At 41.4% G+C, this 125,159-nt stretch overlaps 3 protein-coding genes across 14 annotated transcripts; 2 read left to right on the top strand and 1 right to left on the bottom strand.

The window, feature by feature from the left end:
• Positions 1–7,109: 7,109 nt before the first annotated feature.
• On the top strand, positions 7,110–13,358 carry LOC102104826 (neuropeptide Y receptor type 6-like). The gene is made up of 3 exons (XM_088063617.1): positions 7,110–7,343; positions 9,451–9,533; positions 10,532–13,358. Exon 3 carries the CDS (start codon positions 10,550–10,552, stop codon positions 11,666–11,668), a length of 1,119 nt encoding a protein of 372 aa, XP_087919743.1. The 5' UTR covers positions 7,110–7,343; positions 9,451–9,533; positions 10,532–10,549; the 3' UTR covers positions 11,669–13,358.
• Positions 13,359–51,749: 38,391 nt separating this feature from the next.
• MYOT (myotilin) lies at positions 51,750–64,734 on the top strand. Of its 4 annotated transcripts, XM_014253242.2 has the most exons (11): positions 51,755–51,905; positions 52,173–52,326; positions 53,611–54,213; positions 55,946–56,096; positions 57,998–58,099; positions 60,074–60,123; positions 60,682–60,814; positions 61,896–62,103; positions 62,977–63,142; positions 63,632–63,765; positions 64,139–64,734. In XM_014253242.2, exons 2-11 carry the CDS (start codon positions 52,307–52,309, stop codon positions 64,309–64,311), a joined length of 1,740 nt encoding a protein of 579 aa, XP_014108717.1. In that variant the 5' UTR covers positions 51,755–51,905; positions 52,173–52,306; the 3' UTR covers positions 64,312–64,734. The 4 variants fall into 4 exon arrangements, with proteins under 4 accessions (XP_014108720.1, XP_014108718.1, XP_014108717.1 ...); XM_014253243.2 differs by lacking the exon at positions 52,173–52,326 and having other exon boundaries at positions 51,753–51,905; XM_014253244.2 differs by lacking the exon at positions 52,173–52,326 and having other exon boundaries at positions 51,764–51,905; positions 54,037–54,213.
• Positions 64,735–72,983: 8,249 nt separating this feature from the next.
• On the bottom strand, positions 72,984–117,901 carry FAM13B (family with sequence similarity 13 member B). Of its 9 annotated transcripts, none has more exons than XM_088063436.1 (25): positions 117,772–117,901; positions 107,013–107,179; positions 105,885–106,075; positions 105,229–105,441; positions 102,974–103,151; positions 102,224–102,368; positions 100,011–100,168; positions 94,220–94,261; positions 93,040–93,195; positions 91,034–91,169; positions 90,793–90,816; positions 88,471–88,532; positions 87,858–87,912; positions 87,336–87,483; positions 84,769–84,834; positions 83,494–83,704; positions 81,830–81,962; positions 81,282–81,363; positions 80,777–81,006; positions 80,356–80,439; positions 79,465–79,560; positions 77,197–77,280; positions 76,929–77,101; positions 76,416–76,517; positions 72,984–75,343 (listed from the first exon to the last, which is right to left on the bottom strand). In XM_088063436.1, the coding sequence occupies exons 3-25, from the start codon at positions 106,039–106,041 to the stop codon at positions 75,220–75,222; spliced, it is 2,859 nt and encodes a 952-aa protein (XP_087919562.1). In that variant the 5' UTR covers positions 106,042–106,075; positions 107,013–107,179; positions 117,772–117,901; the 3' UTR covers positions 72,984–75,219. The 9 variants fall into 9 exon arrangements, with proteins under 9 accessions (XP_087919562.1, XP_087919560.1, XP_014108635.2 ...); XM_088063434.1 differs by having other exon boundaries at positions 117,704–117,891; XM_014253160.2 differs by having other exon boundaries at positions 81,830–81,959; positions 117,704–117,889.
• Between the last annotated feature and the right edge of the window lie 7,258 nt (positions 117,902–125,159).

Genomic DNA, 125,159 nt, shown 5'->3' with positions numbered 1-125,159 from the left:
CTAAGCTTGTTTACAGTGCACTTCTCCCCCTGAAAGCAAGACAGACAGGTAGGCCAAGGAACAGATCAAAGAAAAAAGTCAGAGCTTGCATCAGGAGGAGGAGATGAGGGTCTTTAAGATGTGAGTAAATCAGTAGGAAAAATCAGCCGCTGACTCAGTTCAAGTGTAGCCCAAATTCTTCCTCTTCATTTACACTTTTGACTGGTTGATTAATGAAAGGAAAACACCTTTTAGACACACATACCCATGTCTTGCAGGTGGAAATATCTCCTCTGAAAATGCAAAAATTCCAAACTGCACTCAGCCTGGTGTCCTTCTGTCCTTCCGTGTACCCAACTTTCCCAGCTGCCAAAGTGACCTCGTGGTGTTCACACCTTTGCCCAAAACCCCGTTCCGAGTTCAGTCCATGCCCTGGCAGGGCTGAGAGCACTGCACACATCCATGTACTCTGATACATCCCACCAGGCTCTGGAATGCAGGTTTCCCAGACAGCTAAACATCAGCTTCTCCTGCAGATCCCACAGACCTTCATTCCTCCCAGATCATCCAAGCTGCCTCGGAGACTCCAGCTGGGTCTCTCCAATTCCTGTTAGATTCATGCCTACTAGGCACCCAGTCACCCGAGCTGTGCAGCAACTCACTTGTGACACGTTCTGAGGAAGTAGGTGTCTTTCTGTGTTCATAGAATGTGCTTGTCCCTCAGGCTATGTGAGCTGATGAGAGACACAGGTGCTGCCCCAGTGTGAGTGCAGAACCAAAGATGAGTCTCACTGTGTGTGAGATGTAAACCAGAAACTCCAGCAGCCACAGCAGCTTCCCCACAGAATTTTTAACCTGCTTTTTGCTGTAAACTAGTACATGCATAGTACCATCCTATGGATATAAAAATTCTTAGGAAAGTGTAATCCAAAACAAATACATGCTTTTCACTTTCTGACAAGGCAGTTGCAGCTCGATATTTTTTCAATTCTGATAGCAACCTACAGAATTACAGAATGAACAAAAATCAGCAGCTGAAATTTCTAAAGTTAGGTGCTTTTTCAGAAAAAAGCTCCACCTATATCATTACCTAAAGGAAATGTGTTTCTCAAACCAGAAGCAATGGCCAAATAATGCCAATTAAATTAAATGTCTTCATGGGACATTTTAATTAGTGTGTTAGGAAGAAGGAAAACCAAATCGTTTTCATGCATACACTTTTCTAGTTATTCACAAGAAAGCATACTGCCTAGAGTCCACCGGAGGGCATTGCTGCTTAAGAGATTGAAAACCAGAGACATCTGAGCACTCTTTCCAACACAACTTCCTGTGTTACCAAATATTCTTAGTAAAAGCTGCTGCAAAATAAATTATTAAGGAATTCTTTAAATCAATTTTTGTCTTTCAAGAAACATAACTTTGTCATGCTATTTAATGCATCCAAATTGCCAGGATGGAAAAGGAATAATGAAATTTTGGAAAAGAGCATGAAGGGCAATAGAAAAACATTATGAAGTCAGAAGTAGTTCCCAAGTTATAAATATTTTATCTAAACTCTCATATAAACACAAAGTCATGTCTTTTTAACTAGTTTCAACATCTTTAATCTAGTTACATCTGTGGCTTCCACAGTCAGCAGGCATTGATTCTTTTTTTTAAGCAATTTAAGTATATCACTTGAATTTTTAATGAGTTTAAGTATTATTTTTAGTATAGTGCAACGCTCTAGACTTAAGTTTAGTTTGACCTTTCAGCAGACAGAAAGCATCTTGAAGCTACAGGATTCCTTCATGCAAACCATTTGCTGACTTAGTTCTGCATTCACATTGAGGACTAATAATATCACCTTAGTTACACATATATTTCACCCAGATTTTTCTAACTGTGCATGGGTGAGAACAGTTTGGAATACAAGGAATTCAAACATAATTTCCCATGTCACTCTGAGATACACAGAGAGGCAAAGATTTTTGTTTTCAGCATTTCAATGAGATATTATTGGACTTTTGGAAGGCTCAGTCCTACCCAAATCAACACCTCAGGCAGAGCGTAATTGTGCAGTTCATAGGGAGGCATTTTGTATAAAAATACAGCAGCACAATGAGCGTTCCCAGCCTGGCATCTTGCTTTAGTTACGGGTACAAAAACTTCTGAAACATGTACAGCTGTCCTTGAGAGAGCTCTTGCTTTTTTGGCAAAAGTTTCTCTTTCACTCTGTTCTACTGTTTGCACTTTAACCTGCATAAACATCAAACCTGCAATCTTACTTTGGAGACTCATGAATTAGTATGATCAGGAGAGGGTTTTTGTTGAAAAAGATTAAAAACAACTGAGAGGCAACCAGATAGACCTTTACCTCCCTAAAGTCTGAACACAGCACTCCTCAGGATAAAAATCTCTACCTTGTGTAAATTCACATGGGGAATAAAACACTATCCCCCTCTTGTATTTGCTTAATGCAAAATAAGATAACCTGCAGATAAAAAGGTAACAGAATAACCCACAGGTACTATTTCTTCAGTAAGTAGTATCAAAGTTTATCTATTAAACAAAATCTTCCTGGAGCTTTTTTTAAGGGGAGTTTGCTGAAGAAAGAAACACACCTTTGTGAATGGTGAAGTGAAAAGTCATCAGAGAATTGAATTTACATCCTTTTCTTTGGACTTAAGTTATCATTTTTCCTTAAAACCTGCCCTCCCTCCTCTTCCCTCTGAAGTTCAATTTCTCTTTTCTTCTTTCATCTTTTCACTCTTCTTTAATAATTCATTATTTCTTTTCTTCTCTTTCCTAAAATTTTATATAAAAGCTGGTCATAATTTGAAGTGATAGGATGAAAGTAAGGCAGCATAATATGGTCTGAAAAGTCAAGATTCTTGTGAAGGATCAAAGAATGTAGCGATGCTGTGACAGATGTGAGAGGGGAGAGTTTTCACTGTATCTTAGTCTGGGACAGACCAGGATCCTAAGTTTTGCCAAAAGAAGACCTAGAGCCAGCAACAATCTCACTCTGAGCTTTTTCACCTGCCAATTTTTCATTATGTATTTTCCAATTAAATTAAAATTTACTTGCTTTTATTATTTTTTTTTTCCTCTTAGCTATTCCTACACTCCAGCTCTTTCTCATTCCACAGAACCTCTGTGGGGTGGGTTTGTGCTGCTTTTGTATGGCTGCTGTTAAGCTTTGTTTGAACACAGCAGGAAGAGCTGTGCTGTGAAGCTCAGGAATACCTGTCTGAAATTAGCTGAAAGACATCCATGCTATTCAAGAAATTTTAAAATGAGCTGGTGTGAAGTGAGACTTTCTAGATAGAAAATAGCAATCTAGAATTCATATTTTTAAACCAGAAAATCAAAATGCTTGTTACAGTTTGACACATGCTGGAAAATTGGAACAGACTGAGATTAATGGGAAAAACCTTTTGATTATTTAAGTATTTCTTAATTTACAATTAGGACACTGAAAGATGTCAAGCCATGAGAACAGCAGGGTTTGGTGCTCACAGTGTTGTTATAAAAAGACTCTAGAATGGGAAAAAACAAACCAGAGATACAAATTGTCATATTCCCCCAAAATCTGTGAGCCATTGAAATAATTCATTTTTTGGCAGAGACAACTTTTGGTAAAAGTGAGTTGGAGAAGTTCTAGAAAGATACAAAGAATTGAACCAGGGTTTGGAAAGTGGAATCCATTATAAAATATGAATTTATGCAGTCACACTCCTATTACAATTACTCACATATCTTATCGCTTTTTCAGTGAGAAAAGTAACTCGGCTGACCCAAAAAATTAAGATGCTAACCTTCCAGCCAGGGAGTGTATTCATCTCCGTATCAGCTCTATGACAACTGAATAAGGTCCAGAAATTAGCCAACAGTTCATGGTATGACACAATTTTAAAAATTAATGTTATTTTAAGTAACTCATTTATAGTTATATCATATTTTTAAACAGTTGACTTTTCATTCTAGGCATAAGCTAATTGAGAATCAAAATTGAGATCAGGCATCAAGGATATTGCAAAGGTGTCCTTTAGAGCTTAGGAGTGAAACCTAAACTCCAGGTAGTGAACATGAATTATTTTTGGGACAATTATCTCCAATTAGGAAAAAAATCTCTGAGTCATGGAGCAGTGCTTCAACTTACACATGTGCATCCATGGAGAAAAAGTCCCAGTACATTCTTAGCTTTTGCTAGTTTGGACACAATGGGAGGTGTTTACTGAGAATCCCTTACTAGGGTGTTGATCTCTCCACAGAACAGGAAAATGGGAGGGGAGTGTATTTTTCCTCCATCACAGCATGTTATCTTACTTTCATTAACCAGCACATCTAACACTAACATATGAGATTTCCAGTTATTTTTATTTTTCTGTGCCTCTTTGAAGTGCTATAAAGAGCAGTATTTATTAGGAAACAATAATCCAGGAGACAGATTTGTGGGTGATGGTTGACAAGAAGTTCAACATGAGCCAGCAACATGCATTTGCAGCCCAGAAATCCAACCTGGTCCTGGGCTGCATCAAGAGCAGCATGACCAGCAGGAGGATGGAGGTGATTCTCCCTCTCCACTCTTGTGAGACTCCACCTGCAGTGCTGCATCCAGCTCTGGAACTCCCATGTGAGAAGGATGTGGATCTGTTGGAGTGAGTCCAGATGAGGCTATCAGGGTGCTATGAGGGCTGGAGCAGCTCTGCTCTGGAGCCAGGCTGAGGGAGGTGGGTGTGCTCAGCCTGACAAGGGAAGGCTCCAGGGAGACCTCAGAGTCCTGCCAGTGCCTAAAGGGGCTCCAAGAGAGCTGGAGAGGGACTTTGGACAAGGGCCTGGAATGACAGGACAAGATGGAATGGCTTTGTAGTGACAGAGGGCAAAGTCAGGTGGGATTTGGGAAGAAATTCTTTACTGTGGGGGTGGTGAGTCTGGAAGAAATCACCCAGAGAAGCTGTGGCTGCTCCATCCCCAGAAGTGTCCAAGGCCAGGTTGGATGGATCTTGGAACATCCTCATCTAGTAGCAGTTGTCCCTGCCCATTGGAACTGGATGATCTTTAAGGTCACTTCCAACCCAAACCAGTCTGTGATTCCATGACCCTTCAGATATGTTACAGGTCTCTGAATCACCTCTTAGCCAATCTGCTGTTAAAGAATTCCTTCACATGGGAAGCTGAGAAATTGTACATGTACATCTCTACTAAATCTTGCTCTCTGAAGAAGGCTTCAACAGGCAGAAACAAGGACTGCTGCACAGTTACACAGGAGAAGAAACTAAGCAAAAGAAAAAATATAGAGTGATCAACCATCAGCAAAGATTCCTGCTGGCCAAGGAATCATGTAAATGCCAGAGCAAAACGTGAACTCAAAGAAGTTAAATGTTATGTTTCACCAACAGGTTGTTACCAATGATAAAGTTATTACAAACTTTAAGTTTAAAAATCTATTATGGCACTTCACCCATCACTTAATAAGAAGCAATTTAGAAATTACAAGACCATTGATAAAAAGTAAATACAATTCTGCTATCTATTAACCTTTTTTGCAAACAGACAATCCAGCATTTGGCTGAAAATGTATACTGTGATCCCTCCTCCAGAGCCATGAGTCCCACTTAGCATACATACCTTTGACATGAGGATTAAACACACCGGGAGTAGCTACACCCATAAGCCTCTGATGCTGGGTGTGATCTAATTCACAGGTTACAACACAATTAAATCCACATGAGGCAGCAGGTTGATACAACTGTAAAACCAATGGATTGCATGTTAAAGACTCCACTTTTTCCACAAATGAAGGACTGCATACAGAATTATATTAGAAACAGAGGCATGTATAAACAAGCAACATGACCTTTGAAATTTATAAATAGAATCAGAACATCTTTTAATTTTATTGACTTATTTGCTTCATAAATAGATAATACATTTTTATGGCTTGTTCCGATGCTTATCTATCACACTGCATGTTTGAGTCCTGATTAACTTCCTGGGGTTACAGTACAACCAGAAGCAGAATTTCTAAAGTACTTTGGCAAAGCTTTGTTTTATAGTAATTTTGACATAATCAAACCCAGCAATTTCTAGAAATGTTTTCAAAAAATATATTCACATTGCTTGATTGCAGCATTTTTGGTTAAAATATCTGAATTCCCAGACCACACCTAGAATAAAAAGCACTGGGTTAAACTAAAGAGAAGGAAGTTTTACAGGGAGATGTTAAGGCAGTCTTCCTAGCAGTCAATTAAGCACTTGAATACCTAATCTAAGATTACCACAGATGGTTATAAAACAGTCTGGACAAACACATTATGAATTGACCCAAATGTATGAAAAACAGGATGTTTGTCTGGCTTGATCTCAAAGGCTCCCTCCACCCTGCACCTATTTTATTCAAATACTATAGCATGACAAGCAATAATATTTTTAGATAATTAGTTCTGAATTGCACTTCAGTACATCATCAGTATTGCTCATCCCAAAAATCCTACTGCTTTTTGAAAATCATTCTCTTAAAAAAAACCAGACTGAGATATTGGAAGTGGACCTGGGTAAAAATGCAAGAGTTTATACAGCGACTTACCAGATTGCAGGTCCTAAGAAAAGCAGTTCCTTTCCCACTCCATAAATGTTCATTCTAAATATTTAGTGAAGAAGCTGAATGCTTATTTTTATAAACATGTGACTACAAAACATATGGACTCTCACTGAAATAACAGTAATAGAAATTAAACTCCTTTTCACTATGTGCTAGTACAGTGTGCCATGCCCTGCTTTTCAGGAATATTGGTTTTTTTCCTGAGGAGTATAAGCTAAAATATCAATTTATAATGAAAATCTGATTATTTTAATTGCAATAAAGCAAATTATACACTTAATAGGATGTGCATGCTCTTTCCAAGCAGCTTATTGTATTGCTGTATCAGTCAAGTAAGCAATATGCCATCTGCAGATGTTTATGTATGAAATCCTGCAGAGGGAAAACATTTGAACTACAGAACAGATTAAATAATTGAAAATGAAATTGCATGATAAGGTGTTTGATGGGGTGGAGGGAAGCAGCAGAGTGGAGGAAAATCCATCCCCATGACTACTGGTCCTTCCTCCTCCCTGCTCACTGCTGTTTGCCTCTTCTTGGATTCCAGAGCTTGTTTTATTCCTCAGCAGCCTTTCTAAAGCCTGGCAGATTCAGTATTGTTGGAAATTGGGGACTGTGGTTTGCTTCAGACAGAGAAGAAAGGAGAGTTTAAGTATCGCTTTAGGAGACATGGCTTTGCTCTGGATTCTTTTATACAGAAAGAAGACGTGTTTGCTGGCTCTGAGAGAAAAGGAAAATTGTTAAAGGCAGTGTGGATATGACTTGAATTTTTCATCAGGTAAGAAGTCTGAAAATTTGTAGAACTGTGACAAAACTTATTGAAATATATTTTAAAGTATTATTCTCTACAACCTATATTTAAAAGTGAATGTAAATTTTCCTCCACATTTTATCTGTGCAATACTTAGGAACTTAATAAACAGTGTTTATAATTGAAACATTTACTGGTCACCTTGATAGGATGAGACTATTCATCTTTAGCAGAGGTAAGAAAATACTTAGTAAAGAAAGCCTTTCTAAAACTAATTTTATTTTAGACTTTTCTTTTGCTTATGAATGTTTCAGTAATGTTTCTGCAGATAGAGGAATTAAACAAGACTAAGGGGTTTGTAATAACTTACAGTGTTGAACTCTTACTATAGTAGAGAATCTTTTTCCAAAATGCATGGATTAGGGGTTGAAGTAATTAGTTCTTTTTGTTAAACGCTTCAGTTCTGGTATCAGCTGCAGTTGTGATCCAAGGATGCTGATTACAGTAACATTTATTTATTAGATTAAAAAGTGCTAGTGTGTATTACAATATAATTCAACACACTGCAGTAAATACTAGAGTAACTTATTTTTTTAATGCTGTGAATACTCCAGATGTTGACCAAGACAGGTAAAAATAGTTTTACAGCCAAGGAAGTGTTTAAATTGCCTCACAGAATGGTTTGTACTAAAGACTGCACTCTAACTCCCAGCACAAACTAAAGACTGAAAATAAATGACACATTCTCATGAGAATAGCACAGTGTAGATGGAGACTGTGCCTAAAACTGATGTAGCAAGTGAACTGATTAGGTAAGTACAGGGACTTTTCCCAAATAGAAAATGCCAGAGAAGCCCTACCATCCTGAATTCTTGGGAGAGGACATTCAGAATTTGCTATCAAACTGTGTTGTGCATCCATGGAGAAATAAGCAAGCTTAGCAAATAGTGCATAAAATATTACAAACTTGGCTCAGCCTCATGGCCTTTTGAGTCTCCACAGCTTCTCCCGCTCACATATAAAGCAGGGAAGAGCAGAATTTGTCTTTGTGCCAGCCAGGTGGACACCACAGGCACTGCAGAGAAAAATCATCCTTGGGGCAGAGCAGCCAGACTTTAGATCCTCACACTTCTGAAGTGGCAGTGAATCTCATTGGGGAAACAGCTGCCACTTTTGGTGGTAAATCTACCATTTAGGGCCTCTCTCCTTCCAGCACATGCATCCTTGGGTGTGACAAATCCAGCCAGGCAATCAGTGCTGCTCCAGGGAAAGGTGAGCGGCAGTGCTTTCCAGGAAACAGATGGCCTGAAGGGGCTGTTACCCAGCCACATCATCGGGTTCTGCAGGACCTGACTGTCAGAGTCACAGTCCCAGGCCGCTCTCCTGGACTCAGGAGCAGAAGAGTTTGTGGCAGCTGGTGGGCACACAGCGGAGAACCCAGCTCTTGGTCTTGCCCTACTGAAGTAGGGATACCTGCAAGGAACTGCAACATCTATCAGAGCCACCAGACTTCCATAGTTTTTGCAGCAGGATTGTAGAATTTTCCATATTATTCCTCAACATAGCTTTAACCAAGCCCAGTACATTCTTTAGGGAGACTACAGGGCTTAATGCTAGCTCTGACCACAATTTAAGTAATTTTTGGGACATCAGGGCCATATAGAGTCGCCTATATATACAGCCACTTCCCACTCCAACATGTGTATGCTGATTGAAAAGGGTATTTTAATCAGAATGACAGTGGTAATATTTGCTCCAAAGGTGAGAATAGTGGTTTTTGGAGATTTTTTTAGAATCCTAATCTGAAGCACTCAAACTTATGTCAAACAGAAGCATCAGGAAAAAGCAGTCCAGGATATAACTCTGGCTGGAACTCTTTGAGTGTCTGTAGGAAAACAACTACAGAATCATAATTCCCCTGGATAACCCTGGATTTAGTGTTTAATTTTGTACAGACCACCAAACTTTTTTTTAATCCTTAGTGATTAAATAATGGCAATCATTTCTGTGGAAGGGCTGACAAATCTTCTACACATAAGCAGATTATTTCTAGTAAAACTAAAACATCCACCTATTCCTTCTTTTTGTGTATCCTCTGACTTCCCACTGCTTCTTCATTCTCCTTTCTCCACAGGCTCTCAGCACCATTACTAGGGGTGAAGAATGATCTCCTTCCAGCTAGTTTTCACAGGAGAATAATTTCACAGGGGAATTAAGGTGAGTTAAAGCGAGTTTTGAAAGACATACGTGAAGAACATATATCAATTCCCCATTTTTAAATTTTAAAATAACTCTTTTCATACTTAGCTTTCCCTTTCCCAGGTTGGAAACAACCTGGCTGGAAAGCTGGTGAGCCTTTAAATTAAAAGTAACTTTTGCACTCAGTGATAAATTCAAACCCATCAAGATATTCTGTTGAACCTAACTCTTCCCATTAGTTTTGAAACCACAGAACTGTGCAAATACCAGGTGTTTTTTGCTTGACTCCTGTTTAAGTTAGAACTGAAAGAGGAATAATTGTCTGCATAACTACAATGTGAACTTTATTTTTTTTACATTTTCCTCAGGATAGATTTAGGAAAAAGGACATACTATCTTCAGTGCATCAGTAGAACAGGAAACTCCCTTTAAGATATCATTCATAGAGTTTTTGAATGCAATTTGAGTTCAAGCACACATAATTTTGATTAATTCAGGAGGATTAAATGTATTAACTCGCATTGCTTTGTAGTTCTAAAGAAAATCTAAGTGTGATGTCTAAGGTAGCAGAGTGATGTCAGGACCCAATTCTTCTTTTCTGGTAATACAAAAGCAATAGATTATCCTCACTGGAATCCATTAAACCTTCTTAAATCTTCACCAGAGACAGATCTTAGAATACTTTATTCTGAAAAGCAAACTTTATACACAGCTGGTAAAAGAGGATGAAAGTGTCTGTACAAGTTTAGTCAGCTGCTATCACAGCTATTTCTTGTACATCAGTTATAGATCTGTAGCACTGTCAGTGCAGAACCCCAGAAAGGTGACATCAACCTCCTTCCACAGAGATACATAAACCCACTAATATCCATATGCTTTTCCAGTACTGTAATTAATCATGTTAGATTTGCTCAAAACTGTAAGGACACTGACTGCAATGGTAGACCCACAGTACTCACTGCCTTGAAAATCTCCATGGAAAGTATTTTCTAAATAATACAAGGTTTTGTCCGTAGGTTGGAAGATACTTCAGGATGGATAAAGCTGTTCAGCATCCCAGTGAGATCCTGAATCAAACTATCTCTAACATTAGCCTTTCTCAGTTCTTGAACTTTGATACATGCCAACTTTCCTCCCTTACAGAATTCTTGCTTATCACAGCTTACACGTTGGTTACACTAGTGGGGCTTGTTGGAAATCTTTGCTTAATTATTATAATAAAGAGACGGAAAGAAGCTCAAAATGTCACCAACATTTTGATTGCCAACCTCTCTTTATCAGATGTCTTGATTTGTATCATGTGCATTCCTGTCACAGTTGCATATACCTTAATGGACCACTGGATATTTGGGGAAGCAATGTGTAAAATAGGCTCTTTCATACAAAGTCTCTCTGTCACAGTCTCCATTTTCTCACTTGTACTCATTGCTATTGAGAGATATCAGTTAATTGTGAACCCACGTGGCTGGAAGCCCAGTATTTCACATGCTTATTGGGGAATTCTTTTTATCTGGGGGCTTTCCCTCATCATATCCACTCCTTTTTTAGTATTCCACCAAATAACAGATGAACCCTTCAAACATCTGTCGTTCCACAGTGATTTCTACAAGAACAAGGTTGCTTGCATCGAAGCATGGCCGTCTCTTACAGAGAGACTGATTTTCACCACCAGCCTGCTGGTTTTCCAGTACTGCTTCCCACTGGGGTTTATTTTTATCTGCTATCTCAGGATATTTGTATGTCTTCGAAGGAGACGAGGTAAAATAGACAGGATGAGAGAGAATGAGAACAGGCTGAGTGAAAACAAAAGGATCAATATGATGCTGGTATCAATTGTTGTGACCTTTGCAGCCTGCTGGTTGCCTCTCAATATATTCAATGTGGTTTTTGACTGGAACTACGAGGCACTAATGAGCTGTAATCATAACCTGACATTTACAATCTGCCACCTTGTGGCCATGATCTCAACATGTATCAATCCCATCTTTTATGGATTTCTGAACAGGAACTTTCAGAAGGATTTGGTAGTATTAGCTCACCACTGCAGATGCTCAGCATCACAAGATGAATATGAGAACATCGCCCTTTCAAACCTGCAAACAGATGCATCTAAGGGATCTCTGAAGTTAAACACTCCCCATGTGGATATATAAAATAATTTAACTGTAATTTCCAAAATTCTGTATTTTGTTGAAGATGGCCTTTTTCTGCAGGTCTTGGTCATGTTACCACCAAGTTTAGAGGAAGTCTTTGCCATTTAGTTTAGCAAAACCAGGATTATGCTCCTATAGGCATACTCTTAACAGGCACTTTATGATAGTATTAATGCTGATAAACCACTTCCAACAGTCCTAAAGATCAATAATAATAAATTATAAACAGTATTAATGTCTTCCTTTTTTTAATCCACAGTTTCCAAGTCACTGCATGCTACCTTAACTCCAATAAAAACGTTTCCATTTCAGCCACTGTTGGGGACATCTTTCCTAAATACCTGGCTTCCCCCAGCTAAACACTGGACACTGTGGTATTCCTAACTTCAGCAGCCTTTCACACACTGTTTTCTGGCATTTTTATTTTCCAACACTGCATCAATACCCTCACTGGTTAACCTGTACTTTAGAGGCAGCTCACACTGTAAGGAAGGCCCTTGAAGTTATCTTTAGACTCCACCACCTTCCTTTCAGCCCCCTCATGCAGTTTGCTTTGGCTCAGTACCTGTTCAGCCCAGAAATTGTATTTTAACAAGGGAAAAGGCTAGAGTTGGACTTTTATTTTTTTAATGAACTCTAAAACAGAACCCATTTGATGTACTACAAGTTTCACTCAGAATGATGTTGTTCAAGATAAAATATATATTCCGCATTTCTCCTAATACCATTGCATTCTCTAAAACACCAGTAAAGTTTATTGCTTTCTCTCTTACCATCATCACTGCTCCTTACAACAGACCTTTTGAATCTCCATTATCAAAAAACCCCACTATGAATTCAGAGTAAATTTTATTTTAGCTACTTACTCAGATTTCTCTTTGAGTAGAAAATTAGGTTTACATTTTAACTTCAGCAATATTTTTCCCCACATTTCTGCACTAGCAAGAGGCCACACTTGAGCAGATGTGGTCATTTCTGTTAACAGAAACACAGTTTCTGGGTTTGAAAATAATTTCTTTTATAACAGTGCAAAGAAGCCTAAAGGGATAACACTGAACACAACTTTTCTTAAACTAAAACATTTTAAAAACCACTTTCCAGTGTGGCCATAAAAAAATAGCCAAACTTTTTCTTCATCTATGACATAGTGACAATACAAAGAATCAGTTAATATTGAGCTGTTTAAATACAGTACTTAGAACACTTTAGTCCAAAAACTCACCTTGCTTCCTCTTATTCAAATTAAATATAATTGCTTGTACTGCTAAAGCCCCTTCTTTTCTTCTGAGTTTCAAAACTCCCTGTTCAAACACTTGTACATAAGGTTCCTTGTAAACTATTCTCTAACTAGTAAATTATTAATGCACCACTTAAGCAAAAAGAATCCACATTCAAATTACAATGAGCTCCTTGATGACTCAGCTGTGATGAAACTCACCTTAAGGCTATAAAGTTCCCTTGGAGAGTGAACATCTCTTTCCATAGCCATCCAGCTCCTAAAGGGTTCAGGAAAAGTTCTCTTGTTACAGCATAGTTCAGACTGTCTGTACAGAGGAGCTCTGTCAGAAGAGCCTCAGCAGCTCGTGCAGATACTCAGGTTTGTTAAGTGCCACCTGATTCACACTGAGATAAAAGACCTCGGTGAAATCTTAGTGTCCTAACCCATAGAAGTCATAAGGGCAGCTCCATGGCAAGAGCAGGAATGGCAGAATTAGTGACATGGTAATCAAGCATCTGAGTGATAGGTATGGATTAGCTTTGGCATAATTTAGGGAGTTTTTTCCTAATTAAATCAAATATCATGCATTTGGAATTGATTACACAAACATTAACTTAAACACCTGCCTTGTGCATCATAGAAAAGAAGCCAGGAGACAGATTAATACCTAATAGAGGCCAATGATCAGACTGTTGAGAGTATTAACTATTTCTGTGAACTTCAACCCAGGTCACTGGGCTGCCTTTATTAGATGCACATCATCTGTGTGTTCAGCACAACAGGCATTTAATCAAGTTAAAAGCAGTAACTTGCAGTCAATGACACTGGGACCCTGCATGGTCAGAGGTGCTGGTTGTGTTTTGGTGAAGGGATGGAGCTGCTTCTCTCAGTACTGAGACTCCTGGGTAACAAAGTAATTCACTGTCTTCATTGCACCTGGCTTGACTGAGAGCAAATCTGATCCAGGAACTTCACTTTTCTTGGGGGTCCCAGTACCTGTATTGAAAACCATCTATTCCTGTCAGAAGGTCATTCCCTGAACAGCATTTTAACAAATGTTGGACCTGCTAGAGACTGAGCTATCTACTGTATTTCCCTGGGTTTGGAACACAAATCTCTATCACCATCTTCTTCAAATTTAAGTACACTGTTTACAGCTTCAGGGCCCATGCTTAAAGCATTTTATAAGCACAAGACATTCAGAATTTCACCTCTAACTCATCACTTCTAATTTATTAATACTTGCACAGCTGTTCAGATTACTCTCATTGGCAAATGTCTCAGACAATATTTAATGTTTGAATCAGGCCCAGCTGAGATTCCCATGTGTGAACTTGGCCTAAGGGCTCCCATCCCATCCCACAGACAAGCCCAAGTGTGCATACTTTTACAGTAGAGGTGGTTTTAGCATCACATCTCTAGTGGTTTTAAAACAGCCATGAAATTAATTCTGGTTCAGATTGTGTGATGCTGATGGATGGTCTCTCTACTTTCTCTCCATAGAAGTGCTTGGGCTGTGTGCAACAGACAGGAAAAAAAAATTGCTATCACTTTTTTTAATAGCAATTGTCTACTCCTGACAATCCTGATCAGAGTTAAGCACTCAATTTTTCCTTCCAGTCTGAAAATCTTGGTATAAGAGGGTTCTTCATTAGCAGGTGGGAGCTCTCTGAGCAATGACACTGCTTCAGAATCAAAAATGAACAATAATACTTGTGCCTTGATTTCTCCTTCTTATTTCTTTCTCACACTTTCATTTGACTCAAGTGTTGATGGATGCTCCATTTCTGTTCTGAGCATTCAGTCATCAAGTATCTCTCCTTAAAGCTGCACTTGTAACAATTGTTAACGGAACAGAGGATCCTCACTGTCTCGGAGACGTCGCCCTCAGCCCTGTACATTCTCTCACGACATCCACTGGCTTCCTGTGCATCCTGATACTGAACTTCCAAGCAAGTCAGTAGGAGACAATTGACTGTGACAGGAATAGGAACAAAGAGTAATTACTTGATTTTATAGCATAAGTATTATGGACTCCAACACGGTGTGTGACAGTGGTAAATGTAACTGTAATACCTAATACTTAAAGATTGCTCAAGTTAAACTGGCAAATGCTGATGACTTTATTTTCCCTTGTTTTATTGGTACAGCCAAGTAGAAAAAATACTAACAGCCTTTCTCAGCAGAAAGTTGTTACCTAATACAACCAGCTGGAGAATTTCCTTGGGGGAGCAGCACCATGGAATTAACTCCAGAAAACTAGAGGGGGAGTCTGAACTTCCGATGTTATTCCAGTGTAGAAAGTCTTAGTTTTCAAAAACTAAAAACTGCATCACAGCTTTCTTTGAGTGGTTTGGTGACCAATATATTTATAAACATCCTTGTAAATTAACTGTGTCCTTACATGTTGGTGTATTTTATGGTTGATCGGTTTCATTTTAAGCATTTATTACTAGGGTTAGATTCTTGCGAACTGCCATCCACTGTGGAAATGATTCCATCGAGCAAAGAGCTCAATTGATTATTGACTGTAATCCTGTCTGTGGACAAAGGCAGTGCCAGTGCTGTGTGTGATTTAAAGACTTTGATTTCTCCCATTGACTGACAAATAAATATTACCCTGTGTAAAACCATCACCCTGCCCAGCTGGTGAATTGTACTGTCTGGAACTGGGATAGGACACTTCTCATTCAAACAGGGCACCAGAACACCAAGAATCACCAAAAGATCCAAAGAAAGATCCAAAGGTCCAAGAGAGATACAGAGCCTGCTGCAGATTGAAGGGATGGCCATGGAGCAAACAGAGCACAGCTCAAGGGCACAAAGGTACTCAGGAAGGGACCTGACCAGGCTTCAGATGTGTGAGGGAGCTGCTGACCCAGTGGAGCAAAATGAGAAGGAGGAGAGGACACAAAGACTGCTCTGAGGAGAAGGGGTGACCTCCAGAGACGTCCTGACATACCCAGAAGGGTACAAAGTACATTCCGGAGAGAGCAGTGTGCTAAGGTGACCCTTTAAAGCATCAGGATGAGAGGAAAAAAAAAAAGGAAACAAAGAAAAATGTAAAAGCAACAGGGAATGTGACAAACAGGAAAAAACTAAAAAATAGGAATAGCCAACTCAATAAAAGGAGACAGAAAGAAAAAATTTAAAAGTTAAGGGGTACAAGGCAGAGGAAGAAAAAAAAATTAAAACTGAGACAGAAAAATAGATAAAAGTAGACATAGAAAAGCAATATAAAAATGAGAGGAGAGTGAATATGCAGCAAAGCTTTGAGAAACCTCACAATGAAGGGTCAGACAGGCTGCAGAATTGAAAGGAACCTCATAGACTCTATAAACAACATTGTCCTTTCAATTCTATGCTAATAAGACACTTAGAAATATTCTACAATGGCAACTGTAGAATTATCTTGTCTGCTATCACTCATTTTTAAACAAGGTTCTTTTGGTTTCCATGCAAATGCACTGACTGATGCCTTTTATTTAATTCCCTTTCATTTCACTTCATTTCATTTCTTTAATTTCATTTCACAGATTTCTCCATTAGTCACAGGCTATTTACATAATGTCATGGAATTGGCACGTGTGGAGCTATTCTCTGCAGAATTCACTTCACCCTCATACCTGGTGAGGAAAACCTGTTAATTTGTGTGGATGTCGGGGTTGTAACAGCTCCATGAATTAGTTCTTCCAGTCAGGAATGGCTATTACAGTCACAAGAAGCTCTGAAAGTTTGGGTTCCCTCTAAAGAGAATTTTTTACCCCCTTTCCTGTTCCATTTTTGGTTGGAGTCTCCTGCAGTGCTTAATGGCGTGGAACCAGACCCGCAGTGCCAGAGGGGACTTCGAGAGGCACAGATTGCCCGGACACACCTGCAGTGAGTGCTGCACAGCCTCCCCCTCCACAGGCTGCCAGGGCACCCTTACATTGCCCAGCACATGTAAATCTCTCCTGTCCTCAATAAGGGCCAACAGAGTTGTCTGCTAACAAGTTACAAAAGGACTGCTTTTGGGACTACAATTATTTGGGTGGTGTAGTTGTGTCAGATGAGTCCATGCATTAATTTCTACCCTGAAGCCATCTCAAGATTTGCCATCCTTACAACTACTAAAAACCAACCCATGACTGTTGTTTGATCCTATACCCACATTTTCTGAAGTAGTTGGCCAGTGGAAGCTGTTCAATTAGTTTATTGGGTTAGGGGGTGGGAATGGTATTTGGGGTTTGTTTGCTTTTCAAATAAATGCAACCACTGTTTTCTTACACATGAGACATAAACCTAGGCAAGAATAAAAGTCAAGAATCTTTATGTGAATCGAAAAAACAAAGGAGATCCCAGAACAGTTTCTCCAGAACCAATTTCCCAGTCTTCTGAAACTTCTTTAACAAAGCTATCTAGCTGCCTCCCCTTTTACATAACCACAGGAGCCAAGCAGCAACTATAGCCTGGCTATAGTCCTTACCCATTCCCCGTGCTCTTGGGCAGATTCCACTGCTTAAGGAGCTTCCTTCAGCTGCAGGAACGAATGCCAAAGAGCCTAAATTTTGGAAAAGGGGTTTAACTCTGGAGTGGCAGGGAAGGAGCTGAATTTGACAGAGCAGAACAGAGCTGAGCCAAGATCTCACCAGAGCTCAGACCCTGGAAGAGATTCAGGAAGATTGTGCGAGAAAATTGAGATAAGAGTCTCAATTTACAAGTCTCAGAGTAGATTGTAGCAGTATGTAAAAACAACAACAAACATATATATGTGTGTGTGAGTCTGTTTAACTCAACACACTGGCAGCTATCTGGGCTGCCAGAGAAAAGATTATATTTGAGCATCATGTCTTTACAGGACACTTTTACAAAGAAACAAAAAGACACAGGAACCATTTCATAATTTAACTTGCACAGGTGGAAGATCCACCTATAAACTGCAGCCATGCCCAGAGATTTAAGAGACAGGCAGTCCTTGCAGGAGCTCAAAGCCATCAGGCACCTGAGATGTCAGTGAGGGACTCACAGCCATCTCCTGTAAGGCTTGGGAGTTCTTACAGCAAGCAGCAGGGAGAGCCCAGCATGTGGGTTTCTCCGGGTGTGCTGCAGCACGGGCACTTCACAGCCTCACTGGGTGGCTCGAAGTTTATTGTCCTTTGAGGAGCTGCAAAGTAAAGGTCAGAGGGACCCCACCACACCCACAGGGTAAACCTTTGGGAGGCAAATTAGTCAGCAAATAATGTCTTTCAAGATATCTAGGCACTATTTCACTATTTGTAAAGAATATCTTTGCCAGTCAGCCTAGCAATGCTGTCAGCATGGCATGATACCCTATCCAGCACACATTTACATTTGAGCATTTCAGACGGCTTTAAGTGTCTTAATGCTTCCAGCTCTTTATTCCCAGACCTTTCTGACCGTGTGAGCAGGTCTTCTCACACCGAATGCACCGTGCATGCCTGCCCTGGATAGAAATCAGAGATCTCCTCCTTGGGACTGGTGTCAACCAACATCAAATACGCATCCAAGGCAGCCTGGGCTGTCTCCTGGAATCGGCTCTCAATGCCTCTTGCCACAGGTGTCATCTGTCTCCAGCTCTTTGTGGCAGGTGGGAGCAGAGGGGAACTGTGGCAAATGTCACACTCCAGTGGTTTTGAATGCCACCATCCGCATTAGTGACCATAAACCTGATCCCAAGAGAGCGCATTCTCCAGGGGCGTCCACAACCTCTAATCACTGCCAACCCAGCCGGGTCAGACCCCCAGTGCTTGTCAGACACAACCCCCAAACCCTAATGCATATTGAGAGCATAACCATCTTTTGAAATGCTCCTTATTAACTAAAACCTGCTAAAACATTGCCTGTATTTAGGCATTCAAACAAAACCATTGACATACTGCACTGAGTCATCAGCTGAAGGAAGTCCTATGACTGACTGGGAACAAGATTCCTGGCTTCTAATTAAAGATGAACTTAAGACTCCTTTAAAAATTGGCCACAGAACTAGTATTGAATCCAAAAGCAAAATCTGAGTTGACTGAAAGGTCAACAAACACAGGGAGATAATTACTGCTTGATGTTCCAGGAAATCCAAGCTCTGACACTAAATTTAAAAAAAAGTCTTTGATGAATGATAACAAAAACTTTCTTTCTTCCCATCCCCATCATGCAAACAGACCAGACACAGACATACTGAGGCCATTATGCAAGAAAAACCCAACAATCATGGAAGTTCAAGTATCCTGTTAAACCTCACATCTTTATTCATTGACGTACACAAAAAAAATCAAATATTTCAAGGGAAAAGGTTTTTTTTGTTAGCATCATTTACTTTGCTGACTTATCACTTTACTGAGTTGATTAGCTTTTGCTTTGAGCTCTTGCCTCTTTCTAAAGAAAAACACACACTATATTAAGATTTTAGGAGTATTCAAGTCATATTAAAAAGTTGAGGTGAGTGTTAAAATACTTTCAGTGTGTTTCTGCATGGAGGGGATCTGCAGCAGCTGTACAAAAAGCATCTGAGAATAGCAACAGCAAGTTATGAGAAAAAAAATTACAAACAAAGAAAAACTATGAACAGTCAAATTAATTTAATCAAGGGTTACTGTACATCTGCTGCTAAGAAATAATAGCTGCTTATTTTTTTTCTTGGAAAAGCTAAAAAAAGCCAGCTGCTAGTTTAACAATTAAGTAGAGTTTAAAGATATGCAGAATGCCTGAACTGTTGAGGAGGTGAAGGGGCCTCTTGATATCATCTAGTCTAACCCCCCATGCACCGTAAGATAAAATGCTTTTTCTGAAGTATAATCATAAAATTTACCTAATTAAAACTCCACCAGAAAGCTGCTCCTGGGTGGGTGTTGCTGAACCACTACCAGCCTCACTGCGATGTTTGGTGCTGCTCCGGTTGGTTCAGGATCTCCTGACTCTGAAAGATTATTTTTTCTCTGTCCCAGTTCATGTTGGTGACAAACTGGGAGCTGAAGTCTCTCAGAAAAAACAAAACCTCCCAGTGGGGACCACTTCAGCTGCCAGCATGAAGGCAGTGGTGAGCAGACATGATGTGGAGCTGCTGATAGAGGAGGCATGAGCCTGGTATGTCTGGGCAGATGTACAAGCAAAAAAAAATTTTTGTTTTTTTCTTTTTTTCATGCAACAGACCAAAGCAGGGCTGAAATCAATAGAAATTTGTTTCTTGCCCACTTCATCTGTGGGGTCCTGATGGGTTTGGAAGTTAATATTTCAGTACATGGTACAGATAGAGAAACAGACACCATCAGAACCACCTTAGATTACCAGAATCCAGCGATCCTGAAAATTACTGCCATCTGCATTTTATATTAAATATGTCTAGAGGATACTTGTCAAATTTGATCTTTATGAATATCTGTCAACCTTTTATACTGACTTCATTTGCTTTACCTTGAGAGCAATTGAGCTGGTCCCCGAGGCAGGCATTACTCACATGCCACCTTTAACAATCAGATTAGTGCTGTGTTTGCTCTAAAAGCTGAAGCCTCAGTGCTCAGCACTGAAATGAGATCTCCTGAGCACAGCACACAGCCTGGTCCCAGCTCCAGCCCTGTCTTGGAGAGGTCCTGCTCACCATATGGTGCTCCTGCTATGCCTGTGGTATTTCTAGCTTCCAATACTATTTGAGCTGTGATGGAAAGATTTATAAATAAGGTTTTGATGCCAAGATGTCTGCTCAGCACATCATAAACTTTTATTTGCAGGTAGTTGAATCAGCATTGGGCTATGCAGCTATCAGTGCAGGTTCACACACCCTGCTCTTCCTTTACCCAGTTCCTTAGACCTACTTTTACCCACTTTGCTTTCTCTCCTGCTCTTCTTGCAAACCTGTGTGTATGGGTTTAAATTTGTTTTGGCTCTAACATTATTTAACCAGATGGAAAGAAAGCCAACTTATACTCTAGGCAATGAAATGAATCCTTGACTCCTTGAACACCTCCTTCTACCACTTACCCAACACCCACCCTCAGCACAAGGTGCCAGTTTTGCAGCACAGACCTGGCCAGCCCCGTGCCCACCACCCCATGCCCAGCCCTCTGGGCACAGCTTCCACATAAAGTCAGGTGGAAAACCAAGTACTGACAACTTCTTATCAAAAGTTTCCCACATCCCAGTGTCAGCTTTAGGCAGCCCTAAAAATAAAATAACAGTTCACCTAAAAGCATTAATTTCTAGATAAATTGATCTAAATAATTTTTGGTAGACCAAACACTCCTTTCAATCAGATGATTAGGGCTGTATAAAACCCATTCTTTTTACTCTACTGTTCAGCATTTAGGTTAATCTCCTGTCTAGTTTTAACGTCTCAGCAGTCATCCTCCTGCAAAAATGAACACTTTGCAGTCCTAATCAAAAAGCGTTGAAAGGCTCCAGAACTTCCAGGGGGTGACAGAGGTACAATGGATTTCTCCTTCACACAGCACCAAACCTTCTTAAATGTCCCCAGCTGCAGCCAAGACAGAAGTCTGGCTCACGTAGCACTGACTTCAGTGCGCTGAGTACATCAAAAATGAGCCACTTTGGTGCCAGAGGTAGGAAATGTGTCATTATCTGGGTTGGTTACAGAGAGAGGAAGGTTTCTCCCAGATTGAGTTTCCAAAATACATATGGGAAATGGATTACTCCTGTCTCAAAGCTCATCACCCATTTCTAGAATCCTCCAGTGCTCCGCTTGCTCTACCTAGATTTTCAGTTCCCCTTTCCTTCCTTCTCTCTACCACTCCCTTACTAATGAGGAAAGAGCAGAGATATCATTTCTCACATGATTTAGCGAGAACATCTACATGATGCAAGGACCCAGCACCAGGATTTTACAACCAAACCAAAACAAACAAAGAAACCCAAACCAAACAGCACCTAAAAAAAAAAAAAAAATCAATGACAAAAAACCAAAACCAAAAACTTCAAAATTCAGTAATAAATCCCACAGACAAAATACACAGCAAAACACCAACACACTCTGGAACTTTTACCAGCTGTCACATATAGATGAAAAAGTTGTTTCCATTCACTTAGGTAATTTTTAAATAAAAAATAACTACTACAAAGCATTAGGAATCAAATGTCAGATTTTGGCACCATTAAGCAAGTCATGGAATTTTTAGTAGCAGAATCCCTGTGCATTAAACTACCAAATACCAGACTCATCATTTTCCTTCCCAGAGATTTTGGAAGCACTGTGCTTTCCACAGCACACCTGAGACACTCCAGAAAGCAGTACAGCAGCTGCACAGGAATTCCTCAAAAGACATTTTACACCTTTTTCACCTCTGCAGAGGTGAGGCACACATCAGCCAAGGAGGCTTCCCTCCCACTATCATCACCTCACCTCTTCTACCAACAGGTTTAGCAAACTCCACATCCACGTTCTCAGCCTCATTGCACCCCTGGCACTGGGGCTGGGTCAGCACAGCTGCACCAGCTGGAAATTTCATCAACATCCTTGTGATCTCTAGCTCAATATCAGCTTGAACCTTCCTAGGAAAATCAGTGTACTGCCAACGTGGTCAGACAACTTTTCCCATGCACAAATTTTGCTTTTTAAATACTTCCAAAATGTGAAGGCTTTGGGTATCACAAAGAATACACATTTGCAGATCAGCTCCCTCATTTTAAGTGTAACAAAATGTCAGGACAAACTCAGCTCTAGATCCTTTCCCAGGTTTACTTATTCTGCTTTGACTGCCAGCAGTGCTGTGAGGGCAATCCCTTTCTGCATGTTCCTGAGTACTGCAGCACTTCCTGCACCAGCCCCGTGTCAGCTCTTCTTCCCAAGAAACCCAGATCTCTGTTTGCCAAATTGCCACACCTTACACCAACATTCCTATAGACAGTGCTCAGACACTGCATTATCAGGGAATTTATCCAGCTGCATTTACACAAAACCCTAAGAGAATCCAGACCAGCTCTGTGCATAAGCTGCTCGAGCTCTCTGCTGAATTCCACATCGTGCTCACTGTTCTGTGAGTAAAGCTGAAATTTCCATGTATTTTTCTCCTAGTGGCCTCAATGTAAATATGAAGAGCCTGAATTTATGAAACAATCAGATTTTTTCTTGTCTCAGTTTTGAAAGGAAGGAAGAAAAATAACCAAAAGTCTCTCCTCATCTCACTCTTTTATTGTATTGACATTTTGTCTTGTTAACTCTGGAGCCTCAGTCACAAGGGTTGTAAAATTGCTTCAGTCCATAATAATTACTTCTCCACATCATTATGGCACAATCTGTCATTATTTGCATATATTGTTATTATTGTCATTATCTGCCATCCTTGTTTGGCCAAGGCAGCAGCTGTGGTGGTCACACCTGTAGTACAGGCTGGGTTGGGCAGCTTAGACAGCACAGCAAAAACCTGCACAATGCATTTTTTTAGCTGGGACAACTGTTCACTTTTTTCAAAAAGAAGAAAATCAACAAAAATTTAAGAGTGGTTATTTTATCACTATATTTCCTGCTAGTCTTTTATGGGTACAAACTAATCTTGTGTTGCAGAAAATCAAGGCAGGATTATGCTTAGATTGTATCTAATTAATTTTTCATACTAAAAACCTTCTTGTTGCCAGATGGCTGATACATGGCAGTTTAGAAAGCAGAAGGTACCAGTTAGAAAACAGACAAAGCCCTCAGCTTTTTTCACTGAGCCCCTTTTTTACCTGCGGCCTGGCTAGACAAGCTGTACTGTGTACCTTTGAACAGGGAAGCCATTTAAGAGAAGCACAAATCTTTACAATTTCAGTGAATCTCTCTAGACTTCAGAATTATTCTTTCTCATTCAAAGCCATCACTCTCTAGGGTAAAATACAGGAGGGACAGAATATTAACCTTAGAGTTATCTTTTACTATGTCAAAATATCTTTGTGCCATCATCTTGATCTAACCTGGGGCCCTTGAGGAAGAGGCATGTGGAAACCAAGAGCCTGGGTTTGCTGTGCCTCCTTTTGTCACCTCCAAGGCACAGTTTGCTGGCAAAGGAAGAGCATCCCCACCAGGACAGCTGAGCAAGGGACAGAGAGTGCTGCCAAATCCAGCACAACCAAAGCCCAGTCCCAAATTTGTCAATGCCTGTGCAGAGGGGAGCAAAGCCCCATCTCCCTCTCACAGGTGAAACCTGAGCTTGCACCAACAGGGCAAAGGCATTTCTGTCCTGTGTGTGCCAGCTACCCACTGGCTAACATTCGACAGAATGTCACACAAAAAGGAAAAAGCTGCTCCTTAATGATAGTCCTTCTGTTGTTCGACTCAGGGGTCTTATTAAAAGGGAAAAAGCATAGAGAGCAGCTAATCAGCTGCTCTTAACAAATGAAGGTCTGGAGATTGATTTTTCAAGTGATTAGTGGTGCAAACACACATTTTCACAACTCAAGGTCTTTGCATTTTTATCCAACTGCTATTTTCATTAACCAGGGAAGAATCAGAGAGGGACAGTTAACAGCCAACACCATCCTCAAATACTAATGGCTTTATTACCACAGCACACAGATTAAAAAACCTGTATTGCAGCTCTGTTCTCATAACCCCAGGAGTTCCACAGGTGCAGCTTAATTAGAAGTAAAAGCTGTTGCTGTACCTTCGCACATACAATTTTTTCATGAGAAGACATCACTTGCTGGACAAAACTCCTCCCAGCTTGGCCCAAGTCAGCATTGTGTCCAGCAGCATTTAGCACCATCGCCCCTCTGCTCAAGTTAGAAGCTCTAATGACAGCAGCTGCCAGCAGCCTGTGGGCTGAAATAGGAATGGGAATGGCTCAGAGACAGATGATACACCCTGAATGAGTGTGGTGGCATCAGACAGATCAGACAGCCTCTGAGCTCACCGTGCTCCTTTCCGTGCTCCTTCCCACCTGTGCTGGTTCCTCGAGGGATCTGGCACTCACAGCCAACTGGGACTGGGAGCACTGAGTGCCCAGCACTCACCAAACACACCTCCAGCTAAACACAAGACACAGAAACTACACTCTGCTGTCGAGATTAATAACTGGACTTAATTTAAACCTCCAAAAAGGACAGTTTTCATAAAATCATCACTTGTCTACTGCTTGTTGCCTAATTTTCTGAAGGTGGAAATCAGGCAGGGTACGCCAGTTCCTCTTGAAGAGAAACCCGCTGCCTAATGTAGGGCTGGAACAAAATCCCAAATGCCCCAACCTTCAATTCCCAGCCTATGGCACAGGCAGCAGAAGCAAGCACTGGCAGCAGCCATGGGACAGTCTTCTGGACCCCAATGGCACCAGACATTGGTGCAATGCATCCAGTCAGGATGTTCCTCCTCTCCCTTATGTAGCTTTAAAACCATAAAGTATAAATTAATGCATACAGGACCTAAATGTTGATACCTCGTGCTTACACAGGCTCAGTCTCACTGCAGTTCTCAGTGGAGTTAATTCATGCACTGTGGGCCCATGGTGTTATCAAGATATGAGAAGGAATGCATTACATAAATATATATTAATCACAGGGAAGAGAACAGCCAAGACCAGTTTTCAGTTTTGCTTCTGCGCTTAGACATGCTTTGTAGATATTTTCCTTCGGCAAATGACTCAATCCATCACAATTAAAGTAACACAATATAATCTATCCTTTGGTTTAATTGCTCCCCTTCTGCCAAATATTCAAGTTCTAAATACATTCAAAGCAATATTTAAAATAGGAAGATTATTTTCAAAATTAGCACAAATCTCCTAATGGGTTCAGAATTACATGCTGGGAGTCTTGCAATGCATTGGGTTTTGGTATTTAATTTTAAATTACTTCCAAGGTATGCCAGCATGAATCTGAGTTATTTCCCAGGAAATTCTAATGGACTTGGGTATTGAAATCCCTCAGAAGATCAATCTTCTCTCCTATGTGCTGCTGCAAACACTCTCCTTCTCCCATACGCTCAGGGCAGAGCTGCTTCTCCTGGATCCAGGATAGTGCCCACAGCCCATGGCAGGACCAAGCCCTGCATCCTTACAAGGCACCAGCCCACAGCATCTGCATCTCAGATATTTACACAGCTCAGAAGCAAGACCATGGGGAAGGTTACACATGAGATCAGAATGAGAGATGCACAGAAAGACACCAAGGAGAAACTCAGAACAGTGTCCATGGCTTTAGAAAAACACTCAGGGAGAGGCAAGGACCAGTTACAAAACCAGGCCACATGTCCTCAACAGCTCTGCTTGGGCAGATTTGACCTGACAACTTAAAAGCTTTCACTAATAGTACCACAGGCTTGCCCCAGGTAAAGCACATGTACATGCAGATATGTTTTTTGGACAACAAACCAGAGCTGTGCTCAGAGCTTTGCCATTCTCCTTCCTGTAACCACTTGGCAAGTGGAGAAGAGCAATTCAACATCACCACTATTAATGAATTAAATCTCTTCCGTCCTTTCCTCCCAACTCCCATCTCCTGACTTTTCTACTTTCCTTTGCTGTACCTACAGCAAAGAGCATGTCCAGGCTCTGCTATGGAAAGCTGCCAGTGCTGAAGCTACTTAGGCAAAGAACTGAGGACTTGTCAGACTGCTGGGCCAGCTGCAAACAGGGGCTGCAATTCCTGGTCAGTGATATCCTGCACCCAGACATGGTCCTGGCCAGGACCGAGCAGCTCATCCCAACCTGCAACTCCTCCAGGCTGCCTTTGGTTCCAGCCTCTGAGGGCGGCTGCTCTGCGCCCACCTGGGCAACAAGGAGCTCTGTCCCAGCCAGCAGAAATCAAACCTTTTGTTTCTTTGTTCAGCTGCAAACCACTCAAACCACTGCAGTAAGGCACCCACGAGGGAAAGGGGAATTACAGGTAAAACTCCAGCTGCCTATGAAGATACTTCAATAAAAAAACCCAAACAAAACTGAAAAAACTCCAAACAAACAAACACCCCCAAAACAAAACAAGAGGAAAAACCCAAACAAAAAACAGCAACAAAAAAACCCCACACCTGTGCTATGAGCTGGATTTCAGAGCTAAAATTCCCTGTACTATTTCAGTGGCTTGGTCACAGCCGAGGCTGTGCTGAGGGCACCGGGCTTTGGAGCAGCACAGGGCGCTGGTGCCATCTGCCGTTCTGGCAGCCACAGGCACATCGGGAATGGCACCACAAAAGACTAAGACTGGACTAATTCATGTGTGGCATAAATGAAAATCCTTCAGATGCCTGAGGGTCTCCTGTGGCAATTTAGGGATAAACGAGGTTTGAGGCGAAATTTATTTACATGGGAAATATCACAAGAAAATCCTTGTTGACCCAGTCTTTGATGCTGCATGCAATTAGACACAATGCCCTTCTAGAAGCAAAGAATGGGATAGAAACAGAGATAGACACTTACTTTTAAGGTAAAATTACTTTAGCTTTAGTTTAGCTAATTACTTTTAGTTTCTCAGCCAGGAGTTTAACTCCTGCAGCTCAAAAATCCAGCAGTCCCAAGGAGAAAAGCACCAAGCTCTTTTCCTAAAAATTATCTCCTATTTAGAACAAGCAAAACCATCTCCATGTGGTTTTATATAAACCACAGAGAATCCCAGCCTGCTCTGATCCAGCTCTTCCACTGAAGGCACTTGCAGAGGCTCACAATCCCCACCTGGAAAACTGCCTTTCCAAGATACCCAGTTTGCACCCAGACCTGACACAGACAGCAGACCTCAAGACACTGGTGTGAGTTTCGCAAGGAATATTATTTTGCTAGTCCCAATTCAGCTTCTTTGTATGAGAATACTTTTCACTGTCCTTAAAGAGAGCTATTTATACTGACAATTGGGCTCTGCCTTAAGCACTTAAGCCTGCTGTCTAGCCAGAAAACAGGCTTCCCACCAACTTCCATGCCTCTTCCTGCACCTGCCCTAAATGCTGATAAAAGGTGCTGTGCCATCCATGGAAGTCAGGAGGAATATTTCTGCCAGAGCACAGACAATATAACTTTTAAATGTCCTTGTTTATGGTCATGAAAACCTGCAAACTTGAGGACCAGAGGTGCTTGTGTGTCCATCAAGAGAGCTGCAGTTGTTGGGATGGCATCCTGAGCATGCAGAGGGAGCTCCTGACAGAGCTAAAAACAGCGAGCGCGGGCAGCGTGAACAAAGTGCCAGCAATCCACACTCTGCACGTGTCCTGACCATCCCTGGCTGAGGCAGCCGAGGGGAAAAGTCTCTACTTGGAGCCATTTTCTCTGCCTCAATAATTTAACTCCATCTCCTAAGCACCAAGGGGAACACCCAGCTGTAGGAACCACTGTTATGATGGGAAATGGAATGAGAGATCATGGTGAGTGCAAGCCTATCTGCTTTAGCAAGTGGGTTGCTTAGGGAAAGGCCAGGATAAAAGATTCCTCTCTGGAAATATCTCAGCTGCAAAACCTAGACCCACATCCACAGGGGAAACTCACATAAAACTGACATGTTTTGCAGAGCTGTATCTTGATGCAGCCTGCAGAGGACCCAGCTGGGGGACACATCAGTACAATCTATAGATATCAGGGCAAGTGTCCTACCCAGGGCTGGCAAGCCTCCAACAATGTTCACCACTCCTCAAACTGCCTATAGGTAAGTCTGTATAGCCCAGACTGGCACAGGTTTAAATTACAGTGGAAAATACATTAGATACCTCAAAATACCTGAAATTAAACCCCAGGGAATGCTGCCAGAAAGCACCACTAAAAGAGCTGTAAAAGCACCCAATAAAGAGGTGCCTTGAGGCAGCATCCAGTAATGTCTTTATTGCAACACTGTGAGAACTTTAATCTGAGCCTAGTCAGTCTCCCCACTAAAATATCGTTCCTGGGATTCAGCGTGGGAAGAGCAAGCAGGCACCTCTGCTAAGTTGCTTTCAGAAGTTAATACTGACAGATGACTGAGGATATCTGCCAGCAGTGCCACTTCTGTTATGTAGTAACAAAGTTCCAAATTGCTCATACTCATCTGCAGACCTTTTCCGCTACACTTGCTCAATCCCCTTCAAGTCTACAAATATGCACCAGCATAATTTAGAAGAATATTTGGCTAATGTGGTCAGAGATAATCTGAATTTGCAAGATACCCATGATAAGCACCTAGGCTAAAACTACTGATCTGTTTGGCTCACTGAGAATATCAGATCCTAAATGGAGCAACAATGTCAGGAGAAAGGTCAAATGTGTCCCTGTTGTCCAAACATGGCCCTTACAAGAACCTGCACTGCTGTTCTGAAGCCAGAGGAACCGTACCAGCCCAAATTTGGGTTTGGAGCAGTGTACTGCTAAAGATGAAGGCAGCCCAACCAGTGCTAGTCTCAGACTTGGTTCAGTTTATTCAAACTTGGCTGAGTCTACTGGTGAGTCCAGTTTCAGACAGGTTTGACTAAGTATAACCAGCCAAACCTGGCAGAGTCTACCAGAATTTACCACCCACGTGGAGTCCTCAGTGTGGGAAGTCAGAAGGGGAGGCTTGGGGAGACTCCCAGGACCCACTCACAGCCCCTCCACTGCCTTGGGACATCAGACAGGCTGTGATATCCTCTGTTAATGACACCTCCATGTGACTGAAACCTCCCAGAGTCTCTCCTGTGCTCACAAAGGGTGATGTTCAACTTGCAGTCGTGTTCTCTGTGCTGAGGCTCTCCTGGAGGAGGAGCCCTGGCTGTCCCCTGCACCAGCACACACCTCTGCAGGTGGGTGCAGAAGCTGTCCTGGCACACCTCTGCTCAGCATCCTCCCTTCCAGTAACCAGCCACAACCAGCCTGTGACTGCCACAGGTAACCCTGGGAACTCTTTGGGAAACACCTGCTGGCACCTGCCAGCCTGCCTGGAGCTTCTCTCTCCCAAAATTCATTGCACTGCCAAGCTCACTCTCTATCCCAAGCTCGCTTGTGACACCAACACCAGCTTGTGCCCAGCTTCTTCACACAGAGTGGAAAGATGTGCTGGGTTTCCTCAGGAAGCAAGAAGTTTCTGTCTGAACTCTGAATACAACAGTCAGAATTAATTAATTCAATTTTTACTGTCAAAACTACCCCAGACAACAACTTGCTACTGAAGATACCCAGCTTCTGCACAGGGCACATGCCTTCATCTCCACAAGAAGATTTTTGTTACCTGCACTCCTCATTCAAAAATCCCTCTGTAAAAAAACAAAACAAAACAAAACACCACAAAAACAAGCAAATAAAAATAAACAACAAAAAAAAATGTCCCTACTCGTCTGCCTCAGAATTTGATGTATTAAATTGAAATGTCAGTTCAGGGGCCCTTGACAAAACAATTCAGGAAGAAGGGCCCCAGCATTTGTGGCCTTTGCACCTGCTACTTTTCCATTTTGGGAAGGGTTTAAGATGGCTTGAATAGGCAGTCTCTTCCCACCACTCCTGCATTCAAAAAGATTCAAAAGTTCATCTGCTAATTATGTCCCTAAGAGGTGAGTAATAGTTTAAATTCCTCAGGCTGGATTGCCTAGTGAGGGGATCCAAGTAAATCCCATTGATTTGTGGCAGAATTTCTTGTCCAGAAGAAGGGGAGAGCATCCCTACACCACAGCCTGTGCTGGAGGGCAGGGTCCATCCCATCCTTGAGCCCAAACGGTCTTGATAAGATTTGCAGTGACACAAAAAATGTAACAGCCATTAAAAACAGTGCAAGGAGAGATGCTTTAGCCAAAAGTAATTTATACCTTTTCACACAGTTTCTGGGACTCAGTATGAATGAAGCAGGAAGGCGACAGGAAAAATTTAAGAGCTTGTGCATGCAGGAAAGCAAACTACAAGTTGTATTTTCAAAATGGGAATCTGGGGAATCCCACAAGAGGTAACTAATTATTCAGTACCTCTCACTGCTGGATAGGCTTCTACAAAGCAGCTGGGTTATTTCCATGGCCACAAAACTGATGAAGGCTGACTAAGCCGAGCCTGAACAGGGTAAGCCCAGTCCAGCTCTCAGCCATGGAAGGGCACCGCTGTGGGGGCAGACAAGAACCAATTTGTTTATAGACACTTGCAGAGTAATGGGCAGCTTTGTCTGGGGATCCTGCCCTTTGAGCATCCACACAAAGCAATTCCTCCAAGGATGTGGGAGCACAGGAACCCCACTACACCTGCTGCAGTGAGACTGGCATGGACACATCCCTTCACTTCAGAAATGCCCTCGCTGCTGCTCCCTCCCCAGGCCACCTCACTGAATAGTGCACCTAGTGTGAAATTTAGGAGTATAATGGCACTGCACCTCTGCCATCATCACCACATGGCTTCAACTCCCACAAGTTTACACTCCCAAGTCTGGAGGGTGGTTACACGAGGCTGCTCAAAACAGCTAGACATATGCTGGCTCCACCAAGATATCTCCCTGCATTCCTCAGCATCTGAGAAGAAGCTCAGGTTTTCTTTATATTCCAAGTGAATAGGAAATTCTTTACATTCCAGATCTGTGTAAGAGACTCCGGATTCTAACGAAGTTTTTCTACACTTCTCTTTCAATGTAGAGAGCCACAATCGACCTGAGCTGGCATCTTTCCAGCACTCAGGGCTATTAGCATTTCAAATTATAAGCAATTATGGATCTGGCCACCGTTGTATCTCACAACACCAGACCTGTTTTGTTCCAGATAATGGTGCCACTCTGTTGACTTTCAAACAGGCTAGAGGGAATAAATCGCTGCAGTTTATTCCCATACAGCTGACATTCCCGCCATGCCATCACTCACAAGCAGGGATCTGAACATTAGAAATGTAACCCACCACCCCAGACAGCCTCCAGACCTCAGAGGGGAGCTGCTGGAGAGGAGACTTTCTGCTTCAAGACTCAGCACTGACACAAACTGCTGGCAGCAAGAGCCCCAAAACCAAATGGATGGCTTATAGAGGTAAGTAACATTTTAATTTATAGCATATTAACTATGTTCTTGGGATGTTTGAGGCTTTTCAGAGGTGGGGAGGAGAGGCAGGGATATGATTTTCCTTTTCAGAGAGCAGCATTCCCCTTGCTGGCACATCAAGCTCTGCTCTTACCTTTAGGCTCATCAAGGGTGGTAATTTGAGCATCTTGGCAAACCAGGAGCTCCAAACCCACAGCATGCTTGGCTCAGTCCTGCTGTCTGCATGAGCATCTCTTACCCTTACACCCAGGAAGATTGTGCTTTCCAAAGCAAGAGAGGACTCCACTGCCAACCAGGGCATCCCAGCTCCACAGCACAGGTACAAGGGGTGAAGCCATGATGAGCTCTGCCCCCCTGAATGTCTCACTTCATTTGTAAGGTACTCTGCAAGCACCCAGTCCATTTGTGCTTCATTTAGTGTCCTGGGCTGAGAGAAGATGAAATCGTCCAGAAGACCCTCAGCTGTGAAGTGGGCTGGGTTGTGCAGCTGAGCACCCACTGGGCTCCAAAGCCTGCTCCTAAACATGGCTTGTGGCAGGGGAAAGAGAGAAGTGGTAGAGGTGCTACAGGGAAGAAAGTGGCAAGAAAATATAATACAACTTCTCAGTGGGTGTCTTGTCACAGCTCTGAGACCTGTAGCTAATGTAGGTAACCAGAACCACAACAGTGTGATTTGGATTTAGTCTTTCACCCTGTGCTCCACCTTGCAGCAGCACAGGCTGCTCTGATTCTCTAACAGCACATAATTTACAGCTATGGAAGTTCACTGTCCAGCACTCTGCTACCAGAACACATCACTGGCTTTTCCTATGCCACAGCCAAGGAGGAAGGACAGCCTGTCTGTGCTTCTGCAACAGGGCAGCAGCAGAGGATGACCTCAGGCGATGGGCAGAGCTGGGCAGTGCCCTCCTCTCCTGGCCCAGCAGGGTAGGAGCCACAGCCCGGGCCCTAAGGCACAATGAACACCTGACCCATCATCTGTAGGCTTAATCCAGAGGGTTGTGAGAATGGCCAGGTGTGGATGGGAGTGTGGGACCTCCCAGCTCCAAAGGACAGAACAGTGGAGGATCAAGTATTTCCTCAGCAGATCAGAGAGTGAGGCAAACTTGAGGGCAGGACCTGCCTCTTGAAAGGAACTTCATCCCCTTTGTTGCCTGAGTATCTTCCTTTTCATGTTTTTCTTTTCAGTTGCATTAATTAGTAGGTTTGGGGTATCCAAAAGCTTTGTCCGTAGCACTGTTATCTCCTAGAGAAATTCCTTGCTGTTGTTGCAAAAGGTAGCAAGAAAATGGAGTGGTCTGTCTTCACTGCCTGAGAGAGGAACTTTGTCACTTCACAAATTCTATTAACAAGAACTGTAACTCACCTCTACCTCTGCTGCTAATTTGACCTATAACATTTTAAATGTGTTTGCTGACCAGCTCTCTAAGCAGAAGCAAACGATATTTTTGGCAGGGAGGGCAGGCAGACACAAAGCCCTGGCTCTCTGGTGCCTTGCACTGCACATGTGCCTTCCTATTGCCATTTCCTAATTTCCAAAGGTTACAGAGGGCAGGGGACAGCCCCTTGCTGGGTGCCAGAGCTGCAGCACAAGCTGGAGTTCAAAGCCACCCTGTCATGGCTGTACTTGTGACAACTTTCCAATGCAGCTGGGTACATATTAAATTAGGCATTTTTGGTTTTGAGAGACTTTCCAACAAGTAAGCAATATCAATTGCTTGTGGGACACTTGAGCTGAAGTTTGGCACATGTGCTACCTCTGCCACTCTCCAGAGTGACAGAAGACAGAAAATCAAAGCTCTGCTGTATTTCTAGGGGTTTTCTACCCAGGACATTTGTTTTAGCTGCCAAAAAGAAGGTAATCCAAACACAGAGATCACTGCCTAGATGTGCTCTTGACTACTAGCATGATATCTAGTAAATCAACTTTTCAGTGCAGAACAGCTTTTCACAAGAGGGGAACACAGGGAGCATGACCAAAACACCTTGACACCAGTTGCAAACAGAAACAGTGAAACATACTAGCAGTGCAATGGATTACAGGGAAAAATAGGTAAGTCATGCCTCGTTTTTGTAATGAAATGGCATTAAAATCTAAGAGTTTAGGCACTGCATGTCTATGGTTACAAACTTACAGCTCTGATTTATAATGAGTCAAGTGCCAGCTAAAATCAGGCCTGGCTTCCTAATGGCCTTTGGGTGGAAATGAACATATTTGCTTTAGTGATGTACTCGGGTTGCTTGACAGGCCCAGAGTTTGGTATGACACCAGCTGCTTCCATATCAAATGCTGTCCACGGAGTTAAAATTAGCCTGATTCTATTTCTGGGGGGTTTGGCTGTGCAGCCACTGCCCATCTGCACATGGGCTCCTGGCTGGGATCAGTCACTGCCTGGCACCTGCTGGGAAAGGGAGTCTGTGGGAGCCCAAATGCCACAGCATTCATTGAAACCAGCCTTTCCTCCTCCTAGGACACAGGGTGTGGCACATGGCACTGTCACAGGAGGTGTTTGGGAGGGCTTGGATGGCGCAGTCTTGAAGCCTGCTGGGTACAGGCAATAATCACTAGAACTTATTTTTCATTCAAGAAGCATCTGTGCAAGTTATTTAATTTTATGCAATGCTTTCTGCCAGCTCAATTTTCTGTGAAATGGCTTGGGATTTGTAAAGTTATTTCTCTAGAAAAAGCTTCCTTTGACTGTACAGTGACAGGTTAATTTAGGCAATTTGAACAATGATGGTTTGGGGAATTGGCTTCATAGTCTACACCTTAGTTCTACACACAGGCTTCCAAACTACAGTGCTTAGCTATATTCTGATTATTTGTACTTTTTAAATGCATGATTTATGCTCTGTGTAAAGGCTTCCAGACAGGAATAGTTTTCTTTACCACATTTTACAGTGCAACAGGTAGGTCCCTGTTGAGGCTTTGAGTTTTCTGGTGACACTGCAGCACATGCAATGGGCTGAGTGCTCTGACCACTGTTCTTCCTGACTTGGTTATATTTGGGAGCATTTTGGCTCCCAGCAATTTTAGATAATTACCATGAGCCTTGCTGTTGAATCAGCTCTCTTGCTGTAGGCTGAAATTATCTTTTAGATGCTGAAGCTGCCCCAGCTTCTTTGGTGAAGAAATCAGAGATAGGACCTGAACAAGATGTAGGACTGAGAACAAGTATTTAAGAGCCCCAGCTCTGCCTCACTGTACAGTAGCCCTTTAGCCTCTGCAAGGCCAATGCAAGGGAGAAAAATATGGAAAATGCCCTCTTGGTGTTGGCACCAGCTGCACCCCCTGCTCCCTCTCTGCCACTCTCACACTTCAGCACTAACAGCCTGCTCCAGCATTTGAAAGGTGCTTGAGATGATTTTGCTGCTCAGGTGGCAGCAGAGGGAAGAGCTTTGCTCTGGCTTGGGCAGGAGCTGGCCAGAGACCCCATCCTTCCCTCCTCCCCACTCCCAGGCTGCCCAGCCCACAGCACTGCACATGGAGGGAGCCAGGTTTACACATCTCTGATGCCAAGCAGTTCTGCTGTGGTTCACATGCTCAGCACAAACCCCCCTAGCTCCTGGGGAATGCCAACAATGGTGTGTGCCTCTGGGAAGGCACCTCTGGCCAGAACCCTGCACCACCACCATCGGGACACTTGCACCACCTCTCAGCAGCCCCACAGACAATTCTCTGACCAGTAAGCTAAAAACATCTCCTGGCATGTCAGAGAAACCAGAGACAAGAGAGCTTTAAATAGCACTCCTCACAGCAAACAGACTCCAGGGGGATCCTGGGCTGCTCTTTAATTGTGCTCATTCAGATCTCACCCACAGACTTCGCTCTGCTCGTGGAACTGCTGGCACTGCCTGTGAGCACTGGTGAGCAGCACTGATGGAGCTGGACTAGGACAAGATCTTTAGGCCAGAATTCACCGAGGGCAGAGATGTGAGGTGATTGGTAACTGAAGGATTGTGTGCACAGCTCCCCTGCCTGGGGCATTGTCTGAGGGGAGCTCCCATAGAGCACAACTAACTCCCTTGCCCTTCACTCCCTTGCTCCTGCATTGTGCAGCAGCAGCATGAGCAGCACAGGAGCCTCATGTGCACTGGGACAAGACAGCCAACATTTCAGGCTCAGGAGCTTTGGTTCACCTCTGGATCTGCCAGCTTTGATGATTTCAGGTTTAGATGGCAGAAGCATCAGTCCACCAGTCAGTAACCACTTGAGGCACACCTGTGTGACAGGAGATGACAGAAGCTACAGCAGGGCACGTGCTGCTTTGCATAACACTTTGGAGAAAAATGTTATGCAGGCTCTGCAAAAGCTACCCCACATTCCTATTTGCATCTGAGTGCAACATAGCTACTGCTGTCACTCTATAGACATCCCATTTGAATGTGTTCCCATCTGAGGATATACTTTCCTTTTATTTCTATGCAAATGAAATCAGTTAAGTAAAACCATGATGTTTGGGGACAGAAAAGGCTCTTTTTCTGTTTTGGTAATTACTACTATAGCAAAGACATCCTGTGCTACAGGATGCTGTAGCAGTTGCAATGCCTGCATGCTGTTCACAAAAACGCTTCTTCCTGAAGGAAGGACACACAAAGTGGTCTGGGGCCAGTGGAGATCAGAACTCACTGTGTTCTGTGGCAAATGCAAACGTCAGGGTACAGCCACGGCAGCAGAGTCATCTTTGGGGCTCCAGATAGCAAAGCCATGAGTCACAGTTACATGCACTGATCACACAATTCCCATCTCCTGAGCCTGCCGGAATGAGAGCCACCTCCTTGGAAGGTGTGCCCTGCATGGAACTGGAGGCTTCTCACCCTCCTCTTTGGCCCTGTTAGCTTAATCCCCCCCTGACATGCAGCAGAGTCATCTCTGGGCCACGGTGAGGAGGCCAACTCACTCACTGGCTGAACAGTGCATCGCACATTTTCTACCTTAAAAAAAGAAAAAGACCGTGAGTTTTTGTATTGTGGCTGAGGCTCTGCTTCATCATTACCTGCAGGCATCTGTGTGGAAATGGGAATAACAGCCTCCAGCAGTCTGCAAGGAAAGGGAGAGCTGGGATGAGATTCATCCCCTCCTGAGGCACAGGCAGGATTGTGCAGCAAGAGGAGCCGATGTCCCGGCGGCTGCGAGGTGGGAATGGGGGCTCAGAGCTGTACCCGAACAGTGCAGCCCAGCCCTGCCCCAGTGCACCAGCTCAGCACTAACACAGAGTTCTTAGGAAGCAGGAATCCTGGAGACCGAGACTGTGGGTGTTCCCTCACAGCTTTCAGGAAAGAATTTTGTCTAGCTTTGTTACAGCATCCTAACTGCAGAGACAGCATTTACAGCTTCTTGATACAATATTCTTTCCATGACACTGAATGGCCCATAGGATTCACATAAGGGACCCCCAGCATCCACTAAACAGCCTCTGGGAGGTGCCTGTGCCATGTGAATGCCAAAGATACAGCACAAAGCAGCAGGCAGGTGCCACAGGATGCCCAGGGGCTCCCCAAATGCTGTTGCCTGTATTCACACGTGCACATCCTCTGCAGGTCACAGCCATGGGCACCAGAGCCTTCATCCCAGGGCCTGCAGGCTTCTCACATCAGGCAGTCTGGGCTCAAAATCCTTCTACATCTCTGTAATGCTTTGGCATGCAGAGAAATGGGGCAGGGCAGGGTTTTTTTTAATAGGGAAGAAAGGAAGGAAATTAGCAGGATTTCTGTTCGACACGAATATACTTCAACAAGTATGGAGCCTCATGACTTCAAGTGTAAGCTTAGCATCTCTTAAAATAAGCTCTAGGCGTCTTTTAATGTCGGTGCTTAAAAGGGGATTTAGTCACTTGGTTCTAGGAACTCCAGTTTGACTCAAGTGTCCAATATCTGTCGGCAGTTCAGCTGTTATCCAAATAAGGGGAGGGAAAGCCAGGATTTTCCAGCCCTGAGAAACAGCTGTGCTCAGAAGAAACATGTAACACAAGGGATAAAATTAATTCCTCCCCAGCCCTGGTGTGTGAGCTGCTCGCAGCCGCTGGATGAAGGGCCAGTCCTGCCCAGCATGTCCCATGGGGCTGCTGAGGCCATGGGGAGCCTCTCGCTAGGCGGCCCCCAAGCCCCACCAGGGACTCTGCTCTCCCCCTGGCACCTTCCAGACAATCAAAAGGAGATTTGAAGGGACAGACATTGAGGCCCCATCTCTTGACACTGCACTTTGGAGTGGGAGCTGTGCCTGTGAGCACAAGCACCCTGAGTATGTGCACACCTGCACCAACAGCCCACAGGCTCCACGGCCACATGAGCCACACACTGGGTATGTTTGTTCACCATCTCATCAGGGATGTGCCTTAAGTAGTTCCAAAATTAAGCCTTCTGCTATGATTCTTCCAATATTAAGGCAGCTGTTGCTCAAATGCCATTACATTCTGAGTGCTGATGCTCTTTTCTTTGCATCACTTGCTCTGTAAAATGGACAAGCCCAACTTAAACTTAGCAGTGACTTTGAAGCATGAAACACAGTACACTCATTCCAGCAGCCATGCTGGTCTCCATGCTTGTTCTGCTAATTCCAGAGGGAGCCACTCCTTGAAAGTCAGCACACTTTTCTGCCCTTCCCAAATGTGTATTGAAATGCCCACAGGAGTGCCAGACACAACTTTTGAGATGCAAATCTCCAACCTGCCTCACGGGAAGCATTAAAAGCAGAATTCACTCTGAAAATTTTACTCTGAAATTGTGCTCTTTGGTGCTACCTGTTCTGAAAATATGCCAAAAATAAAACAGGTCTTTGAAATACACTCAGCTGCATTTCTGCAATTTAGAAAGACTTTTAGCAAGCTTCACATCCAACCAGGATTCTGCAGTTTCTGTGAATACCTTATCGATGGCTACAATAACCTTTTGCAGCTATTTGATTGTTTTCAGAATATCCCAGCTGACACAGACCTGCCCCACTCCCCACCTGAAGAGCAGTGATTTTAAGAAATCATTCCACAAATCACAACTGTCTCTGCAATCCAACTGATCTTCTCAGGATTCTTGGAATGTAGGAAAAGAAGCAAATAAAATCACCCTTTTCTTGCTTCCTACAGAAGTCTCATTATTCACACCCCAGGAGCAACAGAGAAGCCACTTTATAATCACACATTCACACCACTAAAGAACTCACAACTAGAGAGCTCACTACTGAAGTGGTGACAATTTCCCTGTTTTGCCATATGGCACAGAAGTAATGCAGCTCCACACAGAGCTTTCTGCAGCCCACTGCCATTGGGAGAGTCTTGTTCATTGCAGACCTATTCATATCTCTGTTAAGCCCTACAGAGTAGTGCCACGAGATACCCAAGTGTCTAGCACACACTCCCAAAGCTTGAACACCTCTATGAAAATGAGTAGCACCATCAGGTACATGCAGATGGCTCGCAAAATGCATCATTTTCAAAGTAACTGAAAGCTGAGTGTTATCGTGTCTATTCAAGCCTGTTTTTTAAATAAAGACAAGATAGTATATTAATGTGATGTTGGAGTCTAGCTCTGCCTTACTTCTAAGTGTAAATTTTAAAATGTACTCCTCCCCTCTACACTCACTCTTTTCAGTGCAGTGTATTTCAGATCCAGCAGATGCTTGTCTTGTTCCTAAAACAGATTTAATGTGTTTTCCATGATCTAAACACCTGGCAAAAGAGCTCCGTGCAGATTTAATACTTTCCTAGCCCTGTATTAAATTTGTCCTAGTGTTGCATATACCATAATTCTGCAGTCATGTCAACTATTCAGGTAATGCCAGAATGTCGTCATTACGGTTTGTGTCAACAGCATGATCTGTATGTACCTTGTAATCATTCTGGTGTTGGGTTGCAAAGGTCCTTGGACTCTTCATTTGGCTGAGTCTAATTCTGTCCACAAAGATCTAGAGTTACACTAAGTAAAGGCTGACATTTACATGAGACACTGGGACTGCTAGAATGACTCACCAAGGTAAAACCTTGGCTAGATATTCTTTCAAGGGCGTAAATTGTAGGGTGATGACTTTTCACAGACTCGTAAAATCACAGAATGGTTTGGGTTTGAAAGGATTTTAAAGACCATCTTGTTCCAACTCCCTTGCCAGGGGCAGGGACACCTTCCACTAAACCAGGTTGCCCCAAGCCTCTTCCAGACTGGCCTTGAGCACTTCCAGGGATGGGGCAGCCACAGCTTCTCTGGGCAACCTGTGCCAGGGCCTCAGCACCCTCACAGGGAACAAGGTCTGCTAACCTGCTGTAGAAAACCTCTCTGCTCAGCAAGGCAAACACAGACAGAGGGACAGGTCACATACAGAGCTCCTCAGGATGTGGGATCAGGATCTGAGAAGTCTGAGAACTGATAGTTACAGAAGCCTGGAGCACCACTCGTAAGGAAAAGGATCTGCGTCAGAGAAAACAGATACCCTAAGAGTGACTCTCCAGTGTTTCCTTGGAAGCTGAATGACCTCCTCTCATTTTTACAGCCCAGTTGGAGAGACACACACACAGGACAGCTTTGGCCTCTTACAGAAGCCCACTATTTCAACAATTTGAAACCAATTAGTAATATCAGGGCTAGTCAGCATTTCAGCCAGTGCCCAAATGCTCTCAGGACATTTAGTCTCCCAAATACACTCCACCCTTTAAAGTAGCACGAGCCATCATGTTCAGCAGGCTTGAAACTCTCCTGGTTTACTAAATATCCTAGCCCTAAGGTCATTAGGTCTCAATCAAAACCAGGGAATTCAGACTAAAGCAGTGACCCAGTGCTGAAGCTCATAAGCCTTTTATCTGTTCCCATGAACTCTCCTTTACCTAAATCTAATATTAACTGTGAGAGCATCCAACACACTCATGAGAAGCAAACTGTGAAATAGAAGGACCACACAAGAGGAGGTGAGAACAGAGCATCTAATGTGAACCATGTGTGTGAAGGATGTGTCTACAGACAGAGGTGCTGCCAGCAACGTGGATTTCAAGGATGGCTTCTGCTTTTTTGTAGACACCTACAGCAGCCAAGAACAATCAGAATTCCCAGTGATGGGGTCTTCACTCAGCTGAGCGAGTGGATCTGATCTGATGAGAGGTTAACCCAGCCTTTCTCAAGCACAGACAGCTGCAGCAGCCCACATAGAGCTGCCTGCATTTACTGTGGGAACACTGACTGCCTGGTGTGTCACAGGGCATCAGGCCAGGCACACTTGCAACCCTGACAGCCACCATCCCTTGGCCATGGTCTCTGCCACGTCAGGAGGTCTTAGCAGCAATCATCACATCGAGGAACTAATGCCATGCAACTGAGTAACTCTCTTGAGCACAAATTCATAAGCTGGTGCTATTCCTGCTTAGTGCTAAAGTTCAGTGCCTCTTTCATCATACTGGAAACCTGTCAGGAGCTGCTCTTATTCAGTTCAGTAGAGCAACATCACTCCAAGACCTTGCTCCTCACTCCAGATAGAGTGTGTCTTGCAGCACCTCACTGTGCTGTGGTCCTAAGCCACAGATGGCCACAGTTCACTCTGACCACTGCACAGGGCAACCTCGGTGGCCTCTGTTTCTGTGCACGTCTTGTGTGAATCCAGACTGATCATGGCTTTGGAAACAGAGTGGAACATGAAGAGTGATGGCAGTTCTAAGGATAATGAAGTCTTTTGTTGTCCAGAAAAAGAAGGGGCAATGATCCTCCAATCCACTTTTGTTAATGGTGTCTCAGGCGCATGGGACACTCTTTATAGCAGATATATCAGTCCAGGAACTCCTTTCATAATCTGAACACATCTGAGTTTTCATCACCCTTTGACTTTGGAGACAAAACAGAAAAACCCAAATAATCAAATATTCCAGGTCCTGAAAACTGACTATACCAACTGTTACCTGATAGACTAGAAGGCAGCACTGTAACCAGCACCACAGGAATATGTGGTGGAGTCCAGCCAGGATTGGTTTGCAGTGGGAACTCAGGGCAACTCAAAAACATTGGCTTCCCAGGCCCGGCTCCCACATCCAAGGCTTTGGGATTATCCAACAGTTCTTGCATCACAGCACAGTCCTGCTGATGGCCTCATGATATAACCTTGGACAGGAGCCATCCTTGAACTACTTGAGAGACATTTATAAATCAAGAGCAACAGCTAGAAATATGAAGGCCATGGGTGGTCCAAGTCCATGGGTAACTGTGTCTGGGGCCTTCAGGGCTCAGTCACACACTGCAGGTGTGAATGAGACACACAGGGATATGTTCTTATTTTAACCAGGCAAATCCAACCAGACTGCAAAATATCCATCACGGTAATTGGGTGTCACTCTTGGAGAGTGCCGGAAAGCAGAAGAGAAAGAAAACAGATCTCAAGTAAATTATTTGCACCAAAGAGTTATGCAAAGCCTCTGAGGAATTCAGGCACATACATTGATTTTATTTTATGTGTTATTTGTAGCCTACTGACCTCTTCAAGGTAACTAAATCCCACTCTGCTGAGGTGTCTCTGTGTCTACACAGCTACCCATCTGTAACTCCACCAATATGACTCCCAGACAGGGTGACTGTCAGCTAAAAGATCTCCAATTTGCAGTTACTCTACGTAACATCTAACAAATGCTCTAAGTGCCAAACTCTACCATGTGAAATCAACACGGGTAAGATCCAAACCCTGAAGAAACACCCACACTCTTCTGACTTAGAGCACTGTCAGGGTGCCAGAAAACAGCTGCAACCTGAACGAGAGTTAGGTGCCAAACTTCATATCTCACATCTGGTTCTCCACAGATGGCAAACACAAAGGAGAACTGCCACACAGGCAGTGGTTCAGGCAAGGAGCTCACATGGGAACACTACAGTGACCTTAGCAACTGAGCATTCAACAGCAAACAGCAGCACTGCAAATATCTGCCAACACCTTCAGGTGCTGTCTGCACATCCACAGGCTCAGGCACAGACACAGGGCTGTACACGACATCAGCTACCAGGCAACATCAAATTTGATGCCAAAGGTGCCAAGAGCAGGAGAGGGTTGAAGCTGCCCTAATGGATGGGGAATGCAAATCCCAGGGCCTGCTTCTGCTCACAAGGATTGTATCACAGCAGAGAGCAGCAGGGGACCTCCATAGCTCCTGCAGCCAGCAGAATGCCAGTTCAGGCATTTCCGTGTCTTCTCCTGGCTGACAAACCAGGCTCCATTCCTGCCCCACAGCTGTAGGCACACAGGCACAGGAGCACTGTCACCATGTGTCACACGTGCTGCTATCCCTCACCAGAGGCACAGTTCTAAGGCTCACTCCAGAAGTAGAGTGTGTGACAACAGCACTGCTGCTGTTCCTGTGGGGTGTTTGTCAAGGCTGGCCTCTGTCCTGGTGCAGGTGGCCCCAGGAGAAGTAGAGTTGGCATCCTGTGGTACACCAGCAAGAGCAATCCCTCTTGCTATAGCAAAAGGGAAGCAAAGACGAAACCTGTAAACATTTAATTACCATGGTGAGCAATTAAGATCTCAATAACTACTTTTTCTCTGTCAATCCAGTATGCTGCAGTCTTTATGCAGAGGAACCTAGCAGCTGAGATTTCAGTTTCATTTTCACTAAAGTAACAAGGGTTTTTTTAGACTTTCCCATCCAAATACAGGAAAACCCTAGTTCCAGCATGAAGCCAGGTTTCACATCTAACTTGGGTCTTTTATAGAGGTTTGTATCAATAATCTTCTTAAAGTGTCTCTGTGTTCTGGAGGTGACCTGAACTACTCTCAAATGCTCAGGGTGCTTCTATTTCCTCTGGCACCTCTGTGTGACCCCAGCCTGCAGTTCACAAAACAGTCATGGTTGTGTTGTAAGGAAAAGGAGATAGTTCTAAACACACACTGCTTTATGTTTGTCTCTCCAGGTTCTTAGGGTAAATCCAAAGGCTAAGTCTCCTTCAAGTCTCAGCATCCTGTCGGGGCCAGAGGAATGTCACAGTAAGTGTAAATATTATTGGATCAAGTATACTCAGCCTCCTAAAGCCCCTGTCTCCATCCTGCCCTGTTTATTTTTTCCCACACACTAGGTAAAAGCAGAGAGCCACCAGTGTTTTTCTGTCCATTGGCTCCTCAGCCAGTGCAGTCTCTTACAACCATTCAGTTCACTAGAGTTACAACACTTTAATTCAGTCTTATCTACTGACACTCAAAGAGCGGGTTACACATGTTTTAAATTATTATTTGTAACATTCTAGAAATATTTTACAAGGATCAGCTCAGGCTCATCTTCAGCAAGTGTCTAAGAGTCGAGGGTCAGCATGAACATCAAGGTCTGGACCCTAAGCTTTCTGGCTTGGAACATTTCCTAGTCAGAATTGCCAATAATTGATGGAGCAGGTGACAGGGCCGGAAATGCCCAAGGGGCTACCACCAAGGGGCTATGCTTCAAAGATTCACTTCAGAACAGAGAGCTGGTCTACAGCACTTTAGTGGCCAAGGGCTGGAGAAGTCAGAACACCTAGGGACAGATTCACATCCTAAGCCAGGCTGGGAAGGAAAGAGATGAAAACATGGGTTATTTCAAAAATAAGGTTATAAAAAAAAGGCTAGTGTCACAGCAAAACAAACCCAAACACTTCAGTTGCACATTTATATGCAATGCACATAGTTCCAAAGCTAAATGAGACAGATGAGTGCCCATCAACACTTCACTGTGGAATAAGGACATATCTTTCACTGCAAATATTTGACCATCTCAAAACTGCCTTTCTTGCTCTACAGAGACTTAACTGGCCTTACAACTTCTGTGACAGCTGAGCCTTAACGCATGATATCAGGAGAGAGTAGAAAAAAATCCTGCTCATTTCTGTACATGCAGCCTCACTGTAACAACCACAGACATGACACGAGCCAGGGAATGCCAGACCTGGGATCAGCTAAACCAGGTCAGAATCTCTGTAGAAGGGGACAGCTACTGGCAGCAGCACTGATCTTTACATAAAGACTGCAAGATGTGAGCAAGTAATTGGCTTAAAGCTCCAAGCAACATTTACAGGTTATCAGCTCCTCTTCCCACTAACTTGGCGTCTGCAGGCCAGGGAGTTGTTTCCTCTTGAAGCACCTGAGTGGAGGAGACTCTCCATGTGGTATTTACTAGCCCAGAGCATGAACAGCAGATAAAACACTCTGAATCTTCTTCAAAGTAAAGTGCCAGCAACACAGCCAGGTTTCTGCATGTGAAAAACTCAATCTATAAAAATCTCTTCTCTTTGCCATCTAGATGCAGAGTCCCTCTCTGAGCCTGGCTGGGTCTGCCTATGGAACCACACCTGTGTTTACAAAGGTAAAGACCATAAGTTGTCTGAACAACACAGCTTGTCCTGCAACTACCAGCACTAGACTTTGCATTTTTTTCTTCCATCAGAAGGTATTTCTAGGCTGGAACATTGGTTCATTTACAATTCAAAAAAGCCAGCATACTTTCTTAGCTATGCTATCAAACTAATATCTTAATTGGTAAACGATCCAGACAGACAGAACCACTTATAGGAATTCATCTCATTTATTTCCTGCAAAGGAGGCTGAAGTGGAAATCTCACATTGTAACTGCCCTTATTACATTGCATCCAGTGAAATAGATGTTTTTCCTGCATTTGTATCTTTATTTAAATGCACAAGCAAGGCTTTAATGAGCACTGGCCTTCTGGTGAAAAAACTTCCACTCACAACCCACTGCAACTGCATTTAGCATTCAAACAATTATTGTAAGTACAAGCAAGACCATCTTCCTCACCAAAGTGTGTAACATTTCTTAATAAATGCTCCAATGGGGAAATACTTAGATAAGACATTTAACACAAATATTTTCTCCTCCAGGGTCTACAAAACATAAGAGCTACCAAGGGTCAGTTGGTGGTATTTGAGTGTCGCATTCACTCCACACCCACCCTGCAGGTTCACTGGTACAGGGAATATGATCAGATTGTGGATTCTGCTGATTTCCGAATACTGCGGAAAAGTAGGTGTTGCTGCACTTGATGTACAGATTTTTCTGGGGACAGGGATAAGACAGGAATGAGAACTGCTATAAAAATCAGATCATTCATGGAAGCAGAGTTAAGTTTACAGTATCAGATGACCCAGGCTGCTGCACAGTCTGCACTTCCTCTGGCAGTGCATGAGTGGGTCAGGCACAACAGGGGAGATTCCAGGCTGTTAGTTATTAATGACAGCCCTACTGAGCCATGGAGGCATTGTCACCATATACCAGAACTACTGATGAGCTATGGGGAAAAAAAGCATGACCTTATTTCAAACAATTTCTTATACTCCCAGGCATGCAGTCAGAGCTCCAGAGGCCCAAACCCACAGCAACCAACTCCAAAGTCAGTAGAGCTCTTTGTGCATCACCTCAATGGAGAGGTGTTTGTACCACTAGGTTTCCCCACCACACCTGAGCTTTCCCTATCCAGATACTATTCCTTGTGATGGACAGAAAGGGAGATGGTTCCCTTGTAACCAGGGTGACAACTGAGGTGGGAAAGGGAGTGAGGGCTGAAGAGTTTGGTTTTTTCCATTCTGACATTATAATAATTTAAATTCTTTCTCTCTTATCTTGAGCAGAGGCTTGTTCTTCAGCAGTTCCTGGTAAGTACACTGTGCATTTTTTGTTAGACTCCTCACCACACTCAGTACTTCCCACCTCATCCAAAATGAAACAATAACGTCCAAAGTTAGCCAGAAGACAATAGTCAGTCAGGCCAAGAGCTTTCAAGTTCTTGATTTTGCTGCAGGCACCCAAAAGGCCTTGTTTTTTCCCACAACACTTGGGAAAAGTTGGGAAATCTTTTTACATTCAGCCAATGAAGAGAACCTTGTGCTAAGAGAAAGCATGTCAACCATTCTGACCTATAATCTTTTAAATTTGTGCAAGAAAAGATAGAATTCAGAAAAAAAAAATACAAAAAAAAACCAAACCCAAAACAAAACCAACAAAAAACAAACAAACAAAACACCCACCACAAAAAATGTGTTGTGTTTCATTAATGTCACAGAAGGAGTCTTCTTTAATCTTGCTCCTTCTAAACTCCTTGACTTCCTATGCTCTCTACATCACTTTTTTGCACTTTATTAGTGCCAATCCCCATCACTAAGTAGAGTCATGAAAAGAGCAGTTCCTACAGGTTAACATTTGCCTCCTGTGGTACAACATTATGCCTGAATCTCTTATTTCAGAGGAAGTCTGCACCCTGGTTATTACAGAAGCTTTTCCAGAAGACTCTGGAATATTTAAATGTGTTGCTGAAAATGAATTTGGGTCTGCAGCATCCAGTGCACATCTCTCTGTTTCCCCAGGTAAGCATATGAATTTCTGTGTTGAGCAACTAAGCACACAAGAATTTGCTGCTGCTCAACATCAGACAGAATCACAGATATTTCCCAAGCCTACAAACAATTTTGTAGGCTCAAGAGAAGAGAAAAGTCCCAAAAATGCAGTCTGCTTGGGTACCTCTCAAAGCTGGATGCAAGTTGTTCTGTGTTTATACTTTTGGTCCCTCTTCTCCCTGGGTCAAAGATGACAAGGTGGAGATGCTGTTCCCTCTCTCAGAGGAGTCTCATCCTTGAGCTTCATCCTTCTGGGGTTCTTGGCCCAACATATTGGCTGTGTCTATATCTTGTTTATGGTACTACCTGACCTGTTTGGTTCATGCTGGAAGCCATCTGCAACCAGAACAGCACCTGGCATGTACCCAGAGCTGACCAGCCCTGGCCAGAAGTCAGGTTTGGCTTATGCAGCTGGGCAGGTTTCAGTCTGTGCAGAGCAGAATGAGCCTCATCCACCTGCTCACATTCCAGTTTCCCATCCCCTGTTATTGCAGTGCTATACTGGTGAGCCACCACTGCTTCCTGCCTGACATGGGGACAATTCTACTTCCAGGAGCTAAAGAGCTGGAAAGCTTTGGAGGTGCTGCCCCCAGGCCAGCTGTGCAGGTCACCTTGAAGAAGCCCACCCTCCCCAGGAACAGCCAGGCAGGAGCCAAGGACCGTGGGGCAGCTGCTCTGCCATCCTACAGCCCAGAGAGCCCTGGGCTGGGCACCCGAGCAGCAGCCACAAGCTTTGGTCAGAAGAACTCCAAGAGCCAAGCTGAAGACTTCCATGGAGTTTATGAAAATTCACCTCAGGCTTCGCCTCTGCGGTAAGACAGAGAAACAATTACATCCCTGGGTCAGCTTTTTACAGCACTTAAGGAATGAACAGTCCAGTGATCCCAGCTGCACACTCCGGTGCCCCTTACCCTGACAGGGATCATATGCCTGAACTGTTTGCCTGGGTGACAATGACAATGTGCAGCACCAGCCTGGCAGGTCACAGCACAGGCTCCATTTGACCAAGTGTGTAAACACCTAAAGCATCAGGGAAGGGCGTGATGTCATTTGCAGGAATGTCTACCTGTGAATAACTTAAAACCATCACCCCAAATAATGTCCTCTAGGAGACCTTTGGCTCCACAGCAGAAAATGAGGCAAAGATCACAGTACCTGAGAAATCTCAAGGTACAATTCTGTTGTACCTTGCCACCTTCCTTGGTGGCCTTGGCCAAGTGGCATCACCTCATGTTTCTGTTTCCTACTCTGAAAGACAGCAATAAAACTCAAGATCTTGTAAGCATGGTGCAGACAGGACCTGCAAAGCACTCTGTGGAGGAAAAGCATTGAACCAGTGACCCATCGGATAGAAGAAAAACTGCCCCGTGCCATGGTAGGGACACTCCCCACTCAGGAGATGGAGATTCTCCCCCAGTAATAAAGTATTCCATTTTATAACAAGACTTGATCCAATTTCCATCCCAAATGCAGCTCTCAAGTTGCTATATACTTAGCGCATTTTGATTGATCCAGAGAAACAAAACAGGTTAGAATGCATAGATTGGTGATGTCATCTCCTTTTCTGGAGGGCTTATCAGGGCTTTATAGACCTAATAATGACCTCGAATGGTGACAGTTCAGCCATCCAAGCCCAGCAGAGGATTCCCTCAGTCCTGTTAGTGACAGTGAGAGCTACGTGGCAGCAGACGTGTGCCTGCTCTCCCAGCTGAGTGCCAGCCTGCAGCTGCAGTGATCCTGTTTCAGTGTGGAAACGGCTGTCCCTGACAGAAAGCATTCACTGGCTTACAGATTATTTTTGGATGTACTCAACCATTTTAACTAAACCAGTTATTTTTACTATTCTGAACACCCTCCTTCGAATTTTACCATGGGAGAGATCATATTTCAATATAGATATCTCCATGCAGGAGAGTTACTTTTTTGCTAAATCACTGAGTAAAAATGGGTATGCTTCTATAACCAGCATGCAGATCATTAAGAGGAAGCTCTCAGTTTGGCTTCAAGCCCTTCTATGAAATCCAGGCTCACTCTAGTAAAATCAGCTGGGACCCTAAGCAGACCCTAATGCATAAAGGGATTTACGACGCCACCAAAATCAGCTATGTAATGGCTTTTAAAAATGTAGGTTATATATGTATATATATATATATATATATATAAATGCAAACAAAAAGCATTAACTAGACTAGACTTTAGACACATCTCAAAATACAGAGAGAAACCATTAAAATTTTCAGATATACTCATCTATGAGAATTTAAATACCTTTAAATCCCACAGACATACTGCCAGGTGTTTTGAAACATCATTATGAATGTGACTCAGCATTGTAAATATTGCTGTTACCTCAAACTCAGCAATCATGGCTAATGGCTGCCTGTGAAATAACTGTCTTGTTAGTCAGATTTAGCATATAATTCCCTCATGTACTGTATGTGGTTGCAAGTGTATTACCAATGGCAAATACCAACAAATGCAGTAATGACAGAACAAAGCCATTACTGGGAATAGCTCTAAAGTGAATTAAATTCTTGTACCCATATTCTCCCAATTACTGCCTAGCAACAGGCACTCCACAAAAGCAAGAAAATGCAATTCAACAAGGCTGTCACTACTAGCTACTCCCTTCTGAGCCCTTTATACCTGCAGCTTACAGTGTCCTCAACAGCCCTGAAGAAGTAGAATAAAACCATTTTTGATCATTAACTTCATTAAAGAAACTCAATCAAAGCAAAAGAGGCTTCAGTCACTAATATACTGCCAGGTATTTTAGGTAGCTTTTAAGTATCTTAATTAATAAGCAACAGATCCTTAACTCTTTCTATATATTTTTTGCTATATGACTCAAGCAATGAGGAGAAAGAACCCAATCAGAAACAGCAGGGCACCATTCTTAGAGAGTAAACTGAAGCAGGGCAGAAAAGCTGATTTCCAACACCTCGCAGTGCTGGTCACAGCACTATTAAGTTACTTGGCACAGGAGATGAGATTTATTCCTCTGCCTTCATCAGTTCAGCTTCCAGTTCTTTCACCTTTTTTCCTACCTTTTGGATGTCACATTTTTCTGTTCCTTCTCTTTCACACAAGCTGTTCCGATTGTGCCCAGTCTTTTAAGTGTATAAAACTGTCCTTAAATTGATGCCTTACAGACAACTTTAGCACGAAGTTGAGCTTGATGGGAAGCCAGGGAGCCTGTCTGAGCAGAAGCCTGACCTTTACCGTGCTCACAGGTTCCTGCAGGGCAATGATATGATCTAGGTACTTTTTTTCTTCAAGTGCTTGCCTCTTTCTGTACAAACCACCTCTTTTTAATTACTTTACTTTTTGTTTTCTTTTTTTTAACGTAAAAAGCAAATAATCTCTCCAACAACTAGGGACGCACTCCCTCCCTTAATCACTTTCATGCGAGGAATTTATATAAATTAGCACTCAATTAACACCCGCTCTGCAGTTTTAGTTCGCAAGCGATGGGGCGATGCTTAAATACAAACACTGGAGGTGGATTAACCTCTTGAAGATGCTATGCTGACAGAGTCACGGGCACAGAGAAGGGAGATGGGAGCAGCTGGGAGCCCACACACAGCCCAGCTGCGGTACTTCCAGGCTTGGGGTGATTTTAAACAATAGGCGAGGGTTGCCAAAGTATAATTAAGATATTTAAAACACTATAATGTTAATTTAAGATGTAATTAGGCATTGAAGCTGGTGATTAAAGGGATACGAATCACCTAACCTGCCAGCAGGTTCTGCTGCTGCTCTCGTGAAAACACCACAGCTGCATTTTTTTCCATCCATGTAAATAGCTGTAATAACAAACAGCAAAACGTTAATATTTACAGTATTTTTATCATCTGCTTTCCAGAAGGCTCGTTTTGTTGCTCAGTTTATGACTCACATCAGTTTCAGACACATCCCTGAGCAGTGCCGCTGCTCCTGACCGAGCTCCGTGCGGGAGCGGGCTGTGTGGGGCGAGGAAGGGCTCTCTCAGGTCTGCGGCTGGAGGGATTTAAATCACCTTTAAACCTGGCTCTAAAGTATCTCTTGCTTTTAAGCGCACAGCCTTAAAATCAGTACCAGAGTTTTATCACTACAGAGGCAATTAGCTACGAACAATGAGTAAATGAATTAAACTAGGAATTCAGAACCACGGAATGGTTTGGGCTGGGAAGAAAAGAGATGACCTTTTTTCTGCCATAGGCAGGAACACCTTTCACTAGACCAGGTTGCTCAGGGCCCCATCCAACGTGGCCTTGAACACTGGGGATGGGTCAGTGACAGCTTCTCTGGGTGAGAATTTCCTTGGGATAAGAAAAACGAGATTTAGGGACGTTCAAGCATATTGTAGCGGTCCTTGCTCGCTGCTCCCTGACGGTGCTGTGGGCACAACACCTGCTTTTTCAAAAGCTGGAGACTTCTTCAGTTCTACCCCCTTCTGCTGTGCCCGGGGACGCTCCCGGGAGCGGCAGCGCTGAGCCGGGGCCAGGGCTGTGCCCACCGCCACCCCAGCGCCCCGGGGCAGAGCCGGGGACAGAGCCGGGGACAGAGCCGGGGACAGAGCCGGGCTGGCCGCTCCAAAGCAGCAGCACCCTCGAGAGCAGCAGCTCCGAGAGCCGGGCGGCCCCAGCGCTGGCCGCGGGCAGCTGCCCAAGTGCCGGCCCTCACGCAGGGTCCGGGCAGGCCGCGCTGCCGAGACTCTTATTGTGACAGCGCGGGCGCCGGGGCCAGGCCGGGCCCGCGGTGTCACCGCTGGCAGCACATTAAAGCCTCCGGTCTCGTACCGCCGCGCAGAGGGCGGCTATGACAGCCCGGGTCAGTGAATCGCCTTCCCAAAATACCGCCCGCGGCCCAGGTGACAACCCCTAGGCTGTAGGTAAGGTGCTTGTTCGGGGTTTTTCCACGTCGCTTTTCACTTGGAAGCTGGATAGGGAGGTGGCGTGAGGGGCTGCAGCGAGCAGGGAATGCTGAGGTGACACCGTACCTGGAGGGTGTGGCGGTGTCAGAGGGAACGTGGGAGGCAGCAGAGCCAAAAACGTGGGTTTGTTTTTAAACAGGCAAACTGTCTCTGTTATTACCTACTGTTTTCATCTTGTAAGGTCAAATGTCTCTTCGTATTTATTTTTTTCCCTCCCAAATCAAGGTGGAATGATTTGATGAGAACATGGCTTATCCCTTGCTGTGAGAAGTGACGCTGCGCATCTGAGCTTGGTTAAGTGCAGTGTTCTAGAAAGCAAAGTAAATGCTGGTGGCTGTCCACAGCCTGTGGTACAGTGAATGTACAAATCCGTGCACAGGTAGTGATATAAAAATGGGATGAATACTAGACTTAATGAGTTTTCTGCACCAGTGAATGAGGACTTAGTGTGAACATGGTCCATGAATTTGAGCCAGCTTCAAATTCCAAGAGTATGACAAGGGAAAAGTTAGGGAATTTTTACTATTAGGCTTCTGTTTACTTACAGCTAATTCACAACTAATATTGATGGTTATCTTTAAGAAATTAAAGCCTTGAGTCTTTAATATCAGAGCAACTTCTCCAGTTATTTCCCCCCATGGGAATTTATGACCTCTTGGAGCCCTTCTCCAGGCTCTCCAACGAGAGGAATACAATATTCCGGGTATATATAGCAGTGAAACAGCTGATCTCAGTGGGGCAAGATTACCATTTTTTCCAGCACATGTAACTGTGAGGATTTGTATTCTCTCTTTTTTTTTTTTTTAATTTTTTTAAAAATTTTTTTATTAGTGGCTTTATGTTTATTTAGGGGGATTATTTATTTATCCTGGAGCTGAAGCAGTTTGTCCATTTTAAAAAGCTTGCTCTATGAAACTTTCCCAGGTTTTGATATCAAACACCTGCAAAATAAATGCAGGACTCTGAGCAGCTTAGCTTGCTCTACCCCATCTTGCAGCTCATGTCATTCTGGCAATTAGCAGCCTTAATAACAAATCTCAGGAAATCACCTCAAACAGAGATACACAGTCCTTGGCATTCTAATCCAAATTCTCAGCTGGATATTAGAAGCTCTGAATTCAAAACCCATTAGAGGAGAATTCAGGAGATTTGGTTTCAAAAGTTTAGTTTTAGACTTAAAAGAAAGTTAAACTTTTGTGCTTTCCTATGGTATGAGAAATTTCTTGGCAGAGATAGCTGGTTCTGGGGAATAGTAGATTTAGTATTTTGACAGAGCACAAAACAGCAGGATCCAGGGATCTTTAGTTAAGATGATACACGGGAAATTACCTGGCTTAGCAGTAGTATCTGTGTTTATCTGTAGACTTAGGCAGGTGGTTAAACGATTGCTATTTCCTTTAGAATTTACTGAGCTCCAGCATATAAGACAAGCATGGTGGTTATTGCACTTGAGCCAGACTGCATAGCTTGTTATCATAACCCAAAATGTTCATACAGTTGTGGGACAGTTCTAACAAATCCTACATAACTTTAAGTTCAGGCTTTAATTTAGTTGTACTTTAACTTCATAGTATTTAGATTGTTAATGACTGCTCAGAACACAGTATTTTTGTGATTCAGCTTGTGACGTACAATTTATTTTATCTGTATTGTCTTCCTTAAGGGAAAATCCACTCCAAGAAAGCCTCTATTCTGCAAGGCAAGGGTTCCATTCTATCCAGGAGCCCAGCCAAGAAAACTTTTGTGGCCTACCACCTAGCTTTTACCAGCCACCTATCCAAAGCCAATTATCACCAACAAAAACCCAGGACAGCCGTGAAACCTCTCCTATGAGTGTCCCTACTCTCCCATCCGTTTTATCTATGTGCCAACCAACCATGTTTAACTACGAACGTCCAAAACACTTTATCCAGTCTAAGAGTGTGTGTCAAGGGCAACAGCAGCCTCCCGGACCTGCAGCCTCTACAGAGTCAAGCAGAGAAATCAAACAGTCCTCCATCCTCATACAGCCTCGTAACCCCAGCGGGCAGAAATTCTCCTCCTCGTCATCGCTGAGCTCTTCAATCACGCTCTCCTCTCCTTCCTGTAGTGCCCCTAAGGAATCCACATATCCCATCACACCTGCATCTGCACAGTCTCCTGCTAGCTCATCATCTGGCCAGAGGCTTCTACCCATGCCTAACCAATCCCCTGCAGCCTTCCTGTGCTCAGTGCTCCCCTCGCAGCCTGACTATAACAGCCCAGCTCCTTCTCCCATGGAACCTCAGTAAGTATCCACTGGCTTCTAACCTGCCCTGCTTCCCTGTGGCCTGGCCTGTCCCCAGAACTCACCATCCCATACCCAGTGCCCTGGGAAGGCACCAGGCTGGCTGAAGCCGGTGGCACAGCTCCCACTGTCTGCTGGTGTTCAAGGCAGAACTCGGCATGAGTAGGGTTAGGAGGCTGAGTGCTTGCCCTTGTGTGGGAATTAAACTGTACAGTGGGCATGTCACAGGCTGCTGTGTGAGTTTTCTGGAGCTGGTTTGAATTGTTTCATTTCATTTGACAGAAATCTCTTAAGGTTATTTAGAACAGAAGACAGGCGCCCAGTCCAATTAATTTCTTTCCAAAAACATGGCTAATGAACAAGGAGACAGGGGGAAAGCAGTAGTATTCTCCACACATAAACAACTTAGAGAGTCCTAGCAAGTCTCAGCAATATTGTCAGGTTGCACATCATGATGTGGATCTAAACTCACCTACAATACCCCTTTAATTAATCATACATGTAAAAGAAAGGCAGACCCTTGAAAATTTTACCCCTTCAGACCAAAGACTAAATTCTTTCCTGAATATGTATTATATCATTTTGCCTTTGGGCTGCAATCCAAATATCTTCCAAGGTCAGTGAGATCTCAAAGGGAGCTAGGCCTTGCCTTCTCACCAACTTGTACTCCTGCCAATATCAACTGGAGGTCCTGGGGAAAGTCAGGGTAGAATATGCACAAAGTGAGATATTGGAAAGTTGATAGGGGCAGGGGGTCCTGCTGACTTGGATATAAAACCAGGTTTAAGTGTCAGTTTGCATTCAGGAAATCAGAATACTTCTGTTTTCTGAATCACAGCACTGAGGGAAGAGGAAAGGTAAGATGGGGTGGGTTAACTGGGGAATGTTTCCTGAAGTCCTGCAGGAGTGTGGGGAGTTTGGGACGCAGCTGGAGTGACTGCTGGGGTTTGTGTTTGTAGTGTGGGGTTGTTTGTTTCCATTGCAAAGGGTTTGGGTGCTTCACTATGCTTTTCATATAAGCTGCTCTTACCTGTGTCATGCGATGAGTTCAGGAATTATTTTCCCAATCACACTACTAATGGGCAAACAGGGACATGAGATGTATTAATCTGTTGGGAAAATCAGTAAAGTTTTAAAGTTATAACTTGCATTATGTCCAAGCTGGGCTGGGAGTATTCTGGAATTATAACCCTCCTACTCTAGTCTTGTCAGCAGAACAAATTCCCCAGTAACAGAAGGAAGAGGATTTGGAATAGAAATAATTTCTGAACACAAGCACAGCATAGGAGGCCCCACTGCAAGTCACAAACCAGGTTAGGGCCTGTCAGCACAGAGTGCTGTGACCTCCGGCAGACCTTTGAACCTGTTCTGATGCATCTCTTTACCTAGCATCTTTCAGAATCAAATGTCGTACCCAGCTCCAGGAGCTGGTTGTATCCTGTGTGGATTGCTGGGTCAGGCTGTGAGGGGCCTCTGCAGGATGTAGGGATGCTGAACAAGTGTTGTGGGAGAACACTCAGTGACTTGGCTGCACCATGATGCTTCTTCCCCTTAAGGTTTTGATACTCAGTTATCCAACTTGGCCTGTTCACCTCCCAGATGCTTTGTGGGTTCATTTGAACTGCAGTTTTTAGGAGACAGGCTCACATTTTCATGTGCATTCTGTGAAGTTGCAGTAAATAATCCAGCAGGCCTGTGGGAATAACTTTGTTTTCTCTTCCTGCATGAGTAGTTACTCACAGCCCATGTATAACAAACAAGCCAGCATCAACTCTACGCCAAAGACATCAGACCAAGAAATTCGAGGAACAAAAGAGGCCCTCATTCAGGACTTGGAAAAGAAACTCCGATGCAAAGACAGCCTTCTCCAGAATGGCAACCAGGTAAGGGATTAATGAACTCTCAGTAGTGCAAGCAGGGGTGCAGAGACTGCTCCTACTACCCCAGAGGCTGGAGCTCCAAACTGAGCTAAAAGCAGAAGGAGCAGCACTGCCCAAAGACCTTTACTCAGAACCTCAACAGATCCTATGGCAGCAAAAGCCATTTATGACCAGAATATTCTTTCAGTGTGAAGAAAAAAGGAATATGTTTAGAGCTGTGGCACAAATTTGAACTCTCTTCTGGGGACCCTGTGGAACATCAGATCCTCAGAAAATTAAAAATCCAAGGAGGATGCCTCAGTTCTCTAGACATGACTACAACCTGGTTTTCAATACTGGGGTTAATAAACATCTCAAAATCATTAGAGCCTGAGGAAAAATTGGAACATTTGAAAGTTCATTCTAGGGACCACCAGCAAATTGGGTAAATATTTTTTTAATATGAACAACAATAAATGAAAGATATTACATGAGCTTTTTCATAAAGCCTGTCTCCTATAAGAAGGCTTCTTAGTCTTCATACTTATTTATTTATTCTGCAGAGGGTCACAATGGAATTCCCTTCACCAAGAAATCAAAATCTGGGAGAAAAATTTGCTACCAGTAGGGAAGCCCACTGCAGCAAGCTAAAGCAGGCAGGTTTCTAATGTGGGAACCTTTCTGCTGATTGGAGGCAGACTGGTAAAAGCCCAGAGTTTAAAGTTTCCATCTTCTTTTCCCTGAAGTAGAAAGAAGTATTTTCATGATCATCAGTGAGAACAGGTTTGTGTCATATATGTAATTTTAAATACTGAATGGGCAAACAAATAGGTCAAATCAGACTGAATATGCCCCTAAACAGGAATGTCCTATGTGTTGTAGGAAAGCTTGTCACAGCAAGTCAGCTTTTCTTCCCATAGGAAGCCAGGCTAAAAATAAGGCTTATGCAATCACCACTGTGTCCTCCTCCCCTTGTCCTCCAGCAACGTCTGAGCCAACTGGCCAATCTCAGCCACACTTGATACACACGTAAGGACCTCAGGGATATTCAGCTCTCGCAGGTTTTGCTAAAGGTCTTGTGCTCTCTTCTAAAGAAAAGTCCCACAAGGATCCCAAACCTTTCTCCACCCAGCAGTAGAACCATGTGTCTGCACAGAGTAGAAATTCAGTCACAGCTTGTCCTCGTGTCACAAAATCCAAACCCAAGTTAAACTTTGTGGGCAGTGAAGTCTCAGGTGTTCTGGTGCTCAGGGCACTAACATACTTTTCTAATGTAACCCAACTGACTGAGCTTGAATTTAGCTCTTCCCATTTTTATCCCTGTGTGTCACACAGGGCACACAGATCCAGACTGTTGGAACTATGTCATGCCCGAAATGTGTCCTTGCCTCCTCACCAGACAGCTCACAGCATTTCACCCTGCAGATGTGCTGCATAAACCTCCCCACCGCTTTCAGGGGCAGTGGTGCTCCCCTTTAGCTGTGCCTGCTTCTGGTGTGGCTCTTGCTTTTTTGGGAGCATCCATCATGCCTCCAGCTCCACAGCTGAATGACCTGGGAAGTTTCCCCAGCCCTAACAGAAAGGTACCCTGGGACTTAACTCTGGCTTCTGAGGATGATGCCATCAGCTACCCATAAATAATCCCAGCAGAGAAAGAGGAGGAGTGGAAGGCCACAGATGGCATTAGGGAGGCTTTGATGAACAGGCAGTTTAATCTTTTATGCATTTCAGTGCTGTATATATTGAGGCTGACTTCAGTTGGCATCACAGACTGCAAACCCTCTGGGCCAGACGTGGGGCTTCTGGTCAGCTCTTGCTTCCGTTGACAACATCCTGAATTTGTGGCATATTAATGTGCTCTTAACAAGCTGATGTGAAATAGTAAATGGACTTCTGACTGGAATTCCTCTCCGCTCTGCTTTCAGCGATTGACTTATGAAGAAAGAATGGCTCGCAGGCTGCTCGGACCAGTAAATGCTGCCTCTGTGCTGGACACACAGGGTGAAGACAACATGCAGAATGCACAGGTAACTGGGGACCTGTCTCTAGAGCAAGGATTTCCTGTGTTTGTGCTGTGGCCTGCTTGTACCTGGACGGGACAGAGATGGGGTTTATTTGGTACCAGTGTAGGTGAGGGGATGGCTCTCAAAGGCAGAGCTCTCCGTGGCAGAGGTTTGGTGTTTTCACACTGTGATGGCAGAGGGGGAAAACTGAGGCACCATTCCCTTACTGTGGCTGATTTGTAGGAATGACCTCTCCAGGAGGAATTACAACAGCTGCTGCACATCACAGTACCCAGTGCCTGTGACAGGCAGGGAGCAGCACCATGAGGGAGCCAGGTACCCACTCCCAACAGCCTGAGTGCAGGCTTGGCCAGGACAGCAAGATTTACACCTGTCACTGTTTGGAATAAGTGGCATTGGCTTCAAGAGGTCATGGCCTTGGGCTGGGATTGGTTGGGTTTAAGCCCTTCCAGGGGGCTGCAGTCATTAAGAGAATGCAAAGCAGTTATTTCAGCAGTGCACATGCTGATAGACAAGAATCTATCACTACTGGCATTTTCCAAAGTGTTTTAGTTGAAGACTTGCATCATTGGTTGGTTATTCAGACCAGTTAGAAGCTCTCTTTGGCACTTCTGTGCTCAAAGTTAGTGGAAATGTCCATGCTGTGGCACTGGGCTGTGCAGGAAGGAAAACACCCCTCCTGCTGCAAGCAGCAGAGAGCCAGGAGCAGGCACACACCTGCCAAAATGCCCCCAGCAAAACTCCTGCATAGAACAGACACTTAAGATGACAGCAAAGGAGGAATACACAGTTTGAGGTATTTCTCCTCAACAATCACCTGGTAAGAGCAGGAAAGAAGGGAAAATGACGAATGTCAGAGAGCAAGGGAAGCCTCATCTTTTGCACAGAACAAGGAAATATTCAGTCAAAACAGGATGACTGACAACTTCTCAGCATGTGTGAAATGCTGCTTTAAAAAAAGAACACTGGAAGCAGAGATTGACTTATGTTTGGGACATCTTACTCCCATTGTTCAGTCTTACTTTTAAATATTGTAGTCACTGGTTCATTCAGCCTCCTGATTCCTCAGAAACTTAATTCAGTCCATGTAACAGGTCATTAGAATAATCAGCAACTCCATCACTACAGCATCAATTCACAGGACAAGCAATTATTGTACCAAATTTGTAAATGAGCAGATACAGGCAATTGCCTTTGGAGTCCATGTTGAACTCAGCCCAGCCAAACGCTCATTCATGCAGTATTTCCCCTGAACTTAAAACTACCTGTGTGCTTGAAGTTTAAACCCAGGCTTAAAAGTTCCACAGCTCCAACCAAACATTGGAATGGCTCAATGCAAATACTCCAGAAATTTCCAGGCAGCGTTTGCTCTCTCTGACTCCACTGCTAAAACAAGTCGCTGGCACCAAACGCAGTCGCATTTTCCAAACATCCAGGCTCCTAACAGGAATCAGTCCTGGGTACTTTAGCAGATTTAGTCATGTGATTGCAGAGTTGTCAGTGAGCTGAGCTGGTGCTGTGATCTAGAAAGAAAAGTATTTTCCAGCTCAGCATGTGTCCATCGCTGTTGGTACCATATTTAAGTGGGCACAATACAAGGCTCTTGCCAGCAATTCCACTTCTATTCCTGCTGTGGAGAAGGACACTCTGTACTCAGCTCCCAGTTTAGATATTGCCAGGAGTCCTGCTCCTCTCTAACAAAGGTTATGGGCTGGCTGAAAACTTTGTGTGCCAGACAAAGCTGCTGCACCCATCACCTGGGCAGCAGTGAGAAGTCCTGCTATGGCAAAGCCTATGGTGAACACAGAGTGTGTCAGGTCCTCATACAAGTTCCTCTACCTCTTGTCCCAATGACTCCTGAAGTAGAATAATTTTGTTTTTAAGCAGCAGTCATGATATGAACTTAAAATGGCTTCTCATTCAGTCTACAGATAAATCGTTCTAAGTGAACTCACCTCTCCTATTTCTCTTCCTAAGCACCAGAATGCAGAAAACATCAGGCTGCAGGTTCCTACAACACATGTAAGGTAAAGCAAAAACTTGTGCTGTGCTATTCTTCAAGATCTTATTTCAAACATTCCTAGACAACGTTGGTTTAATCTCACTACTTATCAATTTTGATAAATTAGTAATTATTAAATTCACTCCCTTTTGACTAAAATGCTACCATGTGTGGATGGGTGATGATGCCTGTGATCCTAATCCAGTGAATTCTAAGCATAGCATTAGAGGTTTAAAAGCTCCATGCAGATTGGGAAAATATTCTTTGTATTCCATAAGATTAATTTCTAGTCAAAGAAATAGAAATATTTAAATGAATATAAGTTATGAAAATGAAACACAGCCTTTCTCATCAATTCTTTTGGATATTAGGCCATAATGAAGGTTATGCTTTTGTGTTGAATTTAACAACTTGAGCAAGAGAAGTGGCTGATCAAAAGTTATGACTTACAGCTGAAAAACCAACCAGAACTGTAGTGCTGGATTCCTAAACGTGTTAAGGGACTCCAGCTGCAATCAGAGTTTTGATGTCACTTGTGCTACAGTAGCTTTTACACAATTAACTGTTCCTGTCCCATTTCTAGGAGCAGACCATCCTCAAGAGGCGATGATCGTGGACATGACTCAATCCAGGAAAAGTTTTTTCAGCCACGTTTTACACAAGTGCCTGAAGATGTAGTGATTGAGGAGGGGCGGTTCTGCAGGCTCGACTTCAAAGTAATGCCAACCTCTCCCTTCCAATTCCATTGCCACCCTCTCCCTTCCCATTCCATTCCCTCCTGGGGTGTGGGGCATGGAGAGAGGTCTCTGCAGTGCCTTTGCACTTTAGTGCTCTGGCTTATTAAAGGCAGATGGTTCAGGGTCTCTCCAGGCTATGGAAACCAAGAAACAGGAGATGGCTAAATATTTCAGCAATTTCCCCTGGAAAATATAAGTGGAATTAGCTGCATAAAATTTGTGATTAAAGATGAATAGAGGTAAATATAGACCACTGCAGAATGTCTCTAGACCTTCTTGTGAAGAATGAATATTAATGCCCTGCTGAAAAAAAGGTATTTTGGCAGGGAACCTTGTGCTTTGCACAGGGACTCCACTACTTCAGTGGACACACGTCCAGCAAGGTCTGTGTAGGACTCACCTCCCTTTAATGAGTCATCCCTGAGGTAACTGTACCTTTGCTGGAACAGACAAGCAAGGAAATGCCTTAAAGAGAAACAAAACTCAAGAACAGCCTTCAATTTCATGGCACCTGTACCAGCCCTGGGGTAAGAAAAGACCCTTCTCTCCCTCATAGGTTTGGGTTTTTCTAATGACTGCCAATCTCTTTGCTACAGTAAACTCTGGCCAGACTTACACGTGGCCTTTAGCCATCTTCCTCAGAGTTGCCTAAACTTCTGCATGCTGTGGAGAAGCTGGGCCATGTCTGCAGAACAGCTTATTTACAGGCATTATCAGTTATGGGTGTCAGCATTGCTGCAGTGAGAGCTGTGGGAACAAAAGGCTGAACCCACAGTGAGCATCTTGGGCCTGATCAAAGCCACCTACAAGAAGGGAACAACAGGGGGTTGCAGGAACAACATCTACTGTCTTGTAGCTAAAGCTCATCTTTCCACAGCGCTCCATGAGCCTTTCTGTGCAATGTCACATTTTGAATATTAATGTGATGTTGGCAACATTATCCAGTTTTGCAGTAGAAACATGGTTTGATCACCTATCAGCACCAAACTCCCTGTAGTATTGGAGGGATTTTATTATCTTAAAGGTGTTTGACTTTTCACTGCTCTCCTCTCCCTCACAGGTTAGTGGGCTCCCAACTCCAGATGTGATGTGGTACCAGAATGGAAGGATGGTTCACCAGGATCAGTTTCATAAAATGATAGTGTCAGAAAAGGGGTTCCACTCGTTTATTTTTGAAGCAGTCAAATCAGCTGATGCAGGCACATACGAATGTGTGGCTGTCAACCGCGCAGGAGAAGCATCTTTCACAGTAAAAGTGGAAGTAATTGGTAAGACTGAGAGCCCTGATAATTCCCTGGCCACACAGGGAAAGTCTCAGCATTCTACTGCTTTCCTCCCTGTGTTTAGGAAATTAAACTAACAAGAAGCAGAGGCAGCACTGTCACACTGTATTAGGAACGGCAAAAGTGACAACACAGACTCTCTAGCTTTAGTTGCAAAAGGAGAGCACTTTTTATTCTTCCAGATCTTCTTTTATAGACAGTTCCGAGAAGGTCTGAAAAGATAAAACTCTCATTGGTCATCAAACTAACACATCACCATCATTGGACAGCCAGGAACAACACTCCTTGACTGTTTCTTGCAAGTAAACAACAAGGAACAAACAACACCTGCAAAGGTTGTTTTCCTTCTCTAAGGACTGTTTGGATTCCTCCTTATGATTTCCCAGGCCAGAGTGAGAAAGTTGTGTTCTTGACTTTCTCACAAGCTCAAGCTAGTGCCTGAAGCCTAAAAATCTCTTATTTGACCACTGTCAGTTCCCACATAGCACTCCACATATTCAGGCTCAAACAATAAAACTCAACTTACCTGTTCCAAGACTATTTTAGTAACTACATCTAGGATGCTGTATTTCTTCAAGCCACTTCTATCAGGACATTTAGATATAATGAGATGTCCAGGATTTAATTTAATTGGTGTTCTTAATTTTCCAGGATTGATAACATGTTAATTTACTCTTCTTCTAAAATGGACTGTGTTTACTACACCCTTATGCTCATGGGAACTGCCTGCAGGCTTAAGAGATGCAATGAGGAACACATGTCCTCCTGGATTTAGCATCCTGAAGTCTTAAAAAACAAGAATGACATCAACATTCCACACTTCCAGTAACTCCTCCTTATCTCTCCTCTTTAATTTAGCAAAAGAACATCACATGCCCCCAACTTTCATTTTCAAGCCACAAAGCAAAAAGGTTTTTGAAGGAGATACGGCCAGACTGGAGTGCCAGATCTCTGCCATCCCAACACCTCGGATTTACTGGAAAAGAAACAACGAAATGGTACAATATAATACAGACCGAATAAGGTATCCTACTGATGAGTTGGCCATTGGTGTGTTAGAAAACAACAGCCAGTATTTGCCAAATCAGATGTAAATGGGCTGGTCTCTAAAAGCAGCAGGCTGGAAAGCTGGATCTGCCCCTCATATGTGACACGAGGCACAGGCCCGTGTGCTGGCCAGGCACGGTGCTGAGAGCCTTGTTTTGAGGGCACAGAGGGAGAGAGCTGTGCCCAGGTGCCCCTCTGAGCACCAGCAGGAGTAGATGCCCATATTCTCCATGCCTATGGAGAACCACAGCTTTGGGACTGAAATGTGCAGTGTGGGGTTACACACTGACCCACCTGCGTGGTGCCAAGATGTGAATCACTGGTGGCACTACCACAAATGTTCATGTCTGAGCAGTGTGCAGTGCCCTGCAAGAATTGTTCTGGGGCTTTCTCAGCTCCTCAGCATGTAAACTGCTTTCTCCCCTTCCCCCCAAAGCACTTAGGCATTAACATCTTCATTTTTCAGCTTGCTCCATGACAATACTGGAAGGATTTGCCTCCTGATCCATAATGCAAACAAGAAGGATGCTGGCTGGTACACTGTGTCTGCTGTCAACGGGGCAGGGGTGGCCACGTGCCATGCCAGGCTAGAGGTTGCAAGTAAGTTCCAGGTCCCAGTGCCACAGAAAGTGCATCTTATAATCAGAACTGGCCCTCAAGATTAATCTCATGAAGTTCAGACTGCTGGGAGGATTTATTTCCTAGGCAAAAAGTAACTAACCTGGGAAAAACTCTTTTGTTTAGTGCAGGACACTGTAGAATGTTCTTTTGCACTTTTAAAGACTACAATTTCCCTGACACCAAGCAAGAGAGTGAATATAAATCTCTAGTGCCTGAGATATGGGTTTGTCTGCTAAATTCTTCCCAAGGGCTTGCTGGTTTATATTGCAGATAAAAAGCAATGGGGTTGCTTTGCCATGGGTCTCTCTACACTCTGGGAAGGCACTGAAAAGGGCTTTTCTCTCTCTTCCAGCACATGCAAATAAGCCACTTCCAGCCCCAAAGCAGTTACGGGTTCGACCAACTTTTAGCAAGTATTTGGCACTTAATGGAAGAGGACTGGATGTGAAACAAGCTTTCTCACCAGAAGGGGAGTTTCAGCGTTTGGCTGAGCAGTCTGGACTGTATGAAAGTGATGAACTTTAACTGGAAATGAAGAGGAAAACCTCACACCTATAAGAGACAGTTACAACGTAGATGCAGTTAACTGGTGATTGCTCTAATTAGCAAAATGTCTACTTACATATTTTTACTTTGACTCTTGCACATTCAGCTCTTCCTGTTTTACCATGTTAGATTTTATTTATATGGTTTGGTGACTATAGCCATTAACTGAGTATTGCATTTTAACTAGAAAGCCTAAGAAAGCAGGTTAATTAGTTTTTACAAGTGTGGGTGGGCTTAGTTCCACCTGTGCTTGGTTACATGCTAAGGTAGCTTGGTTTGTACTGCTTCTCTAATATCACTCGTGATAATATAGGAAGTCTGTACTGTCTGAATACTAAACCAAATAGATTAGAGTGTTTTTATGAGAATAAATTAGAGGCAAATAAAATTTTAAATAACCAACATCAGCTATGACACTTCCTTGCTTGATCTATTGAAAGCAACTTTTGAATGTCTGGCATCAGCTGCAGCCTGGGAAAGATGGATTCTTACCCTCCTTAGCTTCTTAGCTTTCCACTTGTCCCCTCCCCTGTCTGTTCCCACTGTCATTTGTCATCAGACATATATAAAATATTTAGCATAAACTGAATGCCGACACCCTATTAACACTACACCAATGCCAGTGAGGCAACATCAATATTTCTTCTCCGTGCACACTTGGCCCAAAAGCTGCCCTCTATAATATGAATCATGAGGGCTATCGTATTTTCCCTCCTTTTATCAAGGAGTGGTTGCAACTTATCTTGCTGTTGACCTCAACAAGCTGTTGATTTGAGTCACCCAAGTGGTTTGTGTGCTGCTGTTCAGACACCTTGTTTAAAACAGTATTAAATACCATGGAATGTGATTTTGCTGAACTCTGGCAAACCAAGACTTTTCAACTGTACTTACTGCAAGAAAATTTGTGGGGGTTGATATAGCCTGAACTCCTCAGCAAGGTGCAGTCAGCAAAACTCTCAAGCATCTTCCAGAACAGAAAAAATGAGGCCTCAGTTAACCCTGCACTGCTGTCCCATTAAATAACCCCCCCAAATCTGAACTGCATAACACTGACTATTAATTTCCCCAAAAATCCTGCAGCTGTACCACCACACATCTCCTCTGGGCTGCCCAGGTGATGAAACACACTGAGATAATTCTCCTGTTGCATGTTTGGAGATGGAGTTGATCAGATGCAAGCCAGTACCCAGTTTATCCACAGGCTCCACTGGAAGGTTGGAAAGTCTGCGTCATTTCTCTGACAGATGTCTTTACACACAAGTCATGGAATAGCTGAGGTGGCTCCCACTCTTTACCAGCAATCACTGTGTCAGCTGCACCTCATTCAGTACTCACTCCTTACTCCACACATCATCCACCCAAAAACGTCCCTGCAGTGGAAATGGCTCCCAATTCCCAGCAGCAGCACTCAGTGACAACTGAAAATGGTAGAGCAAGGTTAGAAGCTGTTGTCACCCTCTAAATTCAGCCTGTGAGTGTCCCCTCCTCCTTGCCCCTTCTGTCTGGTGATGTTCAGCGTGCTGGGCACAGCCATGTCCCAAAGCTCTGCCTGGAGCTCTCCTCTTCTGAGGGTGACAGGAGCAGTTCTGGGAGCTGATTTCTGGAGGGCAAAGCTTTCCTTGTAAATATGTTTTCTTAGTGTTAGTTCAGAGCAACCTCACTTCAAGGTTCCCCTGAAAACCATGTGCTAAAAGTTGTGCTTTCAGCTGAAGAAAGGCAACCAACACCTTCAAATGCATTTGAAGAAATTCTGGGTACAAACAATACTGATACTTCTGAGTAATCAGCCTAGGAAAGCAACAGGCCAGCTAATTGCTGCATCATGTACTCAATACAGGGCTTGGTCTGAAAAAGTCTTCAATAAAAAATATTTTCATAGTTTGCAAAGGGATCCCTGTTGGATGGACTCTATGGGAGAAATGCTATCACAACACAGCATTAACCCTCCCAAACAACAACAGCCATATTGGCTACAGGAATTTGGGAGTAGCCCAGGTCCACCAGCTGAAAGGAGGCAACATCTACCTGTAATTCCACACATTTTTAGCATACAGCAAACATCATTACTGAGCTGAAGACAGGTCTGATTTCAGTCTAAGGAATCAATCTGAGCAAGTAATCGTGCCTGAACACAGAAATGTTTCTGAAAGTGCCACGATTCTGCAGTCAGTAAGAGCCATGAGTGGAATTAGCTGAGCTTTTCTCTTGTTTACATTGAGATAAAACATGGATTTGTTTTTGTGCCAACATTAGAGATGGGCATTTGGCATGGGAAATCCACAGCAGATAGACAGGAAGAACTGGAAAGAGGAGCCCAGATGAGCAGAAGCACATGTTAGTGTTCCTATCTCCTCTATCATCTCTGCAGAAATCAATTATAGGAGGCCTGAATTTAAATCGCATGTTTATAAATTGGAATCAGGCAAAAATACTCTGGAAATGCTCTGCTTCACACACTTCATTTAGCACTGATTTAACACAATGAGAGACCACGTGAACATGCCTAAGTAACAATGATCTATGTAAACCAGAGTTATTTCATTTAAGGTAATGAAATATAGTTTTAAAGTAATAAACTACCCAGCCCATGTTGGGTGAAATCCAGATTAGTAAGCAATAGCTGCTTTATGAAGGTACTGAGCAACAAAATAAAGGCACTGGGAATATGTTAAAGCTGCATATCTTGTGAGTATTTAATGTAAAGAAAAATGCTATTTTAAGGTCTGTCTTAAGTGGTCAGTTTTGCATGCAGAAGAACACAAGAACTAACAAGGATTACAAAATTAAAGTTCAGGTTTACATCAGTTTGGGCTCCATAAGCTGAGCTGTTTTGTTTTCCCATTTCTGAGAGATGGAAATACACCTCAGCCCCCTCATTATCCCCATGGAACTGGGATCTATGGGCTGGTACAACAGTGGAGGATATATCTTCACCTAAATCAAAGCAGGAGAGTGTGGAGAAGTTGATGTTTCTCAGGCAGAACAGCCAGCTCTCTAGAGGAAGCAGAGCTGCATTAATCAACAGCTTGTTTGCATTTCATAAACATAAATGTATATGTATTTCTCAAGATGTAATGCTAATGTGAACCTCTTCTGGATAATCAGGTGAGCTCTTAGCTTTACTGTGTGTGAAATCCAATTTACTGAGGCATGGTGTTTCCATAAAGACACAAGGAAAGTCTGAGTACCTCAGGCAAGTGCAGCCACTTTTCCATAGGTAGCAGCTGGCAAGAGAGTAATTCCTAAAAAATACAGAAATCCAGTTAGATCAAGGAACAGACCCAGATCTGTCCTTCCCATTTTTTGGCAACAGTTGGTGTCTGGTCTGTACACTGGTTGCTGCTGGCTGTTGGAAAAGATTTTTTGGTCTTTTTCAAGGTCAAAGACTGTATTATTAGTCCTTGTTATTAGCAATATTAGACAATTAAGGCCTGAGATGATTCGAAGGGGTTGTATTTATCACCAGCCCCCAGTTTTTTCCCTGACACCAAGGCCGCTCTCTGCTCCCCACACATCCTACATGAAGTCCATCAGATCAGTCACATGTTGTGATTAATTCCTGTGTCCTTGCCAAGTCTTGTGTTGCCTCTTTGTCATGGCACCCATGGTCTAGAGATCTACAAAGACAGTAAAACTGAGGAAGAAATGCTTCAGAAGTGCCCAGAGCTGGCTGCATTTGCTGCTGTGGGGGCGAGTTATCCCTTGGCTTTCACCTCTGTGTTTGCCAGCCTAGGCCAGAACTGGCTAAAGAGTCAATGAGGCAGAAGAGCCCCTGGTTAGACTCAGCCTAACTTGTCCTACCCTGAAGAGGCTGCACGGACCAGGGTCCAGAACAGAAACCCCCTTCTGGCCTTGCTGTGGCTCTGTGTCCTCCCTAGCCTTTATCCACCCTGTTTGTTTTAGCCTGAATCCTGGCAGAGCAGGGAACTGCTGGAGCACAGCGGAGCTGGCACAGTAAAACTGGAGTGTGTGTGGTGCGTGGCACAGCACAAACCCAGAACTGCCACAGCACAAACACAGAAGGTTTGGCTAGTAAAGTCTCGTATTTGCAGCTTACAACAAAACATCCAAAAAGCTCAGGTTCTTCAAATCTAACCAAGGGCCTTTTGAAGCTGATCCAATCTTCCCTGTGCAAAATGACAGCTTGAAAAGAGGGCAGGGAGCTGGACTGGAGTCTCCCTGGCTTCTGCTTTCATCCAGGATCCATCCTTACCCTTGTCTCCAACACTGTCTGCACTGCAGAAGGGTCCCAGCTAAAGGAAGAGCTGCTGTCTGATGCCCATGTTTATCCAGATTGCTGTTTCCTTGCATCCTGGTGAGTTCTTTACAACATATAGTAAATGTGCCGTCAACATCTTCCTTCTGTGGATAAATGTATTGGCTCTATTCCCTTTCTGTGTACTCAGGAATCACAGTGTTCCTAAGCACAGCGTAAATGTTCACTTTTACCTTCTCATGGGTGAGTTGCAAAGACAGAGCTCAAAGGGAGAATTCTGTTTATAAGATTCCAGAGTTTAAAATCACCTCTCCCTCATGAACATGGGTCATGAGAATTCCAAGCTCATTTAAAAAAAATTTGCACATGGGCAGCTGTCTCCATTGAAGCAGCTGGGATAACACCACAGGGAAAGAGCCTCCCTAAACTCAGCCTTTTCCTAGACCCAGTGTTAGCCAGGTATGACCTGTACAGACAGCCTGGCTGCAAGAGAGGAAGGCAATCACAGTTTTGTAGCCAACAGCTATGAAAAATGTAACTATTTCTTAACTGCAGAAGGAGGCAAAATGTTCTGACCTTGATTCAGGACTGCCTTCATGACGGGACACCTAATTTAATTGTATTTTATTTGTAAATACATCTGCTGATCTCTGGACAGAGAGTGCAAACTTCTCCAAAATTAGGAACTACCTTTGTTCCTAACCTCTGGAGCCAAACCAATGGAGACAGTGCTACGGAAAAGGTAGGCTTTATTCTTACCTATAATCTTAGAAACTGCTGTTTATATTTTGGAAGTTGAATACAAAAGGAGTCACAATTGCCCCTACTGTGACTTACAAAGTCTATTTTTCCATAGGATACTATTTTTAACATCATAGAAATACCAAAAGTTAAACCTATAAATAAAGATAAATCACCAATTATACCCATGAAGTAAAATGAAATCTTTTTTAGGCCAGGTCCTACACTGCAACAGTAGAATTGGCAGCAGGGCGAGAGCAGGGAGTTTTAGCAATTGTATAAAGTTGTGAGCTGGACATTTCCCCAAACGTTAACCAGAAACAGATGTATGGAAAACAAACAAGTTTCACAGCAATCTATTGGGTCACAGGCTGCATCTACAGCAAGAAGAAATATTACTGCAACTTCCCTTTGCTTTGCTAAAAAGGTTTCTTGCAGTCTTTGTTCCAGTTCCATATCTGGAGTAAGTCTGTGTCTGTACAACATATTTTTATTTTAAAATCACTTCTACAAGAAGAAAGGGAAAAGCCCCCAGGCTGTCTGTAAACACTACTGCACAACAATCCCTGCCATCTCTCTCCACTCTGAAAAGAAATGTGTATTTCTATATCCTGTCTTTTTTGGAAGGGCCAGAAGGAAAGTCTACTTACAGCCATATGTGGAACATTTTTCCCAACAAACAAAAATGTATCTCTTCCTGCAGGAGTGACTGTGGTACTGGTGTCCCAGTCAGCCATGCTGGCTTTGTTTGAGACGTGTTGGTTTTTTTTTCACATCCCTCTGGTGTTGAATTTGGAGTCATCAAATCTACAGGAAGGGAAGGAACTTCATCAAGGGTATCCAGTCTCTGAGGACAGAGACTCAGAGTGACATCTCCAGTGCAGCATTCCAGCAGGGTGTGGGAGTCTGTTCCTGCAGATGTTGTTCCCATCCTCAGGCAGCTCAGTGCTTGCTGGAACCTCACTGAGCAACAATCCGAGAGGCAGAACTGCACAAAGTCAGTGATTTTAAGATATTTTAAATGCTTTTATACTGGCTGCCCTCAGGGAGGGAAGGATTTAGTAGAGCTTCAGGAAAGAGGGCACAGCAGAGTGTCTGAGCTCAGCTGGGAACAGACTGTTCATGCAGTTTAATTAAAACCAACTACACACCCCCACTCTTTTTTTTTTTCCATATCTGTTCAAGAGGAGCAGGACTGTCAATAAATGTATAACAACAATTGCTTCTGGCTCATTTCTCCAAACCTTTCAGGTGCTGTTCTGAGAACTGCCCAGCCCTGCTGGGGCTCTGGGCAGGCACTTCTACAGATGCCTGAATGACATCAACTTCTGCTGCTCTGAGACCCAGCTGTGACAGGGGGAGCAGATCCCGAGCCCTGGCAGCATCCCGGACCTGCTCCCTCACATCCGCGCTCCCTTTGCCCTTGCTCCGTTCATGCATCAGCTGCCGAGGTTAATGCTTATCTCTCAACAATTCCTACCGCAGGTATCGGTTACCTTCAGAGAAAAAAGAATAAATTTAAGCTTTCAGGAAAAACCCCAAGTCTCTTCTCCTCGGCTCAGGACCTCACAGCTGTCGGCACCAGAGGGCGCTTCGCTTCATCCTTGTACCAGCCGGAATTCCGGGAAGATCCTTTTTATTCCTCAATCCCTTTATTCCCGTAGCCCCAGAGACAAGTCATGTGCACTCCCAGGCAGTCACTGCTGGCTGTTTATCGCTAGGACTCGGCTGCAGGACAAGGAAAACGCGTCCAGGCGCCGTCCGGACGATGCCACGGGAAAAGCCGGGGCAGCCCCAGTCCCTGCGCCAGGCAAGTTCTGCTGCTGCACATCTCGGCTCCTGCAGGACACACAGCCCCAGCCCCCACAGCCCCTGAATCTTACACAAATCCTACAGGCAGCTGTATTTTCAAGCCGATGCCTTGCGTTATCACGCTGCTACATGGGCTCCATTCTTCCTGTGTCTAATCCCAGTGTGGAGGAGCAGGGTGACGGAGAAGGGAGCAGAGGCATTCAAAGGGTCCCAGGAGGGGATTTCCAGCCCAACAGGGTAAGCAATACCCCCACCAGGGGTCACTGATTCTGTACGATGATCTCCTGGCCACACCAATCCATCCACCCTCTTCTGAAGGGACCAGCTTTAACAACTAAACCCCTCCTCCCTTCCCCTCCAAAGGGATCTTGTTGCCAGGCAGTAGCCCAGGACACTTGGCCCTGAACACATAGGTCACTGAGGATGTGTTGATCCCGATTACTCAATAGCCTGACAGCAAGAAAGCAGGTGTGTGGCACCTTTGGCATCTCCAAGCTTTCCTCCTGCTGTCAGCCCTCTCATACAGAGCCTCAAAACCTTTGGACACATTTCCTCTCCCAGAACTTCCCAAAAGAGCTTTCAAGCACTCCTCAACCCCACCCCACTCCCCTGGGGCACAGGACACCCTCTCCATATCCTGCCTGGCTTTTCCCTGCAAGCTCTGTGCCCTACAGCGACAACAGCTCTGACAAATCTGAAGAGGGAAAGGTTGGAAGACTCTAGACTTGCCTTGTCTCAGAACTGGTTCTCCAGTCGTAATTCTTCCCAATATAACCAAGCTTTTTGCACCCTCAAAAACATGCTTCTCCTCCATTTTGACCAATACTGTTCAATACAGTTATTTCCTCCTTAAAATCTTAGTTCAATGCACATTGATTTGCAGCAGTTCCCACTAAACCAGTCTCTGACGGAATTTTGTTTTCTTATTAGCATCCTGGTCACAGCAAGCTTCACTGAATAAATAATGTAATTAAGGAAAAACAGGGGATTGTACAATAGACCTGTAGGAATCTTGTTCATTCTTCAGGCCAATGTCCCAGGAATGGAATTCCCCCATTTTCAGAGAAAGGCCATGTGATCAGAGGGAAGGTTATTCTGCCCAACCCAAAGAACATGCCCAAGGCTGCCTTCCATCTCCTTTCCTTGCTCCCTCAACTTCCCGGTTTCTTGTTCCCATGTACCTGCAGTGCCACACATCCACAAGCAGAGTCTTCGCTTTCAGGAGTTCTTCAGCCCCTGCCACACCTTAGGCTGAAGAGAGGTGGATTTTCACAGACTACAAGAATCAGCTTCCAAGACCTTGATCACTTTCTATGAACCCACAACACACTATGAAATAAAGGCTGTTTGGTTCAGAGAGAAAGCATCCTCTGGTGTGTACAGCAGTGTGCAAGAGCAGTGTTTCCTGGCCTCAGAGAGCAGTGACTGCTGCAGTACTGATTCCAGGGATACAGATCCTCATGGATACAGAGACACAACAGCCATGCTCAGCTGAGGGAGCGTTCACTGGCAGTGAATGAATTGTCCCAGTGGTGGCTCCCTGCTCCATCTGCTGCCTGGCTGCTGCTGGGGCAGGAAGGAGCCAGACTCCCAGCGTGCTCCTGCATCACTCCCAGCAGGAACTGAAGCCCAGCCAGGACCACGGATCCAAGCTGCCAGTCCAGGAGCTGCTGGGGCCCCTCTCCCGCACAGCCGGCACGGGCAGAACGGCTCCAGGAAACGCAGTTTCACCCGAACCACCAGCAGGGCACATCGTGATGATCCAGACACTCACCTCACAACACCCTGCAGCTATCAACAGGAGCTGCAAAGGACTCAGCACTCGTTTCTAAGAGATGACAGAGGAGGACAAAGCATGATGAGAAACAAAGATACAAGACAATAAAGGTTAAGGTACTTTTATTACAAAAGTCTATACAATGACCACCAGACATAGCAATGCAATTATATCTGGTTTAGTTGTATATATTCCATATCTATATATCCATATAGATATATGCTATAAACCTATATAGATAGGTTTTGCTTTTACCAAAGTAAAACTGTTATATCACAAAATGCCTAGTTCTACCATTTATTTATTGCTCAACAAGGATGGCACAAAACACACTCAGCATAACTGTTGCCATGCTTATCTACTATACTGAATAAACAGCCAAACACTGCATAACAAACACAAAGCAGCTGTTAATTCTGAATTGGAACCAGTCTGATCACTCACTCACTTATAAAAATATTGGAATCATATAGATTTAAGCATTATAAAGGAGGAATATATTATTTAAAACATTTAAATAGTGCATATTGACATTTTGCATGTGGTATATAAAACACAAACATTCATGTACAACACTATACAGTACACATTAGTTTCAATGTTTGGATACACCCGTGTCTGCAGACTGATAGAAAAGGAACTGAAGTGTACATTGCACAATGGAACAGAATAAAATTGGTAAATGGTCTCAAGACTAGTTTAACCTCATAATTCTCTAAGGTCCCAGATCACTTCGCAGTTAAAAAAAAAAGGAAAAAGAAAAAAAGGCATACCACCAGTGCTCAATAGTTTTAGTGCTTTTTTTTTTTCTGAATTCCAAAATTACATGCCTACAAGCAGAGTAAAACAAACCAAGAAGTATACTACAGTACACAAATGAAATCTGAGCACTAAAATCCTACTCGCAACCTATTTTATATGCTCCATGACAGAACAGCAAGTCTCTGAGTTGATGTGCGAGCCATTTCTTACATTGTGAGAAAGTTCATTTTTGGTCTTTCATAAAGCAGAGTGAATCATTGCTATGTTGACATTAGCCAGTCATAAAAACATGCAGTGAGAGTAGGTGCATGCAAAACATTGCCACAATCAAATCGATACACTGAAATAAAAGAAAAAAAAACTGAGAAAGCACCAGCTGAAATTAACATTTTGATTTTGCCAGATCAGAAACAGCTGCAGATGGCTCCTGCAGAGCAAAGCTAGTCCCTAAATCATCATTCAGCACAGCAGATGTGATACTCAAAACATTATTTAGATTCAACTCTGAAGCTAAATCATGCAAGGCCCATAAACTGTTTTGCTTACATCGTAAGGATTAGATAATGTATTTTATTCTCCAACTGTAAAACAAAACCGTGATAAACAGCAGTAATCTTTCCACTCCAAACCGACAGTTCTCCCTGTGGTGCGTGTTAACTACACTGATTTTAGCCCTTGACACCATACTCATTTCAGGTACAGTGGGATTTTAACTGTCCTAAGCCAGCTCCTTTCTGTGGAGCCACACAAGTCTGAGTGCCATCAGATTTCCCAAACACCAAAGTGTTCACTGCGCTCCTCAAATCTTCCGAAAGCGGAGATGCCGTATCCAATTCAGCCCAAACACTACATCACCACTGGCTGATAAACAACAACTGAAAAAGGGATCAAATGAACAACAATGACATGAGTCCTGTAGGCAGCATGTGATTGAACTTTTCAGTTTTCCAAGGTTTAAAAGCCACTAAGAAAAGGTCACTTTCTGGTTTGTCCACTGTCATCTTTATCAAGGAGGAAATGTGACTGCTAAAGAGCAAAATCCATAGACGTTAATTATTACTGTGTATACATGCAATTTAGAACACCAAAAAATCAAAGTTGTTCCACAGCAGTCCTTTGAAAGGAATTACAGTCTGTTTAAGTGTTCCAGGAATTAAGAGCTGTACCCTTAATTTGCTGATTTTTTTTTAGGCAAGGGAGTAGTTCGGTGTAGCATTACAGTATTAATAATTTCTTCAACAATGCAAAAGGTTGGTAATAACAAAAGTTTCAAAGTTCTTGAATGCTAAAGAAAAAAAAAAGCTATGGTTGTTTTGGAACAGGATGGATGCATCTGGAATACAAAATTTCGATGGAAACTGTGTTTGCTAAAGGTGGATAGAGCAGTCTCAAACTCAGAAACCTTATTTGCTCTCTAGACAGGACCTACTTACCCTTCAAACATGTCCTAGTGGCACCACAGTAAAGTGCACAAACTGGATTCTTTCAACAGTGCATGACACATGAACACAAGCACCCAGTAAGTACAGGGGTAGTATATGAAAACAGCATGTTACTCAACAGGTTGGAGGAATATAATTTAAATTGATTTTGAAGAATCTTGTTTGCTGATAAGGACTTCTAACAGCCTCAGTTTGGCTTTGATTTTCTTGTACTCCCTGTACTCATCCAGCATTGGGACCCGATCTTCTTTCTGTACGTTCCTGTAAAAACAAAAACATCAAAATTTCAACTAAATCCTCCATCCTGCAGCTAGCCAAACATGGAAAAGCAGCTACAGGAAGTTATTTTAGGGCAGATGAAAACATTATTGGCAGCCTGTTCACCAATAACAGGAATGATATTATATTTTAATTTATTGTAGTTAAAACTGCCATCACCTAAAAAACTGAATTGAAAACCCAGCAGCATTTATTCAGAACAACTGCTGCAGCACTGTGTAATAGTAATTGTCCTAAGCACCCCTGGGAATTTTACTAATGGGATACGAAGAGATTAATTTCAGATCCTGTGTACACACTACAGAAAAATACAAATTTAAGTCAATCTACATTTTTCACTGTAAGCAGATTGACTCACAAATTTGCAGCAGAGCATTATTCTTACTGGACTATAATAAATAATCTATTAATATGATTAACCTCATTAATTGCTATCAAAGTCAAAAGGAGTTTTGTCCCAAATTCAGTACATGCACAATAAAGCCACATTACTGGAATTTGTGTGACCGATGGTCCAGGGGTTTGTAGTTCAGGAGAAATACAGGAGAAGGCACAGTCAAGTGAGAGCATTTGTAAGTCAATAAAGTGACCTCTTAGGAGTGTTGTTAGTTTTTTTCATGACATGAGATATGAAAATGCAAAATGAAAATACAATGGGCAGCAATGCAATCCAATTCATGACAAAACAAATTCAAATAAGAAGCCTATAAGAACTAAACAGTATGGAGAAGAATAAAAATTATGAAAACCTTTACTGGTAAAGCAAATATTCACTGCCAGAACTGACCTACTGGAAACAAGGGGTGGATGGGAAAATTCCCCTGCCCTATGTTTCAGAACAGGGGTGGGTTTATAATAAAAAAATCATACTTTTTAGTAGGTATTTTTAAATGTTGTTTTTTAAAAACAGAACTGTTAAAAATACACAAAGTTATCTCCCTCAGGAGATTATTCACAGCAGATCAAAACAGATCAGATTCCAGCTGACAACTTTCAAAGTACTTGGCTACATAATGAGGCTGCAGCCCAGCATCTGGTTTTGTGCTAAACAAACCTTCCATTCTGCTGATAAAACTCCTCTTCAAATTCTCGTAATGTCTTACGCAGCTTCTTTTTCTCAGCTCTGGCTTTCCACAGTTGCTCCAATAATTCAGGCCTAAAAATTTGAAGTGAAAGAAAAATATGTTTGCCGTACAATAGAACTTAAATTCCTCAGAAACAACTGAGCTGGCTGTACTAATAATTTATTTGTCTGGCTCATAAGGAACATGCTGTCAGTTTGAAAGTGAAATACTGAGAACAAACTAGCAGTTAATAAAGGGGTATAAATTTTCTGCTGTCTACACAGCTCAAGTAAGGCTGAAGGTTTAGAAGATACTAAATAATTCACTGAGTACAAAAAGATCTTAGTCAGACACGTCAGAGCAAAGAGCACTCATTCAATCCAAACATTTCCCGAGAAGTGCTGAACATGTCACTCCCTCCCAACATCACAGATTTAGTATCATGACTCTAACAACAATAATTACAACTACTAAAATTAAATTATCCATTTAATTGTCCATACATAGAAGCAGCTCGGGTGCTGGAGAGCCTCAGGTCCCGGGTGAGTTTCTCTTGACCATCTTCAATATCAGACTCAGAGTTTTCAACTGGGCTTAGAACAGGCTGTGTTTGGGCAGCAGTTTTTAAGATATCATTCAGGTCTGTAGACAAACCATCACTTTCCTCCTCTTCTTCCTGAAAGTAAAAACAGAAATTCAAAACAAATGTGATCTATTTTGCTTCCCCGTTACAAATACTGGGAAATATTTTTTTTAATGCACTGTACCTACCTTAATTTCTTCAAAAAAATGGGCAGTTTCACCTTCAATAATGGGCTGTAACATCTGCCCCCGCCTCTTGGTTGATGGTGATCCCTGAAAAAATGGAGATCTGTTTCAAAATGTACGGTAAGACATCAAGTGCCATTTGAAGTCAGAATTACATTGAAGTCACCCAATATTTCCTCTTTGAGATGAATAAAAGACTGCAAATATACTTACAGAGCACAAATAAAATAACCATACAATCCAAAAAGCTCAGATACCCAAGGTATCCTTGACACAGAAATAAATGTTGTAGCTTATAATTTGTTTTGAAATATTCCTTTCCAGATTTAAAATAAAAAGCATTTACTCTCTCCATGTTTTGTAGATTAATAAAGTGCAATGACAGCTCTGAATTCTGTATTTATTCTTGTTCCTACCAAAGCACAGTTATAGAGGCCAGAGCTGCTTATCTCCTGACAGGCATCCACTGGGAATAATCCTGCCAAGCTCTTTTTCCAGACCATTCTGAAGCCCCGCAGTTGGAAGTGTGAAATCAGAGCTACCTGTTTCCACCTCAAAGTCCTTTGAACTCCAGCCTAAAACAGGTGTCCCTGTGCTGTCCAGGTCCCTGCTGCACACCTGCCATAATGTCCTGCTCAACCCTTATCCCCAGACAGCAGAAGCAATTTCAACAGATGGCCTCTGGACAGGAAAAAGGTGAAACACAAAATCCACACAGACAATGACGTGTCAAAAACTTTAGTTCATGAAAGGAAAATAGTCTCCTGCTTCTCTGGACATTTCCATACAGGCTTCAATGCATGTCATTAGTGTACCAGAATACAGTAAGAGATATGGAATCAATTGCCATACAAACCTAAATATCCATCCTTGAAATATCTGGCACTGAATATAGACTACTTAGAAGCTATCACTGAACAATCCTTGGCAGTAAGAGAGAGCTCCTTGTAGCTCTTAAGAGTTTTTAAAAGCAAAGACCTGTGAAAAAGATTTTACAGGTATTGCCTGCACCAGAGATTAGGAATCATGTTACTCACATCTCTCCTGAATTTAAAATCCTTCTGGTGGGCTACCACCCATCCCTTTATTTCACAGCCAAAAAAACCAGAATGACTATGGCATGGTCATAAGGCTACCCAGAATGTAAAATCCATCTCAGCTAAAGAGTCAGATTTCTGAGGGGAGAGATGGGACAGAGCTCAATCAGTCAAGGGCACTACCAGAAAGCTGTGATTCACCAGACACAAAGAAACATATCAGTGCTTAAGAGCAACCTGGGTTTATGGAGTGCAGAAAGTGATTCTGATATAAAAGCCCTTAAACTTGACTGTGATGAAAATCATATTTTTCTTTAAAAGGAGCCACCAAAAAAAATGTATACAAGAAATGCAGAATCTTGACCTGATCCCTGTATCTCAATGCATTCCTGCTTAGAGGGGAGAGCCAAGAACTGTCAGTGACAATGTAAACAGCAGATTAGGTTCCTGCTGAGTAAGCTCAGTTACCTATGTCTGGGAAGAACTGTCTGTATGCAAAGAGATTATCTCACATCAGCTATGCAGTCCCTTCCTTCCAAAATGGTAAGCAGCCAACATCCAGAAAGTCTGGGTCAGTACATACAAGGCTTGGATTATGGCTCATGCAGAACAAAATCAGCTGGCTGTCACTCCCCAGCTGTTTTACAGGTACTATAAACAAGGTTACATCGATTTCCTTGCACATTATGAAAACTTTTCTTCCTCTTCTCTTAGAAGACCACAGAGAGAGGATAGAAAATTCAGAAGGAAATGAAGTGAAAACACAGTGAAAAAGCACAGATGTTGTACAGATGCTGGTAACCTGCTGCTGGTAACTTCTCTCTGGGGAAGCATGAAGGAATGAAATGGTTGTGATGGCAGTCCCGTCACTCAAGCCTCTGCTGACAGCAACCTGCACTGCAACTGGTGTTACTATTCTGGGAAGGACTAGATGTACAGTATGTCCTGTGGATCCATACCTAGCACAGGCACTTGGGAACATCTCAGCCATAGCAAGTTAGCACAACTCACTTCCACAGAGAACCATTTAATTCCCAAGAGCCATCAAGGTCACAGACAGCTTGGAAGTGCTCTGTTCTCAGCAGTAAATCAAATGCCCCAAGTACAATGACAACAATATCTTACATGTTCCACAAGAAAGATGTTTCACAGAACAGTGTTACTAGCTCTTCTAAAGGCAGCCTCGCAGTTCAAAAGCGGGAAAATAAATAGAAATAGCATTTGTTTTACTCACAAGAATAGGAGTAATGCTTGCTCTAGTTAACATTTGTTTTACAAGTCTGTATCTGTCATAAAGTGGCTTCACAATATGTCTTTCTTCTCTAGTAACCTAAAGGCAGAGAAACCACAGAATTAATTATACCGGTCACTCAATCACAGACAAGCAAACACAAAGCCGTGTGCTTCTCCTGCCAGGCCACCAACATTCCAACTAGGAATATAAAACTACCTTAAACTGTGTCTATGAAAGGGAATTTATGCAGATAAAAGGGAATAAGTGAGTGCTTTTTCATTCTCTCTCACTTTAATGCCCTAAATTTTTCAGGGAAAAGATTTAAACACTTCCTATAAATTAGGGGAGCTTCAGCACAGGCAAACCCTCTGTCTTTAAATATCCATGGAAAAGAGGCAAAAAAGGGAACAAGAACTCAGGAAAAAGATGTGTGCCTGGCAATGACAATGGTTCTACAGAAATGAAAGGGAAAAAAGAAAAAGATGGAATTGTAGAGAAGAGGGGTGGGAACTGTCTTTTCATTTCTGTTTCTGTGAAATCCAGAATAACATTTCTGGCTTTTCCCAGGAAATTCAATAATCTTGTTTATTTTTAAGACATCTCTTTGCCTCACAGACATATAAGGCACCAAATGACACCCATCACTTTGCACACTCCAATAATCTGCTGATTTCTGAAAAGGGGGCCTATTAATACATACTTTTTTTTTTTAGAAGTCAGTGCAGCAAGTTCCTCAGATGGCAACATGGAGGCCAATAGATACCTTTGTGTTTTGGAGAAGGAAAAAGAAGAACCCCACACACCAGCATTAAATTCTGGTCTTACTATTGCTCGAGAGTTACTGCTGTCTGTGCACACAAGGACACAGTTTGAAATAAAGCCAAGCATTACCGGCCGTCCATGTTGGCTTTCATAATACAGGAGGCTCTTCTGGAGAGATGTTTTCTCTTCTACCAAATGGTCCTTTGTCATTTTCTATCAAGAATAATTAGCATTTAATCAAACACAAATCACTTTTACTCGCTATACAGATGCCTAAGCCAAACTTAGATTAGTTCACATCATACAACCCAGTTCCTCCATTTAAAGCTGTTCAATATTGCCAGCACATACTTGTAAATATTTAAATATAGAGAAAGAAAATATGGTTCTTGTTGATCATTTGCCCACTGAGTCTGAAATATGATGGCATGGCAAAGGGCTGCTAGCCAGAGGCATCTTGCAGTTGATAAAATGGTATCCCAAGTGTCTGTCAGTGCTCTATTTCCCCCTTATTCTCTAAGGAAGAGCCTATCCATAACCTTATGCTTACCTTTATATCTTCTGGTAAACACCTCTCAACTCGTTTTTCCTTTAATCTTTTCAAAATGAGTTCAAGTGTAGCCTCCTTGCTGGGTTTCTTCTCTTTCTGCACAACTCGCATCTCATCTTCATTTTCTTCATCCTCTTGGTCAAGAGAGGAACCAAAGCTTTTTGGAAGAGTGTTACTTCGTGGACGTGTTTGAGGTATGAATTCTCCCTCTGAGCTCCTCTGCTTCGCATCTGAAATGGGGAAAAATTGCTCAATCCAAAGGTTTAAAAGAAATAACACTCTCAGTTTGTTTAACTCTAAATACAGGAACATACCAATTTGCACAGGGAAAGTTTCTTTCCTAAAGAATTAAAGCCCTAAGAATAATTTGATTTTTGAATAGTGCAGAATGTAGAAACGAAACATTTCTGTGTGCTGCGTAATTTTAATGATTGACAAAGAAGCCATTTCAGTCATGGAGATACTTTGTGTTGGTAGAGAATGAGAAAGTGTAGCAATCTCTTACCTTTTATTTGCTTTCTCAATTTGGTAAGTTCAGTCATCCATTTTAAAACTTTTGGATTGGCCGCAATATCACTATAGGAGGGCTGAAAAAAATACAAAAAAACTACATATTAAAACAAATACAGTAGGTCTTCTTTATAAATACTTCTTTCAAGATTTGGTAATATTTGTGATGGTGAATGTGAACAGTTACAAGAATGCCACTCAGATCAGATCAGATCTCAGTGCCAAAATAAGGACATCACATGTGAAAATAAAACTGAAACAACTTCAGCAGCTGAAGCAGATAGTGGTAAGACACTTCTGCTTTTCCACACATCTCATCTAAAATGCCCTAAGTCCCACAGCAGAACTGTCACTCTGTCCTCCTCTGGCTGTGGCATTCTGGCACACTTTCTAATATTGCTGTTGCTCTGCTCCCTTTTGCAGACAGCAGTGTGTAACAAAATTCTCATTCGTGAACACAGTTATTCAGTGATGAACAACAAGAGTCACCCCATCCTCCCATGCAGTCCTTTATCCTGAGCAAAGACAGAAGTGCTAACCTACCTTACTGTTTTTCTCTTTTTCAAACTGTTCCTCAAATTGCTTTATTTTTTTCTGTAATTTCTTGACAAGCTGATAAGGTGTCTTGTCTTCCCTTTTGTCATCTTTTGAGCTAAAGGATGCTCTTCGTGTTCTGCTTAAAAACATTTTCAAAATGTCATTTAGATAATTAAATGAGTGCAAAAAACATGTGTATTTAAGTAAGAGATGAATAATTTCATTTTTTCTTCAGTTCTTAATCCATTAATTTCAAGTTTTCAGAGCTATTTACTCAAACTGCATTGAGCTGCTGCCTTCAAGATGCGATGTAATTTTTGTCTCCCTAACATCAGTAATACCCATAACAGAAAAACCATATTTGAAATTCAAGAGTAATGTACCATTAATTACCAACTTTCTGATGCCTGGGCTATTTACCTAAGTTATTATATACACTGTTGTTCGTCATGTACTGGCACAGAACAAAGCCCAGGCTAGAAAATACCACTGAACAATCCTTAGCAATTAATCAGCTTCACTCAACTGTCCCAGGCAAATGAAGAGATACTTAAGCCAAAAAGTAGCCACGTAATTCGTTAGTCTTACTGATAAATTTCTTAAATTTCATTAATATTCATTATAATATAAATATATATTTATAATATAAATTTCATTAATATTCTAAATTCTAAAGTATGTGGTTTTGGTTTTATATAATCTTTCACACAGTTCCTTGACATTTGCTGCTCTTGCAAAGCAGTTTTGTTTCAAGACTGACATAAGAATTTTCCAGAACACTTACTATACAAGGTGCCTGAAACATCCCTCAACACAGCCAGTAACATCTATGTACTTCAAGATATTAGCAACACTAATCTAATAATTTACTAGAACAGACCCTTATTAGTTTGAGAAAGAGGAGAAGAGCTATTATCATCAGCAATTTTCTGCAGATCAGTCTTCTACGTAATTTTAACAGCACTTGTTAAATATCTTCTGTGGCTAATTGAAGAAAACTTGCACAAGGATGTTTTTCCATCAATAAATCTGTGAGAAATACAACTAGAAACTCTAAATTTGTTCCAATCTCCTGGTTCAGGTTTTTTCATTTTTATGAGATTATCTCTACCCTAAAGAGCTAAAGCATGAAAATTCTCAACATCCCTTTCCCAGTAACACTAGCAGACAGTATAGGTCACAGGTTACTTACAGATTTAGAGAGTCACACTGCCCAGCAGTTCATACAAATAACCTGCAACTTTAGTGACAACTCTGCTTTAATAAACTAGGTTAAAAAAACACAAGAAAAAAAAGCCAGAGCTTACATAAAATCACAGATCAGAGCCTAGCAAAGCCTGGTAAACAAAGGATATAAATACTACTTTCAGCCCAGGAAGTGCCATTTGTCTGAAGCCCTGACCAAATGCCAGGGAAAGCTCTGCAATCTTGTCCTATTTTTATCCTCTTTCCCTCAGCATCTGTCAGTGGCCACTTGGAGAGACACAATCCCACCCCAGCTGAACCTCTGCTCTGACTCACTCCAGAGTAGTCAAATGGCCACATAGTGCTAAGTCTGACCTTGGTCTTCAGTTCATGCAGATCATGAAAACCCGCAGCAATCTCAAACAGCTGTATTTTCATCCTGCCAATAACACTTCCTGCCTACCAGACTGCATTAAAATACACACCTAACAAAAGAAAGTGCTTTGGATGAAGAGTCTAACGTTTCTGGATCGTGTAAAAAACGCTGGCTTTGCCCAAAATCCAAACTCCGATGTGACAATATGGGATGACAGTCCTCTTCCAATGGATGGTTAGTCATCCTTCCAGCCTGTGGGGAAAGCTGAGCTTCACCAGATTCACTGTCCTCCTGCCAAGACTTGAAGGCAGGAAATGGATCTAGAAGATAAAAAAAAGACACAAAATGGTACTTTTCTGTTAACAGAACTATAAAAAAAGAGTCGAAACAAAAATGCGAACCCAATGCTTAGTCTTGTATGCTCTAGAGGATGTGGTGTCATACACAAAGTGAATAAAAACAGTGAAATACATCAGAAAGCTACAAATTCTGTCATAAAACTGAAAGAAAAAGGTACTGAAATGAAGTATGCACACTAGGATCCCTTTTTCAAAGTGTATCTTGGGAGTATGCATTTCTGAGCAGTTCAACAGTATAAAAGAGCCTCATTTATATATCATAAATGGAAAATATGAAGAATATGTTTATTGTCCATTGCAGTATTTTGCTGTGGAAAATAGTTTTTATAACGTAGACATGTACTTCGAAAGGTTGTCCTCTTGGTTTTGAAGAAGATAAGTCTGACAGTACTTCTTTAGGTACAATGCCCATTTGCTTAAGTCTTTTTCAAGGAGTGGTTTTGGGTTTTATGACAAAATCAATCTTGACACCACTGAGAAAAAGAGATTTCTTAATTTGTGGAAGGTGATTTTTTAGGAAGGAGATTCCAAAACAATCAATTTTTTCAAATCCCTATGAAAAGCTCCTTATTAACATCCCTCATAATTCTTTGACATGGGTTTCTTGCTGCCTAAATAAAAAGCTGACATAGCCTTTCAATTCCTTTAATTTAAAATCCCACCCCTCTTTTCCTTTCAGAGTTGCCTGTTTTTTTGCTAGTTCAAATCAGAAATTTGAAAACTGGGTTCAAAGTGTGCAGAACAACAATAAAACCCACAAAGTAATCTTTAAAAAAAAATAACCCTTGTACCTGCTTTCCACTGCACATTTACTAAGTATGATTGGGAATTTTTTTGTTTTTCAGCTGTGATCTTGCCTGTTTGCACAGTACAAGATTCAAGAAAGGGACCTTTTTGAATCAACAAAATAACTGCAGATCAGAATATTCCCAAGATATAAGGGACAGCAGGTGAAGGGTTAGTTAGAAAGCAAACCATCAACTATCAAAAGGCAGATAACTGAACGTATGGCGAACCATACTTACCCTCCCCTTCTCTCTGCAGATGCATTGTTTTGAAATCAATGAGGGGGAAAGTGATAGGGCATGGCGCTAATAAAATGAAAAAGAATGGCAAAAATACTGAAGTGAACACACAGCACAGTCAGAACAAACTATACATAACATGTAAAGCAGGAAGATACAGTACCAGGGAAAAACATCCCATCTTTTTGGACCAGGCCCTGAGCATTCTCAGCTTCCAAGCAATTCCCATGGCAGGTAAGGATGCTCAGTCCTCAGCCAATTTGAACTTTTTACTTGAAAGGTTTACAAAGAACTGGTAGAGGAATAGTAAAGACTTACTGCAGTTTGATAAGAGACTCATGCATCCTCACATGAACAAAAGACAAGCTCCAGTGTTTTTGCTCAGAGCTCGTAAATATACTACAGATGGCGGTGATTTCCAAAAAGCAGGGCAAATGCAGAAAAAATATTCAGAAATATAAATCAACCATTCTGCATTTTTGCCTTGGGCCAGCAAGCATTTGATGTTGATTTTCAAGAACTCTGTTGCATACAGGCATTGGAGTTTTCTATTAGATTAGCTTTAATAACCCAAATCTTGTAACTGAATTTTGACTAGTACAGACTTCTTAACAAAGTCACTCTACTTCAATGTAATGCCACAAGGACTTGCAGTGCCTTGGAAGGCTGAGCTCCTAATAACCATCCTAAACAGGACTGAAGAATAGTCACCGTTCAAATACTTCACAGTGAAATAAGACCTATTGCAAAGAACATGATTTAATACCAGGAAGTTATAATATAAATTTATAAGCAGATATGCTGCTTTATTTTCAAAACAAAGGTCATAAAGTTATTTGGGGAAGTAAAACCAAAAGCAATTTAATGAGCAGATTTAAGGAAATAATGAAAATGGACGCCACAAATCTTCTGAGAATACGTATTAAGTCATCTTAACACAAATAGAGGATGCAATAAAATGTAATGTGCAAGTAAGCAATTAAACTAAATAAAAGACTGAAAACATAAGCAGAATTTTTATGGCCTTTTTAGCTTTAGACTGCTCTTAACTTGGGCAACAAGAATGAAAATCTAGACTCAGTGTCTTTGGGTGCCTGCAATTTGACTTCTCTGTGCCATGACACACTCTGAATGTGTAGTTTGCTAGGGGTCAAGAGCACCAACCAACAAATACCGCATAAAACAAAACAAATTAAGCCAATCACAAGTTGCAAACCTCATTACTTGCAAAAGGGTTAAAAGGGAAGTGTGGACTCATGAAGGCAAGATAGTCAAGAGCAGTGATAAATTAACAAGTGGTTCTCACCCCTTGAGCTTCAGGACAAAGCTGTATGTGCTGATGTGTGACAGCTCTAAGCTGCACTGTTACAGGACACACATTCCAGCTTCTCTTCCCTCATTTTAACATTTCTAACACTGAAACCACAACTTGAGGGCAGTGATTCCTTGTTACCAGTGTCTTGCTAAGGTTTCACTGTGACACTTAAAAGGCATCTCAAGGAACAGCTGTCATTCTGGAAGAGCCTGCTGAAAGTTAAAACCCTGTCCCTGCACAGTTTACCTGCACTACATCTATCAAGCTGCACTGCAAGTTTTCCAAGCCAGAAACGAGTGGCCTGTGGCCACTGCACTGTGACAGCTCACAGTGGTTTAGCAGCTTAGATCACTTGCATTTTTTAAGGTGTGATGACTCCAAATATCAACACCAGGCAGAGGAAACATGATATAAAGAAGACATAAATAGAGAAGTATTTTGAAAAGAAGGTATTGACAAGAGTGTTTTACTCTGGTTACAAAGGGCTAATGGTTGTTTTAAGTAAAACAAAAGTCTTAACAGTTATAACCAGACATTTGAACAATGAAATTCAGTCAAGTCACAAGCTCAGGGGATTGCTAACCCTGGAAGCCAGTGAAGAATAAGGTCACAAACATAGGGAATCCTGTCTGAGAGAAAACAGTTACAAATATTTTCCTTTTCCTAAAATGCAAACTGTGGAAGGAGAAGGGACACAGAAAAATATCCATCTGCAACTTCACCCTTTATTTGAAAATTTAGAGCTGCTTCAAGTTGTCCAGTGACATGGAAACCAAAACAACTGACAGATTTTTTTCAGAAAAACTGAAATATGAACTGCTGTGTTTGGCAGGTTAGTGATTTTAAGTCAAATTCAGCTAATTCAATAGTTTCCATTTAATAAAACAAAGACAAACAAGACATAATAAGAATTTTAACTAAATAATACAATTAGACAAAGTGTTTTTAAAGACTTTGATGAGATACCCAGGGTCATGGAACTTTAATAAAGAAAAAAAACCCCAACAAAATAAAACATGCCACCTAGAATGAAAATTGGACTTTTTTTGCTTTCTTTCTTTAGTTTTTCCTTGTATTTTTTTAAAGTACTTAATTAAGTTGCAGATGGTTCTGAAACAAGATGAGACCTATGTAATAACTTGGTTGATCTTACCACATGTACAGGAACATGTTGTCTGATGTTTCTACTTTGTAAATTGTTTTCTTTATCACTCCTCCCTAACTATACTGTGAGCTAAAGAGTGAAAATTACCTTCCCATTTGTCACCATCAGATACATTCTTCAGATCCAGATGAGGTACTTGGACACCTGGAGCTTCCTCGGGAATATTAACGCTGCCATCCCCCAACACCTCTGAATCAGTGTTTGCATTAAGATCACAAGTCTTGCTACTTGAATCCTGTATTTAAAGGACAGAACAATTTTATTATTACTTAGCAGCTGGAAAACAGGTACTTAATCAGTTTGAGCACTTCTAGAAATTTTAAGGAAAAAAATTTAAATCTTCCCAAACTCAAGGAATTACAAATAGAGACACCCCAACAACAGTCAATTATTTATATTACAAAACATTTCTTAAATGAGATGTGTAAGTATAAACTTGCTGTGCTGCCCTAAGTTTTTGTGAAGTGACATAAGCTCTCTAAGAAAGGTCTTGCAAGCCTTGCAGCACCAACCACGGTAAGATATTAAAAGCTAAATTTATTACGTTACTTCACATTTGTGTTTCTTATAAGATACTGTGTATCTGTATATAAATTAAATATTTCTTACCAGAAATGCCTCTGAAGATATTCTATCATTGCCATCAAGCAATATAATATTTTCCCTAAAGAGAAGACACAGACCTCATTATCATTTTAAATGGACATCATCATTTAAATGGACAGTAAACACAATACATTCCCCTTATATTTTTTTTACCCCATGCAGTTTTAGCAGCCAGGCAATGTATTTACTTAAGGCAATAATTAAAACTCTGGGGGGATAAAAGTTATATTACTTTTTTTCCACACTCTGATCCTCGCATTGGATTTCAAGTTCAAGTTTTCAAATAGCATGTAAACAACTAGACTTGAACAAAGCTGGAAATAAAAACAGTTCAGACCTTTATTCTCAAATTGAGAGGAAATATTTTAAAACTCAACTGAATAAAGTTGAAATTTCAATCAGTGCTGAATAAAGCTGCAAATTAACAAAGCTTTCTGGCTAGTCACTGTTCCTAACATTAATTCTTCAATCATTAAAAACAATAAAATGTGCCAAAATATTTTAAAGAGAATAGATTTTTATTCTTCTGTTTCTCTTGCCCAGAACATAGGGTTGTTCACAAAAAAAAGCTGTAGGTTAATCATGTAAGTTTGTATGACTACAGAAAAAAACAAACCTTTCACTATTATTTTCTCCATCAACATCTTCATCACATGGTTTCAATAATATGTCTGCAGTCTGTTGGGAAAAAGTATGTTTAGAGACATTTGGGAATGGCTCTCTCAACAGAAAACATTTCCATAATCATCTCTGACCACAAAACCCCCTCAAGAACTAAAAGCTTCTTGTGTATGGGAATGGAAATCATGCTTTTTAACTATGTGACATTTTCACATCGCAAGGCCAGCGACCAGGTGTTTTAATCACCAGAAGTCAGGCAATGACTTTCCACCTTCAGACAAAACATTTTTTATTATTTCTTCAATAAAAGTGGTACCTAAAATTGTCACTCGTGACATGAAGTTTGGGGTGACTAAAATCATGGCAGTTTGTACATCCTAATCTCAAAAACAGTTGTGCCCAGCATACATGAAATTAAACAAGTCTGACAAACTTTTTAAAGGAGCTACTAATCCCTGTTACTAAATAAAGCAGCAACAGAATTGGAAGGAGATGAAGAAGTGCTGTCAGTTCTATGACACCATCTCACAAAACAAGTTTAGATGAATCTGTGTCACCACTTTGTTCACTGGAAGTATTTATGCCAAAGTACTTGATTTCTTCAGAAAAGTGTCTTATTTGGGGAAATACAAGAAATTTGAAATATAAAACATGTCATTTGGTTTTAGACTTCAAGAATTCTCACAAAATTATTTTTACATGTCTGAATATAATATGAAGTTACCAGGAGAGTTCAAACACATCAACAACTGCCAGTTTTATGCTGCTTACAGCAACTTACACCCTTATCAGAAAAAACACCATTCTTCTGTTGACATTATTTCAGTGCTTAAGTCAAATTCCAATTTGGGGAAACAATTTTTAATTACAGTGCATTTGCCATACTCCAGCAGATAATTTCCACCCTGGAGATGAGCTGTATAAGTCTTGCATAGTGACACTTACTGGAGCTGTGGAAACAGCTGCTTCTATTTCCATTTCAGGCCAACAGGAGAACTCGCGTGCAGAGCTTTCTTTTCCTACAACCCTACATGCTCCTGTCAAACTCCTTCCACACAAGAGAATCACCACATTTCCCTTCAACCTCTCCCCAAAAGGTAAAACTAATAACATTTGAAACAGTGTATTAAGAAGATGGCAAAAACTAACATTGAAAAAAACCCCAAAAACTTCATGCCAAAATGTGACTGACAGCCATGGACAGAAGTCTATCAAAAAGCAAAAATGGCCAAGAATGACATCAGGTGTGACAACAAAAGTATTTCTATTGTGCACTCCCAAGCATCATGTTCCCCCTTTATATCCAACACTATGTTTCATGCATTTTGTGCTACAGGATAACAATCCAATTATTTTTTTAGAACAAGTTTTGGCATTAAAGCATGAGGAAAGAACCAGGACAATGAATACATTCTGTGAAAATTAATTTACAGAATGGGATTCCAAAACAATAGGCTAGTTTGTGGGAACAACTGGAAAATCTGGCTTGCTAGCTGATTCAAGAGAGTTATTTGGGATCCCCAAAAGCAAACAGAAGTCCAAGAACAAAACACCTCACAATAGTGAAAAGCACTACAGAAACATTTTGTTTTAATAAAAATACAGATTCCAGATGACTCAGTTTCACTATGCTAAGACACCCATTCCCATCTTTTCAAGTTTAAAGACCCATTAAATTCTTCTAGTTTAATTGAAGTCTACTAACAATAGGTTTGCTTATCTGGTTATCTTTCAGGAAACCCTCAGGAAGATTTATGGGCTCAGAGGCAAAAAGCTGAAAACCATTGCAGAAACTTCTCTACACATGTAACAAACCTCTCCACCCACAGAATTCACCATTCAGATTCGTAACAGCAGAAGTGTTAGCAAAAAAAAAGGAACTATAGATTTGATTCTTTTCATTAGAAGGGCTTATCTAACAGCTGCATATGTGCTACTTGATACAGAGTGGATGAATACTCTCCTCTCTTACACTTCACTGTTACCCTTGATTTCATTTTTGTCAGCACATATTTTACAAATTCCTTGATTGCATCAACTAGGGAAGGGATAAAGATGTGCTGAAAAGAACAGGACATCTCTGCCTACCACAGAACTAGAAACTGAGAGGAAAGGCTGTAATTAGATAAACCACACCTTCCTAGCATAAGCACAGCCAAGAAGACGTAAAGTCTCAAGGTGACTGCTACCCCTTCCTGATCCATGCAAGGTGATTGTGGGCTATGCTGCAATCTCAGCTCTACAGCTTCTGCTCCTCAGAAAGCCTTTACTAACACAGATGCTGTACTAACCAGTGCCGCCTCACACACCGACTTACCTCAGCAGAAGGAAGGGCTGGTATCTGTGAAAGAAGAATGGCAAAATATCAGAGAGGGTCCAAATAAGTCATACCAAAATACACAAAAATTTCTCAGTGTGTGTGGCACAGCAAGGAAGACACCTGACTGCACATAGCAAGAGCACCATGTAATCATCAGAGCTCTGAGGAAACTTGGATCTCTAGAGCACTAAAGTTGGAGCAACTTATGATTTGAGATTCAGAAGACTCTTCCTCTCACCTGAATGCTTTCTTCTTCCTCAGTTATAGTATCATGTTTCACAGCTTCACTGTCTAAATCAGTGCAAACCAATACTTCAGAGCAACCTCCTGTGTTTTCACTGCTACCAGTGTCATTATCTTCAATAACATCGTTCCTAAAGATACAAACAGAAAGACTTTAGAAACCTTCAAAAGAAAAAAAGTAGAAACAGAACACTTTTTTCCCCCTTCCTCTTAAACATAATCAAACATCAGGATGTTTTTTGTTTGGGTTTTTTTTTGAACAGAATTAATTCTAACCTGTAGACAAAAATTAATTACTTATGTGATGTTTTGTACATCCATACATGATAGACATATTAAAATGTATTTATTTGGTTCTTGTCTGAAGGGCCAGGCATACACCCCACACTTACCACACCAACCTAAGAAATTAAAACAACAGCCAGAAGCAATGACATCCTGAAACTACAGTGACTCAGTGACACTGCTGTGGATACACTCCTCTCAGTAACCACAGCCAGTTAGTTTATAGCTACTGTTCCCCTCGAGTGAGAAATCCCATTATTCCTAACATTTAATCTGCCAAGACTTCAACTTAAGGCATGTAACATTACAGACAGTTTAAAACTAATTGACACCATATTTGTATTCACATATATTTTTTATGTGCCACCACCCCATTACCACATGACTCTGTCATTCATCACAAGCCTTTGATTTCTTTGCCTTCCTTCTCCTCAAAAAGAATTCCAAACTATGTTAAGAAAGCTCCTTTTCCATCAGATATAGAGATAATACACAGGATGGATTGAAAATTATCATTTTAACTCTTCTTTTCTTCATTCCAGCCATTTAGTACTAAGAAATTGGTACTGGATCATTGCTTTTTTTAGTTCTTAATTTAACTGTGTATTTGCCTTGTTCACAGACTGCTGCTTTAAAGAACCCAGACACCCCCTTGAAGAACGATATCATGTATCCTCTCTTACAGTTAATCCACAGTGGAATGATGATCAGAAGCATTTGGAATAGTTCCTGTGCCAGAGGAGGATACTGGTTTCAAACCGGCAGTGATGGCACTTGGAGCCTCCCCCTCTGAGATCAGCCAACCTTTACAGCACTTACACTGGGACTGAAGGAATTCAGCTGCTACAGGGCTGTGAGGCAATTACCCACCTACAAATTACTTCAAAGACATTGAATCTTTAGCACTAAAACTCGGATTTAATTGATCATTACCAGCAATGATTATTACTTTTATGATCCACTGCAAACTTTATTCCTGTCTTCTAAAACCACTGAAGATTGAACAATTTAGAAAAGAGCATTTGAGTTGCTGAACACTTCATGCATTTCAGGCTCTGTTCACGTATTCCACTCTCAGCAACTAAGAATTTTAGGTACTGAAATCTTAACAACACATTTTTGAAGTCTGGGTGTTAATCATGACTACTTATTTTTAATGAAGCACCAAAATGTACCGGCTTCCAAATGCTTCCATGGCAATCACTACACTCGGAATCTGTCCTTATTTACAAAAAAAAATAAAATCTGATCAAATAAGGTTGAATTCCATGCAAATAGACCCACATTGGTCATTATATCCATTTTTGGCTGTTTTATTCCCACTGGCAGCCAAAGCAATAAAATTGCTATGACAGAGTTATGAAACTGAAAAATAGCTTTAATACATTACAATTTTGTTGTAACTCACATCCATGAGATAAGAATGGAAGTTTTACTTGAGTAAATTTAAGTTCCTGTGCTACTTGCACAGAAGTCAGCAGTAGAGCAGGTAAGATTTCATGGCATTTTTAGCTACAAGATCAATTTAAAATATTTGCTTCAAGAGCTATTGATTACTGGCATCTGATAGAAGTTGATTAATTTTAAAATAGATAAAACTGAAGTCAACAGAAAGTCATAACTTTTGGGATGAGGTGGGGGACTTGGATAGGTTTCTTTGGAAGAATTAAGATATACAATCCTAGAGAATTCATTACAGACACAAGAAAATCTTACTGGTTGTTAGATCCTTCCTCATCCCCACTGGGATTTTTAGTTTCATTGTTACAGCCCAGTCGTTGTTGCTGTATATGTTTCAGATCGTTATCTAAGCTGCTCTGCAGGTCGAAAAGATGCTGTTCCACAGCTGCTCTGATTGTTCTTTCTAAAATGCTAAAAAGAAAAAAAGACAGGAAAGTCCTATTAAGAACTCTACTTTTGCATTGATTGATTACACAAAAAGGCCAAGATAAACTTTACATGACAGGAATCTTTGATGGCAGTACTTCAAGGCAAAAGGACTAACTTTTCCAAAATGGCAGTGGAAATTACTATACTTACTATTTTTGAATCCAGATGATTTACATAAAGTATTATGAAGTTTATCAACAGTATTTTAAGAGTAATCGACACATTACAATAACCAACCTATTTTTTAACAACTATATACAAAAACTTATGAAAGCCTTCTATATTAATGTTATAGTAAAATCCTGTGTCTGTAACAGGTCAGAACCAACCCTGGAGCAGGTTCCACTTATGTGGCTGCACCCTCTCCTGAACAGGGCTGTCATCCTAAAAGGCAAAAGCCAACAAACAGCAGAGACAATCAGCAAGTACCTGATGAAGGACACAGGATATACCCAAAATTTCATCAAGAAAAGAACATTATTCTTTAAAAATAGACTTACTCTGCTGAGCGCCTCTCAGGCAGCTCATCAAGAGGTCTTATACACAAAAGGACTCTAAAACACACAAGAGAGCTTTAAAAATCCTCCTGAAAAATCTTAAACTATTTATTCCCCTTTTAACTCTGAAATTGTGCTTTTGTTTTTCTTCCACATTTGTACAAAGAATTCCACTGAACTGTACTCAGCATCACTGGTGCTAAAATTACAATATGAATGCTATTGTAAGGTTAAGTAAAAAACGTATGATGTATCTAAGTGTAAAACCAAAGTTTTGGATTCTGGATGCAAGCACACTCTACTGTCACACTCCTGCAGTCAACAACACTGACAGGCATTTGGTATTTCCTGTGTTAGTGTTAAATGTCACCAGTGAAATCCCTCATACTAAAATATGTTCCTTCATAAATGTAATCAAATCTACTGCATTTTTTTTAAAGGCTACATAACTTCTATGCATGTTCTAGTAAAAGCACAATTAAAACATTTTATATTTTCTTTATACTTACTCTGCAGAGGCTGGCAAGATACTTATGGGAGAGATATGAGCACTGCAATAAAGAAAGAAAAAGTTAATACAATGCAAAAACTTATCACACTAAATAGAAGTCTTGAAGTCAGCAGAATGCAACCTAAAAAATAGTTAAATATTGCATATGATGCAGCTAACAGAAGTAGAACAAACCTGTAAGGAACACCCTGATTTGCAGTCCTTTATTATTTAAATGACAAAATCTAAAAGGAGCACCATCACAAGGCAGAAAGATATAGAAGCAGCAATGCATATTTCTGTCTCTCAAGAGCCAATATTGTGTTATGAAACTCCAAGCTCTCAGATGTACGGTCTTTCCCATGGGAAATACTAATCATTTTGTAGTCAAGCATTTCCTGACACCTTGCTTAATAATGCAGATTTTAACCTTGCTGCCTAAAGCAAATTCCAAATAACTCTGCCTTCCTCCACAGGTTCTTCTCACTGTTGCAAAATTTTGTTCTGCAATGCTCAACAGGTCAACAACTCTCTGAGAACAGCTACAACATTTCAAGTAGACGGCAGATTTTGAGACAGGAGCCTGACTTTTATAAAGCATCTGGAAATTTCCAGGCAAAGCCACTTCAGCCTAGAATGATAAACTCCTTGAGAAGGGGTGGGAGGGTGGAGATCAGTTAATTCATATGTGTGGTCCCTTTACAATTTTTCATTAATAAGGTTTAAATTTTATTATAAACAGAATATTTAAAACTTTAGATAAAGTGACAGTAGAGAATAAAAGATGAGAAATCTACTATAAACAGCCGTGAGTTGCAACACACACACACATCTCACTCAGAAAAAAGTTAATATTAATTTCAGCTTAACTTGGAGGCAGGGAGAGAGGTAAAAAAAGGCTTTTTCTTTCTATTACAGATAACCAAGCTCAAAAAGCTGAAAAAGGTTTTATTCTACTCTTTACCATGCAACAATACTGTTGCCAAAGTTGATTTAAAATATTATTTTAATGAATGCGTAAGGTAAGCCCTGAAATACAAGGGAGTTTGTCACTCCTCTGGAGAACTGAGCAAGTTATGACCTCTGTGAGGTGTCTTATCAGTTTTAACTGCTATGAGCCTTGCTTGCACTAAAAATGCAGACAGTCTCTCTGTTTACCCAAGAATAGTTTCAACATAGCAGAGAATACCTTGGTTCGAACTTATGATGTTTATTAGTAATTCCACCACCAGAGAGAAAAATCACCTCAAGCAGACTTTCCTTCCTTCCTCCAAGTAGACGAAACACAAGAAATAAAGGGCTTTCAATTAAACATAAGCTGATGAAGAAAGTGGTGAAAGTATTTATTTAAAAATAACTATACCAGTTTGTGTTAGATACCTTGTACTGGGCAAGAGCAGAGTGCATAGCATTTAAACCCCATATGGCACAAGTGAACAAGCAGGTGCTCATAGATGTTTTTAATTTCTTTTCTTCCCTTTTTTTTTTTAAATGGAAACTGGCTGACAAATCTAGTTCATCTTATGATTTCTGTGTGTTTGTCTGGTGAAAAGCCAAACCTGATCTATTCCAAATGCATTGACAGAACAGGCAGCACTCAACTACTATTTCAAAACAGACATAGCCTTGGGAAATTAGAACCTGACATAGAAGCCAGATCTTGTAGCCACTGATTTCAAAGCTGCAGATCAAATAGCTGAGGGGGAACAAGCTGACATTCTGTATTTTTCTTACAAACAAAAAAAAGGCAGGAGGTAGTTTGCAGCTTAGGATATTTACATTTCATTTGTATTTCCATGAACAGAAGTTCAGCATAACCCTACAACCTGTATGAAGTCTGTTTTCTGATAAACATACTTTACATTAACAATACTTGAAATAAAAAATGAAAATACGAAGCTACAAATTTAGCTTCATGAACAAGGTAAGAGAAAATAAGCACAATCTTGGAAAAAAAAATACAGTAATACTTCAAAATATAAAAATGTAGTTTTTAAGTAACCATCTCAGTAAGTTCTACAGAAGTTGCATTATAAAAGATATGCTTGTATTCTAAAGGTACAAATACACAATTGTGTAGATTGAAATTGATTTACTATTAAAAAAGTCACTCCTTGGACAAATTGGGAGAAAAAAAATGAGGCAATTAGAGCACAGAACACTGCAACACCCTAATTGAAAAAGAGAGCAAGAAAAACTCAGTCAAGGGCACAAGTACAAACACTATTTATAGGAAACTGTGATGACTTGAAATCATTTTATTCTACCACTTGAGACAATGAGGAAATGTGTCAAGAATAGGGAGAATCAAACTCATCTCCAAAGAATCCAGATGATTTCAGACATGGTTCAGAACAAAATTTTCCACCCCAGTGTGTAACCTTCAACCCCCAGCACAGGCTAGTTCTCCGCTGCTTTTACTTAACACCTTTGGGAGCATTAGAGGTACTCAGCAAAACCTGTGCATAAATCAGCAGTATTACAAAGCCTAAAGAATCCTCTTACTACATGAAGAATATCTTACATCTTCAACAAATCATTATAGCAATTAAGCACTTTGTGAAACAAATGTGACAATCTTAGGTGAAAAGCCATTCATTAGAACTTCTGAGCCCTCCCACTACAGTTCAAGGATACTTTTTAAAAGCTGCAATTTGTAATGCCAGACAGAGCCTTAATGCAGCATGACACAGCAAGACACAGAAAGGTAAACATCTTTGTTTCATAATGCTAACTCCCTTCTGAGAATCCCTCCAGCACTGGCTCCCTATCCAGAAACGGTCCTGGTAAAAACGTACCTTGAGTAGAAAAATACATTAACTGGAGATAAAACATGTCCAAGTTTTCCTTGGTAATTTCCTGACCACACACAGATTCTTATTTCCCATTAAATAATCAGTTGTGATATTATTTCATTTAGTATCTCCAAACCACGTTTAATCTCACATAATTTTGAAGTTAAAGCCTTACTTGCAATCATATAAAACCAACATTTTCTTTCATATATTTACCTGTGCAGCAGAACTTTGCAGGCCATTCTGATTATTTTTGCTATCCCAAAAGAGCACTTCATGTAAAAATGCTTCATTTGGAAGCCAGCAAAGCGTGCTGTGGGCTGCTGGCTGTGCATGCTGCTGGCTGTGCTCCGGGGGCTGCCTGTGAGCGGCACCTCTGGAGTGCTGCACTAAACCCTGCAGTCTAAATAGAAATCGACTGCAACATGAGGTCACTCCTGACAATAAGCTGCCCAATCAACACTTGAAAGCTCTGCTAACGTGTTGTTTACAGATTTTCCAGGATGGAAAGAGGAAAAAGTATTTGGATGCTAAAAACAGCACTACATTAAAATAATAACATATTGTTTAGCAAGGTAGGCAGCTCTTCTATTCAGTCAGCTATACCATGCATTTTGTCTCCCTTGGCAGGTGTTAGTATTATCACTTCTCTCTGATCAAAGCTAATTAAATCACAAAAGGGTTAACAAAAATATCACAGAAGCAGTGAAGATGTTGCCCTTGTCACTGCATTTAGTAGAAACAAAGAAAACTGTTTATATAATTGTATATATATGCCTGTCATATCTCAGTTTTTACACATATAATTTTGAAAACTCCAAAACCAAAGAATTTTTATATTAGTCTTCTGACTGACAATATTTAAGACGAACTGCCCAATTAAAGCAAATGCTTCTTGGCAAGGCTCACGGATGAAAAATTTGGAATAATGACAGAGAAGGATTCTAAAGTACTTATTTCAACAGCATGTCTTAAAATTCAGCTGCAAGACTGAGTCCGTGATTCTTTACTCCAAAAGTCAGGACAGCAGAAAGGAAAGAGCCATGGGGAAAAGGCTTCTGGTAAAGGACAACAAGTTTCCTTTACGTGCTCAACACCAACTCGTGAGCAACAAATGCTCCCTGCTGGGTAATGGGCTCAAAGATCACTCCACAGGTTTATTAGAAATACCATTTTCAAGCAGTCACTAAACCAAAGTGCATTAATGATTATTCACATTCTCACAAGATCTCTAACTCAAAGACAAATTAACACCATGCAGTGTAAGAAGGTCATAGGTTTCAGCAAGAACAAACAGAATGAGTAGAGAAAAAAGGCAGTGAGCAAAACTAGAAGCAAGTTATAGTCCAAATAACAAGGAGGAAGGTCAGATACCCCACTGTACAAATCAAGGTAAACAATCTCTTTTAGTACTCTTCACAGAGACCAAAATACACAGATATTTGATTCCCAAAATCTAACAACAGCAAAAAGACAACAAAACCCCAGCTTAAAGAAATGCAAGAATCACGTTTAAGATCTACTTCTCCTCCTCCTTCCTGTATAAGCTGCCACAGGCTCTATATCAGGACAAAGATAAATAATCCAAATAAACCTGCATTAGCATTTGCTTTCTTAATTATTATTTTACTTTACATCAAGAAACTAAGACCAAAAAAAGGCCACTAAATGCATACATAAAAGTCATTAGGTTTGGGAAAATATTTACAATATTTATAGTGGTTAAAAGTTTATTAAAGAGCACTTTTTCATTCACTTTATTGTTTTTAACTGCTTCCTGCAGTTGTTCTGGTTTTACAGTCAAAATTCTCCTTCTTCTAAAGGATTCCTCCTTATCCTTCCCCACAAATTATGTAAAATGCCAACCATAATTAATGCCTATTCATTTTAATTAACCTTAAACATCAAGTAAAAATGTTTCTCTTCAAGCTACCCAATTTAAACTCTGACATATTGAGTTTGTCACTACCGCTGTGTTTACACATTCCAGAATAACCTAATACCTGTGAATAGTTAAACTGAAACTTCTTGTAAAATTAATTCAAACTAGAAATAAGAAGCTTTATTACTGATAATTAACTATTAAAATATAATTTCAATTACAAAACAAATCATGATTCTGTCATTTGATATTTTACAGCTTCTTGCCATGAAGCAGAATGAAGTATGCAGCCAGCAGCTGAACAGATTCCAACCAAAAATCCATATTTTTGATACTACCCATTCTTAGGCATAACTTACTTGTGATTTTCCCTGCATTTCTTCTGCTTTTAGTCACATTTTTATTACAGATTCCTCCTCACTCCTCCCTACAAGTTCTTACATGCAATGCCCATACCAAACACATGCTGTAGAGGGGAAGAGGTAAAATTCGCTATCTGTTGAATGCGAATTCTAAGTACAAGTAAAGCAGACTTAAAAATAAAACCTTGCATACTACAAACAAGTAAAATATAAATCTGTGTATTACAAGCAAGCACCAATAAGCTCTCAAATGAAAGTATGATTTTGTGTTTACACACTTTTATGAGAATTGCTCTTAAAAGCTGGGTCACTCTCCAACATTCCTGCCTACATCACATTTTGCAAACCCGCCCACAGCTCTCCAGCACCACGTGACACGAAACAGTCCCAGGATTTCCCATTGGAAGGATGATATAGAACAGGTTTGGATCTACCAGTATGCAAGTTCTTCTTATTTCTCCTGTAAAATTTACTTTTCAATGAAACTGTAAAGTGGTATTAACTTTACAGTTTCATTAAAATATACCCTTTTTACCTTTCCCTGTATAAATGCCCATACTTAATCTGACCTGAGTTCTAAAGGTACTCCTTTGCTGAATTTGTGAACAGATATTTTAACACATATTTTACTATTACAAGAACTGTATCTACTTCTAAAGCTTCAGTTTGTAGACATCAACATTTATCTCGAAAGTCTGGCAGTTGCTCTCTCTGACAGAATAAATTCCAATCCAAACTTTAAATCCAAACTCCAAGGCAGAACCAAGTTACCTTGTTGATGCTGTAACATTCCTGGAATCTGAGAGACTCCCTGTCATATCTAGATGCACCACAGCTGGCCTTTCAACAGGTTTCTCTGTGCTGTCTTCTGGAAGTTCTTCTGACTGCTCAAGCTTTACATCTTCCTCTTCTTCCAAGAGATCATTGATCTAAAAAACATTTAATCAAAGTCAATGGATTGTAAAGTTCTGCTCAAGAGGTCCAGGGAATTAAAAAAGCATGAAAAGTATGAAAGTAACGTGAAGAAGAAGAATGTTTTTCAATTTTAGGAAAAAACAGGCACACTAGACTTGCTTTTATGTAAAACTGTAAATTCTACATCATTAAAAAGCTACTCTTAAACACTGGACAAAAACTGAAAAGCAAGAACCACCTCTGATGCCATGAATGAACACAAGCAGAATGAAGAAACGATAAAATCTCAACCACACTGAAATCATGAACTACAGAACCTTTCTTCTTCTACGTCTAACACAGATAATTCTCCTCTATTCCACAGGTAGCCTTATTCAAGTATCAAAAGCATTTTCAAACCCTCCTAGGGAAGGCAATACAGAAATCTATGAACCCAAGCTTCAAAGCTGGGACTGAACACTTACAAAGTATCTGTGCTCATCTATTTTTGTTTCTTTGTTTTCAAACACAGATGTTTTAACTGAAGCAGCAAAATACAGCAAAATATTTCAAAAGCAAAACAATATAGCCAAGTGGCAACTCAAGACAGCAAACTTCATTTTTTAAAAAGTAACTATGTCTAAAATATGAAAATGTAAAGAGAAAAAAAGTGATTCTGTTTGACTCCCAAGGTGCCTCTGCAATTGATTACTGATCTCCCAGCCTTGCAAACCGAAAAATTAAAGCAGCAGCCTCATGAAAATATGCTTTATAGTATCTGTCAGGAGTGTAAAACAAAAATGTTACATTAAGAAAAATTGAAACTTCAGAAGTTTAAGATTACACAGAAGACAGAGAGAAGATATTTGTTAGTTTTTAAAAGGAGTGCAACATGTTACATGTCACTACATTCCAGGCAAGAAATGCACTTATCCTTGATTTTCCTCTGTAATTGCAAGAGGATGTGCCAGTGAAGCAAAGGCAAGCCCACCCACACACTGGGGCAGCTGCCAGCGGGGCTGTGCCCGGCGGGGACAGCGGCCCTTCTGTCCCCACCGCACCAGCCCGACAGAAGTGCACTGTTGACATCTGGTGGAGACACCACGAAATTAAACGGACACCCCACCAGCCCTCTAACTAAGGGAAAAAACAAATAAAACCACACACCAAACAGATTTTGTGCTTAGGAAACCCTTTTGCTGAAACATATAACAAGGCACAGCCAAGCCAGCAATTTCAAAGCATGAGAGCACATAGCAGCTCTGGTTTACAGAGCAGTTATCCCAACTCAGTGACAGTCCCCAGCCTCCAGCTGCAGGGGTCACAGCCCAGTTTTGTTCAGCAGCTCCCTGCAAGCAGCAGGGCTGTGGCAGCTCTCAGTGCCAGACATATTCCTGCACGGAGCTTTACAGAGCAACAGCATTTACTCGAGGAGCTGACGCTGCTCGCTCCAGAACCCAATGCCCACGCCTGACACAACACACCAACGTCTACTGCAGGGAAGAGGAAGCAGCCAACAGCCCCTTACCTGTTTTGCTAGAGGAGGGGTTTGTGAGATAGGCTTTAAAATTCACTACTCTTTTTTACCTACCTTAGCAACTGCTTATTTTTTACCCTTTTTCCTCTTTACAGAAAATACAAAATTTTCAAGTCTTAGAATCAGAAATACTTAGAATTCCAAAACTTTGGCACAGGAAAGCACCACTGATATCATCAAGTGGACTTCGAGACCCTGCATGTTCCTGTAAGATACGCCTAGAGATGCTATTGACCAAAACCGACAACAGAGTTGTTCTTGATTTGATCAAGAAACTGTCCTTCATTCCTAAATTGGTAATTAGAAAGCTGTTTATAATAGTGTCTGTGTTGAGCAGGATATCACTATGTCTTTTCCAATACAGCACAGCTATACTTACTACAAAAGCAAGAATTTCACAAGCATTAAGAAAATTAAGAAAATGCCAGGTTTCAGTCTGCAAGAAACTTCTAAGTCATACTAAAGACACTGTAGTTCAATAAATCTTTCATAAACACAAATGTGTATGACGGACAGTTAAGTGGCAACATATAGCTATTCAAAATATTCTTACCTGCTCAGTTATTGAGCTTAAATCATTAGTAGATGAAAAATCTTCCTCTTCATTTTCAAAAAATTCATAGTAGTTCTCCAGAAGTCCCGCCATTATTCTGCTAACTATTTCTTGTTCTTTCAGATCCTCCACATCTGTGTAAATGCTAAAGATTTCAATACTGTTTTAGTTTAAAAATCTAAATGCAACATTTCCCCAAAGAACACTTCTGAATGTCTCTATGACTGCTACACTTCACACCATTATCCCCATTCTGAACACACAAAACTTTAAGCATGCCTTCACAATACTGTTTTATAAATCTTTATACTATTTTATATTTTAAAATGATGAATTAGAAACTATTTAGTCAATTAAGTTTTCATGAGGGATATTTAAAAGTCAAGTATTTTCCTGTGAAGAGGAAACAACAGTATAAGCTGGTACTTTACCAGCCTTCTGGAACTGTTTTCTTGCTACAAATAGTAGCTTTACGTACTATCACTAAAATATTTGAACCTCAGAATAAATACAGTAATGCAACAATCAAAACAGTGGTTTCTGACGCCACAGCTCAGAGACAAGCAGCTGCTTAATCTCATCAAAAATTGTCTCAACAAAATAGGGTGAGTGGGTGGGAACAGAAAAAGATCCTACCTGAAACATACTGTGTACTTTTTAACTGTTGCTCACTGCCCAGGAATGACTTCAAACTACAGAGACACTCAAATTCCCATAGAAACAGTGAATGAAATTTTATAATTAACTTACTGAAAAACATCCGGGCCAAAGACTGCAGCTAAAGAACTTGCTGACCAAATTTCTTCATGATGAGATGCTACATTAGCTAAAAATTTACACAGAAACTTTAACAAACTGTAATTAACAGGTGGAAGCTGCTGCAAAAGGAACCTCAACTTTCTTCCAAATTCATCTTCATTATTATAATCTGAAAAAGTAATAAAAATACTTTAGTCAGAAAGAAGATATCTTTTCATATTTGATATTGAGCAGCTTTTTTGCCTCTGACAATTGCTTACTCCTGAAAGTAGAACTAATTTGGTCAAACCCCAACCTAAAATGTGAAAACTGACTTGCATTTGTTCAATATTATCCACCGCACTCTTTCTGGATGTTTTCCCCAATTAATGCCCACTCAAATTCCTGATTGCAGAGGGCAAACTCTGTATGTTTTTGTTTTACCACTGCAACATAAAAACTGCTTCACAGAAGAGCTCTAGAGGCAACAAGAGCTCCAGATAGTGAGTTAACTTCCATCTAGTTAAACTCTTCTGGCAGACAAGCTACTTTGACACCTTTCCCTTTACAAGCATCCCATTCTCACCACTCTACCTGCTTTTATAATACTTAACTGATAAATTCAAGCTATCTCAATGTAATCATATTGACACGTGCTAAGCTTGAAACTTGCTGATTCAATTTCAGATTTGAGAAAGGGTGACCATAAAACCCCCTCATTCTCACCCCATTCAATTATACTCTTCATCAAAATATCTCCCCATAAAGTTTATTTGTTACCTCATCAGCCTTACATGCAGCAAGGTTCAAAGAGCTTACAGCTGTTTGTACCTAACTGAGAAATTCCATATAGAGGAAAAGAAATGTCAGGAAAGCAAAATGGGAGAAAAATTGATAGAAAGAGGCTTCCCCTTCTTTCTCATACACTTGAAAACTCTTCTAAGATCAGTTAGAGAGGGAAAAGCACATTTGAAGATGATGAGCCATCTCTGGCTCTCTAGATGAGAGAGCAGAAACATCCTAGCTCGTAATATCAAAGCAAAGAGTGAATAAATTCCCTGTTGAGCATCTACAGGAACACCAAGCAGGAACTGCAGGATTTCATTTGCTTAGACACAGTTAAGGACTACAGCAGCTGAATACAGGCAACCAAGCACAGAAAATGGTTGTCTCAACATATAACACATTAAAATGAACATTTCATTGAAAGTTCTTGCTCTAGAAATGCACATTGGAAACAGAACGAAAAAATAAAAAAAAAACCTTTAAAAAGTACTTTAACAATGTAGACTTTTAAAAACAAAGGGAGCCCAGCAAGGTGATAATATACACATCTCCATGTTTCGTCTAACCAATCCGTCCTGAAATTTAAGTTCTAATCAACCAGAGACTCAAAGGCAGAACGTTCTTACCTCTAACTGAAGTCCTCTGCACCAAAGCAGGGATACACACTTGCCACGTTCACTGGGATGGGCACATTCACACCTCAATTACCCAAACCACCTGCCTTTGAGGAACCACCTGCCTGAAATGAGCTCCTAACGATGCAGACAGGCCACACCTTGCTGTATAGTGAAGTCATTGTGAGGACTAAGCCTGACCTAACGACATGGAAAGACTCCCGAAGAGGGAGAAGACTAGAACTAACATATGAGTCAACAATTACTACCACCCTCATTTCTTTAAGGAATTCCTCTGCCTCAAATGCAGCTGATGATGTAATTCTGAAAACTGGGATATGTCTATCAAACAGGCAAAACCCAATGACAGGAAATCAAAAGTCTCATTTTAGCATCTGAAAACACTGTTTAAGGTTTTATGTGGTTTAACTTCCTTGCTACAGTTAACTTTAAATTTTGCTGAAATAACTTCAACACATTAAAAATGACAGTAAAGAATAAGCTGCAAGATTAAATGAAGTTTCTCTATATATTTAACAAAAGGGAACTAAATGGGGACTTGCATGCTAAAAACAATCCATATGTAAGTCCATCCACAGTGTTCTATTCAAAGATGGGAGGAAAAAACTAATTTTCACTCTAGATTTACAGCCATAGAAGAGAATTCTGCTGTCACAGCAGTTAAGATACCTCAATCCCATTTCCAGTCCTGACAGATAACATTGCAACCAAAATGTACTGCAGTATTTTCACTGTTGTCACACAGAGCACCAAAAACTTAGTGCCACTACAAATCTCAATTCAATACTGGGTTTTACTCTTCAAATCATAAAATAAAAACACTGAATCAAAAAGAGTCAGTATTACCTTGAGAAAGTTGCATCAAATGTGTGTGCAAGCTGCCTGGAATAACTGGCTCTGGAAGTTCTTGAAGAAAAAATCTAAGAAGGCTAATAGCTGAGGGTACATCCGCTTCTTTATCCAGGTCCACATCTTCTCCATTATCATATCGTTGCCGGAGCCACTCCACTGTCTCAGCATTCCCATTGACTTGGAAAAGTCCTTCTTGTTCCAGACCCCCTGAGTTAGAAAAGAAATTGCATAAATAAACTTTTAGCTCCGGTATGGACAAATATATAGGAAAAAATACTGATAATCAAATATGCACAACTCCCATACTGACTGAAACATTGTCCAGACAACAGTTTTGCATAACTTCCAGCAGCTCTACTCCCAATGTACACATTCTTGTGCCCAGTAATGATAAAATAACAAGGGAAGTGTTAGCAGTACCTAAACCACAGCATTTCCTATGAGGTGACCTGCAGAGCTGACTACATTACTGCTGGCTAGAAAACTGTGATACACATAACAGGAGCAAAGAAAGGAAGTACCCAACACAACCAAATCGCATCCAGTTGAACAACTGACTTCAGAAAACAAGTACTCTTCAAACCCCACAATCTATTCTGTAAGAATAACAATGAAATCTATTACTTTAAATACAGCAAGGTGATACATACCATGTTCCTCAATATAGTCCACAACGTGGCGGACTATGAATGGAACCTCATTGTCTGGTTGCCCTTCTTGCTGCAGCTCATCAAGTGGAATTCCAAATATTTTGTTAGCAAGAACAGAGTTGCAGTTACTCAAGGAAGGGGAGGAGCTCTTCCTCATATCTTTTTGCAGCCAAAAATCAAAGCTGTCTTTTCTGTCAATAGGAGAAATGAAAACAAAAAAAACCACTTCAATATATGTTTTTGAAAGCACAAAAAACCCACAAAGTGTTTTAATTACCTAATGCAAATACTCTCTAGTCTGTCTCCATCCATTCAGTGCTTTAATGGTCAGTTCTGTAATGACTCCAAACACAGCTAACTCAATAAACTACTATCACTGATGTGTTCCATCCAACAGAGGACTGAGAAGAGCATATGTAGCAGCAAGGAAAATGCAGAAAATTCTAGTTACTACATTTCTAATTAAGTTCTAAGGTATTTTGGTAGATTCCTCAGGACTTTTTCTGACAGTATTTAGTAGCCAGTCTTTCAGAACTCAATACAAAAGCCTCTCAACAGGAAATGGAACCAGTGGATCACACCAAACCACAACTCTAAGTTTCAGTTATATTAAATGATTAAATATTTTGTGACACACAACTGCACTGTAATAATTTTAAAATATATTTGGCATTTTCTGGTCAACACAATCAAGCTTTCAACACCTGCATCAAATTAAAATTTTTACTGAACAGAAAACCCCCAAAGCTAATTTCTAAATGCTCAATGATACCATTCTATCATGCTTCACTTGCAAGTCTTTACTTGATAAAGGATCTAGATAGATAACAAAGGGCAGTGTAAGTCACTCAGTCAAGCTGTTATCCTGTCAAAACCAAAATATTTCTTCTAGGAAAAAAACCCTGTCCTTTTAAAATAAATAATAAAAAGAAAAGAAAATATACTTGCTTGAATGCAAGCAGTCATTTTCACAGAAGCTGGCACACAGAACAAGAAGTATATGCTGTTAGTCAAAGCACTGCAACCAAACGAAAATTCTGTTTATTAAGAGTTAAATTCTAATAGATTAGACATTCTGAAATCCACACTTGCTTTTTTTTCCACAGGTAAGCAAGTTAAGAAACCCACCTCAGAGTACTTAAACAGCCAAGTTTGAAAAACGCTTTCTGCGCCAGCTGCCCTCACTGACCAAGCATTCTTTTGTCATTTATGGTTGTTTAAGATTATGGCAAAAGATCAGCCTGTAGTTCCTCATTGAAGAATAGCAGAACTCGATCAGTACTTCAGCAGTTAATCTGAAAATAAGGAAAATATTATTGGATCATAAAGTTTTCAACAGTTTTAAACTCAGTCTGTAATCCAAACATCACGTTAGAGGAATTCTTGTCAAATCATCAGTTTCTTGTCCTGAACAAGAAGACATAAAGACCACATTAGCACAGCTTATGAGAGAGTCCCCAAAACAGGAAATCCCTCTTTTCACTTATGAGTTAGCCAAATCTGAAGTGAAAGTTAGCGTGGGACATCTAAGTCTTAACAATCATGAAATAATTTGCAGACTCACTCAATCCTCTTCCAAAGAATGAAGGAGGGATAAGGAGGTTACACAGAGTGTTTTAAAGTACCTCTTTAAATAAATACTAAATACTAAAATATATAATAAATAAATATAATGCTTAAATACTAAAATATTTAATGGCTATGAAATTTTTAGAAGGCTCTCAGGCACTGGTCTAATACAACATCTTTAAACAGCAAGACCAAAACCAAAATCCTAACTAAGTAACATTTAGGGTCAACCAGTTTTCTGTGGTACTGATCATCTTTTCTAGGAAGTTGACTACATGTCCTAACTGCCAGTTCAAAGTCCAAGTGATCATCAGGTCTGGATACAGGAAGTAACTTCCCCCAAGTCAGTTTCCACAGAACCACCCACATTTTTGCCACCTTTTATTTAGAATCCAGATTATCCGGACATTTTTCATGTTCTCATCTCTCAAAATAGCTGCAAACCACAGCAAATCGCCTTTATGATTTTCTGTGGTATTAAAAATTTAAATTGCAGCTTCATGGCACAGCAGAGCCAGTGTAATGTGCCCATATTCAGCCAAAGGGTCACCTCAGCCCCCTGATCTCCCCCATTACCTGCTCTAAATAAACTCAAGCAACTGTGACTGGGCAAAACAAGCTTATGACATACACATAACCACAACACTCATCAACAAAACTAGACAATAAAGAGGCTTTCCCCAGCTTCAAAGTATATTCACTGAAACGTTTTGTTTCATAACTGAAGATTGATATGACAGACTGGAGACAAGTACCTTCCCTTCCTTTGTTCTCCCACACCAGCTCCTCCTTCTGTTCCACATCAGGACAAATAAACTTTATCTTTGCTTGCAAATTCCTGACAACCAAGCCCCTCTGGTTTCAGCACCAAAATGCCAGACCATTCATTAGCCTATCACAAGAGGAGCCCAGAGTACTCTCAGAAGTTTGAATAAAGCAGCTTTCCTGCTCCCAACCCTCCCCAAACTGCATCCATGTGCTAAGGGAGTTGGTCATAAGCTCTATATAAGACTGCTTTCACATCCTCAGCATTTCCTTATATTGAGGCCTAGAAGAAAAAATATTTCAGGCTTAAAAGTGTTTAAACTGTCTCTGTCTATTGCCTTGTATTATTACACAGAGGTTGTAGATCTCTTACATCTCACACAAGTGAATCCTGGTCAGGTATCAGGACTCCCAGGTGAGCTGACAACAGAAAATGAAGGGTTATATTCTAGCCACTGGGTTCGACTTTTTTTTTTTTACCCCCACATATTCAAATCTGTTATTGCAAATTCTTGGTTACTAAAAGATCCTACCAGATTGCAACAGTAAAGCAGTTGCAATTCATGAACCCCCTATAATTTATGGAGGCCTTGTACAGCCATTTTTCTTATTGTTATTTTAAGTCAAAATCAACATGATCTTTGCATATAAGTAGATTTCAATCAATCTCAATATATCAAGCAAATTTTAAAATATGAAGTTGCACAGAGTCTATTTTCTCAAGCTCTACCAAAGTCAGCTTGTGCACAATGAACCAGAAAACCTCACACTGGCCAGCTGTGGGGATAAGGGCAGCTGGGAGAAAACCCTTGATGGATCCACCACAATACTTCAGGCTGACTTGTTAAAACCAACAAACAAACCTTCAAAACAAACATCACCTAATAAAAAGACCAAATTAGAAGTAATCACTTCTTTAAAATTTGGCACCAAATGAACAATCTTGCAGCCCAGCTTTCTCAGCAAAGGCAACTTTGTGCTCAGTTCAGTGACATGAAAGCTCAGCCACTTTTGCCAGGTGCAGCAGATGAACAGGCTGCCTGAATATTAAATTCATTCAGCAGTCATGAAAAAAAATAAAAGAATACAGACTTTTATTTTAACTGGCTTGGCAACATAACAATAAAGTTGAAACAGCCTGGTTGTCTCATTGTTAGAGCAAAACCGGATTTACAACCCAGGTTTATGCTTTGAAGAAAGCTTTATATGGCTTATTATCACCAAGAAAAAGAAGTGAAAACCTCATTTTCATCCTCTTGGATACACACACACTTTTACACACATTTCGATAGATCATTATAGGCAACAATCTATTTTCAGAGCATTTCAGTCTTTTCCCTTTTAGTTCAGGCTTTGGTATCTTCACAGGCTGTGGTACAATTAATCTGACATTTACCAAATCTAGAAAGAGCGAGAAACTTGGAAACTTTGAAAGTTATTCAACTTCCAGCAAGTTTTATTTCCTGCTATTGTAAAAACTGTTAATAATTAAACATTTTATCTCCACTTTTTATATGGATCAGAAGCTTTCCCACTTGCCCTTCCTTGACTCAGGAAGTGCAGCACTTCACTGCAGACACATGAAAACTAGGACAGGACATGTAACCTTCAGGATTATTTCCAGAGTCTTTTACAAATACTAATGCTGTGGAGTTTTTTAATACTCTTTTTGCCCCAATCAGAAAACTCAGGAAAAAGGAGCTAACCCACTCAGTCAACTCTTTCTACTTTTGCCCATATTATCCTGATCCTTTTGAGCACATGCTTCCCCCTCACAATTTCACAACCTAAATGCTTCACAAGTTCTATCAAGAAAAAAAAATAGCAAGTTAAAAAAAAAAAACAAAAACAAATCCCCCCAAAAAACAACCTCGCTTGAGTTTAATTATAAACATTCTGGTTGCATTTTTTTCAAACTACTTCCCCTCCTTGTTACTACAAACATTCAAAAACATCCTTAAGCTACAATCATGCTCTACAAAACGTAAATGTAGGGAAGTAAAAATACACCCTATTAGAACTACATATTATACCGCAATTTTACAAGAGACTGAAAAAACTATGTCCTTTGCAACATGTTGAGCCCAAGCATCTTAAATGAGGGTAAAACACAGAGTTTTTTTCTGTATTGTGGATTTCAGTGCTGTCACATGCTATTTAAAAAAATTTGGTTTGCTTTTTTTTAAGGCAAGTTCTTCATAGAGTCTGCTGGGAAAACAGCACCATGAGCTTCATTTTGCCACCATAATAGCATTCACTTATCTTGGCAACTCATGAAGTATTTACACCCACACATGAAATGCCACTAAAAACCCCACAGAATACACGGCTATCTGCTAATATTTGAGGAATACACATGAAAATTTAGACTTACATTTAGTTCAGCTTTTATATTAAAGACTGAAGTACAAATAATATGTGAGCATCATTTTAAATTAAAGTCCTCAGGGTTCCACCACCTTTCCTTAAAACAAAGGAATGAAGCAACAAGGAAAAATAAACAAAGACTGCAAACTGAAACTGTGCCATAGGAATGAAAACATTAATTCAGCGTGTAGAATGTTTGCCACAAGTCTCAACTATTTAAGCAATTCTTTATTTTCCCATTTTATGCAGCAAGAAATTTGTATTGTCTCTGAAGCCCAAACCAAAGCTAACACTGACTGCTGTTTTGCCCTATTTTTAATGTATTATTTTGTGGCACAAGCAAACATTGCCAGTGAGTATTTTTGTAACATGTAAAAGTAAAAACTAACTAAGATTTTTAGATAGGAAAAAAGTAACAAAATGGCCTGTCCCCGCTTCTCAGGAAACACACCTCAAGTTTTTTGGCACTTTCAGCCCTCACTGCTGTGACCGAACCCTGTGAACCATCACATGCCTCCAGACCGAGTCCTAACAGATCACATACACACCCTTCAATACAAAGAGGATCAGTACTCCTTGTCTGCAACCATTATTTACAAATAAAATTCCACCAAAAACATTAGAGCCTCAAAGTTTTTGATTTCTTACTCTATATTTGATGAAGAAAACGTATTATGTTACTTATATGACTTACAGCTAGACAAAACCTATGTTCCCCAAGATGCCTACAGTAAACATACTGTTAAATCCAAATAAATAATCGTTTTCTGGGCTAAGTTTGAAATTATCGAAGTTTAAACAGATTTCCCAAGAATTTCTAAATGATGGCCAAAACTTAAGACACAGATTCCAAGCTAGAATCACAGGAACTCTCCTCATGTAATCATCTCCTCATGACATCACCCAGAGCCAGCTGCCAGGCATGAGCAGGAGCAAGACGGCTTCCCTGGGAAACTTTTGTGTCCCAGCTCACCAGAGAATGCACAGAGTAATTTGGTAACTGGTGAACTACATTTATTTATGTTTCCAAAAAATGGCAACCAACACTCTCGATCTTACTCTTAAGTTTTGTTGAGTTAAAAGGAAACTTTGTTTTTGCAATGTAATGTCAGAACTGTAACAATTAACCCTGACTGATTTTTATGCCATTTGTATACTCAGATTACTGTGAGCATTCCCAATGGATTAACTGCTTTTGGGCAAAAAAGCTTTTGCTCATCTGATTTTCAGATTTTGTTCCATTAATAAGTAAAACCAGTATTTTGCTTGTTTGAATTAATTCAGTCAAAATTTAAAACATGGCCAAGCTGGGGAGGGGACATGTCTTAGAGTAAATTTATACAAAAGACAAACTGAAATAAACCCTCAAAGAGAACTCTACCACAAACCCAGGACACAGAAAAGGACAAATTTGTCTCAAGAGTACAATAAAAGCCATGCAGAGATGTGCCAGTGCTTGAACAGACACAGAACATCCTCCATGTAAAAAGAATAATCACATTTAAGTTGAAATACAGATATATAACACACTCATCAATACATTTGAGTAGTCAAAACAATAATTATTTAAAATAAAAGTTTTAAAACCAACAAGATTAGCTTAAAATAGACTCTTACAGCAAGATTTCCTCTTTTTGACTCAGTGAAATCAGCTATCAAGAGGTATTTTAGTCACAAGTCTAGACTGACAAATCAGAAAATTTGGCTCAGTTATTATTTTAAATTTAATAAGCTGGTCTTCTTAAGAATACAATCCCCATCCCATTAAGGCATACTGTTTGAAATTAGATGTAACTACAAAATTTAACTTGCAGTGTTGAAGGAATCCATATTAGAATAAGTATCTTCTCAAGCAGATATGATTTTCCTTCTCCCTTTGTTTCTCATTATGGTTCCTAACTCTTCACTGCCCTGTTTGCTTTCTGGTTAAGTAGGAATCAGAAGGAAACCAGCTCACTGTAGTTTTGCACACAATCACTAAAGGAGTCAGCAGAAACATTAACATCAGCTCTTTAATTAATGAGCTGTTTGCCTGTGTATGTGTTCACATGTGCATTCACACACACATTAAACCTCAAGTCCATTAAGCAGAAATTCTCCATCATTTGCCACCAGCACTTCTGAGATAGTCTCAAAAACCACACAACTGACAAAATACTGGTTATACTGACAAAGCAAGTAGAAGCACAAAAAATACAATGTAAGATTTAGTGGAATGCAATTCTAATTCAATTTTTCTTTCCTGGGAAAGTGGCAGCAAGCCTTCTAATTTACAAATTAGAACAATTTAAATTAAGCCTTTATGTCCTTTCCATGCAAGAAAGAAACAAAACACCTCATGAAAGCTCCACTGCAAGAGATACAACTAAAACTAACAGAATTTTGGATTTTGTGTTTGTTTTTTTTTAAATTTACAAGCCACAAAACCATAATACTGATTACTATTACTATTTCTTTTCCAGTCATTAAAGTTTAGTCTACAATTTCAATTGACAGAACCTGATCACACTGTCTCTGAAAAAGCCCATCATTCACGGACCTTCATGAGAGACAAATCCTATCTATTAGAAAAACTTCAAATACAGTGACTGATTTAAGCAACATTCCAAAAAAATTCTACACTTTTAAAGAACAAGCTGAGAGATCACAAAAATGTTAGCTGGTTTTGATATGCAAAAATAATGTTTTATATTCACTTACTAGATAAAATCCAAAGGCTTTTTAACAGCATTACAGAAACTTATAATCCTCCAACTACATTGTTGAAAATGTAATGCAAGAAAATGCAAGAAAATAAAATGCAAGAAAATGCAAGAAAATGCAAGAAAATGCAAGAAAATAAAACCATCAGCGATACCAGAAAAAGTAGATGTTTGCTCAGTGCCTCACACCCACCACCACACACTGCCAGATTTGCTCTCATCTGCTGCTGCCAATGCACATGTGCAGAATTCTAAAGAAACTTCCTGCTCACACAGATCCCATCACACTCTTAACAACAGTAGTTAATAAATAAAAAGGCTTTTGTATCTTGTGTAACAGCTAATTATATTCATCCTACTTGCCACCCCCCAATGCAAAGCTCTGCTCCACCAACCACACACATCCCATTGCCCCTGCATCAGATAATGCAGAATTTCAGTGCAATGGTATTATAAAGTAAAGTATTAATAGTAATATACAGTAAAGTAACAGGAAGAAATTATCAGCAAAAGTATGCAACTTGTGAGCTTCATGTTATAAAACCAAAGCAGTTTACCAATTGTCACTGCTGTTAAAACAGACTTTGGAACAGAAGTCAAGCTATCTCAGAGACACCAAAAAATCAAACTATAAATATATAATGCACTTAATTCATTATAAATAAGTTATCTTATTACATACATTTATCACCAGTTTGTACTCCCCCTCCCAAACAGGTAAGCAGAAATACACACCGGAACTCAGCAGATCACAAAATGGTTACGCAGCCCCTTCGCTATTGAAACACTGCCTCTGTCAGAACCTTGAGCACATGCCACCAAAATAAAGGACAGGCTCAACATCCCCACTGCAGGTGAAAGACATTTCAATGAAGAGTTCAATGCTGCAGCAACGATTCTCTGAATTTAAAGAGATGGGGAGAGAAAAAAAAAAAGGGAAAAAAAAAAAGGGAAAAAAAAAAAAATAAGGTCTGGTACTGAGGTCTTTCATCAAAACTTGATTATGACTAAATTTGAAGATACCACCAGAAATTGTAAGGTTAAGAGTTACATTGCAGACTAAAATTAACTAACCTGATTACTCCTCTTGAGTGCGAGGACAACAAAAGATTTCCTTAAATGTAAAGTTCAGCAGAAAGGAGAGAAAACCTTTCACACATACACACTTTTTTACTTTTTTAAAGAGTAAAAAGGAAGAAAGAACCACATTCATAAGATTCTAGCCCTCACCTTTTCAGTTTTGTCCATGTACTTTTTATCCTACACAGCTGAGCACAAATTTTAATCCTAACACACTGCAGGGAACACTGAACAGAAGAGACACATGAGGAGAGCTGCCAGCGACACTGGAACCTGGACAATCAGTCCAGGGTTCCCACCAGATACAGGGCTCTGATCAAGCAGATGCCCCACCCAATGTCCTTAGAAATGTCCAAACAGTGAAGAAAATAAAAACCATTTAAATCTCTCTAAAGGAAAAAGCCTCTGAAACCACAGTCTTTGTTACAAGCTGTTTGAACACAAACATAAAGCCCTATCTGTATTTTAAGCTCATTTGGCATATTTTTCTTTTAAGACAAGTATACAGGATTTCACATTCACTGGGGAAAGACCACAAGAGTAGAACTGTTTGTTATTATCACAATAGAACTGTTTTCACTAATCAGAATATGGGACTGCAAAATATTACCCATTTCTTGTAGTGAACGACTCCACCCATATGTTCCAAACATAACAGGTTAACCTTCTAAACTACGTTTTTAAGACTTCAAAACAAATCAGCTCTTCAGAAAAAAAAGCCCAGTAGAAGATGCAGTAACAAATACCTTATGTTTTAGGGTACAATAATCCACAGAATTCACTTGAACTGACTGAACTTCCACAAATGTCAACAGCTGGCTATCAAGCCAGTACAAACTGTAAAGATAAATCTGAATTTACCAAAGCCTTGAGACAGCTAGTCGTTCTCAAACAAAATTTTTGCAGGAAAAATCTTTCACCTTATAGAAAATAATAGTCATCATGACTGAATTGCTCAATTATACTAACTTTCCAGGGAGCAATGTAAAATTCTTGTATTCTCTGCCTGAATCCAATTTTGACAAGACATCGAGCCCCTCTGCTGAAAAACTGATAGAGCCATCACTTTACAAACTCCATGACAAGTAACAATCTCCCTCTTCCTCTAGCCCTTCACAGAAGATTTAATATTCCTTTGCTTCTTCTGTATCTCCTCCTTGTATATTTTGGATAAAGTGTTATTTTTCAGTTCTTAAATAACAGTCCTCACATCTTAAATGATCAATATGATAAATATACAACTAGGTCTGAAATACAAGGAAAAAAGTTTAAAAAGTTTGCCATCCTTCATCCTTACAGATGCATATGATGAACTGCCCTGCATGTAGTTAATTCGCTCCCACCTAAATGGCCACTAGATTTTTGTGTGAGAATATGGCAGGAAAATTAACCTGGTGCTATGCACTGAATTAGAGGACAACTTGAAGTAATGTCTTACCGACATCACTTCCATGTGATGCAGTTTCTTTTGTGGGGGATGGGAAAAAAAAGAACCACCACACACCAAAAAAAAAAAAAATCCAAACTAAAACCTCAGACTTGGCAGGTTTTACTCACTTCCCCATGAGCCCTGGCAAGGGGCATCACTGCTCAGCTGTAACATTTGACCAAAAATCAAAAGGCTGAGTATTAGAAAAGGAAAAAAACCTAGCCCATAACGCCTTTCCACACAGCAAGCAGGGACCCACAGAACTTTCTGATGTCTGTTGCAAACGCACAGAATATTTCTTCAGCCTCACCTGCTTTTGCAAACATGCCATTATGTACATTATATACATTAGACAGCAACGTTTCACTGCTTGCACACGTTCTCAGGGTATGAGCCACACATGACAGATGTTAAATTATGTCTTTTAATGAGCTGCAAGAAGATCCTCCAGTGTTACAAGCAACACAAAAACTAAGTGCCCAAACTAACACAGAGCAGATAAAAACTATCATTTGCCAAACTCAGATGTTTTGACGTGTTGTTCATGTCAAAATCTACAAGCATTCAAAGTTACCAGGAACTTCTCAGAGTCAGCATCCTTGAATGTAATCATGGAACACTCAACTGATTTTTCTAAAACAATACTGTAAATTTCCAGTTTGATGTTTTCAAAATACTGAGGTATTTAATTCCTTATTGTTATATAGTTGAGACAAGGAAAGAATCCCTATGGAGCCAAACAATGTATAAATACAGACAAAGAAGATTATAAGAGATTCTAAACATCTTCAAGTCTATGCAACAAATAACACATAAAGCAATCTACTCGTAATGAGCAGAAAAAGAAAAAGAAAACAAACAAAATACCTAAACTGCTTATAATATACGCCAACAAACCAGCTTTCTATTCTTTTTATGCTGCAGATTAAACTGCATGGAAGACAGAAAAACTTCAAACCTAAATGCTAATCCGGTTTAACAATTTGTTCTAAATTCACAAACTAACAATTCCATCCCTGAGGACATTCAGGAAGACATGCCAAAAAAAAAAAATAAGCAACTGTGTAGGTTTTTATATATTCACTTTCTTTTATTTTTTTTTTAAACAGGCAGGAGCTATTACATGGTATTTACTTTCTTCATCTGTTACCTGTTTTCCCCATCTTGAGCCTGGCAGCAGCAAAAAATTTTGTAAAAATTTCTTAAAACGCAACCAGAACAAGGAACCTGAGAATATGTGAGTTGTTCATTAAAAGCTGGTGCTGCAGTATGTGATGGCAGGTTTTCTGTTGTTGTTTTGGGTTTTGTTGTTTTTTCCAAACCTTGAAGGAGCACCCCAACACAGTGGCATCTCATGTTAAAGGAACTTTTTGATAGCAAGGAACATCTCCAGTCAAATACTCTAATCCTTAAGGAGCTTCCATAAACAATGGAAGCCCACACCGGGCAAACCCCTCGGAAGGTACATTTGGTCACAGGCTGGCGCTTTAAGTCCATGACCCAGCGTTCTTAATGCCAGCGCTGCCTTCGTGACCACAGGCCATTTAGTGACTGCCGTTCTTTCAACTTCTGGGACCAACTTCGCTGTCAGGGAGCTGCGAGGCTGATGCTGCCAGCGCGCCAAGCCCCATGGCAGGGGGCACCAGGCTGCTCGTGGGAGGAGGGAACAGCCTGGGCACACAACTCCTGGAGGAGCCGGGCTGTCAGCGCTGCCTGCGAAGTCCCACCGACACCAGGCTGGGAGACGCTCCCGCCTCTTGACAGCTCCCCGCGAGCGGTTCCAGCGACTCGGCAGGAGGAAGTTCCCGCGCCCCGCTCGGCGCCGGTGCCAGAAGGTTCCTGAAGCCTGACGTGACACCGAGCAGCCCGAGCAGGGACCCCCCGCGCATGCGCCCCGCGCCCCTCACCGTTGCCGGGTGACTCGCCCTCCCCGCCGTCCTCAGCACCACCAGCAGGTTCCTCCGCCTCTTCCTACCCCGGGGGCCGACGCGGGCCTCTTCTCGCCGCTCCGCTCTCCTCGCAGCCCTCCTCCGCCGGCCGCTGCCCGCGCCGTATGCCGCGGCCGCCGCGCTGCTGGACCCGGCGCCGTCCGTGCCCTCACAGCCGCTCCGAGCTCCGAGCCGCGAGCGGGGGGGCCCCGACGGCAGCGGCGGCGACGGGCGGAAGTGACGCTCTGGCTGGCAGGGGCAGAGCGCGCGCCCCCCGCCCGCCTCCCCCCGGGGGTCACGTGCCGCGGGGCGGGGCGGGCGCTGAGGGCGGGCGGGGCGCGCGCCCTGAGGCGGCGGCCGCGGGCGGCCCGGCCCGGGGGGCAGTGAAGGCCGGCAGAGAATTAATGTTTCCCGGTGTTCTCGCCTGCGCGGTAACTCAGCCACTCGCCCTCCTCGGACTGGGCGGGCTCAGAGTCACAGAATCAAATAGCTGAGGGAATACCTCTGAGCTCGTCGAGCCTTACCTTGGACCGAGCATCACCGTTCCATCACACCAGGGCACTGAGTTCCTCGTCCAGTGTTACCTTAAACACCTCCCTGGGCAGCCCGTTTCAACGTCTGACCACTCTTTCCGTGAAGAAATTCCTCCTCATGTCCAACCTAAACCTCCTCTGGGGCAGTTTAAGACTCTCCTCTCGTCCTGGGGTGCCCAGAGAGTGATCGTGGCCAGTAGTGGCACCATGCAGGCTCGTACCCTGCTGGCTTTGGTTAAGGAAAAATTTCTTCACAGAAAGGGTCATCAGACACTGAACGGGCTGCCCAAGGAAGTGGTGGCATCACTGTCCCTGAAGCTGTTCAAGAGAAACCTGGACGAGGCTCTCAGTGCCATGGCCTGGTTGACATAGGTTGGACTCAACTACCTTAGAGGTCTTTTCTGGGGTAATTGATTCTAAGATTCCAGATTCATAACCATATTAAAATATTTCCTGTAAATTTTCTGAATTGAAGCATCAAGAGCAATCACTGCCAAACATTTCCCAAATGTAAGCATACCAGAAGTAATGAAGTGCCCTTTGACAAAGAGTTAATGCATTTTGAAACATGAAATTTAGCACCCTTAAAGTGAGTTAGCATAAGTTAGAGAGGAGATGCAAGCTTACACCCGAAGTGTTAAAACCAGTGCCTGGCAGTCTGTGGTTCCCACATGCTACACTGAAACTACAACAGCTTTTTCTGTCATGCAGTGCCAGCAGCCATAGGTGGTGAGTTTAATAAGGCATTTAAGGAAACCTGGATTTAGATAGTAAAAACCCTCTCAGGAAAAGCTATTTTTTTTCCCTCACGAAAAACTGACAAAGAATATATGAAAGGGGGAAAAAATTATACAAGCAGGATGGGATTAATTGAAACCTCTGTATTTTCAATAGCTGGGAGGATTTTGTTTCAGGTTCTCCAGCACAGATTCTGAATTTTATCTAGAGATACATTTATAAGACTCACTAAAAGGTTTTGCATTTAGAATCCAAAGAAGGGAGAGTCACAATCCCACACTAAATTAACCTGGGTTTAATCAGATCTAAAACTCTGTTTCCTGCTGGAAGATTTGGTGTCGTTAGGAGGTACTACGCAAACCCAATAAAACATGTAGGGCTGGGGGAAATGGCCTCTCAGAAGATCTTTGTGCTGTCCGTCTGTTTCCACAGCAGATTTCTCCACTTGAACCACTAATAAAATTTCCTCACATCAGGATGAGGTTTCTGAATTTGTATTTTGTATACATAGCCATGTTCTTTCTGATTCATTTAGCCTCATCAACAACAATAAAGATACTGAATCAGAACAAGCTGGCAATTTTGTTGATGAAACATGGGGAGAGCGGACTCCAGCTGGCTCTTCAGCAGATACATTGGCCAGTTGACAGGAATAAAACTGCAAGAAACCTGACACAGAAAGCACACGTGGTCAGAGGAGACAGACAGCAGAGGCAGGCAGGTAGGCAGGCACTGCACAGCACCTGTTTGCTGGTTTTGAGTCCAAGGCAATGGCTTCTTTCTTCTGAACTGGCTCTGAATACGCCATTTCATGCCAGCTTATCCTACCTCCTTTCAAAGGCTTCCAAGGCTCCTTGCAGGGGGCAGACATATGCAGTCCCAGGCTGCCATTTTAGGTGTTTCTGCTCACTTTGTGCTCTTGCTGTCTACTTGAAAGGTTAAGGACAGCCCAGGAGTCAGTCATAGAATATCTCAAGTTGGAAGGGACCCATAAGGATAGAGTCCAACTCTGCTCCTCATAGGACTGTCTAAAGCTGAACCATGTGACTAAAAGCATTGTCTAGGTGCTCCTTGAACTCTGGCAGGCTTGGCGCTGTGACCAATTCCCCGAGGAGTCTTTTCCAGTGGCCAACCACCCTCTCAGTGAAGAACCTTTTCCTAATGTCCAGGCTGAACTTTCCCTGACACAACTTCATTCCATTTCCTCAGGTTCTATGACTAGTCATCAAAGAGATCAGCATCTCCCCTTGCCTTTAAAGGAAGCTGCAGAGTGTGATGAGAGCTCCCCTCTGACTCCTCATCTCTGAGCTGAATAAATGCAGTGAGCTAATCTGCTCTTTGTAAGACTTTCCCTCCATACTTTTCGTCATTTTAGTCTCTGCCTGGTGTTTTGCCATATTTTCTAAGGTAGTAAATAGAGAGAGGAGAGAGGCAACAACTTAATGAGTTACATCCCCAAAATTCAGCTGTTGAAAGCATCTGCCTCTCAGATCACTCCTAAACATCACAATTAGCATTAGTAAGGCTACTGTCCATTAGCTGTTCCCACTGCCCTTTTCCACTGTCTCAGGCACACCTGAATTGTGAAGGCAGCATTTCATACTCCTCCCCTTCTAGTGCTGTGCAGGCTATGGAGCTCCCACAGCCTCACTTCCCTGCTCTGAATCCAGAGGCACATTTGGAGCAGGGGTTGTGCAGGGCAGGGCTGCAGTCCCAGCACATGACACAGCACTGTCACCCCATGTCAGGAGGTTTGACACTGTGCTGCCCTGTACAGTGACACAGCCCCAGTGTGAGGCTGCTGAAGAGCAGAAGGACCCATTCTCCAGCTGCTGCACAGCTCCAGGAGCTTGGCAGATGTGACTGGTCAGCATCTGGCTCCTAGGACTGAAGAGCCAGAGTGTCATGGCATCCCTGTCTCATGAGTAAATCCATGTCCGGATCCACACCATGAAGGGGGAGCCATTTCTGCAGCTCAGTGTGTTTTCTTACAAATCCTTACAGCTAAATTGCTCAGCTTAAAAGTTTTGCAGAGATTGACTGCTAAGTGCTTACAAAGTAACTCAGTAGATCTAAAATAATTACTGGTGTAATTCCCTTGTTTTCAGGAAAAGCTATTCATAAGCACAAATTACTATTGCCTGTAGGTATCACAAAAGAACTGGAGCCATGTTTCCTTCATGTATCCCCAGTCCCCATCCTGACCTAGTATGACTTTAGAATAAATATTCTCTGAAGAATCTACCTTCCAATTAAGTCTGCTTCCAGCAAGAGCCCTGATTACACCCCATCAGAAATTGGAGAAACTTAAAGAAAAATACCCTTATCCCAACTGTGCTCAGTGTTGTATAAGGCTTAGTACAAACTGAGCTAAAATACTCCAAAACTTAAATCAGCTTTGCAAAATTGTACAAATTGTACAATTGTACAAATCCTTGCAAGGTTGATAGCCTGCCACACAATTCCTTACCTTAATACTAGGTTATTATCTTAGGAGGAGGAAATGGTAATCTGACACACAGCAAAACAAGACATTGTCTGTTTTAATACCTGTGTATTATATGCCAAACAGTTTTTCCTGGAATTTATCTGTATGTCAGTGAAGTGTTTGCTTTTGGGTTTAATTGTTCACCTACAAATTACTTGATACATTCTTCTGAACTTGGAAGTGTTCAATTTTTGCCTTAGGTGGATCCTACTGATATCTTGCAAACAATATTGACCAAACATGAGTCCTTTCAACACCAAGGAAAAATTAGCAAACACTTTATAGCTGGTTGCTCTGCAAATAGCCTTCCTTTCCTGCGTGTTTCATCCAGAAACAGAGACAAGCTGAGCCTTTACTTTGTTCTTTTCCAGCATTATAGCATTTTCTAACAAACATTTTGTTTCAGGATGCCTCACACATGACATTGGCCTTGCTGAGCATCCATAACTGTCCATGGAAACACTCATATCAACAAGTGTCCAATTGTTCTAACTCATGGTGTCCAAAAGGGCACTTAAAAATCAAAGTTCATTTTTAAAGCTTTGCCCTGTATTAACAAATGAGGTTTCACAATGCTCAAGCAAATAGGTAAAAGGACCTATTTTACAGAAACACAAACTCCAGCCCAGGGAAAACCATTCATCATTTCAAAGACTGTCAGCCATTACTAGACACATATGTAAGGATTTTTTAAAACTGAATTGAGTATCAAAGGCACATGTTCTGCATAAATGTCAGACATTTTTACTCATTTTTCTACTAGAGTTCTGTGATTAAAATAAACATTTACAGCATGAGATTTTTTTCCCTGCCTCTGAACACTTTTTGGATCTGAATCTTTGTTTTAGAAGATGTGTCTTGTGAAGAAGAAATCTAGGAATATGGGTCAAATGTGGCTTTTAAGGCTTGTTCATATTTTAATTGCATGGTTGCAGACTTAACAGGAGATGATTCTTCCCTCCTTGAAATTTAAGACATCGAAAGGTTAATTCAGTCTTCTCAGTTCCATTTCCTTCCGTCTGTTCCCCTTCCCACACTCCTCCCCGCCCCCCATCTGTAGACAGCTGAGTTATTTGAATTTTATGCAAGCTAGTATTCATCCAAAAGGGAAAATCACTCAATGTATGCACCAGGCAAGCGAAAATTGCAGTACTGCATACTTGCATTTTTTACTTCCTATTTGCTTTTCTTTGCATTCACCAGCTTGGGCTGTGGACATACATGCTTATGTCCCAAAGATCAAGTTAACTCAAATTAAAGCTTGTGTGTCCCCATTGCTGTTGAATTCCCATTCTTTGTTCTCATGTGGAATCTCTGCTCAAGCTGCTGTGGTGCTTTTACTTTAGGTTGAGGAAAGGCTACAGTTCACATTACCACAATTTATCAGCTGCCAACACAATCACTCTCTGCTGCTCCCATGTTATTTCATGGTGTGGTCACTCATACTCAAGGTACACTAACTCCGAAGGAGTTACTTTGACAGAGCTCAGGTTAACTCTGGGATGAAGACAACTTTAATCCATCTGATTTTAGCACTTTGCATACATTTGCAAGGAAAAAAATCCATTTTTTTTCATTAAAACTGTTCTAGTTCACTCAGGTTCTGAAGAAAGAGATGTTCACTTCAGATGCCAGGAGAGGTAAACAGTATAATCTTTCTTTTTTCTTTATTTTACATTTTAAAAAAGAAAAACAGCATTTAACATAAAATTCTTGCAGCTTTCATCGAAAGGCAGAAGTCAATAGATGTGGAACTTATTGATTACCATTTTCTTACATAATTGTTGACCTTGTATACACAGCATGTAATACCTATGTGTTTGATTTACACTGTATAATAAGCTTATAAAATTGGAAAATGATTTTTGGAAAAGATGATGGAGAAATACAAGTTTTTATTCTGCAAATTTCTCAGAGTAATCAGCTAGAAAAGATAACTTGGCTGCCTTTTCTGTTCCTCTGCTTCAGCAGCCTTGTTTCCTTAAGCAGCTGAAAAGCTTCAGGGTTTATCTTCTCCCCAGCATAAAACCACTCAAGCAACCAGAAGTCCCAGGCTATTGCGAGTGGAATGATTTGGCAACACAAAGAGAAGTGCTGGTGAGGCACCCCTCAAAACCACATCCACAGCCCTGTATCCCAGGAGTGAAGAATACCTCACCTCTGTAGCTACCCCAGCACTACGGATTGTAACAACAGACCCGCCTATTGTGCTTTTTCCTCTGGATAAAATGAAAATCTGAAGTTAACATAAAGTTAGTAGATGTCTGGATTTTATGATCTTTGATCTATCTTCTCCTAGATTATGCTGGTTATCTATTTGCTGCACAGTGGGTACCACAATTTCAATGGTAATGTTTCTCCTGTCTGAAGCAAAGATAGGGAGAATCCCAAGAGTGGATTGTTTCATTTCAGAGCAGCTAGCTACACTGAGAAGAGCCATGTTTGAGCACACTCTCAATGCTCATCCAAGATTTCCCTGTCTTACTCCTTCCCTAAACTGTTGCTTGCAGGAGATACTTCTGTCCAGAGACAGAAAGGAGGAAAAAAATAAAATAAAGACTGTTAAAGACTCAAAGTCATGCTAAACTTGTGTCTCTAGACCAGTATTCATCACAAACTGTCATGTGCTCTGTAGCACTAACTAATGTGACTAACACATCACATGCTTCATTCCCCACCCTGGCTTTGGGGGGAGAAGCCTGTGCATGGACATTCTGTATTCTACTTTTTCCTTTAATAATTCATGCATGGGTCAACAAATTTTGCTAGAAGGCGCCAGGCCAGAGCCAAGTACTTTGTGCTGGAAGACACACTTTTGGGTAAGTTCTTGAGAAAGCTCTGTTGCAAGAATCTCCATCTGGTTAAACTTTTAAAAATTCACCCCCATACCAAGTTTTATAACATAAAAAAAACCAAAAAACAAAAGAAGATAGAGAGGAAATTTCTACTCCCACTAGCTTATGTTTTCTCCTTTTGCTCTTTGCTGCAACAGGGTTTCTGGAATAGACTTGTCTGAACTCCTGAGCTATTTGGAAAACATGGGGCTGGAAAAAATAGCCCAAGGAGAAGGACTATCTACGACTGCCTCTCCTCCCCCCTCATCTTCTGCATGTACCGACCCTCAAGGTTCAATGGTCCTGATATGGAAAATGAAACACCTTAGGTAATGATAAAACATCCAGTGTAAGACAAGTGCTGAGTATTTACTCACTGGCAGTGCAGCATTGCAGCAGAGAGTCTGCCAAAGAGGGATCAGTGCCTTCCTTACACCCCCAGGATTCATTGTCTCTTAGCCTGGGAACCTGTCTCCGTTCCCAAACAGGGATATTTTTTTTGGCAGCAAGACGGAACAAAAGGCACAAAGAGAACTAAGAAAACCCTTTCAGTGAAGCTGTAGTCTTTTCTTTTTCCTGTTCCCCTGAGGACAGAAAAACTCCTAAGGATCACTCGTAACATACCCAATCCTGTTACCTGCCTGGAAGGTGCTCAGTGCCCACAGGGACCTACAGGAATCAGTGTCTGTGCAGATTCCAGCACAGCTTTCAGCCTCAACACATTGATCCTCTACCTTTAGCACCAAAAATACCACAGCATTTTGAAAATGAAATCACTGTTATATTTGAGTGGGTGTGTTATTTCGAGACAGCACTAATGTGATTATAAAATCAGTTGTGTC

The sequence above is a fragment of the Pseudopodoces humilis genome, chromosome 17 (genome assembly GCF_049639895.1).
Source record: "Pseudopodoces humilis isolate 2021_Gansu_Grassland_sample_001 chromosome 17, ASM4963989v1, whole genome shotgun sequence".
Classification (NCBI taxonomy): Eukaryota; Metazoa; Chordata; class Aves; order Passeriformes; family Paridae; genus Pseudopodoces; species Pseudopodoces humilis.
Note: the sequence above shows the minus strand (reverse complement) of the source record. Positions and strands in the feature narration are given on the sequence as shown.

What these genes read in the sequence shown, in the direction of transcription:
- LOC102104826 (XM_088063617.1), top strand. Translation starts at nt 10,550, where the DNA reads ATGGATAAAGCTGTTCAGCATCCCAGTGAGATCCTGAATCAAACTATC.
- MYOT (XM_014253242.2), top strand. Translation starts at nt 52,307, where the DNA reads ATGTACAAATCCGTGCACAG. An exon ending in ACAACATGCAGAATGCACAG is followed by an intron (nt 58,100 to 60,073) that starts GTAACTGGGGAC and finishes TCTCTTCCTAAG; the next exon opens with CACCAGAATGCAGAAAACAT. An exon ending in TCTGCAGGCTCGACTTCAAA is followed by an intron (nt 60,815 to 61,895) that starts GTAATGCCAACC and finishes TCTCCCTCACAG; the next exon opens with GTTAGTGGGCTCCCAACTCC.
- FAM13B (XM_088063436.1), bottom strand. Translation starts at nt 106,041, where the DNA reads ATGAGGAAGAGCTCCTCCCCTTCCTTGAGTAACTGCAACTCTGTTCTT. An exon ending in AGGAAGAAGAAAGCATTCAG is followed by an intron (nt 90,817 to 91,033) that starts GTGAGAGGAAGA and finishes CTTCTTTCACAG; the next exon opens with ATACCAGCCCTTCCTTCTGC. An exon ending in TGATGGTGACAAATGGGAAG is followed by an intron (nt 84,835 to 87,335) that starts GTAATTTTCACT and finishes TCATTTTATTAG; the next exon opens with CGCCATGCCCTATCACTTTC.